The sequence below is a fragment of the Theropithecus gelada genome, chromosome 15, assembly GCF_003255815.1.
Source record: "Theropithecus gelada isolate Dixy chromosome 15, Tgel_1.0, whole genome shotgun sequence".
In the NCBI taxonomy this organism is placed as follows: Eukaryota; Metazoa; Chordata; class Mammalia; order Primates; family Cercopithecidae; genus Theropithecus; species Theropithecus gelada.
Window position 1 is genome coordinate 36839151 of NC_037683.1, and position 144179 is coordinate 36983329.

The 144179-nt window shown below is 36.3% G+C and overlaps 1 protein-coding gene and 1 long non-coding RNA gene across 5 annotated transcripts; one reads left to right on the forward strand and one right to left on the reverse strand.

The window, feature by feature from the left end:
- Positions 1 to 46715: 46715 nt before the first annotated feature.
- On the reverse strand, positions 46716 to 92618 carry SMC2 (structural maintenance of chromosomes 2). Of its 4 annotated transcripts, none has more exons than XM_025360380.1 (25): positions 92439 to 92618; positions 91405 to 91633; positions 90656 to 90805; positions 88429 to 88551; positions 87303 to 87341; positions 86788 to 86898; positions 86557 to 86601; positions 84753 to 84986; positions 84385 to 84534; positions 74739 to 74972; positions 72446 to 72605; positions 71846 to 71963; positions 71100 to 71238; positions 69626 to 69745; positions 67559 to 67763; positions 65790 to 65925; positions 62746 to 62870; positions 60991 to 61184; positions 59362 to 59505; positions 58696 to 58890; positions 56299 to 56499; positions 54037 to 54153; positions 51456 to 51616; positions 47930 to 48077; positions 46716 to 47233 (listed from the first exon to the last, which is right to left on the reverse strand). In XM_025360380.1, the coding sequence occupies exons 2-25, from the start codon at positions 91570 to 91572 to the stop codon at positions 47057 to 47059; spliced, it is 3594 nt and encodes a 1197-aa protein (XP_025216165.1). In that variant the 5' UTR covers positions 91573 to 91633; positions 92439 to 92618; the 3' UTR covers positions 46716 to 47056. The 4 variants fall into 4 exon arrangements, with proteins under 4 accessions (XP_025216165.1, XP_025216163.1, XP_025216166.1 ...); XM_025360378.1 differs by having other exon boundaries at positions 46717 to 47233; positions 92430 to 92606; XM_025360381.1 differs by having other exon boundaries at positions 46717 to 47233; positions 91405 to 91658; positions 92439 to 92580.
- Positions 92619 to 93851: 1233 nt separating this feature from the next.
- LOC112608544 lies at positions 93852 to 106716 on the forward strand. Its single transcript, XR_003116008.1, has 3 exons — positions 93852 to 94832; positions 99695 to 99810; positions 100306 to 106716. It is a non-coding gene; the product is annotated as an uncharacterized LOC112608544 (long non-coding RNA).
- Positions 106717 to 144179: the final 37463 nt, after the last annotated feature.

The following is a 144179-nucleotide window of genomic DNA, read 5'->3' on the forward strand; positions in this document are numbered from 1 at the left end:
AACAGAACTGAAATATGATAGGTATTAGAGGCAGATCAAAATAATACAGACTAAAGATTGGCCAATATGGCACAGCCCAGAGCTGGGCTCCATTCCCCTTGCAGTTGCCCACAGTGCCATGTGAAGGCCTGCTGAGACAACACTACCCATGTCTCCCTGTGTAGCTTCCTGATTCTCTTGGAAGAAGTATGCACATATGTGTGTTGACCTGTCTCACTTTTAAATTTTATTCTTCCTTTTATAATTTATGGCTAAAATGAACTTGAATTAGTTTTATTATGAATGAACATACATTATTCTTTCCCTAACAGAATTATTACATTTTAATAGAATCTTTTCATGAGTCATTATTCCTCTCAAATTTGAGTAGTCTTAAAATTTGTATTAAAATATTTACTCCCAACCCCTCTTCTTCTCAACCGCACCTCCAGATTTATATGAAGTAGATCATTACGGTGTTAAGGCATTGTATAAAACATAGCAGAGGCTATTCATAAATGAATAATAGATGGTTTCTGACACTAGGAAGCTTAGGCCGTTGCGAGAAAGCTAAGAAAGATATATAATAATTAAGAGGTAGAATTTTTGAGGTCTAAAAGTAATTGCTAGGTGGTTGAGATGGGAGAACTCACTTCTGATTAAGGAGACTGGGAAGGGCTTCATGAAGAAAATAATGTATTTTAATTTTTATTCAGTGCTGAGCCCTTGTGTCTATGAATCAAGGAGCAGACTGAAGGAGACTGATGGATTTTTTGTATTTCTTTTAAAGGAATAAGGAAAAGAGTACAGTCGCTATTTAGGTGTCACTGAAGGAAACAGACATGCCATAGAGAGGTGATATATAACATTATCCAATTCAAGGGAAGCAGGAAAATTACAGATCGCCCATTCCACCCAGGGCCACCATATTGCACAACATCATGAGACACTATACATACCCTAGTTTATGTAAATGTAAAACAGTAAGGAGCTTTAAGGAGACTTTTTAGATTTTTTTTCTGATCATTTCCCCGTGAAATTTTAATACCATATATCTATTGTATGTCATAATACTACATATTATGTACTGTATGTAATCTGTGCGCAACACATAAAAGTTAAATTTTTATTTCCTTCCCCATGTGCAATTGTCATCCTCTTGATGGATCCTACCACCTGTGTTGAGAATGCATGTTGTAAAAGATATACCCATTTGTATTACAGTAAACATCTTTCCTACGACAATGTTGATGATTCTCCTGGAATGGAAAAAGCCCTGTTCCCCAATGCCACTTTGAACCTCAAGACAGAGTCAACAGTAATTCATGAATCCTATGCCCCATAAATTTGATTTTAGATAAGTTATTATTTCAATCTCAAATATTAGGTTAATTTAGCTGACATCTCTGTTTTGGTACCAGTACCATGCTGTTTTGGATACTGTAGCCTTGTAGTATAGTTTGAAGTCAGGTAGCATGATGCCTCCAGCTTTGTTCTTTTGGCTTAGGATTGTTTTGACAATGCGGGCTCTTTTTGGTTCCATATGAACTTTAAAGTAGTTTTTTCCAATTCTGTAAAGAAAGTCATTGGTAGCTTAATGGGGATGGCATTGAATCTATAAATTACCTTGGGCAGTATGGCCTTTTTCACAATATTGATTCTTCCTATCCATGAGCATGGAATGTTCTTCCATTTGTTTGTGTCCTCTTTTATTTCACTGAGCAGTGGTTTGTAGTTCTCCTTGAAGAGGTCCTTGACATCCCCTGTAAGTTGGATTCCTAGGTATTTTATTCTCTTTGAAGCAATTGTGAATGGGAGTTCACTCATGATTTGGCTCTCAGTTTGTCTGTTACTGGTGTATAAGAATACTTGTGATTTTTGCACATTGATTTTGTATCCTGAGACTTTGCTGAAGTTACTCATCAGCTTAAGGAGATTTTGGGCTGAGACGATGGGGTTTTCTAAATAGACAATCATGTCATCCGCAAACAGGAACAATTTAACTTCCTCTTTTCCTAATTGAATACCCTTTATTTCTTTCTCCTGCCTGATTGTCCTGGCCAGAACTTCCAACACTATGTTGAATAGGTGAGAGAGGGCATCCCTGCCTTGAGCCAGTTTTCAAAGGGAATGCTTCCAGTTTTTGCCCACAGAGTATGATATTGGCTGTGGGTTTGTCATAAATAGCTCTTATTATTTTGAGATATGTTTCATCAACACCTAATTTATTGAGGGTTTTTAGCATGAATGGCTGTTGAATTTTGTCAAAGGCCTTTTCTGCATCTATTGAGATAATCATGTGGTTTTTGTCTTTGGTTCTGTTTATATGCTGGATTACATTTATTGATTTGCATATGTGGAACTAGCCTTGCATCCCAGGGATGAAGCCCACTTGATCATGGTGGATAAGCTTTTTGATGTGCTGCTGGATTCGGTTTGCTAGTATTTTATTGAGGATTTTTGCATCAATGTTCATCAGGGATATTGGTCTAAAATTCTCTTTTTTGTTGTGTCTCTGCCAGGCTTTGGTATCAGGATGATGTTGGCCTCATAAAATGAGTTAGGGAGGATTCCCTCTTTTTCTATTGATTGGAATAGTTTCAGAAGGAATAGTACCAGCTCCTCCTTGTACCTCTGGTAGAATTCAGCTGTGAATCCATCTGGTCCTGGACTTTTTTTGGCTAGTAGGCTATTATTGCCTCAATTTCAGAGCCTGCTATTGGTCTATTCAGGGATTCAACTTCTTCCTGTTTTAGTCTTGGGAGGGTGTATGTCTCCAAGAATGTATCCATTTCTTCTAGATTTTCTAGTTTATTTGTGTAGAGGTGTTTATAGTATCCCCTGATGGTAGTTTGTATTTCTGTGGGATCGATGGTTATATCTCCTTTATCATTTTGTATTGTGTCTATTTGATTCTTCTCTCTTCTTTTTTATTAGTCTTGCTAGCAGTCTATCAATTTTATTGATCTTTTCAAAAAATCAGCTCCTGGATCCATTGATTTTTTGAAGGGTTTTTGGTGTCTCTATCTCCTTCAGTTCTGCTCTGATCTTAGTTATTTCTTGCCTTCTGCTAGCTTTTGAATGTGTTTGCTCTTGCTTCTTTAGTTCTTTTAATTGTGATGTTAGGGTGTCAATTTTAGATCTTTCCTGCTTTCCCTTCTGGGCAGTTAGTGCTATAAATTTCCCTCTACATACTGCTTTAAATGTGTCCTGGAGATTCTGGTATGTTGTATCTTTGTTCTCATTGGCTTCAAAGAACATTTTTATTTCTGCCTTCAATTCATTATATACCCAGTAGTCATTCAGGAGCAAGTTGTTCAGTTTCCATGTAGTTGAGCGATTTTGAGTGAGTTTCTTAATCCTGAGTTCTAGTTTGATTGCACTGTGGTCTGAGAGACAGTTTGTTATAATTTCTGTTCTTTGACATTTGCTGAGGAGTGCTTTACTTCCAACTATGTGGTCAATTTTGGAATAAGTGCAGTGTGGTGCTGAGAAGAATGTATATTCTGTTGATTTGGGGTGGAGATGTCTGTTAGGTCTGCTTGGTGCAGAGCTGAGTTGAGTTCAATTCCTGGATATCCTTGTTAACTTTCTGTTTCATTGATCTGTCTAATGTTGACAGTGGGGTGTTAAAGTCTCCCATTATTATGGTGTGGGAGTCTAAGTCTCTTTGTAGGTCTCTAAGGACTTTATGAATCTGGGTGCTCCTGTATTGGGTGCATATATATTTAGGATAGTTAGCTCTTGTTGTTGAATTGATCCTTTTACCATTATGTAATGGCCTTCTTTGTCTCTTTTGATCTTTGTTGATTTAAAGTCTGTTTTATCAGAGACTAGGATTGTGACCCCTGCCTTTTTATGTTTTCCATTTGCTTGGTAGATCTTCCTCCATCCCTTTATTTTGAGCCTATGTGTGTCTCTGCACGTGAGATGGGTCTCCTGAATACAGCACAGTGACGGGTCTTGACTCTTTATCCGATTTACCAGTCTGTGTCTTTTAATTGGAGCATTTAGCTCATTAATATTTAAGGTTAACATTGTTATTTGTGAATTTGATCCTGTCATTATGATGTTAGCTGATTATTTTGCTCATTAGTTGACGCAGTTTATAGACCAATGGAACAGAACAGAGCCCTCAGAAATAATACCACACATCTACAACCACCTGATCTTTGACAAACCTGACAAAAACAAGAAATGGGGAAAAGGATTTCCTGTTTAATAAATGATGCTGGGAAAACTGGGTAGCCATAAGTAGAAAGCTGAAACTGGATCTCTTCCTTTTACCTCATACAAAAATTAATTCAAAATGGATTAAAGACTTAAATGTTAGACCTAGAACCATACAAACCCTAGAAGGAAACCTAGGCAATACCATTCAGGACATAGGCATGGGCAAGGACTTCATGTCTAAAACACCAAAAGCAATGGCAACAAAAGTCAAAATTGACAAATGGGATCTAATTATACTAATGAGCTTCTGCACAGCAAAAGAAACTACCATCAGAGTGAAGAGGCAACCTACAGAACGGGAGAAAGTTTTTGCAATCTATCCATCTGACAAAGGGCTAATATCCAGAATCTACAAAGAACTTAATCAAATTTATAAGAAAAAACAACCCCATCAAAAAGTGGGCAAAGGACATGAACAGACACTTCTCAAAAGAAGATATTTATACAGCCAACAGACACATTGAAAAAATACTCATCATTACTGGCCATCAGAGAAATGCAAGTTAAAACCACAATGAGGTACCATCTCACGCCATTTAGAATGGCAATCATTAAAAAGTCAGGAAACAATAGGTGCTGGAGAGGATGTGGAGAAATAGGAACACTTTTACACTGTTGGTGGGACTGTAAACTAGTTCAACCATTGTGGAAGACAGTGTGGTGATTCCTGAAGGATCTAGAACTAGAAATACCATTTGACCCAGTCATCCCGTTACTGGGTGTATACCCAAAGGATTATAAATCATGCTGCTGTAAAGGCACATGAACACGTATGTTTATTGCGGCACTTTTCACAATAGCAAAGACTTGGAACCAACCCAAATGTCCATCAATGATAGACTGGATTAAGAAAACGTGGCCCATATACAGAATGGAATACTATGCAGCCATAAAAAAAAGGATGAGTTCATGTCCTTTGTAGAGACATGGATGCAGCTGGAAACCATCATTCTCAGCAAAGTATCGCAAGGACAAAAACCAAACACTGCATGTTCTCACTCATAGGTGGGAATTGAACAATGAGAGCACTTGGATACAGGAAGGGGAACATCACACACTAGGGCCTCTCGTGGAGTAGGGGGAGCAGGGAGGGATTGCATTAGGAGATATACCAAATGTAAATGATGAATTAATGGGTGCAGCACACCAACATGGCACATGTATACATATGTAACAAACCTGCACATTGTGCATATGTACCCTAGAACTTAAAGTATAATAAAAATTTAGTTGACATGTAAGTTACAGCACTAATAATAACAAAAACTCTTGCCAGATACCGAAAAGAATTTTCACTTTTTTATAAGGCTAATAGAATTTGACTGAAAAGCCCTAAATCATCAGTCACATGAGGGATTTGCCTGTGTTGCAGACCTTAATGAAGGGCTAAGGTTTCTCATTTTCAGATTTCCCCCTTCAAATGATCTCCTTCACTTCATCATGCACAACAGTTAGCCCTTTCTGTTTCTGCATCTCCAGCACCCACGTATCCAGAGATTCATTAGTGTCTCAGTTCAAACACAAGCCTGAAGAACTGGCAAAGACTTTGAAATATTCTTTCTATTAAATTTCTTCATAGAAGAGGTCAGCAAAGATTTGCTTTCACACTGATATAAACTACCTCCCAAATGCACTAAGGTCTTAGAAAGTGGAAGTGGTTATTGTTTATTATTGTTTTAAATAACATTTTCCCCACTATTGTGAGTCATATATCTTACAGGTATTTTAGTTTAAAATTGCAAAGACTTTATATGAGGTTGCTAGCCAGACTTTTTTTTTCTTCCATTTCTCAAGTATTGTTCTTCATCATGGTAAACAACAGCAAAACACTTTCCCTTCTTTTAATGGAACAATCTGTCTTGAGACTAAATTGGATGCTCAAGGGCCTATTCAAGCACAAGACTCAATGACCACTTTCAAGTTTATTAAATGTTAAGAAAATTCTCATATAGAAAAGAAGTTTAGACCTTGAAACCCACAAGGTCCCATCTAACTCTTAAGATTCCAAAAAGAGGATTTTGTTTTGCATATACCAAGAACCTCAAAAGATGTCAGTGATCTGGTTCAGGTGACAAGCTAGAACCCTAAAAAATATTTTCACTCCAGCTATTTTTCCCCTCAATGTTAGAGACCTGGTCTATTCCATACCTATAAATCTTTTTGCTAGATTATTACAATATTTGACTCCAATGGGATGGGAGATTTTACATGTGAAGTTTAAAGGATCTCTCCACATTGTAAAAGGAACACAATAGTATCTAAAAAGCTCTCTTTCTTAGAATATCAAGTGTTTCCTGCAGGATAATTCCTTTCTCATCCCCAGAAGGCAGAGTTGATCCTATCACGCCAGGCTTTCAGTAAAAAGTCAAAATTCCTTAGAACGACATACAATGTTGTCTCTAGTCTGACCCTATATATGTTTATAACCTCATTTTAAGCTAACCTTTCTTTTACTTCTCCTATGTTCCTGGGCTTTTCTAAACATAACATTTTCATTAATTTTTCTGCCTCTTTGCATGTCACTTCCTCTGTCTAGTAGTTATTTACTTTCTCTTCCCGACGATGATCACTTCCTTAACAAGTTCTTTATATAAGTAGTCACTTTCTTCTCTAATATCATCATACTTTGCACATATTTCTATAGCACTTCTCCCACTGATTTGCCCCCTTCTTTGTATGTAGGCTTGTCCCTGATCATAGGCGGTCTTTTTCTGAGAGCGAGGAGGGTGTTAAGTCATAAAGTTAGCATTACATTATGCATTTATTTATTAGGCTGAACTACACAAAACTGCTGAAATTTTATCATTTTGACCTATAAAAATGTTTCTAATTATTTATACTCTACCTCATTATACAAATACTTCTCAAAACCCTATTAAAAACACATTGAGGCAGAGATAGCATACTCACCAAGTATTCCATTTGAATACTTAGACTTTCTGACTCCATTGCTATTATGTGGGGCTTAGTCTGGTCAATGAAACATGGAAAAAGTAAACAGAAGTATGCCACTTTCTAGCTGAAACAGTGAAAATAGCATGTATATCTTTCCAAGCTCTCTGCTCTTGCTTTAATGACCAAAGAAACTGTAGGTTCTAGACAGTGCAGCTACAGATGGTAAATCTTTAACTCGAATCAGCAAGTGACATATGGAGTAGAGCCCTACACCGACCCCTAATGTACACAAGTAGGAAATAAACCATTACTGCATTAAGCTACTAAGTTTTCAGCTTTAATGTCTGGCAGTCTTACATATAATGAGTTAAAATACACAAAGAAATGAGGCAAAAGGAAATAAAAATAGGTAAATAAAGACAGGATAGGATTAAATCCAAAGTGTAAGCCATTATGTCCTCTATGTACTAAAGGTACATATTTGATTTTGAGCTTCCTGGTGGTCAAGTAAAAAGGAGAACCCTCATCTGTTGCAAAATGCAAAGACGCCATAAAATAAAAAAATAACTTATAACCATGCTTTAAGTGCTCAATATATATTGATTGAATAAAATTTTATATCATTGTATGTGTGTATATCACATTTTAGGAAAACAGGGCATAGAAAGATTACCTCTAGAAAGATTAAAGAATAAGAAAATGGGTTAGAGAAACTTCTTACCTATGTTTGGCTTTGGGTAACTCTACATCAATTACTTTTCTATATCCACAGATGTTAGCCTCAAATTTCAAAATAGTAGGTGATTCTGAACAAGAGGATACTGATGAGGGAAACTATTCACTTTGAGCATGCATCTGTTATAAGCTGTTTTTAAAAATATTACTTAACTATATATCAACACACCCATGACAAAGGATTTTACATTAATAAGTTCTTAACTGAGAGGTGAGAATAATACCTCCACTAATTTTGTAAGAATCTTAAGGCATAGAGACTAACAGAAAGGTGTTAATAACTTTATTCTGCAAACTTTTAGTGTAATAAAGTAATTACCTGAGCTGTTAGCACTCTAGTTACACATTTCCATATTAACATGTAAAATTGTTATGTATTAATATAAGCATAGAAGCTTGTGAGATCATGGATCATTTTTATCTATACTTTTTGCAAAATATTCAATAACTGCATTATTTTTACAATCTGAGAAATGCACTTTTGAAATACAAAGATTTAAACACTTCGGCATTTTTATTCAGTCTGTTCTCCATAGTACCTATCCGCCCTCAGTTTATCCTCATTGATAACCTTGAACTGCTTATAAATATAATGGCCATTTGGAATTTCTCTGAAAAAAGAGGTAGCATCATATCATTTATTACCCTTTCACTACCTCTATAATATAAAGCTTGTTTGAGGACAGAGATTGTCACAATAAGCCAGATCCGTATATTAAATACAAGAACCTCAGCATTCCCACTGGCAAAATTCATAGAGAAGCCCACTCCTAGTTTTCTTCTTGATACTTCTGCTTCAACTAATATGCACCAGCATCTCAGCCCTGATCCTGCAATGTCCTTGTTTATTTAATACGATCTTGGGTCTGTTATATTGTCTGTTTTCTCACAGTCAAAATTTTCAAACACGTTTTCTGTGATTTTTATTCATTACCAAAGCTACACTACTCATTTCCAGAAAGGTACCTCTACTTCTAATAACTTATCTTAAATAATGATGTCAGTAATGTTTGCTTAAAATGGTATTATAGAATTATTTACATTCTAAATTGCTAGCAGCTTTAACTTCAAAGTAGTGTTTATCATGCCTTTTATTCTTGATAATTGTTTTATATATTTGAATCATTTATACCTTTTTTCTGTATTCAGACATAAGCATTCCAATTTCTGATCTGAGGATCCACAGACAATTGGCAGGACTGGTACATTGCTCATTTTTTCACCAGGTTATATTTTGCTATTGAGTTATGTGAGTTCCTTATATATTTTGTATATTAACTCCATATCAAATATAGGGCTTGCAAATATTTACTCCAGCTCCAGAAGCTGATTTTCTATGCTGTTGCTTCTTTTGCTGTGTACAAGTTTTTTGGTTGGATGTAGTCCCACTTATTTATTTTTGCTTTTTGTTGCTTGTGCTTTTGGTGTCATCTGAGAAATCTGCTGAAACTAATATTAAGGAACTTTCTTTTCCTGTGTTTTCTTCTAGAAATTTTATAGTTTTTGATCTTACATTTAAGTCTTTAATCCATTTTGAGTTAATTTTTGTATGGTATAAGACAAGGGTCCAGTTACACTCTTATGTGGCTATCCAGTTTTCCCAGCACCATTTATTGAAGAAACTATCTTTACATTGTAAGTTCTTGTCACCTTTATCAAAAATCAATTGACTGGCTGGGCACCATGGCTCACATCTGTAATCCCAACACTTTGGGAGGCCGAGGCAGGTGGATCACTTGAGATCAGGAGTTCAAGACCAACCTGGCCAATACAGTGAAACCTCGTCTCTACTAAAAATACAAAAATGAGCCAGGCATGGTAGCGTGTGCCTGTAGTCCCAGCTACTTGGGAGGCTGAGGCACAAGACTCATTTGAACCTGGGAGGCAGAGATTACAGTGAGCTGAGATCGCACTACTGCACTCCAGCCTGGGCCACAGAGCGACACTGTGTCTCAAAATAAATAAATAAATAGGACATAAATGCGTGAATTGATTTTGGGACTCTCTTTTCCATCGGTCTATGTGTCTGTGTTTATTCCAGTAACAGACTGTTTTGATTACCTCAGCTTTGTAATATAATTTGAAATCAGGCAGTATGATGTCTCCAGCTTATTTTCAATATTGCTTTGGTTATTTAAGGTATTTTGTGGTTCCGTATACCTTTTAGGATTTTTTTTTTTATTTCTGTGACAAATGCCATTGGAATTTTAATAGAGATTGCATTGAATCTGTAGAAATTTTTCTGAAGAAGACATACAAATGGCCAACAGGTTTATGTAGAGGTGCTCAACATCATTAATCATAAGGAAATGCAAGTTAAAACCACAATGATGTATCACCTTACACCTGTTAGGATGGGGCTGTTATCAAAAAGACAAGCAATTTGCAAGTGTTTGCAAGGATATGGAGAAGAGGGAACCCTTTTAAACTCTTGATGGGAATGTAAATTGGCACCACTCTTACGGAAAAGGCTATAGAGGTTTCTCAAAATATTAAAAATAGAACTACCATACAATCCAGTAATCTCATTTTGGTGTATATATCAAAAGTAAATAAAATCAGTATCTCAGAGAGATAATTGTACTCCCGTTTTCATTGCAGCATTATCCATAGTAGCCAAGATATAGAAACAACTTAAGTGTCCATTGATAGATGAATGGTAAAGGAAGTATGTGTGTGTGTGTGTGTGTGTGATGTGTGTCTTCCACACATTGTATATATATGCGACAGAATAATTAGCCATAAAAAGCAAGAAATCCTGGCATCTGTGACAACATGGATGAACCTGAAGGACATTGTGCTAAGTGAAATAAACCGGATATATTTCAAAACAACTATATGGTCTCACTTATATGTGGGATCTGAAAGAGTTGAACTCATAGAAGCAGAAAGTTGAATTGTGGTTGCTAAGGACTAGGGAGCTGGGGAAATGGTGAGAGTTAGTCAAAGGAGGCATACTTTCAGTTATAAGATGAATAAATTCTGGCATTATAATGTATACCATGGTGACTGTAGTTAATAATTCTTTGTTGTTTACTTAAAATTTGATAAGAGAGCAGATTGTGAGGGTCCTCACCACACACACAGACACACACAAACACACAAAAGGTAACTATACATTATGATGAATGTGTTGATTTGACTGTGGTAATCAGTACACAATGTGTATGTGCAACAAATCATTACATTGTACACCTTGAATATATACAATTTTTATTTGCCAATTAAATGTTTTTTAAAATTGAGATGATAAACCCTAATAAGCTCACCTTTCTTATAAGACGTTTTTCCTCCAAAGTCAGAAGGGTGTCGTCAAAGCCAACATGCATTTAAGAAGTGTCCATGTTAATCCAAAGGAGGGCCACAAGCAGGTTTTTTAAAAGTCACTTCACATTTGAACGATCTGAAGCAATTTCTGCTGAAGTCCTCATTTAGCCATTTAGTTTAGTAATCCATATTTTCTTTCTTATACAGTTATAAATCATCAGCCTCCTGGTTTAGTTTTAATTACTGAAAATGGTTCAATAATCATGCAAATACAAAGTATCGTTTTCATGTATTAATGTTCCTGGGAATCGCCCTTGGTCAAAGGTGGTAGCTGACACCTAGTGGCTGAAAAATGCCGGGTAATAAATGCCCAAAACCCTTGCCTCAATTTATAAGTCTCTGAATCAACATATCAACTCTAGAGTTCCCTATGAAACTGACTGAACTGACTGTGGCAGCAGTGTGCTGGAGCCAGGTTGTAACTACTCACAAAACTTAACTTTCAAATATTCAGGAAAAGTACACTGTACTTAGTTATCAAAAGATATGGGGGCTGGAATCTGACTTAGAAATTAGCTTACCCTCTTGAGCAAAGTTATTTAATCTCAGAGCTTCAGTTTGTCATTCAAAAACAGAATAATCCCTACCTCACGAGAACATTGTAAGGATTAAGTAAGAAAGTTCCTGGTTTGAAATTAATATTTGTTAAAGCAATATGCTAGCAAAACCAGGAACTGACCACAGGGTAAAAGTTTCAGCATGTTCAGTGAGCCTTGGCTATCTCTCTTTACAACACCCTTTTTTTCTATTTCCTTTGACATTTCCTTCGCTGGTAAGGTCATGTTCTGGAAACGAATATTGCTTAGAATAAAGACATAAGTTTCAATCGAAGCTTTGAACCTATGATTTGGAATAATCTTTTATGGGTTATAATGACCTTAACAGTACAAGATGGGCTATTTAATTTAAAGTCCCTTCAAGTTAAAAAATTCTATGATCATATATCTTTTCAATATTTTCCATAAACACGTCCATTGTGAATCTAGCTTGAACCTCTCTACTTCTACCTTTTCCAACAAAACAGTTTCTTCCCAAGGAACCTATTGCAGTCTTTAAATATTCCAGTCACAGCTCATAAGTGAGCCTGTGTAATAAGGGTTTAGAGAGAGATCTCTGAGAATGTTGTGATGCAAATTTCAACTTAAATTGCTTCCAGGGAAGCCATTGGCAAACAGATCTTTCTCTTCCTCAATTTCACAATCATGCACTGTGAACTAATTGGGTCTGATTTATTACGTGTCGCAACTGACCTTCCAGCTCACTGCTAAGCTATTAGGTTTGTCTTGAAGTCAGTAAACCTTGGGTCCCTCTGGTCCTCAATCTGGGCCTTCGGCATCATATGAGCATCATTCACCTTGATTGTCTCCGTCAATGACCTTTCCTTTTAACTCGCTAGAGCTTCTGGGATGTTTTCTTTTTATCCCCTACAATGAAACAGCTTTCACTATTGAGACCTCAGAGCCTCAGATAAGAAACCAGTTAAGGTGCTTTAGGCCATTTTTTTAATACTTCAAAAAAGATATTATTGCTGTAATATATTGTTTTCTTTCAACAGAATTTCCCCTGTGAGACTGCTGTGTACCTCTTGGTGCCTCTGATTATTCCTGATTTTGAATAGAAGCATTCTAAATTTAATACAATAGCTATATACTGAAAGTCCAGGCCAGAGTCCAAGTGGCTTTGGAGACCGTATTTGTGAATTTAACTGGTACCTAAAATGTATTAAATGTTGCTTTTTGGTTATGACACCAATATTTTATTTTTTATATTTATTTCATGGCAGTGAAAATGCTATAATTCGCTTAAGGAACAACATGGGAAGGAGGAAACAGCCTATTATTTTTAGTGATAGGTTGCATCCTGGATCTATGGGTTCTAGAGAGAGATTCTGAGGCCCCATCAAAGAAACTCCATGTGAGCCTGAAGCTCCTCATTGGTGGTAAAGCTTGGATATATATATATTAAGAGGGAAAAATTCAAAGACAGCTATAAAATAGAACTACCATTTGAGGAACAGGTACCTAAGAGCATCATAAGGCATAGCTTATGCTACACATGTAAGTGCTGTGCAGCCATTCTTTTTGAGGCAAAGAACTTCACTAGCTAACCAGCTCTTTATGAATTCCAGAGTGCCCAGTAGACTGGTAGCATCTGGAAAGCAGCTGAAGATGTAGCACTGATTAGAACAAACTTGGTGTTAACTAAAGGCTATAGCCACACAGTTTTATGTGCAGGCCTTCATGGCAGAAGACCTATGTTTTTGCTGGGTGATGTCTAACAGACAAGGAGTCTGTGAAATTATGAAGGTGGTCCTGATGTCTACTGGCACAGAGCTAGGGGCTTACCCAATCCCGCCTTGTGACCTCTGCAGTACTATCCAAAAGTCACACCTTTGTGTTGTATTGATGTAAACCAATGTAAAGCAATCCAAAATAGAATAATTCTTGCTTCTTTTGGTCTTTGTTGAATAGAAGTGAGTTCCAATTCTGGTGCCAATATTCATCAGCAGTATGATTCAGGGCAAGTTCCTTCAACTTTCTAAGCCTTGTTTTCTTCATCAACAGATACAGGTTGAGCATAACTCACCCCAAAATGCTTGGGATCAGAAGTGTTTCGGATTTTGTATTTTTTTCAAATTTTTGCATATACATAATGAGATATCTTAGAGATGGCACCCAAATGTAAACACCGAATTTGTTTATATTTAATAAATACATTATATGCATAACCTGAAGGTAATTTTATACAATATTTTTAATAATTTTGTGCATAACTGTGACCTGTCACATAAGATCAGGCTTGGAGTTTTCTACTTGTGGTGTTATGTCCACACTCAAAAAGTTTTGGATTTTGGAGCCTTTTAGAGTTTGGATCTTTAGAATAGGGGTGCTCAACCTGTATATGTACCTTATGGGGTCATTGTAGGGATTAAATTGAATTAAAGTACTTGAAATATAATGTGTGTTTAATAAATGGCAACTGTCATTGCTATTAGGATAATGATGAAAATGATAATGGAAATACTGACTTTTGAACAAATACTTATTACAGAGTTTAGTACATAGTAAAAACTTAATATTCATTTCTTTTCCTTTCCATTTTGAGATACTTCATGTCAAATATTTATAGTGCAGTCTATGTACAGGTCTTCTCCCTGAAGCCTCAAAGAAAAATGCCCTGCATTTTTCTCTTTAAGAGTGATCAACTCGTCATTTACATCAGGTATAACTCCCAATGCAATCCCTCCCCCCTCCCCCCTCCCCATGATAGGCCCCGGTGTGTGATGTTCCCCTTCCCAAGTCCAAGTGATCTCATTGTTCAGTTCCCACCTATGAGTGAGAACATGTGGTGTTTGGTTTTCTGTTCTTGTGATAGTTTGCTAAGAATGATGGTTTCCAGCTGCATCCATGTCCCTACAAAGGACACAAAACATATGTAACAAACCTGCACGTTATGCACATGTACCCTAGAACTTAAAGTATAATAATAATAAAAAAAAATTAAAGAAAAAGAAAAAAGAAAAAAATAAGAGTGATCAAACATCTTCTCTTCACAAGATACTCTACTGTGCTGTGTCAAGAAGTGGGAGAAAAAATGGCATTTGGATTCAGAATAGCTGGATTTTTTTTCTCTCACTACTCTTCAAGTATTAATAAACATCTGTGTTAATCATTTTCCTCTTATTTTCAAAGACCATTAATTGCCCCAAAGTTCCTAAATCTTATTCCATTCCAAAGTATTATATAATGAGAGTAGCTACCATTTGAGAACATTTACAGTGTTTCTGTACTATCTTATTTAAAGCTTACAATTTTATGATGTGATTATTACTGCCATTCTCATTTAATACATGAAAAAATGACTAATAAAAGTAAAATAAAGCTAGCCTAAGGTCACATAGCCAATATGTAACAAGAATTGGGATTTAAACTTATGTCTGACCCTAACTAAAGCCTTCACTTTCATCAATTATGCTGTTCAACTTCCTTACCAAAGATAGAATCTCTAGGAAAGTTGATTATCTTAGTGAACCAAATGTCAACTTCTTCATTAAAGTAGGAAGTATACACAATATAAAAATGATAAATCAGTTGACTTTTCTTTTTTACAACCTTGGTGTTCCATGAGAAAACTAAACTCATCAATCTTCTTCCCAACTAATCTTTTCAACATTAATCATTCTCTACAGTAAATTAGAAACTAGGAATTAATTTAATGAGTTTTTCTTCCTAATGACATAAACCTAATATCATTGTGCTTTCCAAATCAAATCATCATCTAGGTAATCAAAGGACGTGGACTGCAGCCCTCTCTGATACTCGGTTAAATATGCAATTGAACAATTAAAACTTCTCACTGAAGTGGACACTTTTCATTCTTGGAAAACAATATGTTTTAACATAGTCAGAGGTCTCATTTCCTTAGCAATGTAAGGATGTTTGTTTCTTGTCATGTGTTACCTGATCCACAAAACACACGCTGCCAATATAACATGTGACTTGTATACGTTTTTAATTATGCAATTATAATTTTCAATGAGCCATGTACAAGAGATGTATTGATTCATGTCATTTGCATAAAATGTCAGTCATATTGTCAGCTAGTTTATCCTTTTGCTGTCCTTGAAGCAGAGCACAGAATGCTAAATCCCACAGTGTCATTAGTAATGCCACTCAGAATAACAGTCACTCACTTTTAACTAAAAGAATGAAAAATTGAATTACCCCAATTTGTCAAATTATTTCACAGAGTAATGATACCATTAATAAATCAAATTAGTCCTACAAAGGGACCAGAATTCCCACCATAACATTTACAGGCAGATCATTATATTTGAGGAGGTAGAAAATTAAACCAAAAGGTTTGGATACTTTTAAGTAAATTAGCACTTGAAAGAATAACTTTATTCTTTCCAGTCAATGTACATCATTTTGTTTATTTGTTTCAATATATACTCTGGGCAAGATCCCCTTTTCGTAAGGGGAATGTCAGAACAGTTAAAAAAAAATTCCGAGTTGTTGCTATGCTAAAGGATGTGTAATTTACAAAATCTACAGAAGAGGTTGAATTATGATGATGAGAGGTTGAAACATATGAGGAATGGTTGAGAAAATTGGATTTATTTAGCCTCATGAAAATTCAGCAGAGGACGTGCTAGATACTTTAATTTATTTGAAACTGTCATATAGAAATGGATTAATAAACCAAACAAAGGTAAATGGGTAGAAGACACAGGAGGTAGATTTCAGCTCACCGTAAGAGAAGATTTTGTAAACGTTAGAGCTGTGCATTACTATCTAATCTGGATATCATTGGAAATATTCAAACACAGTTAAGAATACCATAGAGGATACAAAGTATTTCATATAAGAAGAAAACTAGGTAAATGCCCAGCGATGTCTTTCAATCCTTAATGTGTCTATTCTAGAGAATAAGAAAACAAAGACATGAAATTACCCAAAAATAATTTTGAAAAAAAAAACAGACTAACAAATATGAAACAAAAATTCAAATTGAGTAGAAAATATTGTCACAGGCTGGTTTCCTCCAGAAGCTAATTCTAACACTGAGTTTAGTTTGCTGCATGTTTACTAAAGAGTTCCCTTAGGGACAGTCCCTGTAAAAGGGACAGAAAGGAAATAGGTTTGAGTAGTCGAGTTGTGTGGCAGGACCAATGACAGCCTCAGCCTACTCCAAAAGTTGCTCTGGAGCCAAAATACTCCTTTAGAGTTGTCCTGACTCGGGTCAAGACAGCCAAGTCTTTACACATTTTTGTAAATCATCCATTCTATATGAGCAACCCCAAGAAGGAACGCAACCCTGGGCAAAGTGAGTCTCTGCAGCTGAAGCAGAACCTAGAATAGCTGACAGCTAAAACACTAGTGAACCAATCTCGTGATTTTTCCTCTTCTGTCAGCTGGTCATATGGTGTGATTTGATGGAGAGGCACTAAGCAAGAGTGAGAGATTAAGTGTGGGTCTTCAGCTAGCTAACAGATGACTCATACTCGATTCTTTGTTGTTGTTGTTGAGACAGAGTATTGCTGTCACTCAGGCTAGTGTGTGGTGGCACCATCACAGCTCACTACAGCCTTGAAATCCCAGGCTCAAGCAGTTCTCCCACCTCAGCCTCCCAAGTAGCTGGGTACTACAGGTATGTGCCACCATGGCTGCCTATTGTTTTTATTTTTTGTGGAGACAGGGTTTCATTGTCTTTCCCAGGCTAGTCTTAAACTCCTGGGCTGAAGCAATCCTGTCTCAGCCTCCCAAATTACTGGCATGACAGGTATGAGCCACCATGCCTGGCCTCAATTCTTGTTTCAACACTTTCATTTTAAAATGGATAGTTGCTGGACCCACTTGGCTTTATAACTTGGTGAGTCTGATAAGAGGACCTAGCTAATGATGGGCAGTTGGGGCTGTAAGGTCATTTGGTACCCCATGGTTAGGTGCTCTACCTCTACAGGGGCTCAGTAGCACACAGGGAGCTGTTGGGTAAAAGATATTGAAGTCTCTGCTATAAATAGCATTGGCCTTGCCCTAGAAGTCTGTATTGTGACTATCTCTTTGAGGCTTTCATAAATTCCACATGGTATCTTTTCCCACACTGATACTTAAAATACCATAGGGTGAGCCTGGTCATCTGTTCCAAGTGGCAAGGCTGCTTTCATCATAGCCTGGCCTGGCTATAGAGCCCTTTCCTGTTTGGGGCCCCACTTGAAGCTTCCATCTCTCTTGGCATATGGGTCAACACAGTATTCCCAATTGTTGAATATGCTGACCTCTTAGAACCTGAAGAGACCTACCAAACCTTGTGCTTCTGTTTTTGTGTTGGAAGGTACAAGATGCAACAGTTTGTTTTTTACTTTATATGGGATGTTCTGGAATGCCCATGACCACTGGACCGCTAAAATTATACTGATGTAAAATATCCCTGAGCCTTTCTGGGGTTTATCTTCTATCCTCTGAAGCATACGTGTCTTAACAAGGCCTCTAATACTCTAGCCACTTCTTGTTCATCTTGACCAATTACCATGATATCATTGATACAGTGGATCAACCTGGTTTTCTGCAAGAGGTTTAGAGTGTCCAAACCTCTTCATAGTATATTATGACAGCAAATGGGAAAATTGATTTAATCCTGGAACTAAACTGCAAATAGATAGTGTTGTCTGAATTCAAAGCATTTCGGATCCCTTACTCTGAAAGTAATGAAAAAGAATACATTTGATAATTGAATGGCTATATTCCCACTATCCAGGGCTATTTTAATCTGCTCAAGCAAAGATATTTCATCTAACATAGTGGCTGTGGATGCAATTAGAGTTACTCCTTGGTTAAGTCTGCCATAATCTCATCCCATTTTCCAAGATTCTTTCATCTTGTTCAGGGGCTAGAGTGTTGAATTAAGCAGAGAAATGGCAGGGACTACCAACTCTCCACTCTGGTATGTAACTCTAATTTCTGCCAGCCTCATGGGATATGGTGTTATTTTTTGTTGTTGTTTGCTCACTTGGATGGGAGTTTTGCAGTATCAGAGGCTTCCACTTAGAATTTCACGCTATGACAGATTTCACTCCAGAGATCCAATGTAAGCGTTATCCTGTTACTCAGCTTGTCATTCCTGGGATCAGAGAAATGACCACTAGGTGGGCCCATGCACCCAGTGGACTCCTTTGAGCCAGTTTTAATTTATTACTAAGCCTTTATGTACTCCCATTTTAACAAGTCATGATGACATTTTAGGCCTCCATGTATCAGTACAACTCAGATTCTATGTCCATCATTTCATACAATATTTGGCTTTTTACCTTCCATGGTGCACAGTTAACCTAGCATATAGTTGGATCTTTTTTGTTAATCTAATCTGAAAGACTGTCTTTTTTAAAAAAATTGATGCATTTAGACCATTTTCATTTAATGTAATGATATTCTTGGATTTTGGTCTACCATTTTCTTGTTTGTTTTTCTTCATCCTTTTGTCTTTCATCCTTCTATTTCTTCTTTCTTGATTTGTTGTGGATTATTTGAATATGTTTTAGTATTCTATTCTACTTTATGTGGCTTTTTGACTTTATGTCTTCCTTTAGTTTATGTTGGTGATTGCTATAGGGATTTCTCTCTATATATATATATTTTTTTTTTCAGTCTACTTAAGGTTAAATGATCTCTTCCAGTGAAATATAGAATCTTCATAGCCATGTATATCTCTTTATCCTACCTTCTTTATTTTGTAGTTATCATAGATTATGTATGACAGAGTGGGGAGGACAAAGAGAAAAACAGGAAAGAGGAAAGAACACGGATAAAAAAGTAAGAAACTAAAGAAGACTAGGCAAAAAGGAAAAGTGAACAAAGTACCTACCTCCTTAATATTTGTAAGTTGCACTAACAGAAGAACAAGTTCAATTTTTAGTTTGTTTTGATATACTGAAGTTTTAAATACAATTTAAAGCTCTTATTTCCATTTCTTATATCAAATATAACAATATCTCCACTAAACATGTTTTTTATTTCATTCACCAATATTTCTTTTGTGTAATGTTGGCCTTGGAGGCTGACAAGATAAGGCGTGTGCTTTGGAGAACATCTATGCAGTTAAGATCAGGAAAACCCACTGAAATTGTCTGAAACCCATCAGATAATTTTATAATTTTCTTATTTCAACAGTCATGCATGTTTTAAAAAACTAAAGCAAAAAGGGTATTTTATGTGCATACTATTTACTATTTCTGTTCTTCCTTCATTCTGAAATTTCAAGTTTCCTTTTGATATCCTTCTGCCCACACAACTTCCTTCTTTCAGGGAAGGTTTGCTGGAGACAAATTCTCTTCATTTTATTTCATCCTAGAATGTCCTATTTCTCCTTCGTTTCTGAAGGTTGTTTTCTTTAAATAAAGAATTCTGGGTAGTCGTGTTTGTTTCTCTCAGCCCTTTATAGTTCCACTGTTTTTTGTCCCCATTATTTCTGATGAAGAGTCCGAGGTCATTCAAATTGATATTCCCTTATATGTACTGTGTTGCTTTCTTCTGTCTGATTTCAAATTTTTTTCTCATATTTAATTTTCATTACTTTGATTATAATGTATCAGCATGTATTTTTATTTGAATTTATCATGTTTAGGTTTTGCCAGATTCCTTGAATCTTTTTAATTATGTCTTTCATACAGCTTTGGAAATCTTAAGCCATTATTTTTAAAAATAAGTTTTCTGCACTGATCTCTCTCTTCTTTCTCTAGAACTTCACTAACATGGATATTAACTTTCCAGTATTCTTTCAAATTGGAAAATTTCAATTGGTCTATCTTCAAGCTGATTTTTTCCTCTTTTTTTTTTTTTTTCCTGAGACGAAGTCTCGCTCTGTCGCCCAGGCTGGAGTGCAATGGCATGATCTTGACTCACTGCAACCTCTGCCTCCTGTGTTCAAGTGATTCTTCTGCCCCAACCTCCCAAGCAGCTTGGATTACAGGTGCGTGCCATCATGCCTGGCTAATTTTTGTATTTTTAGTAAAGATGGGGTTTCACCATGTTGGTCAGGCTGATCTCGAACTCCTGACCTTGTGATCCGCCTGCCTCGGCCTCCCAAAGTGCTGGGATTACAGGCGTGAGCCACCACGCCCGGCCAATTTTTTCCTCTCTTATATCCATTTAGCAAGTGAGCCATTAAAGAGATTTTGGAAATTTTCCATTATTGTATTTTTTAGTTCTATGTTTTTCATTTGTTACTTTTTAATAGTTACTACATCTTTATTGAGAATATCTATCTTCTCATTTGTTTCAAGAATATTTGCCCTTATTTCACAAAACATAGCTACAATTCCTGTTTTAAAATGTGGTAATTCCAGTATCTGGGTCATCTCAGGGTTAGCATCTGTGAATTTTATAGGATCCTTGAGTTTTGTTGAGATTGATCTTTTTTGGTATGTCATGTAATTTTTAATTGTATTTAACTTTATGAATATTATAAAGGTTTTGTCATATTCCTGAGAATGTTGGCATTTTATTTTAGCAACAACCAATCTCATTAAGGTTAGGTGCAAGTCTTAATCTGTCTTCTATGGTCTATAGTTTAGATATCAGTTTAGGTGTCAAAACTTTTGCAGTGTTAATTGTGCCATCTAGGATCTGGTCTGTGATTTAGACTATAGTATACCTCAACTCAGTGCCATGCATGTGCAAATTAGGGAGTGAGCCTGGGAACTTATATATAAAAGTAGAAATCTTTTACTACAGAACCTTCTTCTCTGTGACATTCCTCCTGCATTCTATATCCAAGAAATATTTTTTTCCTGATCCTCTGGCTACTAAACTAAAATGTTAGTGCCCCATGCTCCCAAACACTTCTCATGACTGGGTCTACATCAGCAGCAAAGTGGTAAGAGAAAAAAAGAGAGAGAATCAAAATTTCCTCCACATTCTTTGGACCACAGGAACATCTTTTCCAAGTTCTTTTGGTCAAAGAGAAGGATTTTTATCTCACAGTTTTATGTGACTGTATAATCACTACTACTACTGCTATGCAAATACAGCTTCATGACTGGAGCTTGCATGAGTCTTGGACTACTATAATTTATTTTTAACTGGCATTTTCTCCACGACTATTCTAGGGCCCCTTTTTCTCTCCCGTTAGCTGGAAAAGAAGAGAGAATTTCTTGGACTTTTTTTTTTATCCACACCCATTGATTTGGGATACACTAAAACCTAAAGTAGGAGACAGAAAAGAAAAGAAAAAAAAAATCCAGGAAGATGTGTTGGTTATTCTTTTAGTTTTTATTTCCCTCTCAAGTATGCTTCAGAATTCTCAGTTAGTGACTTTATGCACTTTGTCCAGGGCTTTTGGTTATAATAAGTGAGAGAGAGAAGGTGAAGTGTGTTTTCTCCAATTTAATCAGAACTTCAATCCCAAAAATTGAAGTTTGAAAAATTTAAGAAAAAGTATTTGTAAAACTTACAAAAAATATTGGGTACTACTAGATCATTATTATTCTGATAAATTAGAGTCATGGTGTTTAAGAAAACTAAAAACTAAGAGCAAGAAACATTCAATAGTTTTTTCTTATTGGACAATTTTTACTTCATTGGTTTTGAATTATCCTGTAGTTTCAGTTCTTTTCATGCATTAAATGATTTTACCAATTTTTTTTATATAACAAAGATTTTAAGTGTCCTGGTTTGACAAATGATTCACTTGACCTATTTCTGAACAAACACAATTGTTTGGCATTTCTGCTGCAAACTGTAAAGATCTCGATTTTTCTATATTATTTTTCATACTAAGTGAAATGACTCCTTAAATGTTAAGTATCTTAGTCTTGTTTGAGAATAAATTGCTTCTCAGCAAAAATGATTTTAACACCTATATTTCATAATAAATTACACAATAGCATTTATATGCTCTATACACAGCTTACAAATTTTTAAGTGCACTATAATAAGCAGGAACACTGACCCTAATACTATCCTTGATGAGGCATTAAATTGGTTTTTGTAATTCCTACCTTTTCAGATTCCCTTAAATATCTTCATCTTGATACTGAAATTTAACTTTTAAAAACTTTCTCTATTCTGCCTCTGTCATTCTGAGCAAAATATTTCACCTGTTTATGCTTTAGCTTCTCTGCTCTAAAACTGGAAAAGCCCCCACCAGTTTAGATGACTGTTGCTAAGACTGAGGATAAAATATCTGTAAAATTAACAGGCATGGTAATTTGTAGTTATTAGTCCTTGAAATATATTATCATTTCTCCATATTACCATATCTTCTCATTATTAAATCCACCCACTGTTAATAGATGACATTAACATCTATTTGTGGCTACTTGTATCCAGGGCTTGGCCAAGTATGACCCATGTGGTCCTATCATCTATGTGCTCTTAGTATAATCCTCCAGTGTTCTCCCGTTAAAATGTATGGGTGAACAACGTTACCCACTGTGTCAGTTTCTAATGATTGGTTCAGTATACTAGAAAGGCTGTAATGACAAGCTTATATTGGTAACATTACAAGGCTAAAATGACTCAAAGGGATAATTAACTTACTTTTCAGGGATGTGAAGAGAATTCATGCATTTAATATATATTTCCTGAGATCCAACTGTATACCAAGAACTGGGCTAAGATCTGGAAATCAAAAGGAAGAAAAAACGTATCCCCAGATTTGTGGAGAAATCAGAAATCCCTGAACTAGATTGCAAGTTATTTCAGGATAGCTATTCCATTTTACTTATCTTACTGTTATCTGCATTTAGCAGATTTTCTGACATAAGGTTGTAGGTACTTCTTGTTCAATGTATGCATGAACTATCAATTGGAATACGGTTCTAATAGTGCTGTGATGGAAGTATGCCTTTTAGTTACAAATCACCAGGCAAACTGTTACCTATCAATCATACCAGGTTCCCATATAATCTCTTCAGGAAAAGAGCACCACCTTCAAGCTCTTGCAGCCTTTTTTATATTCATTCAAATATCCATTAATTGGGAAAGATTAAAATAGAAATGGTCTATAAGTGTTACTCTGGAAATAGAAACCCAAGTGGAGAGTGGGAGAGACAATGTTTCTATAGGTATAAAATATAAATTTTGAATTTTTTTCCATGCCCATGCACACATAACAGAATTTAAAAATATTTAAAATAATGATGTAATTGAAGACTTGAAAAGAAAAAGAATGCCCTGGTTTAATTCTAAAATTCTAGCAGTAACATTTACTATGATACTTAACATATTTTCAGCATTGGAAAGATCTTAAAGGCAGAATTATATATTTGCTACTAAATTTATAAATGCTTTGAAAAATAGTCATTTAACAAATACTTAGTAGATACCTACCATGTAACAGGCATTGAAAAAACACAGCAATATATAAGGATGTGTGCAAAGATTAACAATAGCAATGTTCATTGCAAAGTTATTTACAACTACAAAATCTGGCAACAGTCAAAAGACCAAAAATGGTGAGATGTTTACAAAGACCTATTTTTCTGTTTTATACACATATACATATATATAGTATACATGTATTTATAAATTCCTTTTTAAAAACATGTATGAGTTTGGGAGGCTGAGGCGGTGGATCGCCTGAGGTCAGGAATTTGATACCAACCCGGCTTATGTGGCAAAATCCCATCTCTACTAAAAAAATTAAAAAAGGAAAAAGAATACACAAATTAGCCAGGCATGGTGGTACGTGGCTATGGTCCCAGCACCTTAGGAGGCTGAGGCAGGAGAATTGCTTAAACCTGGGAGGCGGAGGTTGCAGTGAGCTGAGATCATGCCACTGCAATGCAGCCTGGGCAGTAGAGTGAGACTTTGTCTCAAAAAAATAAAATATATATAACTTTTGCATATTTTCTTTTATAAAATATGAACAAATTCCATAATTATTTCTATCATTTAAATAGAAATGCATTCTATCACAGTTATATACATGTAACATGTACTGATGGAGCGTATATACATTCTATGATGGAATGCATTAAATTATACACAGAATTAAAAATTATGTATTATAAGAACATTTGGAAATGTGCATCTTGTTCAAATGGTAAAAATGTAAAGAAATGCTCCTTTTAAATTAAGAAAGTATGTATTATGTAGATAATAGAAATACAGAAGGTTTATACATGATAAGGTACAGGGGTTATAACTACATAATGACGTTGTGAGTGATTTTTATTGTCTTCTATGTATTTTCAATGGTGAACCACATATTTTTCTAAAGAGACAAAAAGTTGTTTTAAAAGGATATAGTCAAACTTTATCCATCCTTTTTTGGAATTGCAAAGGCCAATAAAAACATGCATCAAACTATTCTATGATTTATGTATGTGAGAGGGAAATTGGGTGCATTTGCCTATGTTTGAATGGGTGACTGTACATCTAATGTTACAACAAATCTTGTGAACTTGGGAAAGTTACTGATATTTGAATCTTAGCTCTGTGTACATTGTTCCTGCATTTCTGAACGTTACGTAAGCTTTAGACCAGAGTGGTTTATGCCCGACTAAGTTTGGATTTCCCCATGGTTTTGGAATGGAATTTCTCATCCAAAGTTCAGATTCACAAGGCACCAATATGAGTAATGTACACTCAGTGTTTAAATGCACACATGGAGTTAATTTAGCCTGTGAAGTTAACTTTTTCTTTAACAGTATATCAGTAAATTGGTAACTAAATTGTTTTTAATTCCATTTTAATGCTTGTAATAAAATTTGGAGTGCAATAAATTTAAGGTAGCATAATCATAATAAACTATGATTATAAATAAATTTTATTTTGCATGACATACAGATTTGTGGCCACCTATTAATTAGAATGTTGACTTCTAATGGAAATGTGGTAAACATTACTGTGCTGTACAGCTTCTTTTGTTTTATAGAGCTCAGTTGTGCATTGTAAATATAACCTATTTGAATTCATTATAGTTTGTCAAGTAAATTTTTAAATCAGAAACAATGAAAAGCATTTAAATTTGGCATTACTGGGATACAATTTGGACTATATATAATTTTAAGTGGAAACTTGCTTCGGAATTCATTTGCTGTGTGGTATTACAAATATGACATATAATTAATTGTAGATTTTTTCTTATGTTTTTAAAGGTGGAATATGGTATATGGTTCTCTGTAATTATTTGTGTGAACAATTACCATGGATTTTAAAATTGGGGAAACAGATGGACCCTCTGGATAATTTATACAGTAGATATTATACATTTAAAAAGGCCACATTCAGTGTGCTAAATCTAAGCTTAGTTTACTATGAGATGAAGATAAAAAGATTTCTTCTTAACTAAAGTGTTTGGTAAAACTAATCGTTGAAATAGACACCAGTGGGAAGTGATGTAATATAAACAGGGAAATCCTAGGCTTTGGGATGGCACAGGTCTGTTCTAAAATATCAGTTCTATCATTTATTATCTGTGTGTCCCTGGGCAAATTACTTAACTAATGTGATTCTTGTCCATATCTGCACAATAGACCTGATAATACCCACCTTTCAAGAATGCTATAAGAATTAACTAAGTAAAACCTTTTAAAGTGTCTACTAGAGGCCAGGCACAGTGGCTCATGCCTGTAATCCCAGCACTTTGGCAGGCTGAGGCAGGTGGATCACCTGAGGTCAGGAGTTTGAGACCAGCCTGGCCAACATGATGAAACCCTGTCTCTACTAAAAACACAAAAAATTAGCTGGGCGTGGTGGCAGGTGTCTGTAATCCCAGTTACTTGGGAGGCTGAAGCAGGAGATTAGCTTGAACTCAGGAGGTGGAGGTTGCAGTGAGCTGAGATCACTCCATTGTACTCCAGCCTGGGCAACAAGAGTGAGACTCCATCTCAAAAAAAAAAAAAAAAAAAAAAGTATCTACTAGAGAATACTGCACAAATGTAAACTACAAATTGTTAGCTACCTACTTTATCCCATTTCATATAGACAAATAGGACATTAGTACTGTATTAGTGTGTATCTATGGAAGCAGTATGAAAGCATCTCTCCCTGCCACCTCCAAACAATCCCATTCCTACAAAGTGATCCCTTAATGAAAGTATGTGACATTTTGGCACACCTCAAATATTGGCTTTGCCCATTATGCTGTATTCGTTGGCCAGGTACATCTCAAAACCTATTGATTGCATTCTTTCAATCATTAATTTTTACATTTACATTATTTTGTAATCTTTAAAAATTTTAACAGTGTTGATTTCAGTGGTCACTATTAAACTTTTCCAGCTGCAACTTCTCTATTTGATTCTATATTTTGACATATCCTTTGAGTAACTGGACTATTGCTTGGAGTTATTTTGGGTTTTTTTTATGGAGACAATGTGGATGATACCATTTTTGAAACTTTGCTTAACTGGGAATAATATTCTGTTGCATTCTCACATTATTAACAATTTGGCTGAATATATAATTTATGACTTTTTCTCATGTAGATTCTATTCAAATATCTTCTGCTATATAATATTATGAAGGAGATACCAGAGGCCAACTGGAATTTTTGTCTTCTGTATGGCATTTTCCCCAAAAATCTTATGAGATTCTTTATTTATACTTTAAATAAAGTGTGTATAAACTAATTTGTATACATATTTATATATATACATATATGTTTGTTTTTATATATATGTATGTATATATTTTTTAAAGGGTTTACGTGTTTTTCTCTCCAAGCATTAAAAATCCTCAAAAAGACCTTTTGAGGTCAAACCTTTCTTCACCTTAGGAAAATATTCTTTCCTTACATCTTTGTTTTTATCTGATCCTTTTGTTCTTGACTATTGTTCAAGAACTAATTATTGTGTATTAGGTATCTTTGAGCTGAACTCTGGGTTAGAAGTATTTAAAACTTGTATTAATCTTTATTTTTTCTCTTTTTCTTGTTTCTGTAACTGAAATAGTACTTTATGTTTGTTTTTCACAATATTGATTTGATTTTTAAAACTGAACTTAACTGCTTTTAATGTAAAATTTATTTGTTTTTCAGTATTATGATGAATTTTCCTATGCAGTTTCCTTTATATTTGTATGCCCTTATCACTAATTTACTTCAGGCTATTGTTTGGTTTAATCGTATCTTTCCCTTTTCATAAAGTTGGTCTTGTTTCCTAAACATTGAGAAAAAGGAAAAGCCTAATTCTTGATTTTTGTGTATTTATTATATTAAAAGCCTTAAAGTATATTTATCTCTGCATTGTAAGTACTTCATTCTTTCTATTTTATATGCAGAATAACTTAGTATACAATATTCTGTTCAGTGCTTTTTTTGGTTAGTTTGTTTAACTACTAGACATTTCTGAAAGCCCCATGTTTAGCCATATGTGGGTAGTTATTGATTTTTTAGATGTCTTCACTCTCCAATCTTATTACTGTTAGAATCTTTCTCTCTTATCTTCAGATGAATGACTAATAAACTGACATAAATATCTCCGATCAGTTCAAATGAGGCTGATCTGGAAACATGACAGAGTCAAGTAGTTCAAGTAGGGAAATGTCCTATACCCACTAGATTTCTTTTGAGTTGAATCAACCTTTTCAGCAAACGTCCTTTGTGTCCCAGCATCTCGTTTGAATACAAACTTTGGTTGTTCCTAAACTTCTTAACAAGTTATGCTTATAAACATTATTTTTAAAAAACCAAAATATACCACTATAAAAATAATATGACTGAATTATTTGAATATTAAAAAAAACTCAGAATACCCACTATTCTATGAGTGCTTTCACATTTTTGCATACAGTTTTCAAACCTTTTTTTTTTTCTTTTTTTTAAGACACAGTCCTGCTCTGTTGCCCAGGCTAGAGTGCTAGAGTGTTAGAGTGCAGTGGCGCGATCTCGGCTCACTGCAACCTGCCTCCCGGGTTCAAGCGATTCTCCTGCCTCAGCCTCCTGAGTAGCTGGGATTACAGGTGCCCACCACTGCTCCTGGCTAATATTTAAATTTTTAGTAGAGATGGGGTTTCACCATGTTGGCCTGGCTGGTCTCGAGCTCCTGACCTCGTGATCCACCCACCTCGGCCTTCCAAAGTGCTGAGAGTACAGGCATAAGCCACCAAGCCCGGCCTTCAAACTTTATGTAACCTTTTAAAATTCTACATAGTAAAACAAATAAATATATGTAGTATTTTCCCAAAAGCAATCATAAATAATGCAACATGCAGGTTTGTGCTTCACCAAGAAAATTTTTGTAAGGCAGTTGGGACCAAGAGAGTTTGTTTTCTGCTCAGGGTATAATTTTCTTTCTGTGCAGAGGGAGTGAGATAGGTGAGTGGACCATGCCAAAATTGATTCAACATTGTCTAAACAAAGTCTCATCTACTTTTCAAACTATATAAAACTATGCTGCTGATTGATGGAACTTAAATAACTAGTCACATGAAAAGCAGCAGAAAATCTTACAAAATGTTGCCTTGAATTCTTTTGTAAAAATAATTGAATGGCATCAGAAACAAGCTAGTGTTCTATTACGTTGGTGCAAAAGTAATTGTGGTTTATGCCATTGAGGGGAATAGCAAAAACTGGCCAGGTGTGGTGGTTCTCGCCTGGAATTCCAACACTTTGGCAAGCTGAGGTGGGCAGACCACTTGAGGTCAGAAGTCCAGACCATCCCGGCCAACGTGATGAAACTCCGACTCTACTAAAAATACAAAAATTAGCCAGCCATGGCATGCACACCTGTAGTCTCAGCTACTCAGGAGGCTGGGGAATGAGAATCCTTGAACCTGGGAGGCGGAGGTTGCAGTGAGCTGAGATCATGCCACTGCACTCCAGTCCAGGTGACAGAGCGAGACTTCATCTCAAAAAAAGAAAAAAAGCCAGGCGCGGTGGCTCAAGCCTGTAATCCCAGCACTTTGGGAGGCCGAGACGGGCGGATCACGAGGTCAGGAGATCGAGACCATCCTGGCTAATGCAGTGAAACCCCGTCTCTACTAAAAAATACAAAAAAAAAAAAAAAACTAGCTGGGCGAGGTGGCGGGCGCCTGTAGTCCCAGCTACTCGGGAGGCTGAGGCAGGAGAATGGCATAAACCCAGGAGGTGGAGCTTGCAGTGAGCTGAGATCTGGCCACTGCACTCCAGCCTGGGCGCAGAGCGAGACTCTGTCTCAAAGAGAAAAAAAAAAGTAATGGCAAAAAATGTAATTACTTTTGCACCACCCTAATATGTTTACAGTAAGAGTTATAGACATAAAAGAACATTACCAATGAGAGAAAAATAAGTGTAGAAAAATGTTATGTCATTCCAATATAAATCTTGTTTGAGGCTAAAGTTGATTTTCATGAGTGGGTTGTGAGAAGTCTACTAGAGAACTCCACTACATAGCAGGGGTAGGTCTATTACACTATGCAGGATGCAAATAAGCAGTAGCATGCAGGATGGAATTTCTGCTGAAAGACAATTAAATAGGAAGGTCTCTTCTATAATCTCGATCAAAAATAAATGTACTCAAATACCTTTATGGTACTGACACAATGGAAAGAGAAAATTGATAATATTAATTAGGAAAACTAAAATAGAAATGGTCTAAAAGGGTTATTCTGGAAATTGAAATGTGAGTGGACAGTGGGAGGAATGTTTTTTTATAGGTATAAAATGTAAATTTTGAATTTCTTTTGCCATGCCCATGCACACATTATTCACAAGAGAATTAAAAAATATATAAAATAGGCTGGGCATGGTGGCTCAATCCTGTAATCCCAGCACTTTGGGAAGCCGAGGCGGGGTTGGATCACCTGAGGTCAGAAGTTCAAGACTAGCCTGGCCAACATGGAGAAACCCCGTCTCTACTAAAAATACGGAAATTAGCTGGGCATGGTGGTGCATGCCTGTAATCCCAGCTACTGGGAGGCTGAGGGACGAGAATGGCTTGAACTGGGGAGGCAGAGGTTACAGTGAGCTGAGATTGCACCACTGCACACCAGCCTGGACAACAGAACGAGCCTCTGTCTCGAAAAATAAATAAATAAATAAAATAATTATAATGAGGTAATTGAAAGCTTGAAAAGAAAAAGAATACCATAATAATTCTAAAATTTTATCAATGTTATTAGTACTTTATAACTTTGTTTTATAGGCATGTAAAATACAAAAGCTATATGTTGTTTGGTGCATTTCTTTTGTAAGGAAATGGTGAATAGCAGAAGTAGTCAACATATAGCTTGCCTCATATTACCTAAAAAACATGATCTACAAAGTGACAAAGTGATGCCAGTCACTCTCCAAATAACTGCTGTCTACTTATGTTGTATTCTGAATCGCAGTCAAAAGTAAGAAAAACTTATATTGAGAACTTTTAACACCAAATTATATATATATAAAATTATATATATACACACAGCCTATTATATATATATAATTGCATATATACAGCCTGTGTGTGTGTGTGTATAACATTGGTCCACACTTATTTTTCTCTCATTGGTAATGTTCTTTTATGTCTACACACACACACACACACGTGCACAGTAAAAAAGAATACCACTTGAAATTCTGTGCTTTCATTGCAGAAAGGACTTTGAATTAAGAATAGCAATTTGGGTGAGAAGTTAAAAATTAGAACTGAAAATCTATGAAATCTATGACCATATGTTTTCAGGGAAAATGTATATATGAAAACATGAAGGTTACTAATTGCAGTGTCAGTAGAATTTGTCACAAACTGCACATGGCTCAAACAGGCTTTTGTACCAACACACTGAACTGTTGTTTTTCACTTTAAAAGATTTAGTGCTAAGAAATGCTTTCATTTGTGGCAGTTGCTACATTTATATACTTACTGTGCAACATATCTTTTTATCTGGATTATTTGATAATGTTTCCTGTGAAATGTTGGAAGTCATCATTTTTTAAGGGATTTGGAAGTAACTGTGCCTACTTAGTTTGGTATTACTCTTCCAAACTTTTTATTTCCTTTCAGAGAAAGAAAAAAAATTACTTAAGTTGCTCACTAGAATATTTTTAGCTGAAAATATTGTAAGAGTCCAAATTTTCTTCTCTGATTGAGCAGAAGGCCAAAGGCTTAGCCTGGGCTATAGTTCTGGGGAATGAAGGCTGGAACTAGGAGTAGGGTAGAAACAGCATTTCAGAAAAGAAATACTAACAAAAGATCTACAAGAGCATGCAAGTGATTCAAAACCAAAAGAAGCCCGCAGTGGTGCAGATTTGTAGTCCCAGTTACTCAGGAGGCTGAGACAAGGATCACTTGAGGTCAGGGGTTTGAGACCAGCCTAAGTATGATGGTGAGACCATCCCATCTCTAACAAAATGTTTTTTAAAAAGACCATGAGAAAATATGAAAATTAGGTTTGTAGTGAGCTAAGACTTGAGTAGATAGGTTCAAGACAGAAGAAAAGAGGAAAGCACCTGAGGGATGGATAAAAGAATGAGAGGAGCCTCAAACAGAAGTGCTGATTCTGACACAGTTACCTAGACTCTAAGTCCCAAACATCGAATACAGGCCAAATTTTATTCCCATTGGGTTCTGAGTTAGGTCTGTTGTGGTATCCGTAGGTTGGACAAAGCAGGAGGCAGCAAAAAGTGTAGTAGATGTTCATAGCATGCCTGCAGTTGAAAAATGAGTGGATTTTTACATTTTGAATTTGAGTTTGAATATATCAGTTTGCATATTTAGCTACGGATAATGCTTTGTAACAGAAAGCAAATCAGAAGGCCAAGATAGTTTTCAGTGTGGTTCCTTTCCCACTGATTTTGTCTAAAATCCAGGGAACACCTTGGATTCGCCTTAGCAGTATTTTTCTGTTTAGAAAAATTTTAATGATGTCTCTGGTTTTTGCTCTGGCTACAATTGTGCTAAATTCGCAAGGTTAGATCATGGGTCCACATCCACATTAAAAAAAATTTTTGTCACACTGCTTTTCTCCTGATTGATCATTGTTTTAGGATCTTTGTTTTAGGATCTTTTAATTTTCCAGTCAAATCAGATTTGTTAGGAAGACAGAGTTTAAAGTCAAATACTTTTCTCAATCCAGTTGTAGAACTGCCTTTCCAGCTTCTTTTCTTGATTCCATTTACATAATCTATAACCCAGGCATATAGAAATATTTTTAGTCACCAACATTTAATGTTTCATATTTTCATGCCTTGTGCATGTCCTTCCCTCTCCCTTGGAATGACATTGTCTTTTGCTGCCAGTAAAGGTTCATTCATTTCCCACTCTCATCCAGAAGTATTAATCATCAGAGCCTCTATACGTACAGCTGTCTTACAAATAGACTACTTGTGATTTGGTTACAAGTACCATAATGGATCTCCTGAAAAACCATCTGCTCTACCTCTTGTCCAAGTGCTTGAGATTTCCTCAATTATAAACTCATGAATCTTTAATAAAATGAAAAACTTTTTAACAAGTCTAACACTTTCCATTTAGAAATACTTGTTTAGCTAGAAGAGATAACTTGAAATATTCCCAAAATATAGACATAATAAGTACTCAAGGTGATGGATTCCCCAAATCCTTTGACATGATTATTACGCACTCTATATATGCAACAAAATATCACATGTACTCCAAAAATATGTAAACCATTATGTATCAAGTGAAGAAAGAAACGTTTGTTAATCTCTGTGTCAGATACTATGTTACGTATTAAGGATAAAGAGATACATTAAACATTCTCCCTGTCCTCCTTGCTTTCCAGGGGGTATAAAACGGAAATAGAATACAGTAACCATCCTGAGAGGTCTTGACATACTGAAAAAGTATGAAAGAGGCAGCATCTCAAGCTATCTGCAGCAAGGCCTCAGTAGACATAGCATTAAATCTGACACTTGAAAGATAGACAAACAATTTCTAGACAGAGATTGAAATGACTTGTAGGCAGAAGAAACAGACAAGTAAAATAGAATGGAAAATTTGAGTAATGTAAAATATATATATATATATATACACATATGAAAACTATAAATAACTAAGACACAGAGTAGGTAGGGGTAGTAGGCAGCACACATAAGGGAAAAAGTACTGGGTTGGACGTTCAGAGACAAGTTAAAGAAGTTCCTTGACATTCCTAAATTTAAATTGCCTCATAGTGAAAATAATTATGGGATTGAATCAGATGAGCTCTTAAGGAGATATGTAAGAGTGTGTGTGTGTGTGTGTGTGTGTGTGTGTGTTTGGGTGGAAATGTGATTTAATTTATACAATTCTTTCCTACTATGTTTCATGTATTGTGTTAGGTAAAAGGAATTAAAAAAAAAAAAAAATCTTAAAAAACGTTTTACGACATTGTCTCATGTGAAGGTATTACACATCATATGCGAGGTGACATAAACAAGAATTACCAATTCAGCAATTCCTGATAGGAAAACTCCTAAGTGCTAAGCACTAGTTTAGGCACTGAAAATGCTAGAATAAGCCTGCTCTCTGAGTTCGAAGAGTTTGGTTTGTTGGGGTGAGAAATTAATCCGCAAGAAATGATCAAAATATAAGTGGAAATGTACATTTGGAATAGTATAGAATAATTTTGATTTATGTTAGTGGTGATAGAGTTTAACATTTTTTAGTACCTTGTATGTGTCAAGAAACTGCAAGAATATTTACCATATTCAAATTTGACTAGCAATCTATCGAGTTGATATTATCAACATCAATTTCACATTATGAAAGAGAAAGGATAATAAATTGATTACATTATATTTAGCATTTATACAGGACTTTGAGAAATTCAGAGCTAGACCTAAATGGGAAGAGCTATTCCAGCTCGCTGTTCTTAGTCCCAAAGTCAAGAAGGGTGTTCTGAAGCTGTCACTCTTCAGGGAGATGGGGAAAAAGCTTTACTCTACACAAAGTACAGTAGAACACAGATGAGAAATATTAGTAAAAATCCTCTGAGGAAACTGTTACTGTGGAAGAAACTTTTGTCAGAGAATAATGATCCTATATAAAAAGCATATACATTTTCATATGCTATAGTGCAGTCCTCCTCAAACTGCAATTTGAGGACCTCTGGGGAGGGGGTCTTAGGATACATTCTCAGGGGTCTGTAACTTCTCAATATTTTAAATTTGTGCTTTTTCTTTTGATAAGTTTAAAAATAAATATAGGCATGTTTGAGGCTCATCTTAATAACCTGTGTTCTTGATACAAGTGATTTCATTGCTTGCCTTTATAATTGTATAACAGTATCTTTAGCATGAAGTAGGAGTGCTTTAATGCAATTAGGCCATTAAATAAAAGAACAGAGGTGTTCTTAGTATGTACATGGTTTTGTCCTAGTAGATGATGACAAAATAGCATACTGTATAAGATTACAGTGGTTTACATTGAGAAAAGTGGCTGGAAAAATGAGTCAACATGGTTCATAATACATGTTACATGCTCTGTATCAGATAATCTTAGTCTCTATGCAGCAACTTTATTTCACCCCTTTATCTGCATAATGAGATGTTGAGCTACATTTTGTTTTCATGGTTGTTTGTAGTCATTGTGTAATTTTTGCTATTTCAGTTTAAAAGAATGGAAGGCAAGAGTTCATTTTGAAGTTTATGATCCTATATATTTAAGTAAATCTGTGTAGAAAGTCTATTTTTCCCCTTAAATGGTTTTTACATTATTAAATGGCATTTTAGAAACACATGTTGAAAAATCATGAACCTTGGAATTGAAGAGATATATTCAAATTCTGATTCTACTATACCTCAGTTGAGGGGAGGTAAATTACGTCTTTCAGCCTGTTTTCTTATCTATGAGAGTAATAATAGCAACTGTGCTGAGTTGTTAAAAGGAGATAATAGATGAAACTTTGTGCAGTCAATGCATCCTTGTTTTCTTCCTTTCTCTTCTCTACCCTGAACCCACATTTTTCAATCTAAATTGTTCAGTAGCAAGGCACCAGGGTAGCATGGGCCATGAAGTAGCAACACAGTACATTTTTGGTTCATTTAGTCCTAATGGAAATTATGTGACAGACAGCGTGGAAGATACAGCTTAAAACATTGGAATTATTTATAAAAGTAAATTACCTATGTTCTTTCTGGTCCCACAAAGCAGAGGTCATCAGGATATGTTTAATACCTGCTTCCTTATGCTGAGTTAGAAGCAATCTCAGGATAAAAATTTTTTTCTCCTCCATTAGATTTCTTTTTCCTTTTCTTCAAATTAACATATGCTTTGAATGTTCAATTCTAAGTAATTAGCAATACAGTAGACTTCTATAGCTAAATTACTAAAGGATTTAAAAATTTGTCTTTGATTAAAGTTGAAAGATGTGAAAATAAAACCTTTCACACATACAAATATAGAATAGGAAGCAATAGGTACAATACATAAAAGGGCTGATATTATTATTATTATTATTATTTTTGAGACAGAGTCTCACGCTGTTGCCCAGGCTGGAGTGCAGTGGTGCAATCTCGGTTCACTGCAACCTCTGCCTCCCGGGTTCAAGCGATTCTCCTGCCTCAGCCTCTGAGTAGCTGGGACTATAGGCGCCCACCACTATGCGCAGATAATTTTTTAAAATTTTTTACTTTTAATAGAGACAGGATTTCACCATGTTGACCAGGCTGGTCTTAAACCCCTGACCTCAGATGATCCACCTGCTTTGGCCTTCCAAAGTGCTGGGATTACAGGCATGAGCCACTGTGCCTGGCCAGAATATTGTATTTCTATTCAAGGGGGAACCAAATGTTATCTTGGCTCCAGACATAAATTTAGAAGTATTTCTCACTCATTATAATGGTGCAATATCTAAGAGTATGGGCTTATCGGCTAGACAGTCTGAATTCAAACTTTGGCTTTTCTATTTTCTAGCTGTATAACTTTGGACAAATTGAGTAACCCAACTAGAATTGAAAACAAATAGGTAGTTGGAAAAGGGAAAAATATTTTAAGTGTCTTCAAATAATGTGAATATTTTTCCTTAATATTAAAAACAAAATGTGACAATAGCTTCTTAAAATTTAGTTGCAATGTGGAGTTTGAAACCATATCAATAAAGTTTTTGCACTCTGTAATATTAAAACCATTGATCATTCCTGTACTGTGAATGACTATTTTACCCACATAATGATTTTGTAATATCACATATTGGTCACTGGAAAATGCCATTCACTGAATCATGCTTATCTCCTAAATGTTAACACATTTCATAATACAGTATTAAAAAAACTTCATTTGTTAATATTGCCACCAGTTGTATTAGAAAAGTCTTGAAATATTAAGATATGTCAAGCTCATAATGAATACAACTTTGCCAAAATTCTAATTTTCATTTGAAAGCTACAGTTTTATTATTGGCAACAAGTATGTCAGGTTTATATGACAGGCTCACTTTGTTTAATTCTGAAAAATGGGTACCTAATACCATAAACTTAATAACCATAGTTTTTCTGTTAGAAATTTGCTCAAAAAAGCATTTATTTCAGACTCCAAATAAAACGGCTGCATTTCTGTAAAATAACTATCATGTTTTGCTGTGCAGTAGAAGTGCCTTTATACATAATTCTCATTTCATCCCACAGATAATTAAAGACATGTACTCAGGAAGTTGAGATATTAAAACTTAGCGATTATTATAGCTTTATTAAAAACAGAAACTGCCATTAAAAAATGCAAATGTGTTGCAGTGAGAAGTACAATCATTAGAAGTCACTGGGTTGCACTGCCTTGCATGGTAAGGTGTCAGCAGTTTAACTCAGTCGGCCGCTCAGTTTACCATTCATACAAATGTCAACAAGTGGGTTGCAAGAGTTCTTTAAACATTTTGGATGCAATTCTGTTAAATTTATACATTGCAAATAATTTATCCTATTCTGTAGCTTGTCTTTTCATTTTCTTAAGTGTCTTTTGAAGAGATTTTTTTCAACTTTATTTTGATGAAGTTCAATTGGTCCATTTTTCCCTTGTATCTTCTTTGTTCTAAGAAATCTTTGCATAACATAGGGTCACTATGTTTTCTTCTAAAAGTGTTAGAACTTACTGCTGGGCCTATGACCCATTTGTATTTATTTTTGCATATGTTGTTGAGGGTCAATGTTTACATTTTTTTCATATAAATATCAAGCTGTCGGCACCATCTGTTAAAAACAACTCTGTAATGGCTAATCTTTTATAATATGTCATTAGGTTTAATTTGGTAATAGTTTAAGAATTTTTGTTCCTATATTCATGAAGGTTGCTTTCCTTTAACTTTTTTGTTTTGTAATGTCTTTGTCAGGTTTTACTATCAGAACAACACTAGTCCAGTAAAAAAAAAAAAAAAAAAAAAAAAGCTGGGAAGTGTCTTCTCCCCTTCTATTTTCTGGAAGACTTTGTATAAGATTGGCGTTATTTCTTCCTTAAATGGTAAAATTTATGAGTGAAACTTGGAGTATTCGTTGTAGGATTGGAGTTTTCTTTGTGGAAAGCTGTTTAATAATAATTTCAATTTCATTAGTAGATGTGAGGCTATTCAGATTTTGTCTAGTCTTGCGTCAATTTTGGTTTTATTTTTCAAAGAATTTTTCTATTTTGTCTAAGTTGTCAAATGTATCAGCATAACAGTGGTCATAATTTTGTATCTTTTTAATCCAGGTAAGATCCACAGTGGCAGCTCTTCTTTCATTCCTGATAGTGATTTGTAATTTCTCTGGTTGACAGGGATATATAGATTTTGTTGACAGTTTGAGAACTCGATGTGGGTTGCACTGATTTTCTCCATTGTTTTATATATTATGGATTCCTACCCTTCATTACTTACATCTTTTTACTTGAGTTTACTTCGTTCTTATCTAGAATACAGCTTAGAATAGAACCTTAGACCATTATATTTGTGGCTTTTTGTTTTTTAATAGAAGCATATAAGTCTATCAATTTCTAATTTTCTAAAAATTGAAATGATACAAAGTATGATCCCTGACCAAACAAGAATTAGAACTCAAGAAGAAAAATATACTTGGAAAATCTCAAGAATTTGTAAGTTAAAAAATACACTCCCCAGGGCCAGGCGCGGTGGCTCGCGCCTGTAATCCCAACACTTTGGGAGGCCGAGGCGGGTGGATCATGAGGTCAGGAGATCGAGACCATCCTGGTTAACACAGTGAAACCCCGTCTCTACTAAAAATACAAAAAATTAGCCAGGCATGGTGGCGGGCACCTGTAGTCCCAGCTACTAGCGAGGTTGAGGGAGGAGACTCGCTTGAACCCAGGAGGCAGAAGTTGCAGTGAGCTGAGATCGCCCCACTGCACTCCAGCCTGGGCGATAGAGTGAGACTTCTCAAAAAAAACAAAAACCAAACAAAAAAACACTCCCCCAGAAAACCATGATTTGAAGAAGAAATGTTCAATAAAGTAAATTAAAAAACATTTTGAATTTAAAGAAAATGAAAATGGAAATGACAAAATCTGTGAGATGACACTGAAAGATGACTTGAGGGATGTTTGTATCATTACATGCTTATCAGAAAAAAATCAGAGTTCTCAAATTAGTAAGTTAAGCTTCCTTATGAGAAACTAGAAAAGGAATATCAAAGTAAGTCCAAAGCAAGCAGAAAAAAGAAAATAAGCTAAGAGCAGAAATCAATGAACCAAAAACAAAAAGAGTAGAGAAAGTTAATGAAATAAAACACTGGTTCTTTGAAAAGATCATAACATTAGACAATAGACAGACAAACCTCTATGTACCAAGGGTGACAAAAGTTAAAAAAAAAGACACAAATTATCATACTGGAAATGAAACAAGGGATATCAACGACAAAACCTGAATATATCAAAAGGATAATAATAAGGAAATACCATGATTAACTCCACACACAAATTTGACAATTTAGATGAAAGACAGTAATTCCTCAAAAAGAAAAAACTATTGCAATTCATTCTATATAAAATAATAAAAGATACAGAGTAGTCCTGTAACTACTAAGGAAATATTTACTAATAATTTTACCACCCGCCACCACCCTCAACTCTCAAGGCCCAGATTATTTCACAAAATTCTACCAAATATTTAAAGAATTAACACTAGTTCTACACAATCCTCCAGAAAATAGAGGAGGGAACATTTCCCAATTCAATTTCATGAAGCCAGGATTATCCTGAAACAAAGTAGAAAAAAAGAAAACCATGCCAATGCCTCTCACAAATACAGACATTAAGACCATGACCAAATTATTAGCAAATACAATTCAGCAAAATGCAGAAAGAACTATACACACCATTCTCAAGTAGAGTTTATTCTAAGGAAAGACTGGTTCAGTATGTAAAAATCAAGCAGTGTAATCCATGATATTAACAGGCTAAGGAAGAAGTTACATGATCATACCGATCAATGCGGACAAAGCATTGAAGAAATTCAATACTGATTCATGATAAAAAAAAAAACAAAAAAAAAACTGCCATCAAAATAGGAATAGAAGAGAACTTCCTCAATTTGGTAAACAGCATCTACCAAAACCCTACAGGTAACATTATACTTAGAGGTGAAAGAATACTTCCTTCTTGATTTTGGGAACAAGGCAAGTGTAGTGGCTCTCCACCTTTTTTTTTTTTTTTAGTTTTATTTTTTTTGAGACAGTCTCGCGCTATTGCCCAGGCTGGAGTGCAGTGGCGTGATCTCAGCTCACTACAACTTCCGCCTCCCGGGTTCCAGCAACTCTCTTGCCTCAGCCTCCTGAGTAGCTGGGACTATAGGTGCCCGCCACCGTGCCTGGCTAATTTTTTGTATTTTTAGTAGAGATGGGGTTTCACCACGTTAGCCAGGATGGTCTGGCTCTCACCATTCTTACACAACACAGTGCTAAGAAGTTCCAGTCAGTGCCATAACGGAAGAAAGAAAACTGCTTATGATTGTAGAGGACATAACTGTCTGTGTAGAAAATCCTCCAAAATCTACAAGAAACCTAGAACTAAGAAGTTTAGCAAGGCCAACGGTTACAAGATAGACATACAAAAATTATTTGTATTCACTAACAATGAACATATGGATATTAATGTTACACATACAATACCCTTTATCGTAGCTCAAAAAATGAAATATTTAGGTGTAAGTCTAACAAAATGTACATACTGTTTCAGCATACCCATTTGATTCCTGCTACTTTATTCCTCTTTGTCAAACTTGATTTAGATATTCTAGACTGTTGCCTTTCCATATATGGTGTACTGAAAATTATCAGTATTGAAGTTAAAGATCAAAATAAATGGAGAGACATTCAGTCCGTGTTCCTGGGTTGCCAGGTTCAACACAGTAAAGATATCAATTCTCTTTAAATTAATACCTAGGTTTAATGTAATTCCTATAAAAATCCCAAGGCATTCTGTAGATATAGTTAAGATTATTCTAAAACTTATATGGAAAGGCATCCATCAAGAATATCTAAATCAATTTTGACAAAGAGCAATAAAGTAGTAAGAATCATTCTAACTGACTTCAAGGCTTATTACGTAGTGACCATAATCAAGACTATGAGATATTGGAAAAGGGACAGACACATAGATCAATGGAACGGAATAGAGAACCTATAATAAAAACAGACTTTAAAAAATGCCCAAATAATTTTTGACACAGTTGGAAAAGCAAAACACCAACTCGATGATTTTCTAGGAGGAAAGATAGTCTTTTTTTTTTTTTTTTTTTTTTTGAGACAGTCTCTTGCTCTCTTGCCCAGGCTGGATGTATAGTGGCACAATCTCGGCTCACTGCAGCCTCTGCCTCCCAGGTTAAAGTAATTCTGCCTCAGCCTCCCTAGTAGCTGGTATTACAGGCACACACCACCGTGCCTGGCGAATTTTTTGTATTTTTAGTAGAGATGAGGTTTCACCATGTTGGTCTGGCTGGTCTCGAACTCCTGATCTCAAGTGATCCACCTGCCTCTGCCTCCCAAAGTGCTGAGACTACAAGCTTGAGCCACCGTGCCTGGCTAAGACAGCCTTTTCAAAAAATCGTGCTGGAGCAATTGGATATCCAAAGGCAAAACACACACACACACACACACACACACACACACAAGAACAAAAAACAGGTCACCTCTGGCTCCTTTCCATGCTGGGGGTACATCCTTACTCAGTAATCAGGGCTTAGGCTCAGGTTCTCTTGGTGTACTGGTGTACGTTACAGCGTTAGGAATGCTGGTGCCGTTTTAAATGAATGACCTCTGCCAAAATGTCAGAACCACAACTAACAAAACCTTGAGGGGCTGGCACTTGGACACACCTCTTTTTATTACCTGAGTAAGTATCCCAATGGCAACAACAAAAACAGGGACTGGATTGTTAGTCCTTTGCGTAGGGGCTTCATGAATAACATTGTACAAGAGAACCTGAGCAAATGCAACTATGCCATTAATAAGACTTGGTCACTGCGGTCTGTGACAGAATGAGGTCCAGAATGGCAGGTCACTTTGCGGCCATGGCCACAGCTTAGGAGAACCTAACAAAGGTGTTAGGATTTCAAGCCTTAGATGTCTCATCCCGTGTAAAAAGCATGGTGGCCGGCTAGTACCCTACTCTGCACCTCCCCCGCCAGATGTCTCAGAGTTGACCCTATCTATGGGACAGGGGTCAGGCTGAGTTGGTGCAGCAACCCAGTCTGTCTGTCCCTATCCTGAGGCCACTACCTCTGCAGGCCCCATTGTCCTTGTTACTTCTCCCAGACCTTTTGGCCTCAGCGGTCTAGCCCAGGAAGGGAGGTCAGGTCCTAAACAAACTTGACATATCTGATAACATCGCCCATCACAATGAAAGGATCAGATGTCTGTGACCTGTACACAAATGTTTATAGTATTCATACGAGCAAAAAAACTAGTCAACATAGATATAAACATACACACAGAGGAATATTATTTAGCGTTAAAAAGGACATGTTATTTGTGACATGTATTAACATAGAAGGCATAATGCTAAGTGAAATCAAAGAGGCACAAAAAGACAAATACTCTAATGATCTCACTCATATGTAAAACCTGAAAAAGTCAAACTCATAGAACCAGGGAGTAGAATGTGGTTGCCAAGGGCTGGGGAGCAGGGGAAGTGGGGAGATGTTTATCAAAGAATACAAAGTAATAGTTATGCTTGATGAATAAGTTCTGGAGATCTGCTGTACAGCATGGTGACTACAGCTAATACTTTGTTATATATTTAAAATTTGACAGAAGAATAGATCTTAAATGTCCTCACCATACACACAAAAAAGGTAATTATGTGAGATATGTTAATTAGCTTGATTGTGGTAATCATTCCATAACATATATGAATATCAAAACATCACACTGTATACTATAAACATTACCATATCCTGTGGTACTATCCTTGAAATGCCTCAGATATTTCAGCCTCAGTCATCCAGTCCAGGAAGGGAAGTCACTTCTTGAATGATGACACGTCTGACATTGCCCAGCTAAATGGAAGGATCAGATGTCCCTGGCACTATTAGAGGGACTTTAGCACCCTGGTATTTCTTGGTCCTGTTTCCACCCCTGAGGGATCTCACAGGGAGTGCACCTGAGGGAAACACTGACTCCAGATTAGAGTTAGGGGGACCTTTTGGGGTACTGTGGCAGCCAGAACTGCATACCACTCACAGGATGTACACTGTAAAAAAAGAAAATGGCTGGGAACACTGGAATTTGGATTTCACAGGCAGAGGCCATTATCTGGTCCACCTGTACCTCCTCCAGGCTCGGTGTTTCTCAACATGTGCTGCAATCATGTGGTTCCTTTGCCCTGGAGTGCAGTGTTCAGTGTCCCCATACTGCCCTATTCAGATGGGCTGCTATCACCCCACTAGTAGGTTATCCTGATGTCCTTCCTTCACTCGTTGTGAGCTGGCTTTCCATTGTTCAACAGCTCTATTGGACTGAGGATGACAGGGTGCATGGAAAGCCCATTGTATTCCATAAGTGTGCCTGCTGTCACGTTCCTTGGACAGTAAAAGAGGTTCCTTGTTGGAGCAAAGTTTTGCAGGGTATCCAAAAACATAATGTAAGTTCCCCTAAAAGGTGGCTATGGTATTCCCAGCATCCACAGGTGACATGTATTTGTCCTTTCCAGTTAGCAACCTTTTGCCATACTCCTTGTAACCACACAGATCTTTTTCCACTTGGCTGTCATTCTCCTGACCAGATAGCAAGGCTGTTCTTTTTGACAACCAGTGAGAAATGGGGAGAAGTGGGTTAGTCCAAGGTCACCTGGAGAATGGTCTTGCAGGTGGCGGTTCAAATCACAATTCAATTTTATTACGGTAAACTGCAAACTTCTTGTCTGTTTCACAGATTATCTTTGATGAAATTCTAGCCAGGCTCCTCTGAGCCCTTTCTACTTCTAAATAAACCTTTGCCTGTAAAGATCTGAAAAACACATTAGCAGTTTCTAACAGCTCAAAGCCACATCCACAGATTGACTATCCTCCTCCTGAAAGTGCTTACCTGAGAAAACTCAAGGTTGCTAAGAGTTTACTGTTTCTTCCAACCAACACTTTAAGGTAGAGTCCCAGTCTCTGTGGGAGGGTAAGAGCCTACCTTGGCATTACAGCCAGTTAACAAATCCAAATGGGTTTCACATTAACCAACTCTTCCTGTTTATATCCCTGATTCTACTAAGCCCCCACTTCTCCTCCTCTCTATTCCCTCATTCTCTAAGACACCCAGTCACCTCAATACAAATTCAAGTTGACTAGTTCATACTGGATTCTTCTTATTGCAAGAGTATGTTACTGATTTCAATCTATCCTTACTGTTTTAACTAGTATCTGGCTTTATCTTTGATACGTTCTGTATCTGCAGAGTTCAGGGGTTAATTACTTTGGCTAACTTCATCTACTAAGTCTGGGACTTCTTTCTCCAGGTCCTCGTTTATCCCTTCTGAGATTTCTCCTTCACTTTCTGGAAGCTGTGGTTAGCCCAGATCCCATCTCTTAGTTCTCCAGACCAGAAAGACCCCAGGCTTTCCACTGCAGCCTTAGCTGTCCTACAGCTGCATCGTGACTATAGCTGGTACTTAGGTCAAAAACATTAACCTTAGCTTGTGCCTATCTCTTCCTCCGTATCTTATCTCCCATCCAAAATCTTTCTAGTTTTTCTTCAGTTTCCTGAACTCTCAGGTAGTTGTTTCTAGTATTTTGCCCAGGATCTGTATTTATTATCTGAGGGAATGTTGGCCTTTAGATTACACCACCATACTGGAAGAGAAAATTTCATGTCTTTGCTTTGCATTTGCCATGAGCTTACATGAAATGCCAAAACTGCCACCATCACAATGAATCTTCTCTTCACATGGTTGAGGTTCTTCTTTAAGATAACATTCACATTGTACATACTGCTCATACAGGTACTTTTCTTAAATTTATTCTGTACAATAAATACAAATGTTCAAGCTGTCAGTGACATAGTATATCTTAGGTTCTGGAGACTGACAAGATTTGTACATGGACCCTGACACTCCTAATTGTATTATCACCCTGAGCAAGTTTCCTAACTTTTCTGCTCAACTCAATTCCTCAGTTACACCATGCTGACAACAGTATTTACCTCACTAGGTTCCTTTGAGGATTAAATGTGACAATATATACAGTGTGAAAAATGTAAAGACAGAGCTTGGTAAATATCAGTTAACTCATATTACTGCAGATGTGTGAAACAAATGTCCCCAATCCCCTTAATGACTTCCCTCTAATGAAAAAAAATTACAAAAATTTAATACATGTTTGAGGATTGTCAAAGATCAAGATTATACAAGACAAAAATCAGGAAAGCATACAAGCAGAAAATTTTTAGCAGAGAAAAGGAAATGAGTACATAAGCCAAGATAGTCAACCTCCCAAATTATTTTTTAAACACTGGCTAAAACAGCAATAAAGTACCACTTAGTAACTATTAAATCAGAAATATTAACAGCAAGTACTGACTAATTTATATACTATGGTATACTTTAATGTTGACTGTGTGAATTGATAACTGTTTTGGCACAGTTTGTGATACATCTGAAAGGAAAACAAAAAAACTATTTGACATTAGACTTTTTGTAACTCAACATTTACAGCATTATTTCCTCTCCCCTCCACAGTGGACAGAACTAATTCCAGATTCAATCCTTTCCAATGTGTCCCATAATATCAATTACTGCATGTTTTCCAACATCTCATATGTATGTAGAATGAAGGGTGAGAAATGTCAAGCCCAGGGCCAGTAAGTTCAGCCATCTATCAGGGAAAGTATGATAATAATACTAAGGAAATAAGACTAAAAAAATCAAGAAGAGATGTGGGGCCAAAATAACACATGGAAGATCAGATTACATCACGTCAGAGCTTTTATGATTCAGTCTGGAGTCACTGTTCTACTGACGATGTACCTAAAGATACTAAAAACTGTAGATAGTATTCTCATGGTGTTTGCTAGTGTCATCTTTCAAGTTCTAAAGGAATTTCATCCCTTTGAACTGGAAAGCAGAAGACACAAATAATTATCCAACTTTTGAGTTATTCTGGTGGAACAGATGGATCGATTTATATTTATATATAAGATATAAATATATTTTATGTATCAGATATATATATCAGATATAAATATATTTTATATATATCTCAAATAGATATATCAAATATATATATATGTATCAGACTCAGGGAAAAATAAATTTGGTTTAGTCTACAGGCTCCCACATTCTTGTTTACCAATAGGCTGTTGATGACTGGATTATGAAAAGGCGGACAAAAATCTTGGAAAATATTAACAGACTTCAGATAAACTTGCAGCAGATAGTACCACGCAACACACCTCCTCCTAAGCTTTTATTTAAAAATACTTATAAAGCTTAAAAAAACAAAAACATTAAAGTCATAGAGACCAATTATTAAGCATATAGGAACATGATATTCATGTATCATTAAAATAAGAAATCTTTCAAGATCTGTTTTCTATCTCAGTCTAAATCAGGGCTGTGGAGTTGTGTCGTTAAAAAACTAGCCTCAAACGGCTCTGTGCATGCATAATAGCTTTATATGTGTTCCCATTGTTGGTCCAGTTACCTGATTGATAATTCTTCCTTACCTGAATGACTTTATTAGAATAGAAAACACATTAATATTGCCTTAGGAATTAAATCAATTAAACACTGATGATCAGCTACATTTATCATGTAATTTAATCTGCTTTTTTGTATATTAGCTTTTACATATGGAATTGGGTATCTCAGGATTCCTAATATATAAAAGACCTGCATAAGAAAAAAACATTTGATGATATGCATAAAATCACAATCACAATTATTGGACCATAATTAGACTGGTTAAGAGATGAGGAATATATGCTCATTTGTAAGTGATAAGTGATTATATAAAGAGAAAACATGGGTTAAGTAACATAGTAACATTAATTTTTTATATCAACAAATTACTTATCCCAAGTCCTTAAAAGTTTATATTTAAAAAAACAGGTCAAGATGAAGAAATAAACTTGTAGTTTAAACTTCCACATGTGCTCCTTTGGGTGGTTTTGCCTTGGATTTTGCTTCCTTTGAAATCTTTCCATTTTGACATTGAGTAAATCTGGCTACTGTAGAAACACCATCCACAAACTTGGTTTTGAAAAGAACGTTTGCATTGTTGAACATACCTTCTTTTAGTGACACCACGATGAACTTAAGGAAAAAAGAAAAAAGTATAAAAAAACTTTTTTGATACACTTGAAGTTTACTCCTTTATACTGGGGATAAGAATTGTTTGTAGATAATTTTGATTTTATATCTTTAGTTATATGAGGCACCTAAGTAAATACTAGCTGTCCAAATTGTTTTAGAAGTCGCTTAACTATGAGTGGAGTCCCCAGAGTTGTACAATGCATAATTTATGCAAGCATATTTGGCAGCCCCAGGTCCTACAGCAACACTGTAATAAAAACAAACTGTTCTTAGCTTCAGGGGCTTTGTTCGACTTTTTAGCCATGAGAAATTAAATTCCCCCATCAAGTGTCACATGATTTTCTGACACCTGAGTAATATCCCTGAGACAGTTTTGATTGTACATCTTGTACATCTTTATGGCAGCTAACTAGAGAAAACAATTGTATTAACCCTAAGTTAATTCTGTATTATAACTACATTGGAATCTCCCTCATGCTACAACCAACATTTTTAATGCCTAGGTCTTTCTTTAAAAGGAGAGTGAACCTTTTTTCCTTCTATACCTATGTAAACATAAGTTTATTTAAATAAATATACAATACTTTAGTATTTATCAAACCTAAATATCTTACTAACATTGGCTACTACTAAAGAATGGTTTTAGAAAAATAGTCTAATTAAACTATTACTGAGACTTTTTTTTCTAGTTCTTACCTGAGAATGTGTGAAATGAGTACGTAGCATCTGTCCAATGTTTTGGGTATGAGAAAGATCCAAAGCTGCATCTACCTCATCAAGGATATAAATTGGAGCAGGTTTGAAGAGGAGCATCGACAGTATTAATGACAAGGCCACTAAAGACCTAAGAAAAGGTCAGTAGAAGAAAAACCATAACAATTTGATTTTACCACTTATCAAAACACTGAAGCAAATATGTGATCCTATTATTGTGAATAGAGCAGATTTATCTGAAAGGCAGTCATATAAAAAAAGAATCTTGAGTTTCAAACTTTAACACTTTTGTTGTATTAAAATATTTCTTTTATTTTAGCTTTCCATTTTTCCTCTTTTCAGAAGCATGCTATTTTCAGACAATTTTAATATTGCCATATTACGTTCGGCACCTACTCTTAAGATCATGTTAGTTTTAAAAGTTCTTTTTTTTCCTTCCCCAGTTGGCTCGTTAGAGTAAGGGCTATGGTCATTATTTAAGACAATAGCTATTGTCTTGGTAACAGTAACTGGGTGAGATGTCATTTTTCAAACTTTCATAATGTACACACTTACATAAGTATGCATATACACACACAAACAGACACACAATCTCTTTATATATTTTTGGTACCATTTGTGAATAAGTTGTATGGATGATGGCCCATTACTCTAACTACATCACTGTCAAAAGTTCAAACAATTTTATGTAAAATTCATAGTTACACCTAATCTCAGGTTCCACAGCACTATTTTCAGTTCTCTTCTCGCTTACTGCAGCTCATTCTAATCCGGTATGAAGAATCATATAATTATTATATTTTTTCCTTTATGAATTATTAAAAATAATTCATAAAAAGTCTTATTTTAATATAAAATATTTATAATTACTTAACATTAGACTAAACATTAGAGTAGCATTTGTAATATACTTATTCTGTAACTTCAAGTACATCTTGGCATACAGTACTAGAAGAGCCCACTTAATGCTTGCTGCATTCTTTTTTGAGAGTCTTGCTCTGTTATCCAGGATGCAGTGCAGTGGCACGATCTCGGTTCACTGCAAACTCTGCCTCCCAGGTTCAAGCAATTCTACTAGTGTCCCTAGTAGCTGAGATTACAGGTGCATGCCACCACACCCAGATAATTTTTGTAGTTTTAGTAGAGACAGGATTTCACCATGCTGGCCAGGCTGGTCTCGAACTCCTGACCTCAAGTGATCCACCCGCCTTGGCCTCCCAAAGTGCTGGGATTATAGGCATGAGCCACCGTGCCCGGCCCAAGGCCTGCTGCATTCTAATAAGGCTATTTATTAAGAAATACATAAGTAGGGAAAAATGTGTGCACAAGTGGAGAAAAATTGCTAGCAAAAAAAAAAAAAAGAATAAAACAGTATCATCAAAATGAAATCACAGTGAGACTGTTAATCACCTCTATAAAAGGGAGCTAAAGTCATTCAGCCAACCTAAAATTATGTTTGTCTTTCTCTGTGATGAGTGCCTCAAGTATTGAGTTTTAAACTTAATCTTTAACCCTTCAGCATAGCAGAATTAACTGCCACGCTGGATAGTGGTATATCTAAAAATAACTTTATAGCATTTTAATTCCAGAAATAATTTATAGGTCCCAGTAAGAAGAGAAGCACACATTTTCTATTTTCCTCAAAACATTTTCTAGGGCTTTGGCAAATATAGCTAAAGATACTGGGAACTAAACTGTGGAATTCAATTTTTATGAACAGGCAGAGCAGGTGCTGTATTTTTGATTCTTATTTACAAATTTTATAAAAATATAAAATATATTTCTACTCATAAAAATGATACAAGGGGTCATAAGGAACAGTAACAGGTGTCTATATTTTCTATGTACATAAAAAAAGGGTTACATGATGGTATTACAGGACACAGAAGAACAATTCAAGGCCTATGGATTATATACCATGTCGGAGAAAAAAAAAATTACTAAATTAATCACTAATTTCAATTATGTGAATATTCATTCACAACCTTCTTTTAGGAGGTTTTAATTAATTGGCTATCTGCAGGTAAGACGTGAGGACATATGACCTTTTAGATTTCTATCACTATGCTGACTTTCTGAATCACTGTGTAAGGTTGGAAGAAACTTTCCTGAACTCCAAATCCATGTTATTTTCCAACACTCTTCCTTCCTTTATGTAGATCCAAGGTTCCATCTGGTATCATTTTCCTTTTGCCTGAGAACTTCCTTTAACCTGCAGTATGGTTCAGATGTTTCTGTCTGAAAAGTATTCATATTGCCTTCAATTTGAAGAATATTTCTGTTAGATAAACAATTCTAGTTGACATGTTTTACTTTGAGCACTTTGTGGATGTTCCAGACTTCTGGCTTACATATGTAGCATTTAAAAAGAAATCTAAAGACATTTTTATTTTTGTTCACTAGCATATAATATGTCTCTTCCTCTAGCTGATTTTAGGATTTTTCTCCTCATCACTGGTTTTCAGCAGTTTTATGTATCTCTTGCTTTGTTATTTTATATGTGTTTCTGTTTATCCTGCCTGAGCTTGACAGAACTCAAATCTGTGGGTTTACAGAATTCATCAAATCTGGAAAATATGGGGCCATAATTTCTTCAAGTATTTTTCCATCCTCCCTATTCCCTCTCCTTTTGGAACTCCAATTACTTGCACATTAGACAGCTTCCCTTAGGACACTGAAGCCGGTTTTTTTTCCCCCTCCAGTTTTTTCTTTCTCAGTGTAGCCTGAATAGATTCTGTTCTATTGCTATGTCTTCAAATTTACTCATCTTTCTTTTACAGTATCTTATCTGCTGTTAACCTCATGCAGAAAACTTTTTTAAATCTCTTGAAGATCCACTTAATTCTTTTTAGTAGCCATTTCTCTCATTATGTTCATGTTTTCTTGTAATTTTTGAAAATGATTAATGTAACTCTAACTTGTTTCCTACTTTCATCAACTGTCATTTCAGAGTCTGTGGTTATGTTGTTTAGTATCTCAATTTTTTGTAACCTTCTTTAAAGAACACTGGCCTTTGTTCTGATAAACTAACAGTTTGATCCCTTCAAGAAATCTGTTCAGTTTCTTAGGATATGTCTACATTAGGCTTCACTTCAGGGACAGTAGAGACCTAATACCAAGGTGTAGCACTCTAGGGCTTTACAAAATTCTGTGTTTTTTAACTTAGTGAGACTACTGACCTCTGTTTGGGCACCTGAAGTCCAAAAACTGCCACTAGAGAGAAAGCCAGGGTGAACACAGGGCTCAGCATTTCTGTTTCATCTTGTCCTGGACTATTCATTTTTTAATATTTGAAAATACATTTTTTAAAAACATATTTTGTCAACTTTGTCGCCTATTTTAATCAAATGTTTTAACCAAAATGTTTAGTCTTATATATTAGGCTCCTTAAATTCTACATGCAAAGGTAGTTAAGCAAATTAAAACACAAATACAATTGTTAAGGTAATGAGATGATGAATTAAAGTAAGAGGAATGAAAATTAAAATACAGCAAAGTGATTCCTCACCTCTGACCACCACTGAGTTCAGTTAGGTTTTCTTTCCAAGTATTTCCTAAGGCAACCTTGAACTCCAGACCATCCAAAACAGTTTGACCCTCTGGTGGTGCAAGCATAGCATTAGCACCAGGCAAAAGAGTAGAAAAAATAGAGCCAAAGTCCGTGTTCACCTGGATTTAAAAAATAAAAGAGTTAAAACATCAGGATGCTTTCCGAGAAGAATCAATTGTTGATATATGTATATGCAACACAGCAGGTCTACTTTGTCTATTACTGTAACTCGGAGACTGACAAACTATGGTCCATGTGAAAAATCTGGAGATGCTCATTCATTTACAAAGTGTCTATCAATCATTGCTAGTGATACAACAAAATCAGGTAGTTGCAACAGAGACTGGATGGGCTCCCAAGCAAAAAATATTTATTATCTGGCCTTTTACAAAAATGAATTACTGAATCCTGCTCTAATTTCCAGGGGAACTAGAAGGCACACCTCTAACTCTACTCTCCAAAGTTTTATTTATTTTTATTTATTTATTTTTTTTTTTTGAGGCGGAGTCTCGCTCTGTCACCCAGGCTGGAGTGCAGTGGCCAGATCTCAGCTCACTGCAAGCTCTGCCTCCCGGGTTTACGCCATTCTCCTGCCTCAGCCTCCCGAGTAGCTGGGACTACAGGCGCCCGCCACCGCGCCCGGCTAGTTTTTTGTATTTTTTAGTAGAGACGGGGTTTCACTGGGTTAGCCAGGATGGTCTCGATCTCCTGACCTCGTGATCCACCTGTCTCGGCCTCCCAAAGTGCTGGGATTACAGGCTTGAGCCACCGCGCCCGGCCAATCTCCAAAGTTTTGACACTTTTGTAGAACACATTGCAGGAATCCTCAGGATACACACAATTGTATCACATGAGGAAAAAAAACCACAAAATAGAAGCAAACACAAAAACAAAACTCTTTTTGGAATAAAATGTTCTCTTATAAAACTTTTCTTTTTCCTGTTGACTGATACAATAAGATGGGTCTAAAGCCCTAAGCAGATCAGTGTGAGGCCCAGGAGAAAAAGGGGCATGAAATCAAAGGACCAGATCTGTTAAAGGGTTCTTTTCTATATGCTTCATCTCCTAGCCGAAGAGGATAAGCTGTTGAGGGCCAGAAAATAAGATTAGATCCCAAGAAAAAAGAAGGCTGTTTGGTCTGCTCCTGTCTTGCCACAGAAGGAGACAGAGATTTAGGGCCAAAATCCTAGTTTGTAATAGGGTAATTTTTGTTCATACGCACTTGATTGATGATTTGGGAATCTTTAAAGACATGACTAATATTCTTAGTTCAGCAGTCAAACTTGAAAGTCTAACACACACACACATGCACAAGGACTTGACAGCCAAGTTCTCTAGAGAAATCTCCAAATTCAAATGCAGATATACAATATTAAAATGTAAATATACTTTTTAATGAATATAGTAACAAGAAAATCTCATAGACACAAGCAGTGCTCCTAAATATAGATTTACTAAGTAACACACATTTTAAGAACAAGTACACAGCTGCTGAATAATAGTCTACAGAATGGAAGCAGGTTCTAAACTAAGTGGGGGAGAGGCAGCTCAGGACCAAGAGAGAGGAATGCTACTACACCTGAACATAACCAGGGCTGAAGCCAGAAGGAAGAATATAATGCTGATAACAGTACCTATTTCATTAGGTTATTGTGAAGATTAGATAAGAAAATTAATTTGAGAATAGTGACTGGCATATAATAAGTGACTGAATAAATGCTACTGGCTTTGGAAGAACCTTGGAAATTAGGGAAGAGCAGGATATGTTTAGACAATAGATTCTGATTTGTACTAAGTCCAGGAACCCTGGTGGGAAAAAAGAAAACAAAAACTTCTCAGATCCAGTGTTAAGTCGACATGCTGTACAACAATAATAGGGTCAGTCTTTTGCTTCCATTTTTAAGAGAAAAATTGTACAGGGAATAGAGCACTGAAAATAAGTCTTAGAAAAGAAAAAAACAAACGAGGTGACTAAAAGGGATAATTGTGGTGCATTACTGAAGATAGAATTCCTACAGAATTACAAAGAGAAAATGGTGTCCCATTAAAACCCAGAAGGCACAGGTTTGCTAAACTACCAAACAGCACAGTAACTCTATGTTTGGAATCTTTGAAGTAAGAGTCTTCTGCGACAGTAAAAATGGAAAAACTTCCACATGAGAGGCTAAGGGATTATCCTACAGCAGACAGATACATGAAGTCAGGGAAGTAGAAGTAACAGTAAAGAAGCCTGACATCTGCCAAAGCTGTCATAAAACAAAATGGAATTGGGATTTTGTTGAGTAAGCGTCCTATAAAAGAGGCTTGTTTACTGTCCAATTCTTAAGGAGGACAAGAATGCCAGGATCTGGTAATAGTCAAGTCTGAAAAGAAAAAATGCACTTAAAAGTCTGAGGTTTTAATTAAAGTGTGAATATGTGCCTCATTCAAACACAGATCAGCCATTTCAAATTTCTCAGAGTATAAATCCACTGATAATATTTTTTTCATCCTTGCCACCTCATATAAAACAAAACATAATATTCTGGGGTTAAAATACCTTTTGCCATGCAATATTTAGGGCTTGGTTTTTCTTCTGGTCTAGGTCTTCTATAGTTGTAAGAATTTTGGATTTGTCATTTTCTACAATTCTCTTCTTCTTCATCAAGTCATTATACTGTGAGATAAAAAACATGGTTAACTGGGAAAATATAAAATCTCTTCTATATTCCGGAATTCAGTCAGAAATAAACAGGTTTCATTATTTTGATATATAACGCATACATTCCTATTTACCAAAAAGATACAATGCACTAAGAATTATATATACTCTTATAAGTATATACTATACCATACATATACTATATGATGTGTGTGTATATATATACTCTTAACAAAATTAGGAATAAAATCATCCATATGTATATAACAAAATTAAATTGCTAGAAGAATTTATAAGACAAGTCCTTAAAATATTTTGACTCCACTAATATTCCCTTATCTCCTTAGCAGCCAAGGCAAAAAAAAAAAAAGTGTTATATATAAACTTAAATAAAAGTAGCCCTGAAAGCACTCCTCCTAAGGTCAGCCTTAGCAGTGACATGAATAAAATTTTGATCCTTCACGATGATGTATAGGTCCCACATAAATTGGACCTTATTATTTAATTTTTTTAAAATTTTACTTTAAGTTCTGGGATACATGTGCAGAATGTACAGGTTTGTTACATAGGTATACATGTGCCATGGTGGTTTGCTGCACCCATCAACCAGATTTTAAGCCTGTATGCATCAGGATAAAGGGAATTGGACCTTATTTATCCCTTGACTTTATGGCATTAAACTCCTCCCCAGGTTCTGGCCATATGGTCTTTTACAGCTCCTTTGAACATAATAAACTCACTATTGTCTTATGGCCCCTGCACTGTTCTCCCTTCCTGGAATATTCATTTTTCTGACGTAACGGTTGCCTGAAATTTCAGCTTAAATATCATCACTTTAAGAGTAGCATTCCTTTGAGCAAGGCTGTAGAGGGATAATCATACCATCAACAGCAGTGGGACTTCCTAAAACTCTTCCTAACTCATTTCTCCTCAAAGCCCTGCATTTCACATTCACCTTTAACAACTCTAGCCAGTCCTTATGTCTTCCCTGCTGTCCCTCTTTACAGTCATGCTCCCCAAACCTCCTATGTTTTTATCTTTTCATGAAAATCCATATAATTGCTTATGTAGATGGATACAAAACACAAGAAGAAAAAAAAGGCCATCTGCTGATCAACAATACAGGTTTCTCCTCTGGTAACAGGATGGGAGTTGATAAATTCTTTTGAAAAAAATATTAGACTCAGGTCTCCTCTAACAGAAGTAAACGAGTACAAGTGAACAAGTTTCATCATGTTATGCCGATCAAATTCAGACCAAAGTTTTCCTTCTATAAATATGCCACATATATGCAAAGCTTTAATGTAGAAATGAAAACCAGCAGGAGCATTTTGTAGAGAGATCACAACACCTGCATGATTCATCTGTTTGGTATCTAACATAATCTAGACTCTCGGTGCATATTCATGCCAATAACAGTTAAAAAAAAGTTATGGTAAAATTTCTTAAGTAATTGTGCTGTTATCAGTGTTGCAGATTTCTCATGAATTTTACTCTGATTTGCAAATTCAAACAGAATTTTGCAGAATTAAGGAAGGTATGGGGCATTAATATAAAATTTAAGATAGCCATTTCTTATGGCTATCTTAAGAGTAGGGAATGCTTCCCCCACTGGGTTTTTCTAGTGATAGGTCCTCCCAAGTTCATCACTAAATGACAGTAAACTCCCTTCCCAGACTCAAAGTTTTGTCAGGTTAGGGGAGATGGGTAACATTACTGAGTAATTAAGATCATTAAAACTGAGAAGAGGTTGCAGGATTTACAGATTAGTGAAACAGTATTTATGTATGTAATGGCTTTAGTCATTACTTATATAATAGTTTCAGTATACAGTAGAGTCAAGAGAACGACAGCGCAGCATACCCTATTCAAGGCTTTTCAATGCAACTGAAAGAAATGACAGAAATGTGAGTAATTATGTTTGACAAAGAACAAAAGCCAGTGGAAAAGTCATTCCAGGTGTAACAGAATGTAAAAACCACTAATGACGCACAAGAGTAATAAGAAAAAAACGACGAAAAGATAAAAAGGAAAGCAGAAAGAAAAGCATCAAAGACATCTGCAAAAGGTTAACTCTAATAACTCCATCAGGGGTCATACAGAGCTATCAATGCTGGTCATGTTCTAATGTGGCCAGATATTCATAGGAAATTGACTTACCCGCTCTTCAGCTTCTGTCAATACATTCATAGCTCTCATATTGACATTTCTTCCTAGTTTCTCCTTCATTTCTTGCAACTTCTGAAGTCTCTGACCAGCTTCTTTAGGGTTGTTAGTTTTGAAATCATAGGCACTATTGGGTTGGCCAAAGAGGTGTCTCTCTGCATTAATCCAGTCATAATCTTTCAACATTTTGGATACCTAGCCACATATAAAAATAGATGATCTACAAATGTTTACAAACCAATATGTATAAGCCAGTTTCTTAAATATTTAATAGTTTTTAATCAAATACTGAAGAGGAAAAAACCTTCAATGACTGATTTTTTTGTTTGTTTGTTTGAGATGGAGTTTCGCTCTTGTTGCCCAGACTGGAATGCAATGGGCAATCTCAGCTCACCACAACTTCGCAACCTCTGCCTCCCAAGTTCAAGTGATTCTCCTGCCTCAGCCTTCCGAGTGGCTGAGATTACAGGTACGCGCCACCATGCCCAGCAAATTTTGTATTTTTAGTAGAGATGGGGTTTCTCCATGTTGGTCAGGCTGGTCTTGAACTCCCGACCTCAGGTGATCCACCCACCTCGGCTTCCCAAAGTGCTGGGATTACAGGCGTGAGCCACCATGCCTGGGTGACTCGTTTTTAAAAATGAGTTTCATTACTGACAATAATAAAGATGAATATTGTTATGTGGAGTGCAGACTACAAAAACAAGACAGTGCATAGCAAAAGATCTTCCTATTACTTTGGCATTAGAAGAGCCAACTCAGAGAAATTTTTACAAAGTGTATGCAAAGCACCTCCATTAGAATGAAATGGAAGTCAGATAGAACTCCTTTAGAATTTACCAAATTCTATCTATTGCTTCAAAAAACAACTTGTAGTAAGTTAAAATTCCTTTAATACTTAAGTCATAGATTTGGTAAAATCATGGAAGCCTAATGCTGACTGAGACCTAATGATTTTTCTCTCAGAACTATATTCTAAGAAACTGCCCTAAACATTGACTCTATCCCTGCTCCCACCCCTCCGAAAAAGGCACAATATAATACTTCATGTAATACAACTGATTATACAGTTCAAATTACAGTGCTTAAAGAAGATTTTCTTCTACTAGAATTGATTCATTCTCACTGGCAGAATCCAATCCTTGTTAATTTGTTGACTTGTATTAATTCCATGGATATGGTCTCAAATGTAGGCCCCGAAGCAGAATTATCATTTCAAGTCTATCTTCCTCTTGACCTGTAAACTCTTTGAAAGCATTCTATATCATTCATTCTGTATATGTGTTGCTCATCCTTATATTGTCAGTGCCTGGCACAGGATCTGATACTAGTAGGTATGTATAAATCTTTGATAAAACTATGTTTTTCAAAGAAGCATTGACTTCTTAGCAGACCCACTTGCAAGTCCCTCCTTTTACTCTTTCAATTGTAAATAAAATCTCCTAGCAATCACCAGTACTAGCATTTTCAGTTACCAAAATACTATTAGCAGTAACATTGCCATTGGTAATATTTCAGTCAGTTCACTATCACTAAGCTAATGGGAAATCAATAGTAATAAAGTGGGAGATTATAATGTAGCCATAAAAAATGTTTTTTAAATCAAGTTCCACAGTTCTTTCAGAAGAGGGGAAGATTGTTTTGTATGTTCTTGATCTTTCTGAAGTTAAAGTTCATGTATTTTTAGGATGCTTAAAAAAAAAAAAATCCTGGACATTAAAAAGGTGCCAAATTGTTACACACTCATAAGAAAACATGCTGGATGAATTATTAACACCATGTGAATGCAGTTTCTCAACCAAGCAATGAATTTCTGCAAAAGCATGTGTTGTCTTTAAACCACTGAAGTTAAAGGTGCTGTGACACATGAAAGAAGGAAACTGTGGGGTAACCTCAAAAACATAGCTGCTTGGCAAAACATCAAATTTTTATAAAGTGGCAAATACTGACAGCAGTGACACTCATAAAGACATGTGGAAGCCAATTCAGTCCTTTTTTTAGGTTACCTGTATATATAGTTCTGTGAGTTCTTTAAATTCAATTTGAAATAAGGTACAGAATACACATCATTATTACTAGCACAGCAGTAATTAGTTCTATCAACATTTGGAGGTAAAAAGTTATTTCCATGGGAGACCACTAAACATTTGGTAACTACATCTTGTAGATGGGAACAAATATCTAAAATTAAATCTAAAAATAAAACATTTATGCAATTTGTTGAAAATTAGCATTGTTGAAAAGCAGTTAATAGCTGCAAGCTCAAATTTATGTCAGGCTGTAATTTTGCCATTTATATTTACAGATTTCTCCATCAAGCAGTTTTCTAAAATTTTTCAAGAGCACAGTAACAAAAATTTGATTAAGTATAAAAAATGAACACAAACATACCTTTGCAGCACCATCTTCAGCCTCCCGTTTATGTTTGCTGATGTTGTGGTCTAATTCCTTAATTTTAAGCTGAGAATCATTGTTTTGCTCCTTGTGTTTTGCCACTTCTGCATATTTAGCTTTAATTACAGTGTCTTGGGCTGTTATTACCTCTTTTTGCTTGGTCACTTCTTCTTGAGCTTTATTTACTGACTCCTAAAACAAAAAATAAAAGAAAATATGTGGTGAGGTAACATGTAAATAATTTTAATTTACTAAACAATTATCTGACAGATCCCTGGGCAAGATGTCAATGTGATTACAGGCAGAGAGAAGATCACCTAACGCTCTATTTTATATCACCATTAAAAGGACTAATGAATTTATACACAGAAGAAAACTTGGATTACCCCTGGAAAAAGGGTTGGGGTACAATGCTCATGCTGCAAATGAAAGCGTTTCTGCTGGATGTAATGTAGATGGAATCAACTGGGTGAGGAAGAAGAGAAACTGCTAGAAGCTGACTGAACTATGAGATCCCCAAACTGGCAATTCTGGATGAGTAAAAGCTATCTGTGCCTCATTCTGAGTGAAAAGACTGAGAACACCAAAGTCAAACATCTTAAGCTAATGTTTCATAAAAAGATTATCATTTTCAGCTTCTCCAATTTGATAAATAAATCCTACCTTATTTTTAGCCACCTCAGCTGCCATTACTTCAATCTGACTTTCATAGGATTTGATAGCTTCATTTACAGCTTCAAGCTGTTGTTTGTAAGATGTATGCTCTCTCTTGAGCTCTTCCAGTTCCAGAGTGATAGCTTCAACTTCCTGTAAAAAACACAGTATTCGGGTATTCACATAGGTGATTAACTACTCAAAAACAGGTATGTACAGGAAAATTAAATAAACAATAATCTCATGCAAGTAAGACCCACAGCTACCAAAAGTACAGGTTAAGCTGCCTCCCCAGAAAAAGGAAGTTTATTTTCCCATATTAAAAAAAAAGTGTAATTTGTATAGGCTGAAAGAACTCTGCATAAATTATATCCTTTATCATTTATTCCTACAGGGAAAACAATATAATATTCTACATAACAGATAAATTAGTGGTAGTAAAGTTTAAAAACAAAACTGTTTAATGTGTAAAAAGTTTCTCAATATTATTCTTTCCCACTGTAGCTACACTTCATTTCATTAGAAGAGCAGTCCCCAACCTTTTTGGCACCAAGGACCAGATTTGTGGAAGATGATTTTTCCATATGGTAGGGGCAGGGAGAGAGCATGGTTTCGGGATAAAACCACCCCATCTCAGATCATCAGGCATTAGATTCTCATAAGGAATATGAAACCTAGATCCCTTGAATGCACAGTTCACAAAAGGGTCTGCAATCCTATGAAAATGTAATACCACTGCTGATCTGACAGGAGGTGGAGCTCAGGCAGTAATCCTCATTTACCTGCCATACACCTCCTGTGTTACTGGTCTGGGGGTTGGGGACCCCTGCATTAGAAAATACTTTGCACAGCTATTTAATAAGTCTTAGAGTGGGCTAAAAAAAAATGTGAGGGAAATATATTTAGGTGAAATCACATAAAAGTGATTAAAAACCTAGGTTCAAATTCTAGCTTTGATATTAGCTAAAAGATATAATAAAGTATTATCAGTTTACAGCTGAATGACACCTTGTAAATATAACATGCTTTGTCTTCCATCATGTTCTCACAGTGCACATTCATTTAGGTGCTTACCAAATAAAAATGTCAACTTGCTGAATCTCTGATAAGACATCCACAGTATCAAATAATCCACTCCTGAAGAAAGGCCATCCGCTCTTGAAGGAAGCATTTGCCAATGGTCAACTTCGGCCTTTCCTTAAAATTAGCATCCCCTACTCACAACTATGAAATACTAGACTGCACTATTTTCAGAGAAAAATACAGATTAAATATCCCTTATCCAAAATGTGTAGGACCAGAAGTGTTTCAGACTTCAGATTTTTTTTTTTTTTAGATTTTGGAATATTTGCATTATACTGACTGAGTATCCCAAATCAAATCTGCACCAATGAACATTTCCTTTGAGCCTCAGATCAACACTCAAAAAGTTTCTAACTCTGCTGTATTTCGGATTTGAGATGCTCATCCTGTATATTCCTTTGACTTGTGAGAAGCATAATTTGCTTCCAAAGAACACTGCTCCCTTTTAGATTCTGAGATCAATTCTGATGACTAAGGTCAACCAATGATGCTCTACCACCTTCAGCTCTATGTTGACTTTAAAAGGTTGGTTCAGTTTCAAAAAGAAGTTTTTACCTGTTGTTTTTCTTTCATCTTCTTGCTAGATGCATCTGCCTTTGTTTTGGCACAATCCAGTTTTTTCTGAGCATCCTTCAGTTCTCGCTCTCTCTCAGCTTCTGCATTTTTCATTTTATTTTCCAATACTTCATATTTTTCTTCGGCTTTTCTTTGGATTTCTTCAGTGTTTTTCAAAATCTCCTCACTTTCCTCTGCATCACAAAGTAGGCAAATGTTGCTAAATTAACAGTTACAGGTAAAGGTTTACAAATTCAACTTTTAATGGAAGAAATGGTTTGGAAAATTACCGGCTAAAATTTAAGAAAATTAACTATCCCAATGATATTCTAGAAATGGTATAATGAAACACAGATCCTACCTAAAAGTCATATTTGAATTATCTAAAAATCTGTAATGAAATCATTTCTTCTGCTACGAAATTGAACTTCACCTACAACTATTCTTTTACAAAGGTATTGAAGCAACCTATTTAAAAAAAAAAAAAAAAACACGGATCATATTTTTTATGCAACTGTATGCTTCCTAAAACCAGAACACTATAACTATGGTATTTTTCCTGTAGTTGCTAGAAAGTGTGTAATTTCATAAACAAGCTTACTTTATGTTCTTTGCCTATTTTATACATATTCAGGGAACTTCTCATTAAAGTTGACAAATAATGTGACAGTAGGATACAGCAAAGGAAAAACATCCCCAAATTTGTGAAAGAAAAAAATAAGGCCAGGTGTGGTAGTTCACGCCTGTGTAATCCCAGCACTTTGGGAGGCCAAGGAGGGCGGATCATGAGGTCAAGAGATCAAGACCATCCTGACCAACATGGTGAAACCTCATCTCTACTAAAAATACAAAAATTAACTGGGTGTGGTGCTGCACGTCTGTAGTCCCTGCAACTCAGGAGGCTGAGGAAGGTGCTTGAACCCGGGAGGCAGAGGTTGCAGTGAGCTGAGATCGCGCCACTGCACTCCAGCCTGGGGACACAGAGAGACTCCATCTCAAAAAATAAATAAAGAAAAGAGCAATACTGAATGAACACGTGTTGCTGTAACAACCGAAGCATACTGTTGTTCGTGTTGGGACCCAGGTGCAAATAACCTTGGAAGTCGTTACCGCACAATTTCTTACGCTACTTTTCATTGCGGAAAATACTATTAAAATATTAGTGGAGATAAAAACTTTTGTATAAGAAAAATATTATGAACACAAAATTAAAAGACCAGTACATAGCCAAAAAAGAGAGTAAAAGGATATTTGCAATGCACATAACCTACAAGAAATTAGGACTCTTAAGAATGAGAACAGTGGGGAAAAAACCATGAGCAACCCATGGGCAAAAGAAATAAATAGAAAATTTACAGAAGTATAAACCCAAAGGTTCAATGAACATACAAAAAGATCCCAAACTCCAACAGAAATTAGGGAAATGCAAAATAAATGCCAATGCATGCTATCTTTTCACAACCAACAGATTTGGAAAATTTTAAAAGTCTGGAGAAAAAAAAGAACTTGGAGAAATGAAAACTTTCATATGCCACTGGTGGAAATGAACATTGGTAAAAATGAACAGACCTTTCACAATATATAATAAAGATGAAAATAACCATACCCTAAGACCTAGAAATCCCAAACTTGGATTTTCCCTAAATAAACTTTATCATATGTATCTTAAACATAGCATAGGTAGAGAAGATACCTAAGGTAAGGTAACAGATATGAATAAAACCAGAGATTAAGCATGGGCTGTTTTCATCTTACCAATGGTTTTTTTAAGTGCATCTAATTCTTCCTGTTGCTTGTGATATGAGCTTTGCTGGAGCTTGGTTTGTAATAAATCTGCCTCTTCAGTTTTCATCTCCCACTGCTGTTTTAGTTGGTGATACCTTACAAAAACAGAAACACGTAAGAAATGACTGTAATTTCTCTGGTATTTGAGAAATACATTCAAACTTCAGATTCTTACCTAAAATAAACTCATATACATTATAAACCATATAAGATGCTACTGGTTACAGGAATAATTTTGATGACTTTCAAGTTTCTGAGGTACCAATTAATTCAAATTTAGATATGGTCATTGAAGGTAAATAACTCTAAATGACTAAAATCTACAATAGCTATTTACACTAGAAATATTTAACAGCTAGGTTTCCTTAAAAATAATCCCTCTTGCTAACTAAAAAGAAAAAAAAAAAACAACTACTCACCACAAAAAATGATTAATTATAACAATTACATAAAATTTCAAAAATTTAATTATCTATTAACCTCATTTTCAAATGTTAATAATAATGTTCCCTACTTTTAGTGTAAGAAAAATAGTTTTGAACTTAGTTGTTTTAAAATGCACCTTCTTGAAAACTTTGTAATTCAATCCCAATTCTGGCTGCTTACTCATTTCTTTGAAAGGTATTTAGCTAATTCAGTTGCAGTGAAATTTCAAGTTAATATAAATTCACAAAGTACCTTGTCACTAGAAATTCATGAGGTTTGAGGAAAAAAAAAAAAAACAAAACTCATAAAATATAAATACTACCTTGAGTATTCCTGCCTGAAGCTATACTTGACAGTACTTAATAATTTTAACTTCAAGTTAATTTAAAAACGTGGAGTATAGAAATATTTGTTTAAAAGATGTTACTTTCCTGATATGGTGTGAAACAATGGCTTTAGCTGATCCTTCCACCATTCTCATTTTTTTCAAAATCTATTTTCCTTCCTTGACCTCAGTGACACAATTAGGAAAGAATTCAATTCTGCAGAACAAATGATCCAATACTACTGAACAAAATTAACAGTTCCAAGCCAAATGTAACTAACTACAAACTCATCACCTTGTTAGTGCTTCCACATATCACAGAAAAATTTTGTTTTACTCTTCTCACAGAAAATAATTCATTTACTCTATGGTTAATTTATATTCATGAAGGTAAAATGCAGGCCTTTACATGTATGTGATGTTTGAAAGTAAACAGGCTAGAACACTTGAGGCCAGGAGTTCGAGGCCAACCTGACCAACATGGTGAAACTCCATCTCTACTAAAAATACAAAAATTAGCCGGTGTGGTGGCACGCGCCTGTAATCGCAGCTACTTGGGAAGCTGAGGCAGAGGTTGCAGTGAGTCGAGATCGGGCCACTGCACTCCAGCCTGGGTGAGAGAGTGAGACTCCATCTCAAAGAAAAAAAAAGAAAAAGAAAACAGAAAAACTTTGATTCAATTTGTATCTTTGAATGGTCATCCTGACTATGAAAATCCTGTCCATATTCAGCGTCCTCAAAAGTCTTGGTGCCATTCTAAGCTTTCATAACTACAGAATTTGAATGCTAAAAACGTACCCAAAAATAATCATTTCAACATTTGTTTAGATTTTTTAAATTGTATTCAGTATTGCGAATTCTGAATAAAATCTTTTTAAATCAGTCCCTATTTGTCATCTTCAGAAATACTGGAAAAAATTACAATTAAACTTTAAAAAAAATTTTTTTTTTTTTTGAGACAGGGTCTCACTCTGTCCCCAAGGATAGAGTGCAGTAGCACAATCTCAGCTCACAGCAACCTTGAACTGCAGGGCTCCAGCAATCCACCTACCTCAGCCTCCTGAGTAGCTGAGACCACAGGCACATGCCACCATGCCTGGCTAACTTTTTTGTATTTTTAATAGAGACAGGGTTTCTCCATGTTGCTCAAGCTGGTCTTGAACTCCTGAGCTCAAGCGATCCACCTGCTTCAGCCTCCCAAAGTGCTGGGATTACAGGTGTGCACCACTAGGCCTGGCCAAACTTTCAAACGATGCACTTTGTTAAGTTTGTAGCTCTTTTAACTCATGAAGCTTTCAATTCAAGTGGGGACTTATTCTCCCAGATAACCACAGAGCCAGTTCACTCACTCTTGTTCACTCACTCACTCGTGTGTTTACTCAACAATCATGTCCTCAGTGAGGCTTTTCTTGGTCACCCAATATAAAATTTTAACATGTCTTTGCCCTAGATAGTTCCTATCTCCTTTCCTGATTTACTTTTTTCTTCTTAGAACTAGTAACATGTTTTACCGATTTATCTCTCTTTATTGTCTGCTTCTCCAACAAGAAAAAACTAGATGAAGGCAGGGATACTTATCTGATCCCCAGCCCCTAGAAGAATATGTGGCACACAGGTAGCACTCAGTAAATGTTTACTGAGTGACACAAAAAGGTTACATTAGCATGATCCCAATATTGAAAAAATAAAAATACACATATAACTCTATTATACTAAATAGAAACGATGTTGGAAAGTATTTATGTATCTTATCCGTACCTATACAGAAGAAATACTGTAAGGAAACACAGTACTGATATTCGACATGAACTTGTTTACCTGCTCATAGGCAACCCAGCAGATCCTTGATATAGGAAGGACAGTCACAATGCTATTAAACTTACTGTGGGCACCTGATCAATGCTATACTCTATCATTTTAACGTCAAATCAGGAAATCAAGTAACCTCTGGTATCAGACACCAGAGTATCTAAGGGTTTCCCCACCAACACTAGCCAAGTGCTAGTGTATTTCTCAGCAGAAAGAATGGAATATTTGAATGATTGTTTTGCTTAAATAGATTTTGCTAATTTCTTAACAAAGACATCTCTCTTATGAGAAAAAAATGGATAAATGGTTATCAACTCACAATTTAATTAAATATTTTAAATAAACCAAAAATATGAGAAAAGTCAGAAGCTGCATTTCTGCAAATAAAAGTAAATTTTCTATCATTTTCTACTATGCAAATCTTTAATTTAGAAAATGTATATACAGTTCTTACTTTTCAGCAGTGTTTTTAAGACCTGCTAATTCCTCCTCTAGAGCCCGCAGCTCATTCTCTTTGATTCTCAGTTCATCCTGAACATCTTTGAGTTCTTGAAACTTGGTTAAAATAGAAGCCGCCTGGGATCGAGCACCTGATAGAGGCAATTTCAAACAGATCTTCCACATTGAGTTACCAGGTATACACTACACAATAAAAAGTCTTCTAAGACAATTGCACTCAAATCGATATTCAATAGTAAATATTTTAGTGAGCTTATGAAGCCATGGAATTCATTCCATCACCTGAACCTTAGAACACAGAGAACTCATAACAGATCCAAGAGGTTGTAGTAGGTATTATTTATTCAAAATAACCACTGCCTTGTCTACTGGGCCCATCTTCCAGCCTCTGACATTGGACTTGCCTACGTGATTTGCTCTGGCCAATGAAATGGAGAAATGTGTCCCTTCTGAAAGTAAACTTTAGGAGGCAGTACACAATTTACCATTTGCTTTCCGTTTGCCATGAGTCTCTGTTCAAGACAGAGACTGCTTCTCGTTCACAATGAGTCCCAGAATGAGAACAGCACTGAGCAGAAAGGCAACTGATCTGCAGCAGATATAGCATTCACATGAAATAAACTTGTTGTAAGCTAAGACTGGGGGGCTGACCTAAGTTCTGACACAGCGCAGCAAGCAGAATAAACCGATTTCACATTATAAAACTATAATTATCTGGCAGTGACAGGCTGAGGTATTATGTTGACAAAGAAACTCTGCAGATTTGATGGAAAAATGCTAAGGTCAATTAAAAATGCTGTTTAAACACTTGGTAATTAAGATATGGAGTTATTTCCTATCCTGTAAGTAAAAACTTCAAAAGCATCTGAATCAATAAAATCTAAAAAGTTTCTTCCCTTGTAGACATGTAAAAACACATAGTCTCTTTTTATCTTCCATTTGCAGATACTAGTCATTTGACAGTGTACTGGAGAACCTAATACCTGGTCATGGAAATCACTGAACTGGCTATTGTTTTCGTGGCTTAGAAAGACATTAAGTCACTTGATACCTCAAATGGCTTTATGCCGTTTACTGGGTTAAAAACACAAACCCTGAAATCAGACTGCTGGGATTCAAATTCTGAGCTCTGCCACCCTGTAGTGAGTTATTTAACCACTCTGTATCTTCATTTCTGCAACTGTATATTAGAGATGATAATACCATGCCTACCTCATCATTGTTATTAAGAATTAATTCTTATTTAAAGCCCATAGAATACGGTTTTATAGAATGATAGACATGTTCTATATCTGCATTGTCTAATTATCCATTAATCATTTGTGGTTATGGGCTCTTGAAATGTGACTAATGCAACCAAGGAAATTACTTTTATTTAACTTAATTAAATGTAAAGAGTCACATATGGCTAGTGGCTACTGTATTGGACAGCATAGTTGCAGAACACTGGTATATAGTAAACATATTCAGTGTTTGTTATTCTATTGTCTTGACAAAGATCTGCAAACTCAGTGTGGCAAATACTAGACCAAGAAGAACACGATCACTGTCTAAGAATTCCTTTAAGACATTAAGGTACCATTTCAAGAGCAGGTTTAATTTTTGTTTTACTTTTGACAGGAGGTAGGCGGCACTGGCAAACACACAAATGAGAAGTTAACATGTTTCCTGAAGAAGTGGGTAGTTGGGCTAAAAATGTACTTAAAAAAGGCCTCTTCCTATTTACCACAAAGAATTGTGAGGACAAAAGGATATAAAACTTACCTCCACTCAATGTCCCATGCGGATCAAACACATCCCCTCCGAGAGTTACAGTTCTAGTCATTATCCTCTTATCAAAGGCCACTTTTTTGGCATTATCCATATTGTCACAAACAAATGTTGTTCCAAAGACAAACTCCATTGCTTTCTGAAGTTCTGGTTTATATTCAACCAGGGAAAGAGCCACACGAACGCTGTCAGGGCCAACCTGTGGGACAACAATAGATACGCCACAGTACATACTAGTTCTTTTCCTTTCAGGTATTATTTTATAAACTAGTAAGAACTGCTGTAATGGAAACTTAAGTAATACTTACCTAGCATTAAAATTCTTTCTGAACTTTCTAAAAAGCTATGTAAAACCCAAAGTTTCAGGAAAAAAAATTGCAGGTTTAAATACTGAAAGATCTATTGCTAAGTAAAATATTTATTAATAGCTAGTACTGGGCATTATGAAAGTTTCTATCAATAAGAAGCCATCACCATGTTTCTAAGTGTCCATTATCAAAGTTGACTGGACACAACTTTCTTAATGATGGTACAGATTGAGTATCCTTTATCCTAAATGCTTAGAACAGAAGTGTTTCAGTTTTCAGATTTTGGTATATTTGTACTACAGTGGTTGAACTTTCTAAATCCAAAATGCTCCAATGAGCATTTTTTGGGTGTCAGAGTTTTGATTTTTGGAAAATTTCAGTTTTTGGACTTGGAGTGCTTAACCTGTAATTCCCAGATCAACACAACTATAAGAAAATTTTGTTTCAATAATCAGGAATTTGGTTTCACAACAAATATTTTTTCATACAAATGAAACATGCTGGAGCAGTCATCTGCAGTTACAGAAATAAAAACACAAGTAATAACTGAGAGAGTAAAAGTAATTTTAAAAATCCCTCAGTCCTCTATTTTGATCACAATGCTTCTTCTCAGCCTTTGTTTATAGACGCTACCTCTGCCATCATTTTAAGAAAAAATAAGCATCTCTTTTAGAGCTTAGTATCAGCAGTGGCAATCACAACAAAGGAAGCTCTATGTAACACATGTTCAGTATTGTTCTTTGATGTGGCAGCTACCATCAAATAGGTCTGGCTAAGGGATCTGAGGCAAAGTATTTTTGCTGTTACTTGAAATCCCAATTTCCTTCTAATGCTGGGACTTGATGTATGGCTGAATTAACTTCCTGAGCCTTCTGGACTTAATGGTGATTCTTCAAGTAAAGAAAGTACCGACCAAAAACACCACCTTTTAGTTACTCAGCACTCATCCTCCCTCTCCTGATAGTATACATATCAACACAACTATATTTTGAAATCATTTTCATTGCAATCTTCTGAATTTAACTAAGGATACAACATCCAATTAGTTACAAGTATATGTGTAAGTTTCATAGAAATGTCTTTTCAACTCATGTACTTGGAATGTCCGCTCAATAAAAAAACTGATTACAGCTGAATGTTATGACTGACTTCATGTTTTCACAGTATTACACAACTACAATAACTTTTAAATGTATTTCCTTATACTGATCTATTTTCTTACTAGCAAGCATGTCACTTTAGATCAACGTCAGCAGTTGAATGGGATCCTGGTCACCTGCTATGTACCTGCACAGGCTGAATAACAATCTAGAAGAACTCTAATAAAGAAGCATCACTGCAATACTAATGAAGGCCTCCCATAATGGATGTCACTGTGGGCAGTTTAAGTATGCCTGACATAGAAAAAAAAAAAAAAACTTGAAGAATTTGGGGTATTTATCTAGAAGCTCAATTCTAACCATTCAGGAATCAGGAGTGTAATTTTCACCATCACCTGATAGTCATGCGACTTAAGGTTAAAAAGGACATTCTAATACCACAAAGTGAAGTATATGAAAGGGAGTTCAAGTCTTTCAACATTTCTATTCTCTTGTCATCTAATTGCACAAGCCAACCCAATTTTCTTGTATTTTAATTTTGTGGTTCTGTATATGATTATGTCCCTCAAAATTAATATCTTCTAACTTAAAAAAAACACACACACCCACACAGATGAAGATTAAACATATAAATAAGACAAAATGAGACTTACAAGATTCTGAGCCACTCTCAGAGTTTCTGGTGCAATACATCTGGCTGAAATTTTATTGAGTGGAATTATGGTGTATCGACGTTTCAGTTCCCCCCTTTCGAGTAGCTTTTTACCAGTAACCTACAACACACATTAGAATTTAAAAAACGCACGTTAAAGAAGACAGAAAATTGAGAGAATGCAAGTTTAGTAGTCTATAACAAATGTTTAGTGCCATTTATCCCAAACAATCAAGCTATAATTATATATGCAACGGAACATCATTTGACCTTGAAAAAGGAGATGCTGACATTTGTGACAACATGAATAAACCCAGAAGACATAATGCTAAGTGACATAATCAGACAAAGAAAAAAAAAATACTGTATGACCTCACTTGTACATGGAATCTTTAAAAAGAAAGTTGAACAAATAAAAAGAGTAGGATAGTGGTTATCAGGGATGAGGAGGGAAAGAAAATGGGTGGAAGTAGGTCACAGGTCAAAGGGTATATATTTGCAGTTGGGTAGGATAAATAAATCTACCTATTCAGAGATGTAATGTATAGCATGAGGACTATAATAATGGTGTATATTGAAAATTTGCTAAGAGTGAATTTTAGGTGCTATCACACACAAAAAAGGTAACTATGAAAGATGAATGGCTATGTTAATATGCTTGACTACAATAACCATTTCACCATGTATATGTATCAAAACATCTTGTTGTACATTTGTTTTTTTCTTTTTTTAGAGATACAGTCTTGCTCTGTTGCCCAGGCAGGAGTGCAGTGGTGTGATCTCAGCTTACTGCAACCTCCACCTCCCAAGTTCAAGCAATTCTTGTGCCTCAGCCTCCAGAGTTGCTGGGACTCCAGGTGCACGCCACCGTGCCTGGCTAACTTTTGTATTTTCAGTAGAGATGGGGTTTTGCCATGTTGCCGAGGCTGGTCTTGAACTCCTGGGCTCAAATGATCTGCCCACCTTGGCCTCCCAAAGTGCTGGGATTACAGGTGTGAGCCACCGTATCCAGGTTTCTTGTACATTTTAAATATATATGATATAAATTTAAAAAAACAAGGAAGTAAATTTGACAATGACTATGTAGCATTTACAGGAAAGAGTATGAGCATTTTACAGAAGGATAACAAGGACAACTGAAGAAATGTAGATAAATTCAATGTTACCTTGATGGGAAGACTGACATTAAAAACAGGTCATTTGTTCTCAGATTATTTTACAAATTAAATTCAACTTAAACAGCAAAGAGATCCCAAAAGTTTCAGATTGGTAATATGCATTCTGAGTTTCTTAGTAAGCATGAGACTTCCTTTGGAATAGTTACCAAACAGTTATGAACCAAACAGTTTTACCCTGTAAATATGTCACCTTAGGGGAGAGCCTTAAAACATCAAGAAAGTATTCAATTCTTTTAGCAGCACATGACTTTTCAAGCTAACCAAATTAAAAATTTTTTAAAATTAAAATCGACTTACTTCTGTGTCTACTACCACATTGTAGAGTCGTTCTCCAGCCACTAATTCTAAAGCTGTGGTTGCAGAAGTATCTTTCACACTAATCAGAGAAGCCACAAGTCCTTTCACACAATTTCTATTCCAGTTCTTCTCTGGATCCCTGAAATACAAAAGTTGACAAAAATTTATCTTAGATAATAAAGTAGAAAAAGTTATACTTTACTCATGAAGAGCTCTTTTGGACAACACATTAAAGTGAAATGAAAGCAGAATCAGCACATGGTTTTAACAAACCAAAAATTTTAAAATGTCCCAAATGACTAGCCAGCTGTTGTTTTTACATCAATCAATAGATCGTTCAGTATGTTTCAATGTAATAAGAACTCTGATGTTCTAATCCCTATCATACATATGATTACTGGAAATATTCCATTAAAAAACCCACATAGCAAAACAAATTATAAGATGTAAACGTGGATATTTAACATTAATGACAGAATAACTTTAATGACATTTTGAACTGCGATTAAAGTTCTCTGATTTTAAGATTAGTGGCATCATTAGCCATTAAATTTCACAAGAATTTCCCTGCCAACATTTAAAACATTTCAACAAATGCTTAAAGGAAAAATACCAATGAAAGAAAAGCAGTTACAACAAGTTTCATACAAAAATCTTGGTGTCGACAAAACTTTCAGACTGCTTCCAGCTTAAATAAAAATGTCTTGATTATTTCTATCTTAAAATTCAAGGCTTAAGTCTCTTACTTGTATGCAAATCGAAGATTGGGAAATCTGGCTAATAGAGCTTCATATGTTTCTTTCAATCTACCAATATCACGAGACAGCTGCCTGCGCTTTTCCAAAAGGCTTTCCTCTTTATTTTCTGAAAGATAAATCATAATAAAACTGAGTTTTAAAAGTTCAGTCTACTGTTTTAAGGAAAATATTAGTAACCACTATTTCCAAAACATACAAAAAATACAAATTTCTGTAAGTATTACAAAAGCAGGCTGAACCTTCCAATTTCTATCCATTGTCAAACATTATTTCCAACAGCAAATAACATAATTTTCATTCCAAAAAATAATATACAAACTGAATGCCTACTAATGTAGAAATACACAAATGACATTTTTGAGCTTTCAAATGATTGAAACAGGAAATTCTCAATACTGAGTTTTCAAAAATTCAAGAGTTGTTTTATAATTAGGTATTTTTTTTTTACTATACTTACACACACTTCTTATACTAATGCTCGTTAATAGGCTAAGAAATGTTTCCTACTTGCTTGCGTTCTTTAAATTAGCTTTTTATCAAAAATCACTACCTCCTCATGATCTGATTATCATGTTTTTAAAGGCAAACCTTCATAATTTAGCTTTTTCATTTCAACTTCAAGTTTTTCTTTAAGTCTTTTTACAGCTTCTAAAGCTTCTTGATCCTTCCTGTAGCCACTATCCATCTTCTTAACTTCAGCTTGTTTATTCTTTAATTCCTGTTGAGCATGCTTCAGCTTCATCTGAGCCTGTGGCAGAAAAATGCAACAGACTATAGGATGTATGAGGCAGACAGTACTAGTAATTAAATGGCCAAAGATTCAGACTGGTTTTACTAAGAGACCTTAGCCTTAAAAATTTAATTGTTTGGTCTCTTGGATTAGTATTTCAACAAATTAGTCATTTCCCAGTATTTTCTCCTCAAAAACTACTCAAAATATAAACTAATATATGATTAATATGTTGTTAAAGAAATTGAAATTAAAGTCCATATTTTTAATAAGATATGTGTGGGGAAAAGAAAGAGAGATCAGCCTGTTACTGTGTCTATATAGAAAGAAGTAGACATAAGAGACTCCATTTTGTTCTGTATTTGAGATGCTGTTAATCTGTGACCCTACCCCCATCCTTGTTCTTCCAAGAGACATGTGCTGTGGTGACTCAAGGTTTAATGGATTTTGGGCTGTGCAGGATGTGTCTTTGTTAAACAAGTGCCTGAAGGCAGCTTGCTGGTTAAAAGTCATCACCATTCTCTTAATTTCAACTACCCAGGGACGCGTACACGGCCAAAGGTCCGCAGGGACCTCTGCCTAGGAAAGCTAGGTATTGTCCAAGGTTTCTCCCCATGTGATAGGCTGAAACAATGCTGCTAAAAGGTTTATGGAGATGTTTGCATATGCATCTCAAGGCACAGCATTTTCCTTTAAACTTATTCATGTCACAGAGATTTTTGTTCACATGTCTTACTGCTGATTTCCTCCCTACAATGATCCTATTGTCCTGCCACTCCCTTATCTTTAAGATGGTAAAGATAATTATCAATAAATACTAAGGGAACCTGGCGTGGGTCCTCTGTAAGCTGAGCGTCGGTCCCCTGGGCCCACTCTTTCTTTCTCTATACTTTGTCTCTGTATCTCATTTCTTTTCTCAAGTCTCTCATTCCACCTAACGAGAAACACCCACAGGTGTGGAGGGGCAGGCCACCCCTTCAATATGACATATTAAAATTGAAGAATTATATCGAATAACTGTCAGTAGCTGGTAATTACAGCCAGCTAGAAATCACAACTCTCCTTCCTTTCCTTTCCGCTTAGTTGTTTATATTTGTATTTGTATATATTTGTGAGTGCTGTCTAAAAACAGTTAAGAAACTAAACTGAGCAATAAGATCTAAAATTATACAGGAAAAGAAGCTAAACCGACAAAGAAACTTAAATGCTGACAGTCTAATCATTAAATGCTAGAACTATTTAAATTAAATGTGTCAGGCATTCAAGAGTTTATACAATTGACCACTGCTTCTTAAAACTATGAACTAGTATTCTAAAACCCAGATGGGGGTACTTTAAAGAGTACTTTAAAGATTTTCTACTGTTGAGAGTTCTTATAAATTTGTGACTGTCATCTCTGTCATGCCTGAATGAAAAAGTTGCAAATATATAAAGAGGAAAACCTGAGGATTAATGCATAATCACAAACATTTGTGTACCTGTTTTAAAATCTGCATCTTCCATTAAAAAAGAAACAATGATATGCCTGTGTACATGTATTTTTTCTGCTAGCAAATTTCTTGTGTTCATAGGACTTGAAGTTGCACTACTACGTAAAATCTGAGAAACACTGTAATAGACTGACAAGACTTTTAAGATTATGAAATCAGAGTAGGGAGAACAAAGACTAGAATGTGGCTAAATGTGAGGTAGAGATACTTCCTAGAAAAATGTAAAGCTTCAGAAACAAGGTTTTAAGAACTAGGTATGATAGGCAAAGCAATGGGGAGGACAATCCTGTTTTCCTGTTAAAGCTTAAGACTTCAACATTATGATATTAATAAAAAATAAAAATAGCCAAAAAAAGAATAAATGGATTAATCTCTAAAATTCCACACAATGCTGCAAACAGAACAAAGCATTTATTACACTTACATACTGAATTAACGTAATTTATGTTGTACAGCATCTTAACAAATTAAGTTCATCAATATTTAGCAATAATATATTTGACTTTTCCTGCATTAGGCATTAGAGTTGCAGAATAACGTAAATAAACAAGTTCCTTGACACTGATTATTTTCAACACTATGTAACAATTGCCAAAGCATAATGTGAAAAGAAACTTCTTGAAAAAAAAGCAATCACATAGTGCTTAATGTCTATATTTACCTGTTTGGCTTCTGTCTGAGCTTTACTTATATCATTTTTACAGGCCATCATTTGACCAGCAAGAGTTGCTTCTGCTCCATCTTCATTACTGGACAGGCCAGCGGAAACAGCATTGAAGTGCTGCTGTGCAGCCGCCAGAGCTTCAGCATCTTTATTACTTGCTTCTTGAAGGGCATGCAGTCCATCTGTTATCTTTTTAACTTCTTTTTCCTTTGCTGCTAAAGTTTTAGAGTCCTTTAGGAAGAGTTTCAAATGGAAAAATAATGTATTTCAGGAAAAACATCCAGTTGCTTATACGCATATACCCTTATGTAATCAAATTCCATAGCAATTTGGAGTGAGCATAATAAAATAATTTAACCATCATAACTGTATATAAATACTGAATTATCATTTTGAAATTACAGTTTTTAGAATAAATATAACTCTTATACTACTTGAAATATTTTCATTCCATGTTATAAATTAAATCCATGAGACACTGGGCTAAATAATAATTGCAGATTTAAACAAATCTCTTGAAGGGACTAAATATGAATTTCTAAAACTGTAAAACTGAAATAACAGACATCCTACACTAAGCTTAAAAGTAGAGATTTTAGAATTAAGAGTATGTATATGAAAGTATTTTATAAACTGTCAAGAGCCATAAAATTTGAGCACTAAATAGTTATAGAAAAAGTATTACTATTATGTAACACCTTTTAGGTAATATTAACCAGATATCTGACACTACGCAAGATACCAGCCCTGAAAAAAGAAAATCTAACTATCTTATTTACAATTAAAGTGACAACAAATTTTGGCCCACTTGATTAGTTCATGATTCATCATTTATGAAGTGCTTACTGTATAGTAGGCCCTGTTCTAAGACATTAAAGACACAGACTAAGTCGCTGTTCTAAGGGAGCCTATATTCAAGGTTAGAAGACATGGTAAACAAACAAAACAAGGTTGGGGAATACAGTGATAGGAACTCTTACTTCAAGAAGAATAAGAGAAGGCCTTTGAGATGCCATTTGAACGGAAGACTGGATGAAGTAGGAGGAGTGACCGTGCAAATACTTGTGGGGCAGTATACTTGAAAGCCCTGAGGAACATGTTTGAATATTTGAGGAACTGGACTAGGAGCAGAGTGAGTAAATGGTTAAGGAGCCAAGAGTCATATCATGAAGCACCTTGCAGGCCATGGTAAAGACTTAGATTTAATTATATAGTTGATCCTTAAACAAGATGGGAGTTCGAGTACAGACCCACCATACAGTCAAAAATCACATATGCTTTTGAACCTCCCAAAAACTTAACTACTAATAGCCTACTGTTAACCAAAGCCTTACCAGTAACACAATTAACTTATATTTTGTATGCTACATTATATATTGTATTCTTGCAATAAAGCTAGAAAAAAGAAAATGTTAAAAGCATAAGAGAAAATACATTTACAGTACTGTAGTGTATTTACTGACACGATAAGTTTATATCATCTGTTTACAAGATAAATCATCTGTCTGGAAAGGAAGGCAACCACAGCTGCACACCTCAATCTATGGTACATTATCAAGCAACTCAACTGTTTCTTGTAGCATCCTGACTTCTCTCTGCTTTTTGGGAGCATTTTCAGTATCACTAGTGCCACTTCATACAGATCCCATGTTATTTGGGTTTATGGTATTGCACTAAACATGAAAAATACATGAGAACCACAAGACATCACTTTCTACCGAGCTCTGCAACTTACTGGAAACGTGAACTACTCAGAAGTAAACGATTAATACCACACTGAGTTTACTTGAGCTCACCACCATAGCAACAGGAGGTGGCTACAAAAGTATTACAATAGTGTAGTATGTTATATAGTTTTATATAGTTATTTAATATTGCATCTTTACATTTGTTTACATTTCTCTGAACTACAAATAGTGCCAAGTACGGTGTTTAAGTTTTGAAAAACTTTAACTTTTTATAATAGATTTTTGTATATTTTATGGTAGTAAATGATAAAATAGACTAGTACCTACATATATTTTGTGCATTTATGACATACTTAACTTTTTCTTAATTTTTTTAATATTTCTAGGCCATATGGTATTTGTCTGCAAGTTTTTTCAAATTGTTGCAAACCTTCAAATAACTTTCCAATATATTTATCGAGAAAAATCTGCTAATAAGTCGATCCACGCAGTTCAAACCCATGTTGTTCCAGTGTCATACAGCGTACATGTAATTTGGAAACCACTGAAGGATTTTAAGCACAGGAGTGATGTGATTCAATTTATATTTTAGCTTCTGTAAAGAACAGACTATAGAGTGGCAACAGGAAAAAAGTAGGGCAACTAATAAGCACATTATTGCAGTAGCCCTCATGAGAGGTGATGGTTTGAATGAGGCTGGCAGTAATGGAGGTAACAAAAAGTGGCTGTATTCTGAATACACTTTTAAAGTTAACAGAATTTATTGATAGACTGGATCTAGATATTTAAAGAATGGCGAGAATCCAGAGGACTCTTAAGATTTCTGGCCTCAACAATTAGGTAAATAGTGGTACCATTTACTGACATAAGGAAAATTCAGTAACTCAGATGGGTCTGGGTAGATGAGGAAAATTCCTAAATTCTATTCTGGAAATGTTAAGTTTTACACTTTTTAAAAGTCATCCAAGTAAAAATGTTAATTAAGTAGCTGGACGAAGAAATCTACAGTTTGTTGGACAGTCATCTGGATGTCATTAGTCTAATCTTGTTCTCCCTTTCTCAGTTGTGGTTCTCAAAAATAGCTGTAGAATGTGCTAGAAAATGCAACATTCTGATTGAGGGAATGGCCTGAATAATCCATACTCTATTTCAGTTCCCTCCTAGAAATATACATGTCTTTTCATGCTTTAGCTCAGCAACTCATGTAAACCAGTGCTGACCACCCCCATTTCTCTATTTCTGTGGTATAAACCCAGGGCAGGCTGGGTTTATAGCCTGGGGTATAAACCCAGCGCAAGCTGCTTTCTGGGGTCCCTCAGCTGTATGGGGAGCACACAGATGAAACTCCATCCAACACTTGTGGGAATGGCCCACCATGAAACCTAGGCTTTTACTATTACTGCCTATCTGTAGGAAATAAATTTGCTTCATATAACTTGTGCTATATGAGTGAGTTCCATTAACACTGACAAGTTGGTAACTAGTACATAGTGAACTTGTTTCATACCATCAGTGCTGTTAGTAGGGTCTGCTCTGACAGAACCATGGCTTACTGATAAAGCTTGAATGGCTTCACCCCTTCGCCTCCCTGCCCCCAATACCCAGCCTAGGGCAGAGATATCACCCTAAAGGGTTGAGGGGCTTGGATATGCAGCTGGATGTTTTATGGAGAAGGAGCCATAATAAATGGAATATAGATGACCCCCTCAATGAATGAGCTGGCTGCATGAATTGAGGCAGAGCAAGAAACAGAAATGCGGGAGCTCGGCACATGATCCCCTGGTTGTTTGACACATGTAATTGCTCATTCCCAGGGCCAGACAGCTCAGGAAGCAGGTAGTCAGATGGCTCCTGAGAGGGAACAGGAAAGAGGTACTCAGACAGTCCCTGAGGCACCTGAGAGAACCAACACACACAACGCAGGCCTCACAGAAAATGAAGCTCACTATCTAGAGGATGAGTATACAGAAAGGCCAGGAAAGGCTTATGCAGCCTGGTTGAAGTGTTTGTTTGATAAAGGGACACTGTGGATCCAAATGGCTAAATGGAATAGTTTAGAGCAGGACCAAGGTCTCCAGGTCTCCACCAGAGATGGCCCTATACTCCTGTTAAGATGAGAAAAAGAAATAAAAGTAGGCTTTTCTGGAGTTCTTGGATGCTGGAGCCCACAGGACTTATTTCCAGTTTTCCTAGGGAAAAGTTAAACTGATGACCATGGGAGGGTTTCAGGCAAATGTAATGACTCACTATGCTTACGTGCTGTGAGTAGATACTTTGTGTCACTTTGGGTGCTGGTGACCACAGTTCCCACCACTGAGTATGGATATTGATAGTTTGGTTGCTTGTGGTGCAGAACATCACCACCACCTGAGGAGGTATGCCCCTCGCTGCTAAGAATTGGAGCTATACCCATGGCACATATCCACCCCGGCCTGCCACCTAAGACTTCATAAGTTATTCAAGACTTACCCAAGACCTCATAAGTTACTCAGTGAAAGCAGTACTGCATACCAAATGGAGAATAAGACACTACTTTCTTAATTCAAAACCCACTATAGATAAAAATGTCACAATGCATTGGCCTAGTCTGGCTGGTCAGACAGGCCTTCCGGGCATGAAGACTAATGGATGGTCATAAGCTGAATGTCAAGGTCACTTGGACAGAAAGCCAAGGAAGTATCCCAGATATAGTCAAACAAAAATGGTTGGTGCTGGTGACACTTACTAACAAAAAAGAAGCCCCACAGCTGGTAGGTCTCTTGGGTACTAAACACAGCATATAACCCGTGTGGGTGTTTTTTTGGCCCCCTTTAATCCTGGTGACCAACAAAGCCGCCAACTTTGAACAATGGACTTTGCAGTAGCAGGCCTTAGAAAACAATGTAAAGTGGTGGCCTTGCTGCTGCTTTTAAAACATTTACAGTCTGTTAGTCTGATGCAATGACAGGTGTCCACAACCACCAAGAACACTGACTGGAGTCTATGGCAACAGAAACTTGTCACTGGGGAGACCTACCCTCTTCGAAGTTGAACTTTAAGTTGCTTGAGGCAGCCACCCGATACAACTCTTGGAATGTAACTTTTTGCTTGCTGTTGTGCACTGGTGGAGACTGTGTGTCTTAAGGCTAGAGCACTACATGTGACTCTGTGACTTAAACTGCCCACACTTGGGTGCTAACAACAACAAAAAAAACCCTATCAATGAATTGGAGCAGACTCAAAAGAGCTTGATTATCATACAGAAATGGTACATTTGAAATCAAGCACAGTTGCAACCCCAAGGGACCAGGGGGCTTCATGAAAAAAATGGCTTGCTTATTAGAAGGGTCCAAACAACCCACAGGGGATGCTTTGGCTTCTCCTCTGGCTCCCTGGGTCCTAAGACTCTGAGATGTGCCTACCAATGGTATGGCGTGATTTACTGAAAGTTCCATCAAACAAAACAGGAGGGATCCTCTTGACTGTAGCCACCATCAGGCCAATAAGTGGTCATCTTTTGACTGAGGCTGAACATGGACATTATGATCAATGGGTCAAACTACATGCAGTGATGATGTCCATTTGGGCCACCCCATCGCCATATCTTGCTACATTTCACCAAGTCATAGGCTGTTGCCAACAGCCTAGCCATCTGGTCAGCAGAAGGGCAACTTAGTGACTGGACTGTTAAAAAAAAATCCCCTATGTGGGCCGGGCATGGTGGATCACACCTATAATCCCAGCACTTTGGGAGGCTGAGTGAGGCAGGCAGATCACCTGAGGTCAGAGTTTGAGACCAGCCTGACTAACATGGAGGAACCCTCTCTCTACTAAAAATACAAAATTAGCCAGTCGTGGTGGTGCATTCCTGTAATCCCAGCTACTTGGGAGGCTGAGGCAGGAGAACTGCTTGAGCCCGGGAGGCAGAATGCAAGGTGTAGTGAGCCGAGATCGCGCCATTGCACTCCAGCCTGGGCAACAAGATCGAAACCCCGTCTCAAATAAATAAATAAGTAAAACAAAATTTTAAAAAATCCCCTCTGTGGAAACAAGGACATGCTTTCTGAAAGCGACAAATATATGTCACTCATATGGACCCTGATGCTACCCTTGAAAGAAACGTCATTTTTTTTTATACTTCATCATATTTCACTCTGACCAGGGAACATCTTTCACTGCCCAACCTGCATGACAATGGGCATTCTCTTGTGGAATACAATGGACTTTCCATGCACCCTGTTATTCACAAGCCAATGGAGCTAAAATGAAGCAACAAAAATGAAACAATGAAATAGCCTACTCATAAAGTAACTGAAGGATATCAAGGTGGCCTGTTAGTGAGGTGGTACCAACATCTGACTAGGGCATTATGGACTTAAACACTGTACTTTAGCACAAAGGAAACACAGCACTGCAATGTATAGCCCAATCCCTATGATAGCTCGGGAACATCTGAGATCGCAGGAGAGTGTTAGGTGGGAGCACTAACCTGTCAATACACTTTTTCCACAAGGATGTGGCAGCAAAGACCTGGGAGCAAAACACCTCCCAAGCTGTGGCCATGGCGGGTAACATAAGATGTTAGACATGATATCCACGAACTTTCTGTCATAGCCCACAGTGACAATCTGGTCCTGCTAGCAGTGAACTACCCTAGCATTCCTAATGTCACAGTGTACGTCAATAGACCCTAACCCCTGGCTTACATGAGAGGACATAGCATCTGTCACATAAAAGGGTGCTAAAAATGCCATTTTAACTGTGGCAAAATGTCATGATGAAACATAACATAACCTCAATGGGTGTGTCCCATTGGTGACGAAGGAAACACAATGAACTAGTGCAAGCCCTCTGTGTAGGAGCTTCATGAACAATTTTGTATGGGGGAAATTGAACTTATGCAACTATACCACTAATGAGATTTAGCTGGCAAACGCTAATGCCTCCCTACCCATGAATGGGGTCACTGAACAGTAAAACGGGGGAAACGGTGCTATGTAAGTTTACATAAAAAGGCTGAAGCCCTGGGATACTTTCAACATTTGAATGTTAGGATAGTTCAACATTCAAGAGATTGAGTACTGTGAGGAAAATTAGGCCAGTAAGTTGTCCTGGAGTCCAGGTAAAAAAGACGTTTGCCAAGGACTACATCATTTTCCATGGGCAGTGTAGGAGTGACCCAAACAGAAGATGGGCGATGTCAGGCCTGGAAAGCTGGCAGATGGTGGGATCCTGTACGTTGGGCATGCTGGGGGATGCCCCTACGTATCACTCCTAGAAATGAGATGCATTCTAGGGCCAGCAGCCTAAAGCTGTACAACAGATTTACTCAGGACCTACCAAGAGGTTTTACTGACTCTCGGTTTAAGTGCTTTATAAAATCTTCGGTACCATACATAACATTGCTTTTCAGCCCAGCAGATATCCCTTGGGAAGGTTGTTTTAGACAACTGCTCCAAATCTGTTAGCACAAGTGGAAAGAGCGTATGTGGTTGCCAACGCTTCCTGCTGTACCTAGATAAACACCTTAGGTACTGCAGAGCCACAAATACAGATCTGGAAGCAGGTCTGAAGGATCCTTCTTTGACCTCTTTAACAACTTCATATCTGGATTACTGGGATCCTGGGCTGAGTCAGTGCTCCAGGCAGGCCTGATCATCCTGCTTGTAGTCCTCCTGGGCACAGTGAAATGTATTCTGGCTATGGCTCAACAATACTGCAATGAGATTACGTCAGTCAGAGTGTTATATCCATCTAAGACAAACCTCCTTCTCCTTCAGATTCAGAGAAGTCTGTGGGCATAATAAAAGGACTAGCTTTGCTAGTGTGGGAACCTAGATTGGAGGATAAACTACAAGACAACTCCTTAGGTGGCACTAGACTAAGCCAGTTCTTCCCTCTCTGGCTTATAGTTCTCAAGAATAACTGTAGAATGTGCTGATAATGCAATATCCCGAGAAAGGGAGGCAATGGCTGGAACAGCCAGGACTGTTCCTGTCTGCTCCTCCAGCTGCCCTAAAACAGAATCTCAATGCTTCAGCCCAGTGTCTCATGTTACTCCAGGGTATAAACCCAGAGCAGGCTGTTCTCTGGGGTCCCTCAGCTGCTGTGCAAGTTGGGCACATGCAAATGAAATTCTAACCACCTTAGGCAGCTTTTCTGAGCCTTGGGGGATTGGCTTGCAATGAATCCTAGACTTCTGTTTTCCCTTGTTGCCTATCAATAAGTAATAAATCCATTTCACATAAAATGTTGTGTATGAATGGGTTCTGTCTGCTGTCCTCAGAGAAGCTGGTAACCTGCATACAATAAACCTGCTTCAAAGAGTTCAGGGAGTTAAGACTGCTTAGAGATTTGGAAGGTATCAACATATAGATGATATTTAGAGTTACAGACCTAGATGAGACCACCTATGTCATGAACATTTATAAAAGATATCAGAGTGCTAGCCTTAGGGCATACTAACATTAAGAGATCTAGAAGAATAAGGGATACAGAAAAGAAGGATGAAAAAGGACGTGTGTGTGAAGCTTAAGGACATGACAAGACTAAAGAAAAATGAACCCAAAACAAGGCAGGCCCACACATTTAGAGCTTTACAAAACCTTAAAAAAAAAAAAAAGTAATTGGTGATTTGATTTCAGTTGTTGGATGTCACAACACAGACTGCTACATCACATTGATATTGCTTCAAAATTTTGTCTAAATTTTCCTCCTCTGTTTCTTAATTCAACCACTGTATTTCTCTGCAAAAATATCTAACAGGGCAATATAAAGAAATTATTTTCAAAAAGTTAATTTTTCTTCAGTGAAAAGGCAAATGTATATCTTCACTGGGACAACAGAATCACCCTCAAAAGAAATGCCATAAGCTCCAAAAACACACCTACTCATCTACCTACATATGAGACTATATACTTGACTCTTCTGTTACCATGGATGACCTATTCCTAGTTCTCATGAAGGTGACCTCTATACGTTAGTTCCTATCCTACTTTCAGCTACTAAAGGGCCCTGTTTTAACAACTCTTCCATCTCTCTCTCCTGAATTACAAATGACGCCTTTTCTACTGGATCTTTTCTGTCAATATAGAATTGATTTATCCCATGTAAAATCAAGCCAAAAAAACTCTTTCTTCTGTATTACCCTCCAGTTAGCTCCCTATTTCTCCTTCTTTCAGAAAACTTCTCAAAAAGTTATCTATAGTCACTTTCCTTTTTTCTGCTTTCATTCTGTCAGAGTATGAACACAATCTAATCAGGTACTCACGGACACTCCTCCTTGAAATATCTTTTTTACCTGAACTCCAGGACAACTTACTCGCCTAATTTTCCTCACGCTACTCAATCTGTTTTGAATGCTGAACTATCCCAACATTCAAATATTGAAAGTATCCCTGGGCTCCAACCTTCTTATATAAACTTACAGCCTTGATCATTTTATCTAGTCTCATGGATTTAAATAACACCTATACATTGATGATCCCTCCAAATTTGTATTTTTGCCTGGATTCACTATTCATATATTTAAGTACCTAATCAACATCACTACTCAAGATGTCTTAACAGGCTCCTCACGCATATTACATTCACACTGTATTTCTTAAGCTTATCAAACCTGTTCTCCCTACTCTCCACCTTACTTCAATGGCTACCGAACTTAAAATCCCAAACTGTACCCTTTTTCCTCTACACCCCTAATCCCCTTCCCTGCTTTACCTTTTTTCCACATCAGTTATCACTATATAACATGTTACACGTTTTATTTATTTTTTTTATTATCATTTCCCCCAATGGAATGAACGCCCACAAGGCAAGGACTTCTGACCATTTGGTCCAGTTGTAACCCCAGCCCAAACAACTGTACTTAGCGTATAGCAGACACTCACTAAATATTCATGGAATAGATAAATGTACACTAGTGAGACTATACACTTGTCTACAAGTGGCACTAGTGGCACATTAAGCTCACTTACCTCAATCATATTTTTTTCCAGCTCTTTGCGTTTGCTTTCTTCACATGCCAGATTTTTCTTTTTGAGATCAAATGCACTTTGAGATTTAGTATTAACTCGCTGAGCCTCTGCAAGAGCATCTTCTAAAGATCGAAGTATACCTCCAATTTCCTGTAATAAAATGCAGCCAAGTCAGTCATTTATATAAAATTTGTTCATGTTATCATTTTATTGTATGAGTTCTGTATCAAATACTTTTTTATAAGTTATTTCATTATCTTACTATAAGATTAAGAAATCAATACAACAATGCCCACTGAATCCTAGTTACCAAAATGTAGTACGTTTTCCACAGAGTATATTATCGATTCTAATACATATGTTCAGACCTTATCTTTTCTTTTTTCCAATTCTTCTATTTCATGATTAAGTGCTTTTATTTTTTTATCGTTCTCAGACAATTCTTCCTGAAGCTTTATAATTTTATCTTGCATTTCTTTTAACTCCTCAGCTGAGCGTGCTTTGGTATCTTCAGCCAGCAAAAACTGATAAGCAATATATAAACGACTCAAATGTTCTATTTCTCTCATCACTTTTTGGTACTCCAAGTAGGAAGATCTTTCCTGAAAGGGAAGTTGCAAAAAAATAGTAACTCAAAATTGTATTAAAAAAAATTTAATTATGCAAGATGTATCAAACTTCTCATTACATGATGCAATAGATTTTGTCCTGTATTAAACAATTATAACATCTTAAATTGTAGGATACTTTACACAACATTAGAAGTCAGGACTTTCAGATAGCATTATAACTTCTCTAGTGAATCTTATTTGGCTACTTCTTCTAACATATAATTAGGCAGCTGAGCTTAATTAACAAAGAAATATGGACATAAAGTTCATAAGCTAGTGTTAATAAGTCTGTTAAAGACAACTTACACACCCACCAATGATACACTATTACACAGATTCTGTAGTAGTATTACCAAGATGCCTACTCTAATATTCTTTGAAGCACTACTATAAGCACTTGCTCACATCATTACTAAACATGATTCCCATAAGGACCTAATGGGACCAGACAAAGTAATAACTAAAATCCTTAATTTACACATAAAAATCAAATTCAGAATGATGAAATGATCTGTCTATGTTGTTAGATTTAGGAAGAAATTGTGGCAAAATCAAGTCGAGGACCTAAGTTTAAATTCCTGATCTAGTGTTTTCTACTAAATCATGCATACAAAAAGGGTACCTTCAAGACCACAATTTTTCCAGTAAAATCTACACTACTATATGGATTCACAAGACAGCTCTGAGTAGTACCAAATTTCAGTGAGCATTTAATAAATTCCTAAATGGATATCTTTTAAAACGTCGTTTGGCTGGGCACAGTGGCTTACTCCTGTCATCCCGGCACTTCACGAGGCCGAGGTGGGTGGATCACTTGAGCCCAGGATTTCAAGACCAGCCTAAGAAACGACGAGAAACCCCATCTCTACAAAAAAAAAAATAAACTAGCAGGGTGTGGTGGCATGAATCTATAGTCCCCAGCTACTCAGAAGGCTAAGGTGGGAGGATTCCTTGAGACTGGAAGGTGGAGGCTGCAGTGAGCTGTGATCACACTACTGCACTCCACCCTGGGCGACAGAGTGAGACTTGTCTCAAGAAAACGAAAATGTAGCTCATAAATGTATTCTTTCATGAAATACTGCCATGTCTTTTGATATCAGGAGCAGCAAAGATTATAGAGAAAACCCAATCCTCTGTTTCAACACCTTCTGCTTACAAAATACCTTGACAGCAATAATTATAGTGATAGCCCCTCCTATCCTGGAAATTGTTCACTCTACCAATGAGGGTGTCTAAGGGTGCCATTATCTTTAAGAAATGTTGTTCCAGTCAATCCTATTTATCTAAGAAAATCCAGACTTGCTTAGCTTCAATAAAGTATTAAAATTCGGCATAACACTTTCTGAAACTACAAATATTACTCTCCAATATCCTATGACTCAGTAGATAAGTATATATCCTCTGCAAGCAGAAGGCTCAATTATGGACTGCCAACTCTAATTCCTTATCTCATCGCAGGAAAAAAGCCCCAAGAAATAGTATCACCATGTGTATGATTTTGGATACATCGCTGACTTTGAAAGACATTCTAATAGATTATCCTCAAATATACAGAATATACCTCTTTTAATTTTTGAATGGTTGGAGTAATCTCTTCTTCAAGTATCTGGAAAACAAAGAAAAATCAGTATTTTTAGCATGTAAAGTACTATTAAAATGTATTTGAAAGAGAAGTAGCATGGATGGCTATGGAAAACTGAACCAAGAAAAAAAATTTTTCCCTCTTTACAGCAAAAACTCTACATGCAAAATTACATTCTTCTCCAAAAATGTTTTACATGAATTAAATTACCGTCTTAATTTCTTTCAGCTTAGCCTCCTTTTTTTCTATAGTTTTCTGTGCAGCTATTTTTTTGTATTCATACATCCTGGTTCCAGCTGCTTCTTCTATCATGGATAAAATCTGGAATGACAATTTTATTAACGTTTAGTATCCAAGACAATGTGTCCAACTGGAATTTACATTAAATATAACATTTTTGCCTTGACCTCACTAAACATCTTATCAAAATTTGGCCCAAATGAACCATTAAAGTTAAATACACTAATTTCACACAAATCTTTTCCTGTAGGCTTATTCTGTAGGAATGAATTCTGACATGAAACACCAGTTGAGTAAGACTCCTTTACACGATCAAAATCAATTTTAATATCTGGGCATAGTGCCAAACATTACACAAATATATAACTGTCTTTACTAATCATTCCTAAACAATGTTTCAAAAAATTTTAATAATATTTAAAAATTGTCTGAAAGATTAAATATCTATACCAACTATTTTTAATGTCCATAAATAGTACTCTTACCTCTGGAGGTTTCATATTCAATACTTTTGTAATTCGGCCCTGAAAATAAAATGGAAACTTACTAAGATAACAAATTACAGAAAATGTTTATCTGTACTGCCATTCATGTTTATCTAGACTGAAGCTGCTTTATCTCATTTTACCAATCTTTGGGGATCTTTCCTTTATAATTCTTCCATGATTCTAGAATTTTGGGACTTTACTATTAACTTTCCCACTTACCAGTGATACAAATTATGGAAGTTAGGAAATGATACAAATGAAATAATTCATTAAATGATACAAAGTTAACAAGGACCATGTTTCTGAGACAGTTAACATTCGTAAGTAGAAATATTCAATTTTAAAACAGGTAAATATAAAAAGAAATTGTGGCATAATTAATAAACTTTTAAAATGTATTTGAATGATAACCCTCCAGGATAATTCACAAAACAGATGACACACTTCTAGGCTTCAAATAAAATAAAATATTTTATATCAATGCCGGTAAACCATTAAATTCATTCATTACCAAAAACAAGTAAAACAAAACACCTGCATGCCCAGGTCTCAGAGAATCGTATTACTAGAATGTAGATTCACTTAAAAGTAAGTTTTCAACTCTGAAGGTGTGTAGTGGAAATACTTTTATTTTGGTCCCACTGAGATGCTCCCATTGACTTTACTGTAATTCTCTCAAACGATAGCTGGATGGGTCAAATGACATAATGTAAATGTAAGATAAAATCAGCCTTTACTCCTCATTTGTGTCTCTAAATAAGCAAATTATTCAAACTTTTATACTTGAAATATTAAGATGCATTAATCCAATAATTTAAAAGGACATATTATGGCTTGCTTTCTTTTTTTTTTTTACAGTTAACATGTATTGTTCTTTTAGTGACAACATAAAAAGTCAAGAAAAATTACTCCTAAACATTCTAGAGGAGTCAAAGGTCTATAATACAGTAGAATATATCACTGCAAGTAACTAAACCACATTTCTTAACAGATGGCCAGACGCAGCACAATAGTAAATAAAAAGTATAAAATCCAAAACATATGGTACTTTTATTTTAACTGCTTAAATGTAAAACACGTCAACACTATTACGAAAGTGACATAAAGACCTCAAACAAAATACCTGCATGATGAGAAAGTGAGGGTTGTTAACATTAAGGCCAACAGAACAGAAGAGATCCTGTACTCTTGTGTTGTTAGCATTGACTCCATTGATTAAATATTTATTTCTACCACCAATAACCACCTATAAAAGAAAGCAATTTAAAAAATATTCATGTACATGCACACCTTGAGCTAGCATACTAAGCATATTAGCTTACGTTTATTTGTTCTGTCCAACTAGCAGTAAACAAAACCAATTCTGCATAAATAGTGGAACAAGTATGACATGGCTAAAAACACTAACTTGAGTCAGGACAACCGGCGTTTAATGCAAGTACTTTTGCTAACTAATTATGTAATCACACACAAGCCTCTTACCCTGGCCTGCACCAGACTAGGTCTCCAAGGTTACCTTCTAGCTTTATGTTTCCAAGTATATGTAAAACATACTTTCCTTTCCTAGTTACCTTCTTTCTGTAACTTTTCTACAGAGGCTTTCTCTACTTTTCAACAGGAACAGAAGTCAGACAAAGTAGCCTGACATCAATTCTTGACAAGATTCAAAAAGCTATTAATAAAGACATGATTTGTGACCATTTAAAAGAAAGGGTAATCACAGAGCTTCAGTATGGTTTCATTAAGTCATCTCAGACACCATACTCTACTATCACACTTAAATTGTCATTTATTGGGTATGACTGTCTCACCTACCAGATTGAGGTCCTTAAAGACAAGTTCTGTTTCTCATTCTTCTAACTACATCCCAGTACATTCAAGAACACCCAATATACATCAAGTATTTAATAAACATTGAATAAATATTGGTTCATTTCTTTTCCTGACAGGACTACTAGGTTGGTAGTTCATATATTAATGTATTTGAAGAGACCTCTCCGACAAAAACTTTATAATTTTGGTGAAGATACAAGTTTATAGCCCGAATGAGGACAGGAACAATTAGGTAAATTATTAGTAAGAGACTTAGTGACAGTTCCTAAAGGATAAATATTTGATGGATGCCTAATGACATAGAACAGGATTCTGTCCTAATCTAGCCTATATTTCTTTTTTTTTTTTTTTAAATCAGAGGCTTCCATTAAAATAGAGGAGAAAATCTGTAAGTGATAAATGATAAGATGGACAGTAAATGGGAGTTGACTACATTTTTAAAAACAAAACCTTGGGCTGGGCACGGTGGCTCATGAGGCCGAGGAGGGCAGCTTACAAGGTCAGGAGACTGAGACCACCCTAGCCAACACAGTGAAATCCCGTCTCTACTAAAAATACAAAAAAAAAATTAGCCAGGTGTGGTGGTAGGTGCCTGTAGTATCAGCTACTCAGGAGGCTGAGGCAGAAGACTCTCTTGAACCTGGGAGACGGATATTGCAGTGAGCTGAGATGGTGCCACTACACTCCAGCATGGGTAACAGAGCAAGATTCCGTCTTCAAAAAAAAACAAAAAACAAAAAACAAAACAAAACAAAAAACCTTGACAAGCTGAAAACACTGCCTGACTATATTAATAACACACATAAAAAAAAAGCTCTACTGAGAAAAATAGAAGTAGAATATCTAAAATGAAAGAATAACTCTAACTAGACCGATTTTAGTACACTCAATCTAAGGTGTCATTAAAAGATAGATAGATGAATGCAGGGGCAGGGAGGGAAACTGGAGCATACCTGGTATAATCAGGCAAGTGAAGGAACTAGGAACAAACATCAGTGAAAGACCTGGTAAGATTTCACTTAGAACTAAAACACATATGCTTGCAGATCACTTGAACACTGAAGTAGGGAATAAGTCAGATTTGCTCTTAGTGCTCTCAAGAGGACTAGGATTAATGAATAAAATTTGAAGACAGCAGACTCTGACAAAATTTACAGGGGTAACTTTCTAGTAAGACCTGTCCAAAAACAGAATGGGTTATCTCAGAAGACTGCAAGATCTCAAGCACACAGGTGTTCAAGAACAGCCAGAGAAGATTCAAGTATGGTTTAAGATTTCAGCATAGCTGAGTGCTTATACCGGATGAATAACTTTTCAGTTCTCTTTCAGTTCTCTTAGTGATAGAGTGTACATGATCAAAATTTTAATGTAAGGAAGACATTAAGGAATCTAGTCAGAATTTAAGGCACAAATTTTGCTCATCAACTTTCTCTAGCACGTTTTGCAAAGGCATAGGGCCAAAAACCACGTCAGACATAAAAGGTCTTAAGATATCGAAATGTTTAATAGCCACTCACCTGCCTTGTTACTGTGATTTCATCATGAACCTCAAATCCTAAAGGACTTTGCTTTTTGTCAGAATTATCAAATGTGATTGACACAGAGGCTTTGGTAATACCAGCCTGCCCATTTTTGTAAACTAAATCTTGTAAATTAGAAGCTCGAACCTAAAATAAAAGAAGAAAAGTGTATCAATTACAAAACTCCCTACTGTACAAAGCAGCACTAAAAATGAATTCCTTGCTGTTGGAAAACCCACCAACATAGTGTCCACTAAGCAGACAAGGATAGGCAGCCGCATACTCTGGCAAGGAAAATAGGTAACAACCTGAAATGGACACTTTTCTCTATAGAACCTTTTCATCTCTGAATTGAATTGTTTCCTATTCATTTTTTAACAAAAAGTTACTTGGCAAGATATAAGGAAAGACAGTCCCAATGATTTTCACTAGTCATTCAATCCATTAGCAGGATTTGAAAAGGCATCATTACACAGGGTTGAAAATACTCTGGAATGAGACTACTTTACAGTCAGAAAGCCTGAGTTTTGAGGCATTGTTACTTATAAACATCTTCAACATAAACATCTCTGTTTCTATCTTCTCATCTAAAGAAGTAATAATAGTTTCCTTAAAAGGTGACAGTGAGGTGTAATTTACAAAAAGTATAAAAACACAAATGAAGAGAATATTGGTAAGTCTCCAAAGTTCACGGAGGATTCTCCTGCCCACTTAAATTCAAATAAATCAGAAAGTTTACACTTTACCTGAGACAGGTTGGAGATGCCCAGCAAAAAGCAGATGGAGTCCAATATGTTTGATTTTCCACTACCATTTAAGCCAGTGATAGCATTGAAGAGGGGGTCAAAACCATTGACTTCGGTTCTCTGAGCATAGGACTTGAATCCCTCTAGAATAATTGACTTAATATGCATTTTCGATACTGTCTTGGGTCAGCAAACCTCTGACAGGAATCAAACAGGCCACAAACCAGTTCTGTACGAAACAGAAATACCACCACCTAAGCGGAATATAAACCTGGAATCATAATGAACACGAGGCAAAAACGGTAATGATAGGGTAATAGAAATAAAACAGCCACTTGACAAACTATCTTGTCTGATGTAAAGACATCGTTCATCTACTCAAAAAGATAACAGAGTTAGCCACTATCGGGAAATTAAACCATTCAACTGGAAGTCTTAACTATTTCTTACACCTGTTTTTCCAGGCTTGCCTTCTACTTTCATCATACTCTAGCTAATAAAGACTACGGATTATTTCATATCCCATTATCTTTGCCCACAATGTGCTTTTTTCTGATACTGACATAGCTTACTCTCTACTGCACTCACGTCTTTGCTCAAATGTGTCACCCTACTGGAGTCCTCCCTGACCTCCCTGTGTCACCTCTCCACACTTCTTCACTCGGCTTTTTCCTTCATGGTACTTAAAACTGGTATCAGACGGTCATTACTTGTCTGTAAGTTCCTGTAGTATCTTCATCTACGTCCATCATTGCATCCCCGAACTGTGCTTGACTCCGGGAGGAGGGGAAGTCATTTAAGTATTTACTAGGGATGAGATGTATCTCATATTCTCCAACGTCTTGCTTTTACTCAGGCTGTTACTTCGCTTCTTGAGGCCTGTCTACACCTCTTCGCCCTACTCCAAGGCCGAATAGGAACTAGTCTTTATTTCTAAGGATCACCTAAGGTCCTCCTCCCCATAGCCCCCGCGTCCCGCCTCCCGCCAGGATGTCTGGCCGGGCCCAACCGGCCGTGCTCAGCACACGCCTCACCGCTGCCTCAGGCCAGGGCTTGACGCACCCCAAAAGCTCCCCCGGGTCACAAAGGCGGGGAGCAGGCCAACTCTCTAGCCGCGGCTGCTACGAAGAGAACTTCACCATAGCGGCTACAACACCTGCCGCACCGCTCTCAACACCCGCGCCGGAACTATTTATTCCTTTGAATTTCGGCGCGAGCAAAGGACCCCACCGCCATTGCTTATTTCCTGTGCTGGTGCCTAGGAGCTGCCTGTCTTTAGGGTTCCATTTTTCCCCTACACGCGAAGGATTAAAGCTTCAGGGCAATAGGACTCAGAGTCTCGATAATGGCAGCTCCGGGGACTCCCAGGCGCGGGCCTGGGCACTACAAGAGCAGGTAGTATATGTTCACACCGGCGTCCGGCACGCTATGGTCAGCCCCACACCTCGGCCCCAGGTCCTTGCGCTTCGTCAGCCCCGCCCCTCCTCGGGCCCTCTAGTCAGCGTTCGGCGCCCTGCAGACTCCGCCTTCTCGAGTTCTGGGCGGTGCTCACCGCGCCTTACTACTCTTCACGCAAAGCGACAGAGTCAGGAGGTGTAGAGGCATTCTTTGAGTGTTCTTGTCGGTTCTGTTTTGGAAGCCTCAGAATCCTCGGGTTGGCTCAGATTGCTGCAAAGTAAAAGCTGTATTTCGTTGGGGCCGGAGAGGCACAGTCCTTCGGAGGACTCTGGCCAGCGTCCTGGCTCCGTCCCGTGCTGCCTTCGGACCTCGCCGAGCCTTTTTATCTGAAATTTTCACGTCGGGAAGGGATCGTAGTCTACTGAGAGCTGTTCTGAGCCCAGAGGAGTTGTGTGGTGCTAAATAGCTGTTCACCTCCCTTACACTGGAAAGCGTTGTAATGATAAGCCTACCTAACCTGTCAGGGATTTTTTCTGGAAACCTTTTAAGACAGTTCATATTTATTGAGTTCTGAGTGTTAGGCTATGTTCCAAGGGGCTTTTTAAAATCCTCGTAGCAACCCTGTGAAATCAGAAATTGCCCTCGTTTTACAAATGAGTTGAATGAGTCCAAGTAAAAGGTTAAGCAGTTTGTCTAGTAAGCTGGGATTTGTTCCCAGTCTAGTTCCAGATTGCATGCTTTTAAATACATACGAGGCTCCATGCATAGAATCTAGTACTATTCACCGATCCTGTTAATTGGTCTGTATTGTTCTTTAGAAAGAAAAAAGGTGTCAGCATTACTTACGTTTCCAAGCACGTTGATACTAAAGAGTTAGGAAGGATTTAACTCCGAATGGGTATGGTGTTATTCTAGGTGAGGTACAAAAACATGGTGTGGACAATGTCATTTTGGGATGGCTTGATCCTTTTGGGCTTCCATAACAAAATATCATAGACTGGGTAGCTTATGAACCCAGGGGTTTATTCTTCACATTTCTGAAGGCTGGAATGTCACAGAACAAGGTGTGTCTAGGAAGGAGTGCTTTCTGTTCAGTGGATAGCACCTTCTGACCCTGTCCTCACATGGTGGAGAGGCAGAGGCCCTCCCTTGGGCCTATCTTATAAGGGCCTTTCCTTTCTTCCCATTCCTCACTTCCCAAGAGGCCACTTGCCAAAACCATCAGTTTGGGGGTTAGGATTTCAAAATGTGAAGTTTGAGGGACATATTTAGACCATAGCATAGGGCGTGTTTTTGAAGTTGCTTTCTTGGCCCTGGAATGGCAATGCAGTCATCTGAACTGGTCTTAATCTACCAGGAATGGGCCTAAATTTTGAAAATATTTCTCGTTAAGGGAGTAAAATAAGTTTTATGGGTTTTTTGTTTAAGAAAGGATTCATTTATTTACTCTGATATGCTTATCCACTTCTGTGATGTCAACCATGGGTAGTGACCTAACATTAATTTACTTCAGCAGATATCTTTGTCTGCCTTGATTCCTGCATCCCCTAGGCTCCACAGCTATTCAATTGTATTGATTCTGTTAATTCTTACACATTTACTTTCAGCTGTGTCTCCTTCCTTTTATCATTTTGTGAGTAAATAATTTTAATTTGCCAACAAATGCTAATGTGGACGTAGTCAAGTTGTGAAATAAAGTGATTCTTGCTATGGAAATATGTGTGAAGACAGACTGTTAGTCTTTGCACTTTAACATCTAGCTGATGCACTTACGTCAAATGGATGAAAACATACAAATGCACTGTTGTTAGATAAGGACTTCTGGGTGGTTAGAAGAATGTGCAGATCTAACTACTCCCATTAAGACCATTGATCAAAATGAAAAATGCTTATGAAGGTGGAGATCTCTATCAGTTTTAGTCTTATTGCATGCCAGAACCACTAAGGAATTGCTGCTAAATATAGGACAAATGGACTTGAGGAAATCACTGATGACTAACTTCAAACTCTGCCTTCTGAGATCACCACAGGTGAGTGGAAACAAGGCGCAAAGCCAGTAAAGCCCCCTCATTTGGAGATGTGAGGGGTAGAAACAAAGATAGAGTATAGGGTAGATGCAGTTAAAGAAAACACTGTTCTTGCTTCATCACCATGGATTAAAATCGTTTGAAAGCTTCAACGCTAGCAGGCAGTGTTTCAAGCGGAAATCTGGCAGCTAGTGGAGTCTGAGTCCTTATATGGAAGGCATCAGTACTAGCAAGGACACACATACAGCCCTAAAGCAAGACCTAGGAGAAAAATTTGGTGCTCTACTCTCCTAGGGAACTAGAAGGAACCGGCTCTGTCCAGGGTATACTTTTCTAATTTTAGAGTGCTAAAGAAGCTCTTCGCACAAGGACCTGAGTGAATCCTTTCTCCTTGGAACAAAGGACAAGAAAAAAGGACATTCCCGCAGAAGTAAGGAAGACTCATTTTGTTGAGACACTATTTTTAGGTTCAAGGGAATGAATTGATAATGACAGTTTATATTTTTACATTGTATTGACTAGCAGCACTTTTATTTTTTTAGAGAGGGAGCCTCACTCTGTCTCAGGCTGGAGGGCAGGGGTCTAGCAACACTTTTTGAATACAGTCATGCACCACATAATATTTCAATGTCCGACTACATTGTATGACTATGGTCCCTTAAGATTATAATGGAGCTGAAAAATTCCTATTGTTTAGTGATGTTGTAACATGATAGTGCAGCATACTACCCTTTCTGTTTAGAAACACAAACACAACATTGAGTTACAGTTACCTACATTATTCAGTACAGTAATATGCTAGAAAAGTTTATAGTCTAGGATCATAAGGCTATACTATCTAGGTTTGTATAAGTATACTTTATGATGTTTGCACAACAATGAAATTGCCTAATGAGGCATTTCTCAGAACGTATCTCGTCATTAGGCAACGCATGACTCTTATTTCTAACGCCATATTATTTGAACTGTGGGTTCACCAAATATAAACTGTTTGACAAACTTGCAAAGAAACCCAGCTAAGTATAATTTAAAATGAGGAATAGAAAAGAAAGTTATTATATTCATTCACCAGTGGGATCTGGTTAGACCCATTCATTTTTGTTTCAATGACAATATTGTTTTCCAAAATACATGTTTGTTTTTTTGTGAATTCTGCCTATTCTTTCACTATGATTTCTATTATTTTGCCCTTTTAGTCAAGTTATATGTCTTTATTTTATTTTATTTTCTGTTAGTTCTGTTATTTTTAGCTTTTCAGTTCCTAACTCTCGTTGACAACCTCCACTGACTCTTACTCAGTGATTTATTTCCTCATGTGGTCTCTTCTTCGGTGGGTGGTTTTGTTTATGGGACTCTCTTATGCCCTTAGTTGCAAAAGAGTCCCTTTAGAGCAATTATGCATTTCCTTCTGCCAGCATACTGTAGCTCTTATAGATCCGAAGCATTTTCAAATGATAATTTCTCAGTCTGTGGCTCCTGACTTATGCAAATATTATAAATTGATATCTCTTGCAGGGCTGCGGTTTTGATTTCTCATAGGTACCTTATGTTTTTTCTTTTTTTCTCCCTATCCAAAGCCCCAAAGAACAAACTTCTTCATCGCTTCCCCAGACTAGTAGATTACCTTTTTCCAGTTCTAGTGGCTGGCTATTTCTAAGGCTCTAGGTTTTACATAAGGGCTTAGTTCCAGCTCACCTGCCTCATTAAAGCTCAGCCTTGTGCTTGGACATTAAAACCCAACTACTGGTTCCTGAGGCATATGGCCAAGTATAAAATTTTGGAGGGCTACCGAAGTATCAGTTCTGCTTTCTGCTATTCAATTTTTAAAATTTATTTCGGGCACTGAGAATTTCCTTTTTGTTGTTTTTCGTTTTTAAGGTTGTATATGATTTATATAACAATAATTATGTTTTATCCATTATTTCTATGAGTTTATAAAGGAAAGCTCAGTCAACCATGTTGGAGGAGGCCTTCTCATTTACTTTTCGTGAAGAACATTAGTGATCTTTGTTTTGCTCCTCCTGAGTCTTCCTTCCAGAGCTCACATTCCATATTCAAAGTCACTTTTCCTAAAAACCAGTAATTACTTCTCTAATGAAGTCTGGTACTAGGTCTTAAGAAAGTATTTTCGACAAGGCACAGTGGCTCATGCCTGTAATCCCAGCACTTTGGGAGGCCAAGGTGGGCAGATCAGGAGGTCAGGAGATCAAGAGTATCCTGGCCCCAACATGGAAACCCCATCTCTACTAAAATACAAAAATTAGCTGGGTGTGGTGATGCGTGCCTGTAATCCCAGCTACTTGGGAGGCTGAGGCCCTAGAATCGCTTGAACCCAGGAGGTGGAAGTTGCAGTGATCCAAGATCGTGCCACTGCACTCCAGCCTGGTGACAGAGGTTTTTTTAAAAAAAAAAATTTTCATGTACTACTTATAAAGTAAATTCTATTTTTACTTGTTTCATATTTGTTTCTTTCTGTTTTTCCAGCTATCCTTGGCTTTTATCATTTGCATGCTGGTTAATAGCCAGAGCTACCTATCTCACCTCTCTTCTGCTTTGTCATACCCCTTCTTTTATGGGGATAATTATTGGCTTCTGTTCCTCAAATGTTATTCTCATTTCATAGTTCTCCTTGTCATGGTGGTCCATTGTTACTTTTTATTTGAAATCCACACACATCTGCCTGATCCTCCTCCAACTGGTTCCTTTTTATTACCAAACTCAATTCTTACTAGATTCAAAGAGGGTCTTCACTCTCAGAATTTTTGGTTTACAGAACAAAAACTGCTTCTGCAGTTAACATCTCCACTACCTCTTATACCACTCTGCAGTCCTCTACAGTCAACAAATATATCTTAACTTAATCTTCTACTTCAACAAGACTCTGCCCTCTCTAAAGTTTTTATATATGTGTGTGTGTGTGTGTGTGTGTGTATGTTTCTATATAAAAATGGTACCTCTTCCCTCTGTATAAACCTTTGGTGAAAATTACACACAAAGTTAATTCTAACCTCTCTTCTTTGGATTACCATGTCCTTTTTTTTTTTAACTGTTGTGAACTTATGCACCAACCAATGACAAAAGAAGGTGCTCACTAACTTTGTTGGTGGATAGATGAATCAATGGATTCAACAGGCATTTATAGAATGCCTGCATTGTGCCAAGAATTGTGTTATGTGCTGGGAATCAAAGATGAATAAGATGTGTGCCTGTCTCCAAGGAATCCATAGTTGAGTGGAGAAGGCTTATATAAAGACATTACCCAGGAGAAATGAAGAGTGAAAGGCAATCATCTAAATAGAGTAGATTGCACAGGCAATGGCACAGAAGATAAACATAACATATGATGCAAGAAGTATCAAGATTTAGTGTAAGAGATCCACAGAAGGCAGGTTATGGAGCATTTTATGCACCATCTTAACTTTTCATCATTCCTGAAGCATCGGTGTTCACTTCTCCATCTCTTTCTTTGCACATGCTGAACTTGAAATATCCTTTGACTCTTCACTTCTCCCCCTTGTGTATTTCTACATGTATTTAAACCCCAAATCTGATCCATTTCTTAAGTTACTTACAACCTCTTCCATAATCCCTTAACCCTTTATCCACACTTTTCTTCTGACCTCCATTCCCATTGTGATGTACCTTTGTGATACATATTGGTGCTTGTCACATAGTAGATACTTAACAAATATTGAATATGAGTAAGTTCAGGGGTTTCATTTTCTGCTTGCTCATTAAGGTACAAGAAAAGAATAGTTTAAAAAAGAAAAAATACTTGAAAATATACAATATATTTCACAAAATAGTATTTTAAGGTTCAGTGAGTTCATTGTAGTGATCATTTCTCAATAATCTAATATTGAAAACTTAAGAAAAAACCTGTTATCAACATACTCTATTTGTATAAGATTATCAGTGACCACTGTGATAGTAGGCTAAGGAATGTACCACAAAATATTTATGCCAGCTGTATGCTTCAGAGGGCTCTCAACACCATATTATTTTCCTCTGGTTGCAATTTTTTTTTGCCAGTAAAGTAAAAACAATCTTCCATGCTTTATGAACAGCTGCAGTTTTGGGTTGAAAGAATCTAATTCAGCTACCACTTTCTTAGTTGCTGTCGAGGTATAATTACTAACCCTCCTTTGTATTATCTTATTAATTACACAGACTCCTGTTACATGCATTTATTTATATGTTTGTCTCCCACTGTGAGCACCTTGATGTCAGTGGTCTTGCCTTGTAAGTGCCTATAAACCCAGCATCCGGTCCAATTCTGGATACAGAGTTGTGCTCCATAAGTGCTAGTTGAAGGGATGAGCAACTACATGAACATACAAAGATTATAAAAATGGTCATTCTCTCCAAACCAGAAACTGCTGTTTTCCAGATTTTTTCAGATGAAAGTTTGTTGTTTTGTTGTTATTTTTACCCATATTTAAGTTCCTAGGTAATTACCTGCATACTCCATCAAACATTAATGTGCATAGAAACTCAGGAATTACCTTGATCACTCTCTCTTCCCTTTCCCATGCTGGCCTTATCTCCACACACTGACTTCCACTCCCACTTCTATCCCATTATAAGTAGGTGGGAAATGGGGAATTCATAGACTTCTGTGCATTCGATTTTGGTCTCCCCACTCCCCATAGTCCATTCTCCCCAAACTCCACCCCACTGTAAGAGTGTGGTTTTGTGCTTTGGTTCCTGAGGGTCTTCAGACCATGATAATGTGTGGCATCAATACATTTCTGAGAATTAGATGATGTGTTTTTAAATAACAGCAATTGTAGGAAATCCACAGTGGAGTTCAGGTGAGGCTTCAGCAGTCCAAATCATGTTCTCTTTATGTCCTTTGTCAATAGATGATGAAGATCATGTCTCCAAGTCTTTTCTACCGTTGCCAGTATCCTCTCCCAGTCTCCTGTGGGCAACTTCTTTGGGAAAACACTCATGCAATTTCATAAGGACAAGCAATAATGTAAGGCATGGAATAGTCTAGGTACATACGTAATAAAAACATCTTTCTGTCCTTATGCTAAGAAAAGAAAGATATTTTAAAAATAAACCTGTTTACATTAATGTCACTATGTTAAAATATAAAGCAAAGCAGTTCATTTATTTGCTGCTACATGTCTAAAATATGTATATTGCAACTGGGAACCATCGTTCTACATTTGTGTAAATAAATATCCATTCAGATGACTTTACAAAAACAAAAGCTTTTTGTGCCTGAAAATTTAATCCTTCACATTTTAAGAGAAAGAAAATGCTTGCAATTTTTAGACAACAGTTTTCCCCATTGTTGCCTTTCAAGGATTTAAATAATCTTTTATTTTAGACTTAGTTTGAATTATTTATGATTATTAGAAAGTAATTTTATTGCTTAAAATATTGATTTATACTTGTGCTATACTTAGTTCCATACACATTTCCTAAGTTACTTCATGTAATACATGTAATTTCCTTTTCATAGATGAAGAAGGTGGATCTTGGAACTAGGCTTTGATCACAGAGCAGAAGTGAGATGAAACTCCATCCACTCATTCAACAAATAATTGAGTGCTTACAAAAATTTCTGCTGTATGGAGGTCATATTGTAGTAAATATCAATTCTTATTTTATTGATTATAAAGCAGAACTTTCTGCAACAATTTTACACTACCCTGGGAGTACCTATCAGTCTTCATGCCTGAAGTAATTGTCCTTTCCATGTGACTATGGAAGCCCTCAAATCTTTGAAACCCTAGATGACCCATTTCACCAGATGCTTGGACGTTCTCTGTCGAGTTTGGATTTATAATGGGTACCCAGATTTAGGCCAAGAACATAAAATCTGAACCGCTTAGGCACTGCTCATAAGGAGTAAATTCCTAGTGAAAAAGCAATGTCCCTCAAGAATGATTGCTATAGCAGGCTAAAAGGTAGATTTATAAATGTTTATAAAAAGCAGATTGGATTTAGCAGAGGTAGCAGTGATGACCAGGAGCAGTAGGAGGAAATGTTCTTAATAGTGCTGTTTGGTGGCATCTTCTTTTTATACAAGGAAGTCTTGCAAGCATTTCTACTTGAATGACTAATTTGGAGTAATTTTTAGTTTGTGTATTTTTATTAATAGGATCCAGGAATATAATAACCTGGTGAGAATTTCTCTGTGAATGGCAATCAAATTTTTCTTATTCATGAAACTCATAAATAAGCTATAATCCTGCATTTTATAACTAGGGAAAATAAAACTGGGGTCCTGCTGTTTGAGAGGCTCAGGGAATTTAACAGAACACTGGGGGATTTACAGTAGATTTATGATGAAGATACATTCTAACTGGAAGCTTAATTGTGATTTAAATTATAGGTCAAGCTGTGCAATGTGTTTTCTTTTTAGGGGGAAATCTTTAGCGAGATAGAGTGTGCTTGTTTAAAGAGGAAACCGAACAAATGAGAAAACAGATTGCATTTTCTGTTTTTCTTCAAGCTGCTTTAAGTCAAATTGCCCCTGAGTTCCTGATGATAGGTGTGGTGAAACTGCCTTGTTTTACTTTCTTGCCTTCTTTTCCAGAGCAGTTATTTTACCTGAAAATAACAAAAAGATATAGGCAGCATATCAGCCAGCAAACTAATATGGAAACCAGAGATTAAGGACACTCGACCTGTCTAGAATTGTGACTTCCTATAATTTTAGGCTGAGTTGTATAAAATTAGCAAGTAATATGGGTAAAAGGGCCCTTGAAAAGTTATTGCCACTCATTTTGCAAATAGGAAAATTAAGGCTTCTACTGATTTTCCTAAATTTTTTTATCTCAAGTACTTTTAAGGTCTCATGAGGAAATAAAATGTATGTACAAATAATTTTAATTGAAAGTATAAAAACATTGCTTCCCTGAAAAATAAAATTTAAAACAGATAACAAAAGATTGATTCTGTAGGGAGGATTTCTACTGGGAAAAGGACAGTTAAACCTGACAGCCCAGACACTTACTCTCTAACATTTCCCTACCCCTTGGCAGAATCCTTCAATAATTAACACCAGGACAACCACTTCAGCCACGGATGTGTCAGAGGCATTTGAACCAGAGCAACTCCATCTTGAATACAGGCTGGGCAAAGTGAGGGTGAGACCCTCTGGGCTGCATTCCCAGGAGGTTAGGCATTCTTAGTTACAGGATGAGATAGGAGGTTGGCACAACATACAGGCCACGAAGACCTTACTGATAAAATAATGTGGTACAGAAGCTGGCTAAAACCCACCAAAACCAAGATGGGGACAAAAGTAACCTCTGGTAGTCCTCACTGCTCATTATGTGCTAATTATAATGCATTAGCATGCCAAAAGACACTCCTACAAGTGCCATGACAGTTCACAAATGCCATAGCAATGTCAGGAAGTTACACTTTATGGTCTAAAAAGGGGAGGAACTCTCAGTTCTGGGAATTGCCCACCTCTTTCCTGGAAAACTAGGGAATAATACACGCCTTGTTTAGCATATAATCAAGAAATAACTATAAGTATAATTAGTCAAGCAGCCTATGCCACTGCTCTCTGTCTATGGAGTAGCAATTCTTTTATTCCTTGACTTTCCTAATAAACTTGCTTTCACTTTACTCTATGGACTCACCCCAAATTCTTTCCTGCATGAGGGTCCAAGAACCCTCGCTTAAAGTCTTGATCAGGACCCTTTTCTGGTAACATCTTCCTGGTAACCACAAAGTGATTAAACTAAGGAGACTCCCTATCCAAAGGAAATAGATTAGAGCACCAATTGGATGACTTTGGGTAAGTGGTAGGAACCATTTTACCTGGTTAAAGGATGGAATTGGGTTAGACGCCCAACTTAGGAGAGTTAGAGTCTCTCCTAAGACAGCTTAAAGGCCTCTCTTAATAAAAGGCAAGGACACTTGATGGAACTTAGATTCAAGGCCCAAATTAGGAAGGTTAGAGTCCTTCCTAGGACTAAGGGGATTAGAAGTCCCTCTTGATTAAAAATGGATTTGACATTATAGGATATTAACTGTTACACTCTTTGGATTAATCTGCCTTGCACTCTTTGCTGATGGCTGTGGGTGACAGGATTAGGTGTATATAGGATCACTGGATATGGGGAAAATTTGAAAGCTGATGAGACAATTGGCCACCCGAACTTTAGATTCTGCAATGGATGGGTCTTTCTCTGACCTCCCTGAGCTCCTCATTTTGCCCACCCTGCTGCAGACAATGCTGTTCTCCTTTTCTATCTTTTCTGTTACTCAGGGCAACTGTCTGTGGTTTCAGTTTGCTCAGAGACCACATGTTGAAACTCCTGGTCAGAAGATCATTCCACACCACTTTGAGTGGATCAAAGATGACAAGGCCCAACCAGGGTCATGTTTGAGCCTTGCCAGTTTGATACTGGGTGCTAAGCAGAGTGGCTAATATCTATGTTTTGTCACATGTATTTTGCTCTGGCTGTTTTGGAAAATGTTAATTTGGTTACCCCATGCAATCTCTTGGGTGACATCTTACAAAATTGAGAGGCTTTTGCCTATGGTTTCATGAAATGGAAAAAGGTGATTTTCCTTTGTGTTGTGGTTTGACCCCTTGGGCTATGATGCCACAAGACAGGTCGCTAGGGCTGCTCAGGGAAAGGGAACTCAGAAGCCTGGCATGCCAGCAAAATGGTAAGGTTCTTACCATTCAGACTGCTGGCCTGTCTGTGCAAACAAGTTATAGGAATGGTAAATATCACTGTTTATTTCTTGTGAAGTTTTAATTAATAGGAAAAAGAATTTTTCCATTAAGTTCGTCTTAAGCTGTAGTGAATTTGGGGTACTTTGTCCTATAAATTTGTCTTTCCATATTGTTCTGTCAGAAGAAGGTGTACCTTAGGATAGAATACAGGCTTAAGCCCCCATGTGGTGGTTAATACTGAGTGTTAAATTGATTGTATTGAAGGATGCAAAGTATTGTTCTTGGGTGTGTCTGTGAGGGTGCTGCCAAAGGAGATTAACATTTGAGTTGGTGGACTGGAAGAGGCAGACTCACCCTATTCTGGATGGGTACCATCTATTCAGCTGCCAGCTTGGCCAGGATAAAAGCAGGCAGAGGAATGTGGAAAGACTAAACTGGCTGAGTCTTCTGGCCTCCATGTTTCTCCCATGCTGTATGCTTCCTGGCCTTGAACATCAGACTCCAAGTTCTTTAGCTTTTGGACTCTTGGACTTACACCAGTGATTCATCAGCAGCTCTTGGGTCGTCAGCTACAGACTGAAGGCTGCACTATTAGCTTCCCTACTTTTCAGGTTTTGGGACTGGGACTGGTTTCCTGGCCCCTCAGCTTGCTGATGGCCTGTTGTGGGACTTCACCTTGTAATCATGTGAGACAATTCTCCTAAAAATTCTCCATTTATCTATTCATCTATCCTGTTAGTACTGTACCTTCAGAGAACCCTGACTAATACACCCTATAAGACTGCTGTTCAAGACAGCCCATCAAACTGGTCACTTACAAACTTTGCTTCAGGTCCCTGAAACAAAACAAAACAAAACAATACAAAACAAAACAAAAGCAAAACTGAAGTTTCCCTCTTGTCTTGTTTTATGTTCTTGGGAGTTTGACCTTATAACCATGTGGCAGTACTTCCTCTTTGTCTCTGTCATCCAGAGGACAGGAACTTTGGGGTTCATATCATACCCCTAAAAATTATATTGAGCAGTTAAAAGGCTTTGCAAGCTCAAAATTGGCTGCTCTAGACTCCTTCTGGGAAAAGCAATGGAGACTGCCCAGTGCTGTAGAACCACTTCTGACTTCCTTTCTTGAATTTTCCTTTTTCTGAGTACCTGGGAGGTTACCTTTGGTAAAGTTCAAAAGCTAGAAGTATTTGCTGTTTGCCTGGCTAGTGTCTGATAATGAGATTTTTTTTTTATTTTAAGAATGCTATGGTTAAAAATCAGCTTCATTAAAAGTGTATATTCAAGCTCTAACAGCCTGAGACTCCTTGGGAAAAACAGGAAGCACCACAGACGCTGTTTGGGGAAAAACCTCTGCTTTCTTCATGAAAACCCAGAAACTGAAATCAGATAGATCCCTCTCAAAATCTAAGGCTCTCCTCTGTTTTGCACTGTGATGTCTGACATTATTGACTTTTGGGGTATCAGAAATTACTTTGCATTATGAGAGAGTTTTGGTATGTAATAACTAGGTAGGAAATATACTTTTGGGGAGGCTAATGGCAGTTATAGGGGGATACTTGGCACTTTGCATGTTTGGATTAGAGAATCATGTTCTTGGCCACCTAGAAAGTTTGAAACTGTCCCCATTCCCCACTGAGAGATAACACTCCCATGGGAGATGGGTTGATTCCCTCTTTTTAAAAATTTAACTTTAAGCTCTGGGATACATGTGCAGGATGTGCAGGTTTGTTACATTGGTAAGCATATGCCATGGTGGTTTGCTGCACCTATCAACCCATCACCTAGGTATTAAGCCCCACATGCATTAGCTATTTATCCTGGTGCTCTCCCCAACAGGCCCCAGTGTGTGTTGTTCCTCTCCCTGTATTCATGTGTTCTCATTGTTCAGCTCCCACTTATAAGTGAGAACATGTGGAGTTTGGTACTCTGTTCCTATGTTAGTTTGCTGAGAATGATGGCTTCCAGCTTCATCCATGTCCCTGCAAATGACATGATCTCATGCCTAATTCCCTCTTTTCTTTGGAGATCCAGGATCTAATATAAAAATGAGACCCTTAATTTTGGGGCTCTGTTTTGCCTTCCAGCTGTGCCTGCTTATTAGGCCCTGGAAACTGCATGCTTTCCCAGTCCTATTCCTCCAAGGGCTCCACCGTAAAGCCAGCAATCCAATTAAGAAACTTGCAAATGGAAAATCTTAAAAGTACTGAATTTTCTGTCTGTCTGCATATTTACATGTGTTGTGTGTGTGATGTTTATACATAAGAGCTCTGATTAATTGGTTTAAAGATAATAGGTAATTAAAGCAAATATTTGTCAGAAAAATAAAAACAAATGCCTTTTAATTCATGTAACTTTAGTAATATTTAGGAATTACAGACAGTTTTAAAGATTATTGGTAAAATAAAGACATTTGGTCTAAATTAGCCCAGTCAGATTTAGGTTTGCCAAATGCTTTAATATCATAAACTGCTTCTTTAACTTGATAACTTACCTGCTTTGGAGCCATTAGATTCCAGGTAAGGCATGTGAACATGTGGAGTTAGCCATGCCCCCCTGGCTATGCTGAAAAAAGACCTTTTCTGGACTTCTCTCTAGTGTCTTAGGCTCCACACTTGATAGATAATTAAAATCCTTACTTACCAGATTTTTCACCAAAAATAAAAGTTGCTCAGTTAGCATTGTAACATTTAATTGAGTCTACTGAATAAACAGTTTTACGTGCAATGTGTGTAAGAACAGTGATGTGTTTTTGGTAAAAAAATTCTAAGAAGGCATGGGAATATGGATTTTTTTTTGGCCTAGTTTAGAGGCTTAAATTTTTTTTTCAAGCTATATAGAAAAAAGATAAAGGTTTAAACAAGTTGTGGAAGTTTTGTGAACAATTAATCTTATAAAAGAAATTCTGTGTGTGAACATATTAGCTACAATTAAAGGGGGTATTCAGGTTTTTTCATAAATTGAACATTGGAATAAAAGCACAACAGGGTTTTCTTACAACACTGATCTGCTCTTTAACAAAAAATTGTAAAGGGTTATAAAAGGTTTATGAGAATCTTACCTGATGATCTAACTGATTAAGATTGGATAGATTTGTCTATAAGGTTTTATTAAGAATTAGGTTTGGCATCAATACTGCGTTAATGTAAAGGTGAAATTTGGCTTTCTCTGTTGAACAAGATTTTCATGTTATATTAAAAAATATTAAAATAGTTTTGTTTTCCTGGGGAAGGAAAGAGTCAGATTGTTTGGAAAGCTAAGTCTTCCCTCTATTAAGGAGCAAAAGATTTATTTGTGTAAATAAGTTTTAGGTATGTGTTCCAAAATTATGGGAAACTCCTATAATTCTGATATGATTTAGTGCATGTATTAATAGTCATAATTATTATGTAAAATTTTTGTATGCCACAGAAGTACCCAAAAGTCTCTTGTCAATTGTGGCTTTAATAGTGGCTGTCCTAAGACTTTTTGTCATTCATGGACAATTGTTGTCTTATTTTGATCCTCTTCAAAAGGTGGTTTATAATCAGCTATAAGACTTTGACAGGTGCTCTTGAATGCAGGTTTCTGGTAACTCTGGAGATTGTGACATTATAATAGAGGAAAAACTTTCAGAACTCTCATGGAGGGCTGAACTGTTCATGAATATCAAGCAGAACAGGAGTTAATTGCATGGACTGAACTAATAGAAGCCTGAAGTAATCTTTTTTTGGCTTTTGGCTTAAAACATTGCTGATCCTTTGTTTCTCAGAGCCAAGAAAACTTTTCTTTTGGGCTATTTACAGCTTTTAACAATTGAGTAAATTATTGATATGGTTTGGCTGTGTCCCCACCCAAATCTCATCTTGAAATGTAGCTCCCACAATCCCCATGTGTCATGGCAGGGACCCATTGGGAGGCAATTGAATCATGGGGTGGGTTTTTCCCATGCTGTTCTCATGATAGTGAGTCTCAGGAGACCTGATGGTTTTATAAAGGGCAGTTCCCCTGCACACGCTCTCTTGCCTGCCACCATGTAAGACATGCCTTTGCTCCTCCTTCACCTTCTACCATGATTGTGAGGCCTCCCCAGGGAAGGGGACTGTAAGTCCACTCAACCTCTTTTTCTTTATAAATTACTCAATCTTAGGTATTTCTTCATAGCAGTATGAAAATGAACTAATACAAGTATACTCCTGTGAACAAAGTTGGGAGCATATTTGTTTCTTGCTGCCTGATTTCTCCAGAATTTGGAAATCATCTGTGAGTATTCTTAACTTATGATAATGTAGTTATTTGCATAAGTGCAATAAGAATCTGTTTTCTTTTGTAACAGGACACAATTGGAGAAACTGATTATTTTACTAAGACTTTGACTGGAATGGCATGTTTAACTTGTAGAGCCAGTAAAAGCCCTTTGGGAAAACTGGCCTCATAGCTTGTCTACGCAGTCCCTGTACAGACCTCTCTTGGGGTCTGGATCAGGACCCCTTTCTGGTAACAGATGGGGATGGAGTCGTGAGTGGGGAAGGGGCACAAAAGCCCTAAGAAGGAATCGAAATGATCTCTCCTTTTAAGGTTCTGAAGCAAGGGCAAGTCAAGAAAGGAACTTTAGAAAAATCCTTTACTAAACCTTTGGGAATATTAATGGGGAAGCAATTCATACAGTATGGTGAAAAGAGAAGAATCTGGCTTACAAAACATAGCCCCGGACTACAGGACACTTTGGGACTCAGTGCTAGTGTTATCTGTGTGGGACCCTAGAGGAACAAATGAGACCTAAAGAATCCCCTACTGAATATGTCAAGTTATTTCTCCCACCTCTATCAACCTCCATCTTGGTTTCTTTATACCTCAGGTTTGAGCATCAGCTCCATAGTCATCCACTTTAGAGGGCTTTTTTCTTACATGAAGCAAACTTATGAAACAGTTTTGGCATAGAATGCCAAGAAAGTCCACAAGAAGAAAAAAAAAAAATCATGGTTGGTAACATCATCAGGAGAGATTTTTTTTGGAGGATTTCACTAGATGATGTTTGAGCTGAATTCTTCAGGTTAGGTATGCATTTGATGCTTGGAGACAGGGAAACAGCAATTCAGTGGACAGATCATGGTGGACAGAAACTGTAGTAATGGTTTTAACAAGAGATAACCTGGTGGCAGGTTGCCAAAGATTTCATTAGAAACTTATATTGCTTTTACAGTGGTTACTGTGTTGCAACCTGCAGAATTCTCTTCAGGACAGAGGCATAAATTCCTTCATTTGGCAAGAGTGTTGGCTGGTGACAGCTCATCATTGAGTTCCTTCCCAGGCTTTGCCTAGCTGAAAGTTACATTTCCTCCCCTGTGGTCACCTGTATCCAATGACTGGTTGATGCAGAGACACAAGAGTCCATACCTTTTGTTTCAACCAGGACAACTATAAAGGGCCATCTAAACGCTCCCCATGCCATCAGCTAAGGTCTTTGTTCTGATTGCACTGCAGTTCAGTATCTCCCTCTGGACAAGTATGTTTTCTTCACTTGGTCATGTGTGTTCTGGATAGCACTCCCAGCCAAACTTTCTGAATACAAATCTTTGTCTCAGAGTCGTTTCTGGGGAACTCATCTAAGACAACTCCAGGAATAATTTGAGATACAATAGGCTATTTTAATAGAAATAACATAGACTTTGGGAAGCATAAAAGTGCATATGACTCAGTCATTAGAAGTACTGACTTGTGGTCTCTATGGTAACAATGTGGAATTTCAAGATTAGTGCTGATTTACTAAACCAATTTAGATGCCACTGACAAATAACTGGAAAGGAGAGAAATTGTACCACGGCTGTGATTCTTCTGCTGTCAGGCTTTGCCAAACCCATCAATCAGTTTCAGTCACCAAGTGTATAGTCTATCTATACTTAAGACTATATCAGGAAATTATGCTGTGAAAAAAAAAAAAAACAAAAACAGAAAACAAATGAACAACAGTAACAGAAAACAAACCTCAAGGGCTTAAAAAGTAACAATGACTTATTTTTTGTTGATGCTCCATGTTCATATCAAGTCAGAAGAGAAGGTATTTCTGCTCATAGTCACTATGGAAGCTAGTCAGTGGGGCAGCTACCACCTAGAATCTTGCAAATCATTGCCAGAGGAAATAAAAAGTTTGGGAGGGTTTAGATCTATGACTTAAATGTTACACCCAAAGTGATATACATCATTTATACTCAGAATTTGCTACAACTATTCATCACAAGGGGCTCAGAAAATGCAATCTCAAAATGTGCCTGGTGGAGCAGGAGTTAGGAGAATTGGAATATTTGGCAGGTTACACTAGTAAAGACTTGGCGGAAATCTTGGAACCTATAAAATGAAATAAAAAAAGAAAAATCCATTTAAACTGGTAGTTGAATTCCTAATTTTCAAATAAGTAAAAAGTAGATTAGTAATAAGTAATCGTTGATCCTTTAGTATCTTTAAAATTGTATTTGCAATCTTTGGAGTTTATTTTGTAAACATGTGTTAGGTGCCTTCGGTTTACAAAGTACTCTGACAGTTATTCCTAGGGCACAACTATGAAGAATCCCTGGACTATTTCTTTAAAGGTGTTTATATCTACTTAGAGATAAAGGCATTCAAAATATGTACGGCAGAGAACAAATAGAGGAGGGCAGTAGGAGCAACATTTAGTGAATGTAAAAGAGAGAATTGTTAAGTGCCAAATTTCCATGCTTGAAGCTTGCAGAGAGGACAAAGTTTTGTCTTCTGCAAATATACCTAAAAATACTCTTTTGATCTGAGCTGTACAGAAGGGGTAGATAAGGAAAAATAAATATTACATTATTGCTTTTAAATCCATTTTTGATTTCCATTTTCCCTTTGCCATTCCAGACCCTTCTGTTTACTTTTTTTTTTGTGGTTAGAATAAATGATTATAAACTGAGAGCCAATATTGCTACTCCTTGAGATAAGGAATCATTATTTTTTGGTATTCTGTATATTCCATTCCACGTTAATGAGGATTTATCATGATAATTATAATAAACTGTACCTCTAATTAATGCATCTTACAGCTTATAAAGCAAGTTGCCATATGCTGTTACTGTTATTTCCAAAACTTGCTAGTGCAATAGGTTCAGAAGGTCTTAATAAAATTATTCCCATATCACAGAGAAATTGAGGCTGAGAGAATTAAAATAATTTAATTATTGTTATAACTATTTATAGGTGTGAACAAACCACCCTAAAACAATGACTTAAAACAATAACTAATTTTTTTTTTTTTTCCTCACCTGAGGGTTCCCTGGGCTTAGCTAGTCAATCCTTGTTTGGAGTCTCTCATGCAGTTGTGGTCATTGATGGCTGGGGCTGAGGGCTCCTCAAAGGCTTTATTCACATGTTTGGTGCCTGGTCTGAAACAACACAAACATCTGGGATCTAGAATAGTTGGGGATCCTCAGACATAACACCCTCTGTTTTCTCTCCATGGTATCTCTGCAGAGCAACTTCAGGGTAGCTGGGCTTTGTGCATGTGAACCAAAGCCTCCCAGAATGAATGTCCCCAGAGGGACCAGCAGAAATCTCATGTCCTTTGCTCCCTAGCTTCATAAGTTACACATCACACAGCCCCCTTTCCCACCATATTCCTCTGTTTGTTGAAGCAGTAGCAAAGATCCACCTAGTTTCAAAAGTGGGGAATGGAGATTTCGACTTTTCTGGGAAGAGTGTCAAAAATGTTGCCAACCTGTCAAACAACCACAAGTATATTTACACGGTAAATAATAAAATAGAAATAGTCTCTGTGCTGCAAGCTGGGTTCCCCACAGAGCAGGTGCCAGGATAGTGTGTAGTGAATGGGAATTTATAAAAGAGTGCCCTTGGTACCAACACTTGTGAATGGGAGGCTAGCAGCAGGACTGAGCAGAAGCTGAGTTGTGAGAAAGGCCTAATGACTGCCAGCCCCACTAGGCTAGACTGCAGTTTCCTGCAGAGTGGTCCCAAGTTGGGCTTAGATGCCGCAGCATAAATATTCCCACATAGACCAATAGATCAGTAATTGAATGTGGGCCACCCTGGAAAGGAGCATGACCTTGAGAGAAGTGGCTCTCTGTGGCTGAAGCAATCTCTGAAGGTGCTGACAGCTGAAGATTGTCTGCCAATAGGACTTCCAGCAGTTGAAGCAACAAGTTATTCATTGAAGGAGAATTATCACACTTTGGCTTCACACCTAGTAACCTCTCATTATACCACACTGTCTCCCCTAAGAAAACATCACTTATCTGTAGACATTGACTAAATATTAATTGTGAAATAAATTGTACAGTGAAAATAACATGGGGACACGTTATTGGGATGCATCACTTATATGCCAATATTGGACACGTCTGTGGGAGTACACAAGAGATGGGTTATATGAACTATGAATCAGTCCAGGCAGCCACTGGATGCCAGCTTTATTTTTACTCCAGGCTGCACTACCAATGCTCCTACCTGTAATTCAGTGCTTGTTGCAGTGCAGACACATGACTGTCCATCAAGCTCCTGAATGCCACTGCCCAGTCAACATTTCCACTAATATCTTGTCAGCATCTCAAAATCTACTTGTCCCAAACTGAACACTTGATTTTGGAACTGTTATGAAACTCTTATGCTTTTACATTAAATGGCATAACCATTCACCAAACCCTAGAAGTCATCCTTGATTCCTTTCTTTCACATCCTGGAGGTGAATATCTAAAATTACTTTATTTCCTCGTGTACTTATATTTTCTCTCCTCCTCCTAAATTTTAGCTCCATGAGAGTAGAAAATTTATTTGCTTATCTAGTGTTGTCCAACACCTAGGAAAATTTAGGACCATGATTTGCAAAGAATAGGTATTTAGTAGACATATAGTGAATGAATCTTTGTGGAAATTAACTAATTGTTATTAACCAATTCAGGGTTCTACAGGCACTAACCTCAACTGTTCTATACAGATTCTGCTCCAAGAAGCTACATCTCCATGCCTTTGGCATTGGTTCGATTTCTACCGGCACTATTTACTGAATACAAGCTCTTCGTGATTTTCTTTTGTCACAACCCTTTTTGCTAGTCTGATGAAGCTTTCCTAGCTGCTGGACTCCAAACCTACTTAAAGGTTTTAGCTTTACAATGGCACCACTTCCAGTAGCCTAAGATGGCATGAACCAGCAATACTGTTGCCAAGATACAAGCATGCCTGCACTTGTAAAGGATATGTTAAGTTGTAAAAATACTTACTTTACAGCAGACTTATTTGAGTCTCAAAACATGACTTATCTAGTGAAACAGACCTTGGAATTGACACAAAGCCCCTTTATCCTCCCTGGTCTTATACACAATTATAGCTGGGGGCTAGGATAGATACACATAAAAGCTTAATGTTGAAAGAGGTCAGTTTCTGTTCATACCAATTCCTTCATCCCTGAATAAAATTCTCTCGAAGAAATCCTATTGTCCCTTTCTATAATCTGTCTCCAGTTTATGAGATTATGTTTATATGTCTTAACTCTAAATAAAAATATAAATAGAGTTGGACTAAGCAGGTACAGATAGAACTAAACTGCATGCAGTTATCTGGTTCAGAATAGACTGCTTCAGGACCAACTTATTTCTGAATAAGAAATTATTCAATTATAAGAATACTTTTAATGTACATGAGTTTTAAGAATTCTAAAATTTTAAGAGCATGTTATTTCTATGTTTGTACCAAAAAAGTACTTGAATTCTCACTTAGGAGTATTAGATACTAGGTAAAAATATTGCCAAATAGTTTTCAGTTCTCTTCACTTCCAGTCACATGCTAACATTGTATTTCTTCGCCCTGTTGTGGTTGGGTCAGTCCATGCGACTAATAAGTTTGTTAGTAAAAGTGGCATGTGTCACTTCGAAGTGGAACATTTAATTGCTGATGTGAAATGGTCAGTTCTCCATCCCTCTGAGGCAATAACTAGTAATGTTTGAGATGGTGCCTTCTGCATCAGCCTGGGTCGCCGAGAGTTTACAATATGTGGTTGCTCCCTGCTGATACATGGTGGAAAAACACAAATGAGAAATATACCTTGTTTGTGTTAAGCCCCCTAAGACTTTGGATAAGTGTTACTAAAATATAAACTGCCATTTTTTAGCTGTGTAAACTGGGACAGATCATGTTACCTTTTGGAACCTCAGTTTCCTAATTTTAAACTGGCAATAAATATTTAGGTCATTGGGTTTCTCTGAGATTTTAAGAAAACTATATTTGAAAGGTGTTATAAAAATTCTGAAATTCTTTACAGAGGCTAGCATGTATATCAATATGTACAATTCATTTTTTAATTTTTACATTCACCTAGTTTTCTCTCATGACATTAATTTTAATTTTTTTCAGCCTTTTGGACAAGTATGTCTATGCATGGAAAAAATATGAATAGTAGACTCACCTCAAATGAATTCCCAGGGATGCTTCAAATCTCCATGAGAGGTATCTATTCTTTGCACATCACTAAATATTTATCTGATTGTTTCCTACCTCCCTCTTTTGGTCATTTCCTCCCTCCCTTATTTCTTTTATTCCTTCCATCCTCCTCTCTCCCTCCAACCCTATCTTCAACAAATATTCACTTATTCTGCCAAGTACTGGGAAAACAAAGACAATTGGACAGAGCCTCTGATCTCAGGATACAGACATATACTTGGAAAAGTACAAACTAATTGTTTCAGGTTTATGACAAATGTATGTTCAAACTACAGTGGGTCAAAAAGATAGAAGTGCTCAATTTTCAGTAGATAATTTTAAAAGTCTTAGTTCAGAAACAGAAACTAATTGTGTCTGTACGGATGGTTAAATTTTTTTCTTGGGGTGATAATGGAGTAGTGGAGATAAAAAGAGAAAACTGGATACCAGGTCACTGGAGCAGTATAGGCAAAAACAGATTTGTGGCCTAATTCATGGCACAATGTAATTTGTTAAATCAGTCTAAGTTGGACACCCAAAGATTCATCTTTGTATCCAAATATAAAGGGTATTTAGTTTCAGATATACTAAATAATTCATAAAGGGGAGAACACATCCCTTGATTGACTTCTCTTTTAGCAACTTTCTAATTATAAGAGTTTCACAATTCATATTGGGAATTAATAAAATATAGAAAAGTATATTTTTAAAAAACTTCCAGAGAGAGGCAGTGATAACAATCCAGCATATTTACTCCTAATTCAAATATACGCTTGCATATAATATGTATTCCTAATATTTATACACAATTTAAAATATATAGTTAATGTTATATTTCTATACTTTGTCATTTTTTTCTAATTTATAATGCATATGTGAATCTAATTGCTGAAGACCAAGGTGTGGTTGAGTTTGTGATATAAATGCTTCCACTAAGCTGATTCTCTGTTCCAGAACATGACAATTTTTGCATGTTTATGCCCACTAGGATGCCAATTCCTGGCATAAAATTATGGTTAATGTAACTTAAGTTTCTGATTGACCTGATAGATCCACTTTCTTTAAAAGGGGAAAGAAACACAAAATTATTCCTATACAATTCACATTTTAAAATATAAATTAGAGTGTATATACGTGTGTGCATATATGTATGTATATGGTACAACAGAATGACTATAAAATGTAAAAATACATGTTTCCTGTTATAATGAAGCACAAACTATGTTTTCACTTATTTGAACCAAATAATTTAGCTATGCTTCACTAAATATTGATTACTGGAAGACAATGTTATCATGTATTATGACATCTAATCTTAAAAACAGCACTACTATTTTCTCCTATTTATGGGGAAAATGATGCCCAGGTAAGTTAATTAACCTGCCCAAGGGCACACATCTAATAAATACTCAAATTGAATTTAAACCCAAAAGAACTGTAGTAATTATTATGGTATCAAATAAATACTGCAATTAATTTATTTATTGATTCTCCTCTTAATGGACACAATTGGAAAAATAGGCAATTATATTTTAATAGTAGCTATCTCTGTGTGGTAGGAATTTACAGTGGATTTTTATTTTATTCTTTTTTTTTTTTTTTTGGAGACGGAGTCTCGCTCTGTCACCCAGGCTGGAGTGCAGTGGACGGATCTCAGCTCACTGCAAGCTCTGCCTCCCGGGTTTATGCCATTCTCCTGCCTCAGCCTCCCGAGTAGCTGGGACTACAGGCGCCCGCCACCTCGCCCGGCTAGTTTTTTTGTATTTTTTAGTAGAGACGGGGTTTCACCGTATTAGCCAGGATAGTCTGGATCTCCTGACCTCGTGATCTGCCCGTCTCAGCCTCCCAAAGTGCTGGGATTACAGGCTTGAGCCACCGTGCCCGGCCTATTTTATTCTTTACTGTTATAATCAGAAAAAAATATGATAGTGGTTCTGCCACTTATTAGAAGCATGGCTCTGGGCAAGTAACTTAACCTCTTTATATTTTATTTTTCACTTTTGTTTCATTTGGGAATTGACAGTATTGAGCAACTTTTTGAGAGTCCATTCCTACTTTGAATTTCTGTGGTTGTAAGTCTCGACAGGCGAAACATAGTATTTCCCTGGAGAGAATATTGCATGCAGAAGACCTACTTAATGTTGAGACTGAAGTTCATGTTTATATAACCTTGTTTCTAGGAATACATTACAAAATCCAATTTTGTCTAGCAAATACTGAAAAAGTCTCAGAGGAAAAACTAGAGAAACTAAAGGGAGTCATTTTGGATAAATTGTAAAGTACAAAGAACATTTTGCTAAGAAGCAAGAGCAGGTTGCATTCTGTTTTGCTGCTTTCTGGCTGTGTTGAGAAAATACATTTCCTCCCTGATTCCCAGTTACCTCTCTTGTAAATAAATGAAGCATCTGAGAATTGAAGAGGTTATTGTCTTGCTAACATGTCATGAGAACTTGAGGCTATATGGAAGATCGGAATCAGGGCAGTAGGCACCAATAAGCTTATCATTTTGGGTAGGATTGGGAAAGGGGGACAAAAACTGCTAGATCCTGAGCTGTAACACATCGAAAACCAAAGATGTCTTGTTCCAAAGACAAGATGAGCTTCTCGATGTATAGGCTTTCCAGGAGAATTCAGGGGTGGAGGGGTAAAAATGTTTAACTGTTGATTCCCAGGCTACAAAATATTGAGAGCCTTGCCCTGTGAGATCTGTATGCCTATTTACAGAGGACTTACTTGGATACAGTCAGTCTTTACCTAATCAAACATTCCCCTGATATAGCAACAGAGAGAGGTACCCAGTCTAACATTCCTGATTTCTACTTTCCACAAAACAAATGCCTTCTTTGCTGCAAACCATGCAGAAAGAAATGATGTGATTTCTTCACTATTGTATAATCATGACCCATAGTGCTGATGAGGAGAGAGTCCAGCAGTTACCATGGATGAGTACTATACTGAGGTCTGAATCCAGAGGAAAAAAGAATCACAGTGGGTTATAGGTGTCATTATATTATCACAAGAAAATACATAACCTCTTTTAGAAAGAAAAATATGTAACCTTCATACATAGTGAACATTGGTAATATCTGTTAAACTTGAAGATAAATATTCCCTACAACTCAGCAGTTCCTTTTCTAGCAGAGAAACTCTTCTATGTGCACAAAAGGATACTATGTTCAAGGCTGTTTATGGCAGAATTATTTGAAAAAGAGAATAATTGAAAATATTTGAAGTGCCCATCAACAGAAGAATAAATAAATTGTGTTGATATAGTCATAAAATGCTGTAAAAATCATACAGTAAAAATAAACTAGAGCAACACATATCTTAGTAGGAATGAAGCGCAGATTTATAATGTTGAATAAAACAAAGCAATTTGAAAATAATACCTGTATTAAGATAGCATTTAAATCGTTAAAAATTCTGCAAAATCATAATATAGATTTTTTCACACATGAATAAAAACATAGAAATATTAGAAAACTTAACTGTAAATGATAAATTTGGAATTAGTGAGAATTGATTACCACTGAGTGGGAGCAAAGATAATGGAAATAAAGGATTTTATAGAGTATTGTAACTATAACTATGGCAAGTGTGGAATAATATGACAATATGATAAACATAGGGGCTAGGCACATAATTTTCATTATAGTACTCTATATTGTTATCTGAGTTTTTTGAACTACTTTATAATTTTAAAACATTGATTTAAAAAAGTTTAATGTTGTATATAGCATATTCAAGCTTGAGTGTTTTTTAAAAATATATATAAAAATTGCCATGAGTAAAAGATAAAATACCAACCAAATGTTGAAAACACTAAAGCACAACCTCGGGGTTCTACAGAAACATATGAATTTGTACTAGGTTAGTTAGAGAAGTTCTGTGTTACATTATCATAGGCGATTATATTCCCTCATTGAATGAACTGAATGAGAGAAATTGTATCCATTTTTATATGACTCAAATCCAAACTCTGAGTTTTACTGCATATAAAACACAGGTATATTCAATTTGCTCTAATTTATCCATTTCTAAAATGGACATTTGGTTTAGGCAGATTATTATTTAAAGGCTCTTTGAGAATAAAAGGTGGCTTCTAAAACTGTAAATAAAATCAGCACATTTGTTTGGCTACTAAACACTATGCGAGTTTTACTTCAGCATTACTTGCTGAATGCATTCTCACCATGTCTGTCTAAGACACACCGAGGCTGTGAAGTTCAAAGGTGTTATGTTCCTACAGATTTCTATTACAGTAAAAATCCTTGAAGCATGAGAACTGTGTAGCTATACTGATTTTTTCCAGCACGTGATGCAGAATTTATGTACTTCATTTTACTCCCATAAAATAAAATCCATTGCCAAAAATAATAGGCCCTGCACAAATTATATATTCGGTATGATAAGATACCTCCTTTTAAAATTTCCACTTTTCATATGACACAAAAATATAAATTGAGGAACTGAGGACTTTGAAGAAAAATGGTTAAATTTGTCTTGGCTTTTAGCATTGGTATTTATTTTCTATATATTTTCTAGTACTTGAATTAATTAATTATAATTTTCAGGAAGTAATGTACCTGTTTGATTGCATATTTGTATTAAAATGTTTTTCAAAATCTGTTTTCCAAGAGTATTCCAAAAGATATTTCTATAATCCATTATTTTGGCATTGCTTATAGACCTACTATATGTAAGACATGAGGGATAAAGATATATAAGGGATATAAAATTTAGCATATATTGAGTATAGATTATATTCAAAACATTTGCTAAGGATTTTGTAATAAAATTTCCTGTTGATTTTATAACCCTGAAATGTATATACTCCATTATGCTGATTTTGAAAGCTTCTCCCATCAAGAGGTGGAGTCTATTCTCCTACCACTTGAATTTGAGCTGCCCTCGTGATTAGAGAATGTGAAGGAAGAAGTGAGTCAGTCTCTGCCTCTCTCTCTCTCTTTGCTTAGGCCCTAAGAGGTCTTCCACTTGTTTTCTCTTGAAACTCTGTCACTTCCATGTGGAAGAAACTAAGGCCATCCTGTTGGAAACTGATAAATTACATGGAAACGAGCCCAGCTGTCCTTGCTGAGACCATCCTAGATTGGACCGTCTTATTGCCAGCCAACCACCTAGCTTACTCATAGATTTGAGATCAGAAACATTTATTGGTTTAGCATTTTAATTACTTAGATTATAGTTTATTAATGTTCTGGGTTAAATTATATTCCTATCAATGTAAATTTACAATAGAAAATTGAGAATTTAGAGAAGAAAATATACTTAACCTTTGAATTAAATAATTAAACAAGTGAAAGATGACAGATGTTAAAGAGAGAAAACATTAAACGTGAAATTCAGCCTAGGAGTGTACTAAATGGACCTGGGCAAGATACTTAACCTCTGAGTCTCAATTTCCCTACCTGTAAAATGGAGATGATGCATATTTATTTTATAGGATTGCTGGGATAATTAGCTATACCATATGTAGAAGTGTCTGGCATGTAGCAGGAACTAAACACATAGTAGCAATTTTTACAAAACACATTTAAAAAGTCCCCTGAGAATCAATATGTTAATCCTGGCCTTAAAGATGGACACAATTATGAATAAATTCAGTGGTACTCTTAAGTGCAATATTTTTCATATTTTACTTATATGATTTCTTCGATTATTTGTCAAATAGAAATAACGATGTAAGCATACAATTATGGAGACTACAGCTACCCCTTCCCTATCTGAATTGGTATCCATACTTTCTCTATAAGGTGAGATGCAAAATGATACACATCATATTCCAACATCAGAAAATATTGAATGAGTGATTTTGTGGTAGGAATAAAGCATAATATAACTCCCTTTCAGACATAGTTGAAGAATGAAACAGCAATTGCAAAGTGGCTAAAAGAGGGTAGGATCATTTCTCCCCCAGAGGTTTATTAGTTTCTTTTGTGACCTCATCATTGTGTTGAGTCCTTATATCAGGGTGACAACGAATTCACGTACAAACAGCCACTTAGGGCACAAAATTTAATGTGATTATTTATTTATTTATTTGTTTTAGATGGAGTTTCACTCTTGTTGCCCAGGCTGGAGTGCAATGATACGATCTCGCCATACGGCAACCTCCGCCTCCCGGGTTCAAGCGATTCTTCTGCCTTAGCCTCCTGAGTAGCTGGAATTACAGGCATGTGCCACCATGCCCAACTAATTTTGTATTTTTAGTAGGGACAGGGTTTCTCCATATTGGTTAGGCTGGTCTCAAACTCCCGACCTCAGGTGATCTGCCCGCCTCAGCCTCCCAAAGTGCTGGGATTACAGGCGTGAGCCACCACTCCCGGCCAATGTGATTATTTATTAAAGATGTAAAATCAAATGGTGTATTTTTTTACAATTATTAAATTAGCATATATGTACAAGTGAGCTTGTGTTGAAATTAGTGCTTTCAAATAAGCTACTGAGAGTGTAAGCTGTAGTCATCTTTTAAAAACAAAATAGCAAAAACTTGAAATTGTTCCTTTTTTGATATGTTGTTGCTATTGTTCAGACTTAATATTATTTTTAGGGAAAAAGGAAAAACACATGTAAAAATACTCATTACTAACTCATTTATAATAGTAAAAAAATGGAAAGCAGCTTCATGTTTGAAAACTAAGAAATGGTTCAGTAAACCACCGAATATAAATTTGTAGACTATAAACCATTAATTTAAAAAACTTATTTTGAAAAATAACAATGTAAAAAATGTTTATAACATAATGTCAAGTAAAAAAAAATTAAAACGAACAGTATACTTTCAAACACATAAAACATGTTTCCTTATGACCCAAAGAACATAAAAAATGAAAACAAAGTATTTGTTAGTGAGTTGGGATTGTGAGATATTTTTTTTATTTATTTCTTTCATTGTTGGTATAATGTTTCTTGTTCTACAAATAGAAAACAAAATGGTAAATTCATAAAATGGAACTATTACTCTGATGTCAGACTCTAGGGGCACCTATGCAGGTTGATTTTTTATGGTTTACTAGTATCAGTGTTATTACCTATTTATAAAAATGCTTTGTCTTATTTAAAATATTCAATTAAATGTTCTTGAAACAGTAAACCAACATCAATCTAAAATTAATTTTTTTTTTTTTGAGATGGAGTCTTGCTCTGTCGTCCAGGCTGGAGGGCAATGGCACAATCTCGGCTCACTGAAACCTCTGCTTCCCAGGTTCCACTGATTCTCCTGCCTCAGCCTCCTGAGTAGCTGGGATTACAGGCATGTGCCACCACGCCCAGTTAATTTTTGTCTTTTTTAGTAGAGACAGGATTTTGCCATATTGGCCAGGCTGGTCTTGAACTCCTGACCTCATGATCTGCCTGCTTCGGTCTCCCAAAGTGCTGGGATTATAGGCATGAGCCACTGCGCCCAGCCTGAAATTAATTTCATGAGGATACTTGGCTTGAATGTATGCAGTCTGCACTGGGTAGAGTTTAGAATGAATGATAAAACAATTACCCACCAGTTTCTCAACACTTCAATACATTTGGAGAGAGAAAGAAGAAAAAACCAATTCTGGAAATGATGTTTTCAGTCTGTGAGTTGTTTTTATGAAAAATGAAAACACTTGTTTTTTAAATAATATCAGCTTTATGGATTTTACCTAATGAGGGCATCTGCATTTCACATTAAGTTGTATTATTCTTTATAATAATGATAGAGCTATTTTTTCTATCCATGCCACATAAGGAACTATAGTTTTGAGCCTTTGAAACAATCATCTTTATGTACTGAATGTTGATTTTTTAAAAAGAGATTTGGATCTGAATGGTGGCACTACCTTGTGAAAGAGATATTACCTGCTTTGAGCTTCAGTGAGCTTATCTATAAACTGATAGTAATTTCCCTCTTTTCTCTGCTTCTCAGGAAAAGTTATGACAACTATAAATTAGTGAACATAACTGAATTCACTGGAAGTGTATAAAACAATAAATGGCATTTACTCCCCTTTAGAGAGATATTAATAAATGTTAAAAACATTCAATTCCAAAAGGAAAAGAACTATGTCTTTTTATCCTACATTCAGTTCCTTCTGTCATTCAATAAATATTTATTTGGGGGTCTACAATCATTGTGCTAAATGCATGAAATACATCATAAAAATGCCAAAGATCTTGATCCTCACTTTAGTGTGAGAGACGGAATAATGAACAACAATAATAGCCCAGTCTGATAATTTTTTATAATAGGGTACTATGGCAGAGTGCTAGACAAACAGTAAAACAATCCAGGCTAGACTTTGAATGGGGTTAATCATAGATGGTTTTTAAAAATTAGATTAGAAATTAGAAAAAAATCCTAAAATAATTAGTAGACTAGGAGTTAGCTAGTGAAGCTAGGGGTTTGAGGTATGTACTCAGAGAAGACATACTCTTTTCTGGATTTGTGCACACACACACACACACCCACCCACCCAAATTCTATTGTTTTGTTTTCATACTACAATTTAGACTTTGTATTGTTTTTTATAGTGTTAGATTTTGTCACATATCTAAATTTATTTGTTCACTATTCATTTTTGCATTTTAGACCTTCTTTCTATAATTACTTTCCTTCCTTTCAGAAGTACAATTCTCAGAATTTCCTTTTGTGAAGATTTGTGAGTGGTAAAATCCTTCACTTTTATTTATCTGAAAATGGTTTGTTTTGCCTTGTCCTTGAAAGATAAGAATGTCTAGGTACACAATACTGAATTGTAATACACTATATTACTTTTTCTAATTATTTGCTCCCCTCCCTATAAGAATATTTTATATCCCTGCTCATTGCCATATAGTTTGCTGTCTTTCTCTGTGGGAGGAGTATACTTCCCTACCACGTAGATACCCATCTTGTCTTCAAAACTTACATTGGCGCATAGAAATATGAGCAGAAGTGATGTGTGCCAGGTCTCACAGAAGCTTTAAGGGTCATTACATTATTTTGCCCTTGTTCCTTTTCTTTTGTCATGAGAAATGCGTGTTCCAAATAGGGATTACTCCTGTAGTCTAGATGCCATAAAGACAAAACATGATCCAGAGCTAGTGTACTGATAGCTTACTAAGCTCCTGTGTAATACAGGCAAAAAAATAAAGCTTTGCTGTATAATATGCACTTTCAAAAGAATCGTTTGTTGCTGCATCATGGAACAAAATGATTGGCAGCCAGTTATGTCAACCAGATAGTTTGTGAGACATTTTTTTTTCCTTTCTTTCTTTCTTTTTTTTTTTTTTTTCTGAGATGGAGTCTTGCTTTGTCGCCAGGCTGATAGGCAGTGGTGCAGTCTCAGCTCACTGCAACTTCTGCCTCCCAGGTTCAAGCAATTCTCCTGCCTCAGTCTCCCAAGTAGCTGGGATTACAAGCATGAACAACCAAGCCTAGCTAATTTTAGTATTTTTAGCAGAGATGAGGATTCACCATGTTTTCCAGGATGGTCTTGATCTCCTGAACTCATGATCTGCCTTCCTCGACCTCCCAGGACAGCCATTTTTTGATTAACACTCCACTTCGAATAAATTGTTCTACTTTTTTTTTTTTTTGCTTCCATTGTCACAGTCAAGAGGTTTTATGTTACACAAATTGTTCTTTGTGTGACCTTTTATCCCCAGCTGCTTTTTTTTCTTATCCTTCTTTTTTTTTTAATTATACTTTAAGTTCTGGGATACATTTGTAGAACGTGCAGGTTCCTTACATAGGTATACACGTGTCATGGTGATTTGCTGCACCCATCAACCCATCATCTACATTAGGTATTTCTCCCAATGCTATCCCTCCCCCAGCCCCCAACCCCGCAAGAGGCTCCAGTGTGTGATGCTCCCTGACCTCCACTGTGTCCATGTGTTCTCATTGTTCAACTCCCACTTATGAGTGAGAACATGCAGTGTTTGGTTTTCTGTTCCTGTGTTACTATGCTGAGAATGATAGTTTCCAGCTTCATCCATGTCCCTGCAAAGGGTATGAACTCATCCTTTTTTATGGCTGCATAGTATTCCATGGTATGTATGTCCCACATTTTCTTTATCCAGTCTATCATTGATGGACACTTGAGTTGGTTCCAAGTCTTTGCTATCGTGAACAGTGCCACAATAAACATATGTGTGCATGTGTCTTTATAGTAGAATGATTTATAATCCTTTGTGTATATACCCAGTAATGGGATGGCTGGGTAAATAGTATTTCTGGTTCTAGATCCTTGAGGAATCACCACACTGTCTTCCAAAAAGGTTTAACTAATTTACACTCCCACCAACAGCGTAAAAGCATTCCTGTTTCTCCACATCCTCTCTAACATCTGTTGTTTCCTGACTTTTTAATGATTGCCATTCTAACTGGCATGAGATGGTATCTCATTGTTGTTTTGATTTGCATTTCTCTAATGAGCAGTGATGATGAGCTTTTTTTCATATGTTTGTTGGCCACATAAATGTCTTCTTTTGAGAACTGTCTGTTCATATCCTTCACCCACTTTTTGATGGGGTTGTCTTTATCTTATATATTTGGTTAAGTTCTTTGTAGATTCTGGATATTAGCCCTTTGTCAGATGGACAGATTGCAAAAATTTTCTCCCATTCTGTAGGTTGCCTGTTCACTCTGACGGTAGTTTCTTTTGCTGTGCAGAAGCTCTTTAGTTTAATTAGAGTCCATTTGTCAATTTTGGCTTTTGTTGCCATTGCTTTTGGTGTTTTAGTCATGAATCCTTGCCCATGCCTATGTCCTGAATGGTATTGTCTAGATTTTCTTCTAGGGTTTTTATGGTTTTAGGTCTTATATTTAAGTCTTTAATCCATCTTGAGTTAATTTTTGTAAAGGTGTAAGGAAGGGATCTAGTTTCAGTTTTCTGCATATGGCTAGCCAATTTTCCCAACACCATTTATTAAATAGGAAATCCTTTTCCCAATGCTTGTTTTTGTCAGATTTGTTAAAGATCAGATGGTTGTACATGTGTGACATTATTTCTGAGGCCTTCGTTCTGTTCCATTGGTCTAAATATCCGTTCTGTTATCAGTACCATGCTGTTTTGGTTACTTTAGCCTTGTAGTATAGTTTGAAGTCAGGTAGAATGATGCCTCCAGCTTTGTTCTTTTTGGTTAGGATTGTCTTGGCTACACATGCTCTTTTTTGGTTCCATATGAAATTTAAAGTAGTTGTTTTCTAATTCTGTGAAGAAAGTCAATGGTAGCTTGATGGGGATAGCACTGAATCTATAAGTTATTTTTGGCAGTTTGGGCATTTTCACAATATTGATTCTTCCTATCCATGAGCATGGAATGGTTTTCCATTTGTTTGTGTCCTCTCTTATTTCCTTGAGAAGTGCTTTGTAGTTCTCTTTGAAGAGGTCCTTCACATCCCTTGTAAGTTGTATTCTTAGGTATTTTATTCTCTTTGTAGCAATTGTGAATGGGAGTTCACTCATGATTTGGCCTTCTGTTTGTCTATTATTGGTTAATAGGAATGCCTGTAATTTTTGCACATTGATTTTGTATCCTGAGACTTTGCTGAAATTGCTTATCAGCTTAAGGAGATTTTGGGATGAGACAAAGGGGTTTTCTAAATATACAATCATGTCGTCTACAAACAGAGACAATTTGACTTCCTATCTTCTTATATGAATACGCTTTATTTCCTTCTCTTGCCTGATTGCCCTGGCCAGAACTTCCAATACTATGTGCAGTAGGAGTGGTGAGAGAGGGCATCCTTGTCTTGTACCGGTTTTCAAAGGGAATACTTCCAGCTTTCACACATTCAGTATGATATTGGCTGTGGGGTTATCATAAATAGGTCTTATTATTTTGAGATACGTTCCAACAACACTTAGTTTATCGAGAGTTTTTAGCATGAAGCAGTGCTGAATTTTATCAAAGGCCTTTTCTGCATCTATTGAGATAATCATGTGGTTTTTGTCACTGGTTCTATTTATGTGATGGATTACGTTTATTAATTTGTGTATATTAAACCAGCCTTGCATACCAGGGATGAATCCGACTTGATCATGGTGGATAAAGTTTTTGATGTTCTGTTGGATTCAGTTTGCCAGAATTTTATTGAAGATTTTCACATCGATGCTCATCAGGGACATTGGCCTGAAATTTTCTTTTTTTGTTGTGTCTCTGCCAGGTTTTGGTATCAGGATGATGCTGGCCTCATAAAATGAGTTAGGGAGGAGTCCCTCTTTTTCTACTGTTTGGAATAGTTTCAGAAGGAATGGTACCCCCTCCTCTTTGTACCTCTGGTACAATTTGGATGTGAATCTGCCTGGTCCTGGACATTTTTGATTGGTAGGCTATTTATTACTGCCTCAGTTTCAGAACTTGTTATTGGTCTATTCAGGGATTCGACTTCTTCCTCGTTTAGTCTTGGGAGGGTGTATGTCTCCAGGAATTTATCCATTTCTTGTAGATTTTCTAGTTTATTTGCATAGAGGTGTTTATAGTATTCTCTGATGGTAGTTTGTATTTCTGTGGGATCAGTGGTGATATCCCCTTTATCATTTTTTATTGTGTCTATTTGATTCTTCTCTTTTTTCTTCCTTATTTGTCTGGCTAGCAGTCTATCTATTTTGGTAATCTTTTCAAAACTCAGCTCCTGCATTCACTGAAGAGAGACGGGGCCAATATTCAACATTCTTAAACAATTTTCAACCCAGAATTTCATATCCAGCCAAACTAAGCTTCAAAAGTGAAGGAGAAATAAAATCCTTTACAGGCAAGCAAATGCTGAGAGATTCTGTCACCACCAGGCTTACCTTACAAGAGCTCCTGAAGGAAGCACTAAACATGGAAAGGAACAACTGGTACCAGCAACTACAAAAACATACCAAATTGTTACAACCATCAACACTATGAAGAAACTGCATCAACTAATGGGCAAAATAATCAGCCAACATCCAAATAACAGGATATAATTCAAACATAACAATATTAACCTTAAATGTAAATGGGCTAAATGCCCCAATTAAAAGACACAGACTGGCAAATTGGATAAAGAGTTAAGACCCATTGGTGTGCTGTATTCAGGAGACCCATCTCACATGCAAAGGTGCACATGGCTCAAAATAAAGGGATGGAGGAATATTTACCAAGCAAATGGAAAGCAAAAAAAAAAAAAAAAAAAAAAAAGCAGGGGTTACAATCCTAGTCTCTGATAAAACAGACTTTAAACCAACAAAGATAAAAAAGACCAAGACAGTACATCATGGCAAAGGGATCAATGTAACAAGAAGAGCTAACTCTCATAAATATATATGCACCCAATACAGGAGCACCCAGATTCACATAGCAAGTTCTTAGAGACCTCCAAAAAGACTTATACATATTTTTAGATGTTAAAATTTGCGGGGGGGATTAGTTTTTTAAAATTTTGTTTGGAACTGTATTGAATCAAGAGATAAAATTGAGATTAAGTGACATGCTAACTATATTGAGTCTTCCAATTCATAAATATGTTATGTCCACCATTTATATCTGTATTACTTATTCCAACAGGATTTTATATTTTTCAATATATAAATTCTGGACATACCTTCTTAGATTTTTATTTCATGTTTTTTTTTTCCTTCAATACTGCTTTAAGTGATTTTTTTAGTCTCAAATTCTGAGCTTTCATTGCTAGTATTTGGAAAGATGATTGACTTTATCCAATGATACATATATAATGAAAATGTAACATTTTCATTTATCAGTGTTGTATTGTGCAACCTTGCTAAACTCACTCATGTTTTTGGAGGTATTTTTGTAGATTGTCTGAAACTTTCTACATAGGTAAGCATGTCTTCTGTGAATACAGACAGTTTTCCTATCTAATCTGTAAGGCTTTTACGTTCTTGTTTTATTGCACTAGCCAATATTCACAGTACTGTATTGATCATGGGTGATAAGAGTACATCTTTGCCTCCTGCTCAATCCTAGGGGAAAATGTTCAGCCTCTTACCATTAAGTATGGTGTTAGCTATAGGTGTCTTTTTTAAAAAGAGACATCCTCTATCCTGTTAAGAAAACGTCTTCCTATTTCTAATTTGTTGTGTTTGAATCATAAATAAATGCTGAATTTTGGCAAATGCTTTGTCTATGTCTGTGGAGATAATCATAAGAATTTTCTCACTCAGTCTGTTAATATGGCCACCCATTTGTACATGATGTATTATCCTTTATATATATATATGTATATATAATATATATAATATATTGTTGAATTTAATTTGCTAATGTTTTGTTAAGGATTTTTTAGTCAATGTTCAGGGATATCAGTTTCTAGTTTTCTTTTCTTGCAATGTCTTTTTCTGGTTTTATTATAAATATAATGCTGGCCTCAAAATGAGTTTGAAATTGTTTTCTTTACTAATCAACCCCCATGAGGCTTTCTTTTCCTATTGCTCTTATAATTGCAGAAGCAGCTTTCTATTTTGTTATCTTTGTGTGTGAGCTCATAATTATTTTATCTTTGTTTATAGAAATCAGAAAGACCTATATCTGATGTGCCTTCCTTCAGAAAGGAGCTACACTTGCTCTTGCCAGAAGCCTCATGCCACTACCCGATGTGTGGCTATTGCAGCCTTCTTGGAAAATTCTTAACCTAATACAAGATTCATAGTTTCAGCCTTCCCACTTCATAGCTGATCTAAAGTGTCGTCTTGTGATAGCAACACTTTTACTGGAATTTGTCCAGGGCCAACCAAACTTTTTGATTTTAGCACTATTAAAAAAAACTTAGGAGTGGTTACTAATTTTTTATTTCATTGTTATAAGTCCAGCAATGCCTTAGAAAGTGTATAAATACATACAGGATCTAGTTGTTTAGAGGGTCCTTCAGAATATCTTGACTTCACAGGACTCTGAAGTCACCTCATCATTTGAATTGGAAGTGCACCCCCCAACACATTTTAATAATGAGACAACTGAGAATAAAGATGATATGTAGTCTGGCCACAATTGTATGGCTAGGAAGTGCCAGATATAGGATAGGTCCAGAGTTGTCTTCACCAAAGTCCATGCTGTTTCCCTAAAACCACATTCCTGTAATCTACAGGGTACATGTACCAGGAAATATAATATAAGGCATTATAAAGTCCCTCACTCTTATATATGCTTTCATATTAGCTTATTTGCAGGAAATCAGTTGTTGATTTCATTAAGAAACTAGATGCTTTATTGTTACAGCACCTACCCTTTAACTTTTATCTCTGCTTCCACTCTTTTCTTTTGCACTAACCACACTGAGATTTGCAAGAGTAAGAATTTCTGCTTATTGGCTAGAATTCCAGGACTCCTGTATTCTGGCTATAGTCATTTATGTGATCTGTCACTTTTCAGCAATTAGAGAATCCAGTTTTGGTTTCATCAAACCAATGCTGAAATCACAGTGTTTCCTGTAATTGGAGTACATTAATCTTCAATATATGAATTTGGAGGCTTGAATGAAAGATATTTATACAAACTTTGTCATCATAACCATTTTGTGATTCAAGCCTTTTTTAAGTATGTTGCATTATTGTGTCCTTTTTTTTTTTTTAAGCGATAAAAATCCACACCTAATTTGACATGATTTCTTTGGCAATTAATAAGTATGCATTATACAGTTTAATGAATCTGCAAACTAAATAATGGTTGTAGTGGGTGTGAAAATAGGGATATTTAAATGCATAAGGAAATTTAGCACACATCCCAGTAGCCATGTAAATAGACTTCTGATTCTTTTATAAATTGCAAATACTTTCTTGTGCAGAAACACAGTGAAAACTACAGGGCTGCATCCATACATAGATCTCATTATCACACCTCAGAATGCTCACTGCATACCTATTATCCACTTAAAAGCTCCATGAAAACACCCAGTCTGTTTCAGCAGCAGCTAAACAAGTCAAAAACTCAGCCTCATTTGTCACTATTCATCCCCAGACATTAAAGACAGCTGTATTGATGAGATGTATTTAAAATTACATCGCCCGTTATTTTGATAAAAAGCTTTTAAATATGACCCTGTGTCATATAAAATCAGGATTCAAAAGCCCATTATCGGCATAAATTCTAGAATAGACAAACCTGAGAGAAATGTTTATGAAGAAAAATGATCATGGGCAATACACATTTGGTGGATTGTACTGTTAACTTGCAATAAAAAACTTAACCTTTTGGTATAATAGTTGTTTATTATTTACAATTGACATATAAAATGTCAACATATTCAATGTTTTATATAAAAGTAAAATAATTAACAAGATAGCATATTGCTGAGAAAGATAAATTGAGTTCCAGCTTAGAACCAAGTAAAGAAACCATTATATATAGAGGCTAATAACATTCAGAATGTGCCATAGTGGTGATACATTTGAAACCTAAGTTTTTAAAAGCCATGAAATTTTCTCCCATTTTCACTGTGCTCCATCTATCCTTTATTTGGATACCATTGGTCATTGTTTTATAATTGCTGTGTTGCCATTAAATGGGCAGATGGTAGCAGTGTACATAAACACAAATCAGGATGTGCTAGGTTATGTTTCTAAAACAAATACAAAATGCACGACTAGTCATATGGAGATCAAGTAATTATTTGTATGCACTATGCCTATCCTTTGGATGTATGCCATGAGAAGAATGGTGGTGTCTATATTTAGGTGAGCTTAGATTAAAACCGTGTGTGTGTGTGTGTGTGTGTGCACATGCGTGTGTCCTTTCTCATGTTTAAACATAAAAAAGAGTATTACTATCTTGATTCATTCCTCTGTTTTTATGCAAGTATAATTGTTAGGAACTCAGTAAACATATTTTTCAGCAATATAAAAATGTCTTTCAGAGTGAGTATTGAAAAAACATTCTTAAAAATAGATGCATGTCACTGTTTAACTATTGTATTTAAGGATTTCTCTCTCCCTCTCTCCTTCCCTTTCTCTCTGAAGTCTGGACTAATGTACCATCTTGCTATTTCATGATTTCTAGATACAGCAGATTTTGGTTGCCTAATAACTATTTTCTTATCCATTGTCCCCTTTCTCCTTTCATTTCAAGAAGCGTGATTTTGTTTAGTAGGCGGCATGCTAAGTTAACAGCATTAATTATTACTAGTCTAAACACTTCTCCATTTCAGTGGCTGGTGAAGGAGTAAGTAGGTGACTTGTTTCTGGCCAAGAAGGTGCTCGGAGGTGTAGGGCTTCCGTGAAGGCATCTGCTCTCCGATTAGAGATGAGAAGACCAGGTGGCCCTTTCCTACCTCAGAAATCTTCTGTGGAGACATGATGCTCAACACCATGTTGGGGCCATGATATCATCAAGTACTTTACCTGCAAGTGCAGCAAATCGATTGGAAAGAAAAAATGTTCATTATGGGGTAAGAGGAAGTTATATGGATCTGAACCAAAGAAATGGCAGTGGAGATAGAGTAGATGGGTTACATTTCAGAGATATTTGAGAAGTAAAACTGACAGGAAATCATGATGAATTTGATAATAGAATGAGAGCAGGAGTTGAAGATGACATTGACTTTTCTGACACTGAAGTGGTGGTGTGCTGTTAACCAGGACAGGTAAGAGATAAGATTTCATATACTTCTAAATGTCAGAGCAGTGCTTTCCAGAAAATAGTTGAGTAGGGATCTCAGCTCAGGTAAATTATAAGGACTAGAGCTTTGTATCTGGAATCTTAAGTTTATTAATATTAGTTAAATTCATGGGTATAAATGAGGTTAAAATATATGTGGGACATTTCTATAAATTAATCTTTCTCTTTCTTCTTTGTCATTTTATGTCTTTGGTTTTTGTAAAGCCTAATTCATTTCCCACACATCCAACTCTATTGAATATCTTTCTAACTGGAAGCCTTTATAGGCACCTCAAAAACAGAATATATAAAAGTGAACTCCTACTTCTAACAAATCCAATCCTTCTATTCTGTTCTTTACTTTCAAGAAAAATAAAAAGTATCCTTTCAATGGCAGAATTTTAGTCATTTAGAATCCTTCATTTTTTCGGGATTCCATATCTACTCAGTTATTTTACTTCCTTAGTGTACCTTTATAACCTTTTCTCCATGTGAACATAGCGTTTATTTTTTTCCTTTTATTTTTATTTGACATAAAATAATTGTACATATTTATGGGATACAGAGTGATATTTTGATGAGTGTATACAATGAGCAATGATCAAATCAGGGTAATAAGCACATTCATTACCTTGGACATTAATTATATTTTGTGTTGGAAACATTAAAAAATCTCTTCTAGCTTTTTGAAAATATACACTAAATTGTTAACAATGTTTACTATACTGTCTTACAGAACACTAAAACTTATTCCTTCCATCTAGCTGTAGCTTTGTATCTGTTAACCAACCTCTCCCTATCCTCCCCTCCCCTCCCCCTTCCCCGCCTCTAATAACCACAATTCTGTTCTCTACTTCTAAGACCTCAAGTTTTTGTTTTGTTTTGTTTTGTTTTTAGCTCCCACATATGAGTGAGAACATGTGGTATTTATTTTTCTGTGTCTGGCATTTCATTTAAGATAATGCCCTCCAGGCTCATTCATGTTGCCACAAATGACAAGATTTCATTCTTTTTAATGGTTGGATAGTATTTAATTGTGTATACATACCACATTGCCATCTGTTTAGATAGACATTTAGGTTGACTCCAAATCTTGGCTACTGTGAATAGTGCTGCAATAAACATGAGGATGTAGGTGCCTCTTTGATACACTGATCTCCTTTCCTTTGGATGAATACCTAGTGGAATTGCTGGGTCATACGGTAGTTCTATTTTTAGTTTTATGAGAAACCTTCATACTGTTTTCCATAATGGATGTACTAGTTTACATTTCCACCAACAATGTATAAGAGTTCCCTTTTCTCTGGAGCTTCTCCGGCATTTTTGTTTTGTTTTGTCTTTTGGATAATAAAAATTTTAGCTGGGGTAAGATTATATCTCATTGTCATTTTGATTTGCATTTCCCTGATGATCAGTGATGCTGAGCATTTTTTCATACACTCGTTAGCCATTTATATGTCTTCTTTTGAGAAATGTCTATTCAGATACTTTGCCCATTTTGTAATAAAAAATTGTGCAGGTTTTTTTTCTGTTAAGTTGTTCAAGTTTCCTGTATATTCTAGATATTATTAGTCCCTTGTCATATGAATAGTTTGCAAATATTTTCTTCCATTTACCAGTTGTCTCTTCACTCTGTTGGTTGTTTCCTTTGCTGTAAAGAAGCTTTTACATTTAGTATAGTCCCATTTGTCTTTTTGTTTTTATTGTTTTTTCTTTTTAAGTCTTAGCGATAAAATTTTTTCCTAGATCAATATCCAGAAGGATTTCCTCTATGGTTTCTTTTATTAATTTTATAATTTTGGGTATTATGCTTAAATCTTTAATCCAGTTTGAGTTCATTTTTAATTATGCTGAGACATAAGGGTCTAGAAACATTCTTCTCCATATGGATATTCAGTTTTCCCAGCACCATTTATTAAAGAGGGTGTCTTTTCCCCAATGTTTGCACTTGGCACCTTTGTCTAAAATGAGTTAGATTTAAACACATAAATTTATTTCTGGGCTCTCTATTCTGTTGAATTGGCCTATGAGTTTTTTTAAAGTTATGATAACATTATGTAATAAAGTTATATATTATTATTATATATAATAATTTTGGAATCAGATACTGTGATGCCTCCACCTTTGTATTTTTTGCTCATAATTTCTTTGACTCTTCATGGTCTTTGTGGTTACATGCAAATTTTAGGATTTTTGTTTCTACTTCTGTGAAGAATGTCACTGGTATTTTCACAGTGATTGCACTGAATATTTAGATTGCTTTGGGTAGTATGGTCATTTAAAAAATATTAATTCACATCCAGGTGCGGTGGCTCACGCCTGTAATCCCAGCACTTTGGGATGCCAAGGCGGGCAGATCACGAGGTCAGGAGATTGAGACCATCCTGGCCAACACGGTGAAACCCCCTCTATACTAAAATACAAAAAATTAGCTGGGAGTGGTGACAGGCACCTGTAGTCCCAGCTACTCGGGAGGCTGAGGCAGGGGAATCACTTGAACCCGGGAGGCAGAGGTTTCAATGAGCCGAGATTGTGCTGCTGCACTCCAGCCTGGCAACAGAGCAAGACTCCATTTCAAAAAAAAAAAAAAAAAATTAATTCACTCCATGAACATGAGATATCTTTTCATTTTTTGTGTGTTCTCTTCAATTTTTAAATCAGTGTTTTATAGTTTTCTTTGTAGAGATTTTTTACCTCCTTGATTAGGTATTTTTTGTAGCTATGGTAAATGAGATTGTTTTTTAAATTTCTTTTTCAGTTAGTTAATTATTGGTGCACAGGACTACTATTGGTTTTTGTAAGTTAATTTTGTATCCTGAAATTTTACTAAGTTCTTCATCAGTTCTAAGAGTTTTCTGGTGAAATCTTTAGGTTTTTCTATATATAAAATTGTGTCATCTGTGAAGAGGGACGGTTTGACTTCCTCTTTTCCAGCTTGGATACCCTTCATTGCTTTCTCTTGCCTAATCGCTCTGGCTAGAACTTATAGTATATGTTGAGTAAGAGTAGTGAAAGTGAGCATACTTGTCTCATTCCAGTTTTTAGAGGAAAGGCTTTTATCTTTTCCCCATTTAGCAGGATGTTTGCTATGGGTCTGTCATATATGACCTTTATTGTGTGGAGGTATGTTCCTTCTATATTTAATTGCTGGGAGTTTTTAATCATGAAGATATGTTAAGTTTTATCAAATGCTTTTACTGTATCTATTGAGTGAGCTTATGTTTTTTTTTTTTTTCCATTCTGTGAGATGTGGTATATCACATTTATTGATTTGAATATGTTGAACCATTTTTTCATTCCTGGGATAAGTCCTACTTTATCATGTTATGTAATCTTTTCGGTGTGTTGTTGGATTCAGTTTCCTAGTATTTTATTGAAGATTTTTGCAACTATGTTCATCAGACATATTGACCTGTAATTGTTGTCATTATTGCTGTTGTGTCATTCTCTGGTTTTGGTATCAGAGTAATGCTGGCCTTGTAAAATGAATTGTGAAAAATTCCATTCTCTTTAATTGCTTGGAATATGTTGAGAAGAACTGATGTTAGTTCTTCTTTAAAAGTTTGGTAGAATTCATCAGTAAAGCCATGGAATCCTAGATTTTGTTGGCAGACTTTTTATTACGGATTCAATATCATTACTTGTTATCATTCTGTTCGGGTCTTCTGTATCTTCCTGTGAACATAGCATTCCTTGACTAGATTATAGATAGTCTCCCAACTGATTTACCAACTTCTGGTTTTGGCCCTTCCAATTTATCTGCCATCCAAATTATTGTGAGAGTGGTTGTTATAAAGTAAAAATGAACAAATGAAAAAAACAACTAACTGTAAAATCCTTCTGCTTAAAATCTTGAAATGGTCATTACTGTCACTCAGGATAAAATTTACATTCCCTAACTTGGCATACCAGACCCTTCACTGTCTTTCACTTCATTATTTATTCACCCTTTCCCCCTATATTCTCTCTATATAGTACCTTAATTTCCTATTATTTCTGTGAAGAATTACCACAAACTTAGGAGCTCAAAACAACAAATACTTATTCTTGTACAATTCTGGTGGTCAGAAGTTATTAATGGTTTGTCAGGGTTGCATTGCTTCTGGAAGCTGTACAGGAGAATTCAGTTCCTTGACTTTTCCAGTTTCTAGAAGCCCCCTGTATTCCTTGACTTGTGGGCCATTCCTTCATCTTTAAAGCCAGCAGTGTGGCAAGGAGTCTTGCTCCTCTCTGCCCTCTGCCTCTGGTCCTTTCTTTCTCTAATACCCCTCCTGCCTCCCTTTTCCCATTAAAATGACCCTTGAGATTACATTGTGCCTACCTGGCTAATGCAGGACAATTTTACTATCTGAAGATCCTCAGTTTGATCATATCTGTAAAGTCCCTTTTGCCACATAAAGTAATATATTTACAGGTTCTGGGGATTAGGAATATTGGTATCTTTGGGTGAGATGTTATTCTGTCTATCGCACATATAATTTTACAAACTATTAAAACCATATTGCTCTTCCTTCCTGGAATGGCATTCTCCTCATTCCTATTTTCGTTAACCTCAGCTATTATTAAAAAACAAAGCTCAGCTTCAGGTTTCAATTCCCTTTTCTAGGGAGAATCACACACAAACAAGAAGAACAAGATACATACTCTAAACACATACTCTAGATGTCCACAGCTTTAAACTAAAATATTAGGACACGGAAATGGGTGGCACAATAGTATCTGATTTATCAGAATGAAGAAATTTAAATCTAAGGGCTTGTAGAGAGAGATACTGTAAAATGCAAGCAGGTTTTTTTTTTTTTTTTTTTTTTTTTTTTTTTTTTTTTTTTTTTTTTTCCCTCCATGGCATCTTGGAAAGGCCCGAAGAATTAGAAACATCAGATACCACAAAAGATTGAACAGGATAAAGTCAATGAGGTAAGTGAAAAATAAAGTGGTTTGAAAATCTATATGAAGAGAAGTTATTACTCCAGGTTGTAAACCAAACTCCCATCTTTCAGGTACCCAATCTCCACCCACATCCCTGCAGAAGACAAGAAATGTTTCTGGAGAAACAGAACCAGAAAGTGTCTGGGCTGTTGAAAGGTGGGGGTAACAACACAAAATTGGGTTATGCCAAGCATAAACAGCTGAATTGCTTTGCTCATTGTATAGCACATGCTGATCAGCCCTATGCAAGCCTAACCAATTCCCATTTCTCTAATTCTATCCCAATGTACCAGTCAATAATTGTTTTCACTATGTCTTGCAATTTTCCATCAGTATTGGGTTTGTAAGGAAAGAAAAATTGATATAAATAATTGTTCTTAGTAGCAAGCTCATTCACGGAATCTGTGTACCAAAGGGTTGTGTTATATGTAGTTTTAGCCATAAAGTTAACAAAAACTAAGAGCAACACATTGATTACTAGGGAAAACACTAAAGATGTGTTTCAAGTTCTTCCTTCAAACAATATGGAGGACTCCTGGCTGAAGTAGAGGCAGAATCATAATTGGAGAAGGAACAGAGTCACTGAGTATTCAAAACAGGTACATTTTAACATTTATTATTAGGATAAAAAGATGCTAGTGTTTGCAATGTGAAATAAGCAATGTAAACATCAGTGATCAGAAAATGAGACACTTGGAGAAATTCATCAAAAAGTGCCAATTTTTTATATGCTTGGCCCTCTACCACCTAAGGGCATGGGGTCCCTTCAAAGCCTTGCTTTGCCCAAGTCTAGAACGTGGAGATGGCTCCCTCTCAATGCACTGTAGCCCATGAAAGGACTGCAATGCCTGGCTAAAATAATATTCCTTCAGTGCTCACTCTTTTTTTTTTTTCTTTAAACAACTCTATAAAATCTGGAATTTTTAAATGTTGAGACTTTTAATTGGGCTTTTGACTTTGTGATCTGATGACGTCGCTTCATGACTGATGAACACACTGCTGGCAAACCTCATTCATTGGGTGGAAGCAGAATTAGTGACAAATCTACCAGGTTTAACACCTGGATAGCAAAATAATCTATACCACAAACTCCCATGACACAAGTTTACCTATGTAACAAGCCTGCACATGTACCACTCAACTTTAAAGTTAAAAAGCCCCTCCTTGTTTTACTTTCAAGGAAACTAGATAATATGAAAATGTGGTTTAAGAGAATGCTTTTGGGAAATAGGTTCAATGAATATATAAAAACAATTGTAATTAACCTATCATCCTGTGTATTTATATGCAAATGATACTTTTTAAATTACTTGAGATTGCCTGAAAGTAATTTCTTCTTTGAATTAGTTACAAACTTTAAGCATACTGTTCACAATGGTTTTACTCTATTAATTTGCCTAACAAACCATTTCTTTATCATTAGTACAAAGGTAAACATCAACATAATCAAGAAAATTTCCAAATTATTGTAATCTATATGAGCGAATTTCATCTCATTGGGTAGAAGCAGATGTAAACCTAAATATCAGAAACAGTCATTGGCTATCACATGAGCGTTTCTAATGTATGTCTGATCTTCCAAGAACTAGCATAAGTTCCAGTACTAGCTACAGGATAATACTGCTTTTAAGACTGCCTATGACACAAAGTCAAAGCACAGAGTCCACTTTTGAAGACTTTGTATCTCATAGTTCCACCCAGCATATATGATCAGAGGAGAATCATGTGACAGTTTAGCTCAGAAAAATAAGACACAAAGAAAGCAGATTTCTGAGTCTGGTAGTGATGTTAAGGGCACTATTGAGTGAGTGGGAGCTGCCAAGCAGAATCAGCTCCTATGACAGATGCTCTCAGTTTAAAGAAGTAAATGCAAAACCATAAGAAAAATAACTTTTCAGCACAAAAGCTTAGAGGCCCTTGAGGATAGATGATGCCAGAAAAATGTGAGATTATTATGTCCACCAGGGTATATTAATACTATAAATATAGATGATTTACTGAGAAAAAAGATCCTTGAAAATGTACCAAATGCATGATGCTGAATATAAAGTTAAACAGCAAAAACAAAGTGACAACAAAACATAGATTCCTTGCCCTTCTTTCTTTTCCAGTGTGCAGAAACATGACTGATGTCTCAATAGGGATCCAGTGGATTCAACTGGGCACCAAACTGCATTCATTCATTTTCTTTCTCATGCTTCCTTCTCTTTTTAGATTCATCATCTTCATTATACTTATAGACAGCCATCTACTAACTGAAAAGCTTAATGCTCAAGTTCATTATTTTGTTCAACAAATGTTTATCAAACAACTTTGAAGTGTCTGACACTCTTCTAGGTACTTAGGATATATCAGTGAACAAAATTTGCTACGGAAAACAAGTACATGATGTAAGTAGGGGGATCAAATTGTGGTGAGGGGTTGGGCTTGGTGGCTCATGCCTGTAATCCCAGCACTTTGGGAGGCTGAGGCAGGCAGATCACTTGAGGTCAGGAGTTTGAGACCAGCCTGGCCAACGTGGAAAAACCCCGTCTCTACTAAAAGTACAAAAATTATCTGGGCATGATAGATAGCTAGCAGTCCTAGCTACTCCAGAGGCTGAGGTACGAGAATCGCTAGAACCCGGGAGATGGAGGTTTCAGTGAGCCAAAATTGCACCACTGCACTCTAGCCCGAGCGACAGAGTGAGCCTCTGTCTCCAAAAAAAAAAAAAAAAAAAAAGAATTGTGGTGAGGGATGGTGGGAAGAAAGTGTTGCCATTTTAAATTGGGTGGTCAGGGTGGGCTGAAATTGAGTAAAACTCAATTCCACTTCCTGCCTCTTATTCCTTACCTGTTGCCAAACTTTGTTGAGTTCACTTCTACCCACCCAAATGTTATCTCCTCTGTGATTCCTGCCCTGATTGCCTCAACGCTCCTTAAACTCCCTTACGTTCCCATGCATAGCTGACTGTGTTGTTGCTCATCCTGTTTCCCTTCTGAGCCGTGGACAGGTGTCATGCATGTGCATGTGTGGTCGGACAATTTTTCAGCGCAAGGGCTTTTGTCTCTGCTCCTCTGCCTGAGGACTTTCCCCAGTGCAGTGCTTGTAGTGCAGGGAAGCCCTGATGTGCTGAGGATGTAACAGACCCCAGAGATAACCCTCAAACAATGAAAGATGTAAGTGAATAGATAAATATCTCAGCTTCTCAATCCCCAGGTGGAGCAATTTTAAAGTGCATTCCACATAACTCCTCAGAGGCTCCTAGCAGAATTAAGCAGCAGTTGCCCCTGGACGTTTCTATTTATTAATGTACTATTTATTGGTATCTTGCCTTTCCCTGTCTCCCTCTCTGCACTCTCGTGCTTGTGCTTTCTGCACTCACTTTGTACATAACCTATACATAGCCCAAATCTAAATTCAGACATTGTAGTATTTCATTTCTGAACTCTTTATGGTTTTACTGAATTTTTCTTTATATTTTATTATTCACAAGCATTTGCCTCATCTACTAAGTTGTGAATTCCTTAATTTACATCCTGAAAATTATCTATTACTAAACATAGCTTTTGACCTTTAAGCAAAAATATTAAGATATTTGCATATATGGTGAAGGTGACCTGGGTTTAGTTAATCGATTATGTGGGTTCACATCTTGGCTCTGTCGTTTGCTAACTATATTGGTGGACACTATTCCGTGCATCTGATTTCTTGTTAGTAAATTGGAGATAAAAATATCTACATTGGGGGATTATACTAAGGATAAAATAAGATGACATATGTAAAGTTCTTAGTATGGTGCCTGGACATATATTAACCATTCCATCAATATAAGTCCTTTCCTGACTCTCCCTGCCTTTGTCTCTCTTGGTAAATTCAGTTATTTAAAATAAAGGAACTGGAACAGGAACAGACTTTCAAGTCTGATTGAAACATTAACATGCTAGTGCAGAGGCATTTCATCTGAGTAAGAAGTATAACCATAAACTGATCATATTTCTGTCTTTCCCCTCTATTCTTTTTAATTCAGTAAAGAATGAAGTTTTGAATTTGGCATCCTATATGGCAAGCTTCCATTTATCTCTTCAAAGTGTTCAATATATATTGTAGAAATGCACTGACAATAAAATTACTTTGGCAAACTAGTTACCTAGGGCAGATGCATGTAAAAGATGTATTATTTGTAGCATCTGTTTGCCAACCAAAAATATGTTAATTATTAGATACTTATTTTTTCCCTCTTCTATGTTTTAAAATACTAAGTTGAGGACAAGGACATACTTTTCTTACTGTGGCACCTTGCAAATTATAGCAAACGTATTACTACTTAACTCACTAATAACTGTACATTGTGAAATGTTTTCAAAATATCAATTTTAATAGCTATTTACTCAATAAGCAAAATTCTGTGTCAGATATTTAAAGCATACTGAGAAGAGTATAAATAGGCAGAAGATTTAGCATTGTGCATAAAACTGTAGGATGTGGTTAAATCAGTGTAATGAGAGAAATGTGAATTTATTGCAATATAGGTTTAAAAGACACAAGGATAAGATTCATTTCAAGAATCAGTAAACTTTCATGGGGAGATAATATCTGAGATGGGTAGGTCTGGAGGGTTTTAGCTTTCAGAAAATGAACAGAAAGTATTTCTGAAATGAGGGGTAACCTGTAATAAACACACTATAAAAATTAAAGTATATTAAAAATAGATTCTGGTTTTCCTCTAAAAAGTAGAGTGTACTGAAACAGGTTTTAGATAAGAAGGAAGAAGAAGCTGTAGGTAAAGAATACTGAAAGCCAGAAAGAGAGAGAGCGAGAGTAAGAAAGAGGCAGACGTATGTTTAGCTTGCATCAAATGGAATGCTTTCAGCAGCAAGTAATGAAAACTCCACTTTAATTCATTTAAACAATAAGGGAAAATATATTATCTCACACTAGCAGAAGAGTATCCTGCATTTAGAGGCAAGTTACCCACAGTTTTGGTTAATTCAGTATTTCAATAATATAATTAAAGAACCAAGTTATCTTCATTTTTCTCTCAGATAGGCTAGGATGTCAGCTTTGTCTTCCGCTAGTTCACCTCATGATCATGAACTGGTTACTGAAGCTTCAGGGATTACATGCAGACAAGATGTCAACCAGAATAAGGATAAGAAATGTATCCATAATCTTTTTTCAGGAATCTCTTTTCCTGAAACAAACTACCTCTCACTTTTCAGAGGCTAGAATTAGATTATGTGCTCCTTCCTAAATCAGTTGCTGACAAAGGAATGCAATGTCCATGTTGGCTAAGAAAATTCAATTTATATCACTGAATCATTTTTAGGAGGAGTAAATCCTCCTCCTTTTTTTCAGAAAGAAGGGAGGAATGATTGTTGAGTAAGCAATCAACAGTCCTTGTGGAAGTTAAAATGACCATGCTTTTTGGTTTGCTTGGACAATTCCAGTTCATATGTGTCGTCCCAATGTAATGAATAATAGTGTCCTTTTAACTCTGAAAAATGTACTCATTTGGATAATAAATTATATGCTCCCTGCAGCTGAACTGGGTAATGGATAGACAATTAAGGATTTGAGTATGAGAGTTATGATTTAGAGTGATTAATTAGTTAATAACATGATCAAAAACATGCAGAAGTGAAGACCAGGAGAAGAATTGGAAATGATTAAGACAGATTCAAGCTAAAAAGTCTAAACTACCGTGTGGCAGTGGGAATGGAAACAAAGAGGCAAAGTGTCCTTACAGAAGTAATAATTAAAAATTTGGCATCTGTTGATGCAAATACAGCAATAAAGGAGAAGCATAAAAGGTAAAAAGAGGCTTAAATATCTAAATTTGTATGACTGAGAGGATCACACTGCATTAATGGAAATAGTAATGTCAGGAAGACATAGTCTGATGGGCAGAATAACGAGTTTAGTTTTAACATATTGAATTTAGTTCTGTTAAGAAAATTGAGTGGAAGTACCAAGTAAGTATATTGAGAATTTTCAGTAGCCTCTGTGATAATTTAATTAGCTATATAGTTTTTTGATAGGCTGTTGTGGGGTTTATAACCCAGTAAAAGTATGCAAGTAAACAAAAAATTCAATTTACCATTTACTTAATAAATAATTACTAAGTATCAGACCGTTCCAAGAGCTGAGGAATCAGCAGTAAAAAAATAGACCAAGTCTCCACTCTCCTGGAGCTTATATGCTAGTATAGGGAATGACAATAAACAATGCATGTATATCATGGCATATTTTTATAAAAGCTGTGAAAGAAAAATATTTTGGGGTAAGGAGAAAAGTCTTTTGTGATAAGGTGATATTTGAACAAAGAACTGAAGGAAATAAGCCTACCGATATCCAGGCAAAGAATGTTCTAGTCTGAGAAACAGGAGATATAAATGCCCTTATGGGAATGTTCCTGGAACCTGCAGGAACAGCAACGAGACTAGTTAAGTCTGGAGCCCAAGGAATGGGGAAGATGGTAAAAGGTAACAACGTCAGACAGGTAACCAGAGGCCAGGTTGGATATAGCCTTATGGGTCCTGGTAATCACTCTGGATTTTTAATTGAGTAAGGCAGAGAGCTATGAGGATTTTTAATACTGATGAGTAGGGAAAAGGCTATTAACAGGTAAGGATAATGAGTAGAGTAGTAATACTAGTTAGAAGCCAATTGCAAAAATTTTGAAAAGAAATGATTATGCTTTGAAGTAGGGAAGCAGCAGTGGGGATGGTAATAAGTGCTTATATTCAGAATTTATTTTAAAGGAGTATGCAGATAGGAGGAAGGTTACAATAAAGTGGTATTGTAGATGGCAAGAAAGAAGAGTATTTCATGAAGGAATGGTGAACTGTTGAGGGTTCAGTGAGAGCAGAAAACATGGGGGTCATTGGAGACTTTAACTAGAACAGTTACTTAGAGATGGTGAGGGTGGAAGAGAAACTGCAATGAATTTGAAGGGTGAACAGCTAGGAGGAGTGTAAACAGCATGATGTGGCAACTCTTGTAAGAAGTTTGGTCCAGAAAGGGAACAGAGAAAGAGGAAGGCAGGAAACATTGCTCCCAGATGGATATGGTAAACAGCAGTTGCATGCTAGTGGGAATAACTTAGTGTAGATGGAGAGATTGGTGATGCACAAGAGAGGTAAAATAATCAGGCAGCAAAGCCCTGCAAAAGGTGAATGGCAAAAGGACATGGATGTGGAAAGGAATCACCTTTGCTGAATGTTGGGAGGGAGATGCCTTCTCCATTGAATTTAAAGGGCAGAAGGAGATGAGTGCAGAGTCAGATAGGTTTGTTGATTTGGTGATGGGAAGAAGAACTCCAAAACAATGGCTTCTGCTTTATCTGTGAACTGTGAGGCAACATCATCTCAATACAGTGGTGGTGGTGGTGTCGGGGGGCAGTGTACAAAATGCAGTAAAAAGCAGCTAAGTAGAAAACAGAAAAATAAGCTACTTGGAGAAATACAGTAGGATTACAGGGTGCTAGTGAATACCTACTACAGGCCGGTGATCATGGTGTTTATGAATTTAAAGTGACACTAATTACATCAATTTCTCCAGCTGTGTGATTTCCTCAGTAATTTTTATTTTGTTGTGATAAGAAATCAAAATGAGGTCCTAAATGTATATATTGAAAAAGTAAAATGTATAATGTTTAAATGAATGGAAGTTATCAATTTCCCTTCAACAGGCACTTATTGAGCACCTGCTCTGTGTCAGGCGCTACAAATTCACAAATAGAAGTTATGGTCCCTGCTGTGAAACCCACATTAACACAGTGACACAAGCAATTTCAGAGTAAC

What these genes read in the sequence shown, in the direction of transcription:
- SMC2 (XM_025360380.1), bottom strand. Translation starts at nt 91,572, where the DNA reads ATGCATATTAAGTCAATTATTCTAGAGGGATTCAAGTCCTATGCTCAG. An exon ending in TGAGAGTGGCTCAGAATCTT is followed by an intron (nt 67,764 to 69,625) that starts GTAAGTCTCATT and finishes GTTGTCCCACAG; the next exon opens with GTTGGCCCTGACAGCGTTCG. An exon ending in CTGAGGTGGCTAAAAATAAG is followed by an intron (nt 58,891 to 59,361) that starts GTAGGATTTATT and finishes TTTTTGTTTTAG; the next exon opens with GAGTCAGTAAATAAAGCTCA.